A 144,179-nucleotide genomic window follows, 5' to 3' on the forward strand; every position below is an offset into this window, starting at 1 on the left:
GTGACCTGTAAGAGGATCGTGACCCTTGGCCTGGTGTCGTCCTCACTGCTCAGCCAGTGAGCGCACCGGCCATCCCTACATAGGATCCGAACCCGCGGCAGGAGCGCCGCCACGCTCCCAGCGCCACACTCTCCCGAGTGAGCCACGGGGTCGGCCCCCAAATACTCTCTTATACTCCTTCCGTAGGTACACGTCCCCATAGAAGGGTGTCTTAGGAATAATGGAAACACCATAGGTGATTGCTGCCTAGGCCTGGCCAAGGGTGACCAAGCTAGGTAAGAAGTCCCTGTGCAGAGCCCCGTTTTAATCCCACCTTCACTCTAAACTACTCAACTGCCCTTGCAGCCAGTAACCCCAGGAAATGAGGACACCCCACCCCAGATGACCCTTAAGTAGGGGAAGTCCTTTTGCGTGCACACTGTTGCTGTTGCGACATGAGACCCGGACAGAGGACTGTCTGTCCCTTTCTGGTTGCCGTGCTCAGCTGAGGAACTGTAGGAACAAAACAGTCTTACTTTCACAATGTGGTTTTGTCATTGAAACCCTGCCTGCAATCTGACTCCTGAGGCTGCCCTGAAGGGACCCATGCAGGTAGATCCCCTGTTGGTGCTCTTCTATCTGGGCCTCTGGTGGCTGCTGGGGACAGTAGCTATCAGCTAAGTAATAGAGAAACTCTATTACAGAGTTTCATTCAGAACAGAGGGGCACGCGCAGTCTTCAGTGTTAGGAAGGGCTTCCTGGAGGAGGTTACATCTGAGCAGACATCTCAAGGACAAGAATAGTCATCTGGAAGTTAGGAAGCAGAAGGACAAGGGAATTTCAGCTACAGGGAATAACGGAGGTAGATGCCCAGGGCAAGATGAACCGAAAACCTTCTGGGAATTGAAATAAAAGGAAAGAAAAGTTCAGTGATGTAATTTTAGAAATAATAAAATGAGTCATGCCTAGTATTTTGGGTATGGAGTTCTGTACTTTATCTTGAGAGAAACGGAGAGTTGTTGAAGGTTTTCAGAGGAAAAGTAAATTGATTAACAGGCTGACAACACAGTGAAAAGAATGAACTGGAATTGGGTAAGACCAGTTAGAAATCAGTTGTAACTAATCCAGATGAGAATTAATAGTAACCTAAGCTAGGATAACAGGAATTACCAAAATTGACTTAGAAGAGTCATAAAACCTTAATGGATATGTAACCAGAAATAACTGATAAAATTATCAAAGGAATATGTACCAGCAGAATCACAAAACTCAGATGGTTTTATAGGAATGTTATTTGAAAAATTCCTATGATAGTGAAAGTATTTCCAAACATTTTTTTTAAATGGAAATATTCTAATTGATTTTATAAGTTAACATAACTTTGGTAATGATATAATTGACAATTATACCAAATAAAAACAAACAAAAAGTCACCAAAATACCTCTTATAAACCGATTTATTAATGTATTTACAAAATTATAAGTTATAAGCTAATTAATTATAAGTTATAAGCCAATTAAATGAAAAGTTATATTAAAAATACATATTATGGCCAAGTGAGATTTTTTTCATGTAATGAAAGAGTGGTTTGAGTACTAGAAAATTTGTAAAAATGAAAGAGTACTAGAAAATTTGTTCACATGATTTTACTCATAGGTAAAGAAGAAAAACCATATGATCATCCCAAGATTTGACTATAGGCCCTATGAATTAATTAATAAAATTTGTTTCTAATTTTAAAAGCTCTTAGTAAACTAGGTATAAAAGTTTATTTTTCTTGATAAAAGAAAGATGATAATTATCATCTAAAATTATATTTAGAGTTAACATTTATTAAGCACTTAGTATATACTCTATAATGCTTTGAATTATACAAAGTAATCTCCATCTGTAACCTCATTTCATGTTCTTATGTTAACTAACATCGTCCACTTCCCTATTCACCCCTACCCTGACTTTTCTGTAAATCTGATTTTTTGAGCGGATTTTTCAGTAGGTTTGACTTAATCTTTATGTCTTAACATAAATGTCACTTTTTCAAAGAGGAATTATTTGACCATGTAGTCTAAATTAGGGCTTGTATTTTTTTCTATTATAGCAACATTTTTTCCATTTATAACCCTTATGACAGGTTATAATTACAAGGGTATATCTTTTTAAATTTTTAAAATCTTTGTCTCTCCACTGGACTTTTTATATGAGGCCAGAAATGATATCAAATTATTTCACCACAGTATAACCAGTACCTAATACAATAACTACACATGATAGGTGCTAATAAATATTTATGGAATAAATATATCCTAATAAATGCTGAAACACCAGAGGCATTCTCATGAAAGTCAGGAACACAAATGATTTTTGTAACTATCGTGATTCATCATTATTCAGAAGTTGTAATCTCTGAATAGAAGAGGAAAAAGAATGAGAAATATGCTTTGGAAAGGAAAGATGAAATGGTCATTATTTGCAGAGGTATTTTTCATCTGAGTAACCCAAGATAACAAGCTGGAAAATGACTAGAATCAATAATAGGTTTCAGCATGGAAGACAGAAATTAATACAGAAAATTGAAGTAGATTTATCTTATGTTGGCAATAACTAGTTAGAAAATATTATGAAAAAGAAAACTCCTAATAAAAATAAGAACATGAAATACCTAGGAATAAACTGACAAGAAATATGGAGGTGTGTATATGTCAAAAAACAGAAGGAGGAGGAGAGGACTGCATTAATTTACTGAGGCCTGCAACCTCAATCACGCCCCCAACTGTTGCCAGCATCCTTTATGCTTTCTTGGTCGGTATTCTCACACGTTCTCCAGAGTCACTTCCAAATGCCACTTCCCCATGTCACTGATATTATTTCTTATATAGATTTCTATAACTATCCTATAACTGGTAACCCAGACTCCCCTTTGCCATGCAATATACATTCTCCTTCTGCATTAGAAATGATGATTCTATTTAGGACTGCAAAGTATCCTGCTAACAGATAACATGTCCCAGCCTGCTTTGGTGTTGAGATTTGCCATAGTTCTGACCAAATATATACGAGTATAAATGGAAGTGTTGAGTGAAAATGCTTGATGGGTCTTCAGTGAAGGCCATTTGAAGATAGCTGACTGATGTGGGATGAAAATTTTTGGGTCCTTGCTCCTTTCTCTTTCCTTCTGTAGGGAAAGCAAAAGTATTTGACCATAGGCTGATCTCAGGAATGAAAACCATGATCTGAGATGATAGAATGGAAATATAGAAGAAACCTGGATAATTAAGGTGCTACTGCTTCTGAATGAAACACCTATCCACTGACTTCTTTTACATGGGAGAAATAAATTTCTATCTTGTGCAAGCCATTATTATTTTGGCTTTTCTCTATGTGCAGTGAAATAAAATTCTAATTGATACGCCATGTTAGATTACATTATATTGTATACATGATTGTGTGTGGATAATTATTTATTTGTCCACATATCAGCCATCAATTGCACACCTTCCAATAGTGGACAAGAGAAGACTGTCACCAGTATTTGGCATTAGCAAACAAAATTTTATTTGGTACCCTCTATCTCCAGTCAAAAAGGACTTGTAGGTCTAGGCTTAAATGTATCTTGGGCAATTCAATTTTCTCCTTAGAAGTATACAGTTTTAAAGTAGAAAGTGATCTTTGCTATTATCTAAACCTTCCCCTCACCCACATTTTACAAAAGAGGAAACTAAAGCCAAGAGAAGACTGACCACAGGGTTAATCATTGGCACTGTAGCATAATGACAAAACACACAGACTCCAGAGGCAACACGTTTGGACTGAAATCCTGGTTCTACCTCTTGCTAGCTGTGTGAATTTAGACAAGTGATTTAACCCCATGGTGCCTGCATTCATAGGACTATACTACCAGGATTAAGACTGAATGAGTTATCACACGCCAGGCACATAGAACAGTGCCTGGTGCAGGTGAGCACATCACAGGTATTGACCAGACCTTTGACTCAGGTCTCTTAGCTCCAGGCCCCTTCTCCCCCTGCTCCTACCCTACTACCTTCCTGAGCACTGGTTAGGAGCAGAACGACAAGAGAATGAGAACCAAGCTGGTGAAAGTTCCATGAGTACAAAGAAAGAGAGATAACTTTGGAGGTGAGGGCACTGCTTGCAATGGAAAGTACAGATTTAGTGCGTAAGATAATAAATAACTCAGGACAACCAGGGAGTAACACAGGAGACTTCAGCTCCTAGAAGATGGGTTTTACAAGAGATTTGGGAGGAGGTGGTTGAAAAATTTCTCCTAATTCAAAAATTCCTGAAGGATCACCATATATAAATCATACCAAAAGGTAACTGCTTTTTTTTTTAATTAAATTAAAATCAGAAAATAATGGATGATTATAAGATATCCTTAATTCTAAATTCAAATAAATATTGAATTTTCCTCTCAGCATTCTTAAAACAGTTTGCAAAGCGGCATTAAGAAACCAAAATATCAAATGTGGCGAAAAGACAGAAAAGGCTAATACTTTGAGAAGCCAAATATAAACAGGATTTAGGCATGGAAACTGCTCATGAGATCTGAATTCTTCGTTTCCATCCTGTCTGTGTTTCCACCCTTTAAGAAGTGCATAGATAGGACTTTTACATCATTAAGGTTTGTTTAAAGATTTATAGCTGTACCTAATCCATTTTCACATAATAGCTTTGAGGTGTATTTCTCTAGTTTTTGTTAGGAATTTGAAACACTGAGGGATTTGTATGAACCAGGATCAGACAAAGGATGACAATGTTGTGTTATTGTAGAATGTCAATGCTTAGGAGATTCTATTATGCTTCTGTCACTCGAAATAAGCTGAAGCACCAAGTGCTTTCACATGTGGATTATCTTTCCGTCATCACAGATAAAAGAATGTTGATGCTGTTACTTTCACTAAACCTTTCACATGGAGAATTTTCTATCATTTTCTGCAGATAAGCAAAGCATACGTGAGAAGTAGCAGAATGCTGACATAGGAAAATAAACATTCCTTTTATAAGTTTAAAATATGAATAGATGAATAAGTGGGATTAAGAAGATAACATTGAAGAACACATCATTTTTTCATTTTTTGTGTTTTTTAAAATTTTTTTTTAACTAACAGGAAATAACATTTTCTAGCATTTAGTTTAGGAAATACCATGAACTTGTTCAAAGAAAGCCTATGAAATCTTAAATAGAGAAGTGTTGATTGCTTTTCTACCTAGAGTTCAAACATTAAGTCTATGACTTTGCCTGCATATCCACATGAACAGTCGTTTCATTCAGGGATTGTCCTAATAGTTACTTTTCCTTTCTAAACGAAGGAAGAATTTTCTGGAAAATAATTTTTATTAGAGCCAAACTAGTCAAATTTGCCTGTAATTCTCTGACTCTTTTTGTCATTATACATTTAACTCAGGAAAAGCATGATTAAAGTGTCCTCATGGCAACATAAATGACTATTTCAGTGGAGTTTCCAAGGGATTCTTCTTAAGAACAAAAACGACAATAATTACTGCCATCTACCGGGCTAGATTACTTACCAGGGTCATCACATTTAACTCAGCCATCTTAGGAGGTCAATATTATTATCTGTGATAGTTAATTTTATGTGCCAACTTAACTGGGTTAAGAGATGCCCAGATAGCTGGGTTATAGCCCATTGTTGCTGCATGTTTCTAGAAGAGATTAGCATTTGAATTCATAGACTAAGTAAAGAAAATCACTCTCACAAAAGCGGGTGGGCATTATTCAATCCATGGAGGGCCCAAATAGAACAAAAAGACAGGAAGTTTAAATTTGATCACTCTACCTGAGCTGGGCCATCTTCTGACCTCGAATATTGGTAGTCCTGGTTCTCTGGGCCTTCAGACTCGAACCAGGACTTATACTATTGACTCTCCTAGTTCTCAGGCCTTTGGGCTTGTACTAGAACTATACCATGAGCTTCCCTGGAACCCCAGCTTGCAGACTTCAGACTGGGAGACTTGTTAACTTCCATAATCATGTGAGCCAATCTCTCATAATAAACCTCGTTCTACATGCCTGTCTATATCCTATTGGTTCTGTTTCTCTGGAAAACCCCAACTAATTAATTATTCCATTTGAAAGATGAGGTAACCGAGACTCAGAGAGGCCCAATAACTAATACATAGTCACTTCAGTTAATAATTAAGCAGGTTTAGAATTTGAATGCAGATATGTCCAAAGCTCATTGAGATAATAACACCCTTCCCTGTTTTCCTCATTCAACTCCCTTTTCTTTGCTGCAAAGATACAGATGACCATGACCCCAAGGTACGTTATCAACTACTTTTTCTTTATGTTCTGGCATAGAACATTTTCACAGACTACTCTCTACTTTAGAAAACCAGCCAGGTTCAATCAACTGAGAACCAATGGGCATATGTATGGGCACACTGTGCCAGGCTCTGTATTACACTGTCATGCTCAGTCTTTTCCCAACCCTATTAGGAAGGCGTTATTTTCCCTATTTTACAGACTCAAAAGCGGAAGCTATAAGTTAAATAACTTGCTCAAAGCTACACATATTAGCATATATTTATCATTTATAGGGTACCTAGCATATAATAAGCATTTAATGAATATTTGTGTATGGATGAATTAACAAAAGTAATGTCATATTTGGGATCTTTAACCCAGATCTTCTGACTTAAAATCTCTCCTTTTATTCTTATATCTCACTGACTTAAACTTGGAGTGAATCAAATAGAGTACTGGGTATTAGTAAAAATTTAACTGTTTACTTTCCTGATTACACTTTCCTAGAGTCCTCATTACTACCATTTTGCTAGATACACACACACATATACATATATACACATATAAATGTATACACACGTTCATTCAGATGAATAGATACAAAGATACACACACACCCCTAAGAAAAGGCTTGGGCTTAATTTATTTTTAGATTTTATTTCTATAAAAAACATTGAGCTATTCTCTCGAGATTTAGGAAACAGATGTGGGTTAATTCATGGAATCACCATGAACTAAATCATTAGGTTATTAAGGTCCTTGGACAAAATGTAAGAAATTACAAGCATAAAATTCAAATGCCTGTTTGGCATTTCTATTCTCCACAAAAATATACTTAAAGTTAATAACTAAATAATCATGCAAAGATTTTTGTTAGAGATTGAAAAGACCCATAATGAGGGATAAATGTGTAATAACCAAACAAAATGGAATGTGTCAAATTATTTAAAGCTTTAAAAAGTCTTTTCTTTTATTAGGAATGTCCAAATTGTCGTTAAAGTTTTATTTTTGTAATGAGGCTATTAAAAGAGAAATAACCAAACCTTATCTGTGGTAGAAAAAAATTCTTTTTTTCAGTTTTTGTGGTTTCATTGTATATTTCACTACAGGATAAATTCTAACATTGCTCTTGTGACCTTCATCTCTGACCCTAGCCTACCTCTCCAGCCCCATCACTTGTAACAACCCTCTACCCAGCCCTTCCATTCAGAACTCACCTGGCCTCTCAAGATTCCTTAACCTGCCACTTTTACTTGTATCTCAATGCCTTTGCATGTGTTCTTTCTTCTTTCCGAAATGCCCTTCTTCAGATTTTCCACCCAGAAAATTTCTATTTGTCCTGCATCACACCATTTTTTTTTTTAAATTTTATTTTGTCGATCTACATTGTGGCTGATTATTGCTCCCCATCACCAAAACCTCCCTCCCTCCTCCCTCCCCCCTCCCCCCCAACAATGTCCTTTCTGTTTGCTTGTCATATCAACTTCAAGTAATTGTGGTTGTTATATCTTCTTCCCCCCCCTGGTTTTTTTTTTTTTTCTGTGTGTGTGTGTGTGTGTGTGTGTGTGTGTGTGTGTGTGTGTGTGAATTTATATATTAATTTTTAGCTCCCACCAATAAGTGAGAACATGTGGTATTTCTCTTTCTGTGCCTGACTTGTTTCACTTAATATAATTCTCTCAAAGTCCATCCATGTTGTTGCAAATGGCAGTATTTCATTCGTTTTTATAGCTGAGTAGCATTCCATTGTGTAGATGTACCACATTTTCCGTATCCACTCATCTGGATGGCTAAAATCCAAAAGACCCTGAACGATAAATGCTGGCGAGGTTGCGGAGAAAAAGGAACTCTCATACATTGTTGGTGGGACTGCAAAATGGTGCAGCCTCTATGGAAAATGGTATGGAGGTTCCTCAAACAATTGCAGATAGATCTACCATACGACCCAGCTATCCCACTGTTGGGAATATGTCCTGCATCACACCATTTAAATTGTACTTTCTGCATGTTTTCTAGAGTCTCCACAAATAGGCTTTGCATTTTGTTCCTCTGTTCTCCCATGACATTTTGTTCATAACTTTATTATAGCACTTATGATATTGTATTGTAACGATACATTTCCCTGTATGTTTCATCTATTTATTCATTATTTTATTTATTAATTCATTCAATTTTAATAAAATGATCTGCTACATGAGACATCTTGGAATATAATAACAACCAGCTGCTCTGTTACACTATTGATACATATTTCTTATTTAAACTTTAGCACCTCCTATGAGATAGAAATTATTATACTCTTTTTAAAGATGGAGAAATTAAGGTTTGGAGAAGGTAAGTATGTGCTGGATGATATGCAGCTAGTAGATGGTGAGCCACAGTTTTAACAAAGATCAGATTGATTTCAAAGACCAAATTATTAGCACACCATCTCTCTGGGCTGTACGCTCCTCAAGGTAAGCCACCAAGGTATGTGAGATAAGGTGTTTGGTTTTCCTATCTCCAGGGTCTATCAGAGTATACTGGGCATTTGACCAATGTCCCTGAGTAAATCAAAGAATGAATCAATGAATAAATAGATGGATATTATATACTTCACCTCATATCATAGATGTCTTTTGATAAGTTGTACATACATAGATTTTGGAAAATAAATCATATTTTAATTATACTAGATTATTTTTCTAGAAGTTTGCTATGGTGAATCTTCTTGCAAAGTTCAAGTTATAAGTGGATTTTCACTGAGTGGGTTTGCATAAAATGAGGTGTAACCACATGGAAAGACTGACGCCACCTCATGCTAGTATCTCCAATGCAGTAACTTCCCATTCAGTCTGCGCTGCTTAGGAATCTATACCACAAGCCGTGACCACTCGAGGCCCACCCAAGGAAAGAGAATTTGGAACAAGTCCAAAGAAGAGTAATGAAAATGATTAAATGGTTGGAGAATTGCCTCTCTGAAGAAAGGTTACAGGAACTGGGCCTATTTAGTATAGAAATATGAAGGGGTAAACCTACCTGCATACTTCAAAGATGTGAAAAGAAATAGGCCGAGGTAAGCAGCTGTTTTTAATTTTTATTTGTGATGGTAACAGCACAGGACAATGGATTTCAAATGCAGCACAAAATGTTTAGTTTAGTCCTTCTAAAGTCCTTGTAAAGCAATAGACTTAATTAACCCAAACAGTTATGGTATTTCTTTCTTTAGAAACTTTCTGTGAAAAGAGTCAACTTCCATGAAGAGAAATATGCTATGCCCAGACCCCGCTAGAAACAGGGGATGGATATTTACGATTGTGGTTAGAAAGAAAGTGTCTAGCCAGGACTCATGCATCTGTGTTATTCAGTTTGGAAATAAAATTATATCCAGCAAACCTGGCTTTTAGAAAAAGCCTTAATTTTTTTTTCTCTTTATGTTTTTCCTATCATTTTTATAATGTGAAATCCAAGTACCTTATAAATAAATTATTTTTGAAAATCTATTAAATATTGTGAAACACTTTTTGGCAAGAAACATTGTAGAGTCATAAGCAATTTGAGCAATGATTTATGAACAATTACCAGAGGATAACAAACCAATAATGCAAAAGAGGAGGGTATTGGGGGTTATAAAAAAATGCAGGACCCACAGAGTAACTAGTCTGACTGTCCGCTTCCCTTATCTCTGGACAGCAGCATTGGTGTTGATAACAAGACAGTTTATGTTATTCAAAGGCACCCAGGACATTGTCTATTTTGCCTTTTCACAGACATAAGGTCTGAGAGCTGGAATTAACAGTAATGGTTTTCGTCTAACAAAGCCATGTGAAAGTTTTAGGGGGTTAGCAATGCTTCTATTGTATCATGTTACTGTTGCATTGCTCTAATGTAGTATTAATATGATACAGATGTATTAATTTATTATGGCATCATAGATATTGAAATATATTGGCACAAAGAAGTATATGGGGAAAGAGTTATCCAGATCTGCGGAGACTCCTCCATGATCCAAAAGAAATCAATTCCCAGAAAGAAGCCCACTTCCCAGAGAGCAACCACACTGTCTAGACAGCCTAGATTGGTGGTTTGGAAAAAATGCCGAAAGTAGATAATCAAATCAAAATGACACATACCTGCCATTTGGGTTGCCAGAAAAAAATAAAAATCATATTAATTATAAATGCCAGTGATTCAAAGTGTGGCTAATTTTTTAAGCTCTGTTTTCTCCCCAGAGACCATTTTCTTCAATGGAAAAAAAGGATTTGAAAGGGGTCTTCACCATACAAGGAATTCTTTGTTCAAAGTGGCTACTGACAGTGCAAATAAACTTATACTCAAGATAAAACCCTCTCAGAGAACTCAGACATTTTCTTCTCCCCCATGATCAACTTGCTAACATTAAAGGCAGTTCTCGCTCTGAGACAAAATATTTTGATGCAAATGCAACTTTAAAAAGATTACTATAAGGCCTAGTCTGGCTGGTCTTATATTACATCCTGATAATGCATGTGCTGTCAGATGTGGGTGGAAGTCACCAAGTAAGTAGTTATGGTTGGTGAAAAGTGAAATATGAGTCTTTCATTATTAAGCATCCAGTAAGAGGGGTGGTGAAAAGCAGGACTCCTAAATTGAACTGGTGAAAAGTGTGAACTATCTATACCTTCTAAAAAATAAGCAAAAGCCTTTCTTCTGGATATTTTAAGCAGTCACTTTTTGTAATGGATACTTAAACTGTGTAACAGAGAGTGACTTTACACCATCTTCAGTTCCTAAGTGGGCTCCATTCTCCACTCTTTCTGAGTTTCTCATTCTCATTAGTGGTATATGCTGCATTCAGGTCCATGCCTGGAGGGACCATTTGTAAAGCTATTGAATTATTAAATACATGTAGTTTTTCATTGAGCTTCAATTTAAGACTTGAATTTAGGGTTACTTTTACTGGATTGGCAGGAGGAAGAAGACAACTAATAAGAGATTTTCATGGAAACTACTTCCTAGAAAGTTGTTTTTTATAAGCATTTTTGGTCAAATCAAAGAGAAAGAGCACCAAATCTCCCGAAAAAGATTCTCTCGAATGAGTTTTCTCCCAAATTTTGTGGAGTTAGCTGTTGATATTTTTCATAAAAGCCTAAATAACTTCAAAACACTTTCAGCATGTTCATACCACTGTGTTGGCAAGAAGGTGAGCATAGATGATGGAGATTATTTAGATGAACTTTTTGTTGCACCCTTCATTTTATAATGAATTGTCCATGGTTCTTGATTAGAATAAAAAAACATCCTTTCATTCTTATGTTATACCAATTCCTCCTGCTACCAAAAAGCTGAGAAATAAATGTTACCCTATATCCATGAGCAATGGCTGACTGATTCTGACCACATTATCTATCGATTGATTAATATGAGTCGTTTCTGCTAATTATGTATTAATCAAGTACCTACTTGAGCCCTAGTGGTAACATATGTAATATATCTTTGATATGTCCTTTTCCTCCAGGAATGTTCGATATTTTTTGGACAACACCCAAATCCACAACACAGGATAGGGTCATCAAAGGCTGAGAAAGCTGAACTCTGTGGTACCAACATGCTTTTGTAGTTAAGAGAAGAAATATTAAAAGGGAAGTCAAGTGGAGGTCTCTGATTTGAGACATACATTTAGGGGTAGAAGTAATTAACTTTGGTGAGCAATTATTTGCGATTATTGATGAGGGAGATAGAGGTATACATGTTGACTTCTTTTCTAGTTCAAAAGATTTGATAAATGAAAATAGGAGGAGGTATATGTTTGGGAGATGAGTACATAAAAATTAATCATGAGTTCAGTTTTAGGCAAGTATTTAATGTAAGGTTGTGATATGAAATGATGCTAAAAGCCCAGTTAAGGACTAGATCATGGAGGGTCTTCACACTGTCCTAAGAAACTTGGGTTGATGAAATAAACAATGAGAAACCATGGCAAGGCTATAAGCAGGAAAATGACCTGGTCATATTTGTATTTCAGATACAGCATCCAGACTGCTAGAAGGGCAATCTATTGCAAAGAAGCCAGTCCATGCTCAGGAAAGCAGGGACTAGGTTAGTGAAGTATTCCAGGTCAGCAATTATGATGGACTGGACCTGAAGACAAAAAGAAGATATTGCAAAATAATCATGAGGTAAAATTGGTAGAATAATCTGGTTTATTGTATGTGGGGAATGAAGTAGAGGAAGTGGTTTAGGATGACTACAAATTTCTGGCTCAAGTGATGAGATGAATAATGTTGCAATTAATTAACATAGGAAACATTGGAAGGAAGAGTGGGTTTGGAAAGAGAGAGAAAATTCAGATCCACTTTGAACATGTTGTATTTGAACATGATGAGTAAGACATCCAAATGGATTTAACTAGAAGTTAGTTAAATATATGAGTCTCAAGCTCAAGGGAGATACCCAGAACTGTAGACCTGGAATACAAATCAATGGGATGTAGTTAGTGGTAGTTAAAAACCAAGTGAATGAATTTTCCCAAGTAAGGATGGCAGAGGGCCAAGGACAGAATCCAAGGACACAACCAGTATTTGAGAGTGAGAAAAGAGGCGTAGAATATGAAGAAGATTAAAAGGAAGTATTCAGGGAAGTAAATGAGGAGCCAGAAACGAATAGCCCCATAGATGTTAGCACAGTAGAGATTTTAAAGATTCAATGCCTGGTCAATAGTATCAGTGTTGAAGAGATGTCTAGAAAGATGGGAATCGCAATAGCACGAGTAGGTTGCCAGCAATGTGGCCCTTCCTCTCTAGGTACCATTTCTACCCTTTCCCTGAAATCCCATGGCACCACGCCCCTTATAATGTTTTGGACCTTCCAGTTTTGCCTTGCCTGAACTGTGCATGAAATGGACATACCCACTAGACTCTGCCTTGAAACATTTCCAGCTGATTTTGCTGGGGCTAGCTCTACAGAAAAGTTAATTAACCGTGCATTCTCACTCCAGCTAGAGTTCCTGCCCTTCTACAATCCGACATGTCTCAGGCCTACATCACAGCTATGATTGTGTTGAATTTAAGATGTGGCAGATATTCAAATCAAAATACTGGATAGGCCAACTGAAATATGGGCTGCATCAGAGGTACGAAGCCAGAGTTTAGATATAATTTTAGGAAAAAGACATGGGGATGATAGTGAAAAATCGTTTAAATACAATTACTCCTTAGTAAAGTGATATTATAATAAGAAAATATTATAGGGTTTACAATAACTCTTTAAGGGACAACCAGATTTAAGGTGTGAGAGGAGATAAAGAAGTCTGAGATGTGAGTGGAGAACCTGCAAATGGAAAACAAAATATAGCAGAAAGTGAAATGAACAAGAATAAGGGCAGAGAAAAGATCTAATAATACAAAAACAAAAACTCATTTTTTTTCTTAATCTTTGAGAGAATGTTATCAATGAAAGCAAAACCAGACTGTAAGAGACTTCTGGAGGAAATGGTTAGAACAAAAATAGAAGAAGTGAATTCAGGACCATATTTGGAAAATATTACATAAGAAGAAAGCAAAGAATTGGGTAAACAGAAAAGGTAGTAAGTACACAAAATCTCTTTTTCTTTTTTAATTTCTTTGTATCTCATGCACCTACCAGATGCATAACAGGTATTCAATAAATATTTAATGAATGAGCTTTGTTTTTTGGCTTTTGTTTTTGTTTAAAATGTGTGTGTATACAGACTGGTACAGAGTGAAGATGTTTGAGAAAGATTAGGTATCTGCAGTAATAATATTTTGGAAACACTGGTAATGTTTGGGCTTCAGAATACATTGAGAGAGGGATGAAGTCTACAGAGAAGAGTGGAATAGAGAGAGACATGGGGAGATAAAGAGAAGGGTATGTGAGAGTATGATACACCGATGTTCTTTTCTCCCTAAAACAGAGAAGTATCACCACGGTGTTGGGAGGTGAAAAGAAACAGTAATGCTGGGTTGGGTGCTAGGCTGAATCAAGACATGAGTTTTCAAAATGAAGAAACACACAGAGTGAAAGTGGTTTCTTAATCAGGCAAGTCTTCATGTTTTGTTTCCTCCTCCAAACAAATGCTGTGCTCTTTAATCACACAAAGAAACAAACCAAAGGCAGGAAAAGCAACTGGTGGAGTTCTCTGAGGTTGAGATTTGGTGAGTTAGGCAGGGAGAAGGATCGGAGTGGACAACTGTAAAAGTTGGCTGGGGCAGGCCAGGTCAGAAAGGAGAGAAAAGAGTCACCATTTGTACATGTAAAGGCACCACAGAGGACAGAAAATAAATGCTGGGTTAAATGGGAAGGATGGAAGTAAAAACTTGTGATTGAGGTAGGGAAGTACAGACATAAAGACCTCAGAAGCAAAAATATTGACTTACGATGATAAAGTCCAGGCTCAGGAAGCAATGAGCTGCAGGCTCATAAGGACAGGAATGAAAAGGAACCAGATCAAGGAATATTCAGGGTCAAAGTGTAAGGATTGAAGCTATGAGGCAGATTGCTGGAAACACAATGGAAAGAAAGGTTTTTTGCCAAGTCGTTTATGTAACCTGAAATAAATTCCAGGGTGTAGCAGACAATAGCAATGATGTTTTAAGGAAGGTCATGGAGAGGGAGGTCACGGCCTTAAAGTGATGAAAACGGAAGGTGCTTTAGAAGGCAAGTTCCTTTCGCCCCATCTGTTAACATGGGAAAATAAAATGAAGTGAAATAAAATAATGTCTCTCTCTTTGGTTTACACCAGACTTGTTCATGCAGCTAGTCTACACATTGATCAAGAAATGTGTACAAAGAAAAGCCAGTTCTCACTACAACCCCACTTAATCAGAGCCAGCGGGAGGTGAGATCTCCATGGGGAAGGATGATGGACATTCAGATTCTTTGTGGAAGAACAACATTTGCATTTGATAAACAGTTTTGAAAAAAGATGATTTTTTCTTAAATAGACAGGAGGTAGTTGTCTACTAGGTGCAATGGAGCAGAACAGTAAAAGGAAGAACAGTCCAAGTTCATAGATGCAAAGATGTAGGAACCGATGCGGACACAAAAGCATATTGCACAACACCAAGCCCAAACCCCACCATGCCAAACGAGTATCTCTGTGGTGGCTTTTCCATAAACTATCTCATGTAGCCAAGTACTTGGAGTAGTCTGGTTTTGGTGTTTGTTCAACTATGGCCTGCCTGAGAAACACTGAGGAACAGGAGCTGGTAAAAAAAAAAAAAAAGAAGTGTCTCTGTTACCAGTACTTTTTTCGGCTTTGTGCAGGTCTGTACTACTCATCTTGAACAAGAGTTATGGTTGTAACAGTGCTTGGAAGCATTCTGCTATCAAGCATTTAGAAAAAGTTTTCACTTTAGCCAAAGAGAAGTGAATAATTTAAAAAGAATCTGGCTGCACATGTTGCAATCTTAGCAGATACTGTGCAGAGTTTATGCCCTCAACCCAGAACATTTAAACATGCCCCCCCCACGAAAAAAATCAGTCGTTCTTTATTATATACTTAATTCCAAGCTGATTTGATAAATTAAGAGACCAGTCACAGAAAAACTTTTTAAAAAGAAGAGGAGAAAGAAATATATTTAGTTATATTTAACTAATTGTTTTCTTATCGGCTTGAATTAATTCAAAGAGTTAAACTGGTTGTTTCACTGCTCTAATACAGCAGAGCACGGTATTAACATGCATCTTCCATTTGAAGGCTTTGTGGTAGAGGTGGTTTTCTGTGCGGACTTTGAAGGAGGGGAGGGGAATAATTCAGCAGATGGAGCCTGGAAGATTTTTCTTTCATGTTTCAAATACAATATGAAGTGAACTATGAAGTTAACCAGCCACAATTCTTTGCAAAGGTCAGCTGGTCTCAACTGACTTCATGTTCTTGCCACAAAGTACTCTTGATCTAAAATGGATTATGTGGAAAAAATCAGATGCTGCTCTATCCATTATTAATTCATTTCAAATATTTGCTTCAATTCCAGGATAATAAACATAATCTTGACTGAGTGATTCTTTCCCAGCTGTAATCTATACTTTAGTTATCCGTGTGAACCTTATAAATGTAGTGTTTCTATTTTAATTCATTTTCACAAGCGTTTGCATTTTTCGCTCTTTTTGGGGGGAGGGTATTGTTTGCTTTTTTTTTGGTGCTGGTGTTTTTTCCTTTGGGAACTTTTCTTTGTTCAACTGTTTTGGCCAGAGCAGTGAGAAAAGGATAGATTTTAACATGGTAGGATAGAAAAATGAGTATGCCAAGTAAATTGGGAATATTAATAAATCCTTTTTCATCCTTTTCTTTATAGTACAGTAACATATATGTGGTTTTCTGATGGCACAGAGGGAAGACAGTCAAATGACCTATGATTTATCCAATAATCATTTATTTAGGACACACGATATGCTTAACCTTCTTCTAAGTATGATGGCAAATACAGAGAAACAAATAGGCCTGTAGGTCCAACCTCCAAATGTTCATCACTTTGTTCAGCTGGCAAGGTTAAATAATAATTGAAATAAGAAAGAACAATTTCAGATAGTGTTCATCCCAAACAGGAGGTCAATATGGGTTAGGATTAATCAAGACAGCTTAGTGAAGGAGGTAGAACTCCATACTAGCAAAATGACCTTGATGTTTGGGCAAAAGCTACATATTTGGGATGGGAAGTAATGGCAGAAAGAGGAGATGAGTAAAGTAGCAACAACAGCAGTAAAAACAATAAGGAGGAGGAGAGGAAGAGGGAGAAAAGGGGCAGGGGGCATTGGGGGGGGAGGAACAGGAGAACGCACGTCAAAGGTTTGTTATGTTCTAGGACGATGCTGGGTGCATTGTAGGTTCTAGAATATTTGCGATCTGTTCTGAACACTTTCATCTTGAGTTTCTTCACCTACACTAAGACGTCTTCCAGTACTTTTCCACAAGTGACCATTTATAATCTCTTTTCCTTTTACAACCAGCAACACCTTTTTAGAAGAATGACAGACAAGAGCAAGAGGGAGAAAGCTGGGAGGCAGTCATCTGTGTCCTCAGCTCTCTCCTGCGCTGCCTTTCCTTGGTGACTGGTCCCTTCCTGCCATTAGAAGCCAAGTCCGCACTTGCTTCCCTGGGCCCCATGAGGCAGCCACTGCTTGTCTCTTTGGGGACTATACTTACCATATTTCTTTGATCCTGACTTTCTTCCCATTTTCACAACTTGCCTCTCCATAGTTCCATTTCCTCACGTTTCTGGATGATGGGGAAAAAATTCTGTAGACAAATTTGAGGGTTGCTGGTGCACTAATAATATAGGATGGCTTCCAAATTCTGTTTATATTTTAAGGGGAACTCTATTACTCACACCCAAAGGAAAGCGTAAGGAGAGAATACCAAGAACAGGGATAAAGACCATGTTGCCTATACATATCTTGGGAAGAAACAAGAGAGAGGAAACGTTCCTATGCTTCTCAAACCATCTAGTTAGAGGCTTGCAGCTCGAGTTAGGCTTCACCAAGAGCCAGCTCAAATTAAGCCATGGAAAAGGTTATCTCCACATTGTTAAAGATAACTGGACGTCAGTGGGGCTGAACTTATGACCCCGGCTTCCTTAACACTCTATTTCAACTGCAGCAAAAAAAAAAAAAAAAGCCTGCAGCAAGGTGTCAGCTAGACCCTTTGTCTGTATACTGACTGTGCAACTCTCTCTAAAGAGAAGCAGATGTGATTTTCACTTGGATTACATCTCCTCCTCTTTATGAGCAGAACATGAAGATAGGAGCTAGGAGTAAAAGAGTGAGTTACATGCGACAATATTATGGCTCTGTTCCACTCACAGAGCCAAGACCATTTAATTCATGACTTAGCTATGTTGTTCTAGGTGATGATTGTTACTCAAGTATGGGGGTGCAGAAGATAAACCTAAAACCTACTCTACAGACAGGAAAGCTCATCCATGTTAAATTACACTTTAGAAAGTTTTCTAAACTTTTTATTTTTATTTTCTTTTGAAAGACATGCTTACCTCCTGGTGTCATCTATCAATAGCTATCGAAATACCTTCAAACCATTTTAGAGTTGAAGAAAATAATATTCTTTGTGCAAATGGAATCATCTATAATAAAAAGAATTTTTTGGAAGGAGAGATCTGCAAAGAGGGTTAAAGTCATTGTTTTTCTTTAGACTCCAGAAAACTAAAAAAAAAAATCTTTAGGGAATGGATGGTACATACCAAGGGTTACATCCTGGGCACCCCCCTCTGAGAGCCATACATACTTGAGAATCCTGGTATCAATTGCTACGGATGCTTAGTGATTGGTTAGAGATATTTAACTGGTTTTTGTAACATTTGTTTTGTGGTTTTTTTAATCCTTTGTTTTGATGCCTTGCTTTGCCAGATTCAGCTGTTCTGATTCCAGAACAGGTGTGGGATGGCTTTGTCTGTCACGCCAGCATCCCTTGAGGGTCCTCACTGCCTCTGCCTCACCAGAAATATCATTAAAAAGTCAGGCTGAGAGGAAATGGAGGGAAGGAGATTCAACTCCTCTGTAGCTATTGTTGCTCTTGGCAGGGTGCTACCATGAGGCCTAGATATGTACCACTTAAAGCTTAAATACTACAGTTCATTCCACCAGAGAACAGTTTAAACACAAAAGCTCAAGTAGATTATGCTCCTTTATGAGGTGACTCATCTCAAATGATAAATATAGTGTGCCTCCCACACACAAAAACAGATGCGGCAGATATGTCGCCTATAGACAGTGCTTTGCAAAAGCTTCAGGGCTACAGAGATTTTGTTCCTAAAATAATGCCTCACATTTCCACACCATTTTCTTCCAAAGTGTTTGCAGCATGGGGATGGGGATGAGGGGAGAGCATATCATTCCAAGTAAATGATGTGAGGCTCAGCTGAAAGAAAAGCATCCACTAAGTTTGCAGTCAAAAAAGACTGCAATGGGTTGTTGTCACAACATGGAAACTCCTCTCCTGGAGAGCATGAAGACTCCTCCACTCAAGGTGGCTTCTCTCATGCCTGCCAACAACCTGCAGGATGTATTAGGTGATTCCTGAGGCTATTCATCAGATGAAAAAGAAATATATGTGATGAATACCCACAAACAAAATTGTTTGCCCAGTTAGTTCCACCAAATCTTACAAAATCTCTAGAATTTGAGCAAAAGAAAAATTAAATACATTATCTTTTTTCCATACTTTATTTTTATATTTATATTTAGACTCTTCAGTAAAAAAGAAATGCTTATCTGACTGCCTGAGCTTAATTAAGCCTTTAAGGTGGCTTTCGAGATGCTGGCTTCTCTCCAGGATCCTCCAGCTGCCACTCCACAGCAACTGCCTCCACTAGTTGACTTGCAGCCATAGTTAAGACATGGCTAGATATTCCCAGGCATCCAAACTCCAGCTCTGAATCCCACATTTCAGAGTGAAATCAACCATCATAAGTAGGTAGATAAGTAGGTATATTCTAATCTCAGAAATCAGCCCTTACCTAAAAACATGAGGATATTCAAGACAGCTTTTATGGAACAATGGAGAGTTCAGAAGGATAGTTTCTATTACTTATAGACCTATCAGAATTCTGTTCAAGGCACTTCCACTCTCCCATATGCACTATGAAACTCCCTGTCATGCTTTTCAAATAGCCAGGTCTAAACCAAGATGGAAAAAGTGCTTTGTAAATTTCCACTTCAAAAGTCGTCTGGAGGTTTGCATAGTAATGCTTTTACTTAGCAGTATATCAATAGTTTTAAATTTTCTAGAGCAGCACTCCAATCTATTTTGATTATGATCTCAATAGGTATATATTATTTTATTTGTAAATTATATGTATAATATACAAAAAACTAGAAAATTTGAAAGAATGGGAAAAAGATGAAAAACATAATGTTTTAGTTGGCTTTGTACTTTGACTAATACAACAAGAAAAATTATATTAGGGCAAGGCTCATTGTTAACTGACATAAATTTTTATTTTACATAGCTTTTCTGGTAAATTTATGTATTTATTTACTTTACTAACTTCTCAGATTTTATTATGTTGTCATTTTCTTTACCTAACTGAGAAATAGCTCTTAATAGAAGAAGAGCTATCAGGTCAAACACTTTCTTGCAGTGTCCAAATGTCCGCTCTATTAATATTACATTCAAGTTAGCTTTGCAAGAATATTTTAAAGCCATTTGTCCATCTTGTGAAGATTGATAAAAACTAGATAATAAATTATTCAGTCATTGATCATGCAAATATTAATCTATAATGCATAGCAATATCTTGAAAGCAAAAGTTGAAGTGAGTGCACCACAGTTAAGCATTCACCTCCCCACCCCACCTCATACACAAACACACACTTTCTGGGTGTGGTGAGTGACCATCTGACGTGCAAATGCAGTAATAATGCTAGTGTAATTCCATATAACAAAATAGTAATGTTTCACAATTAACAGGGTGCAAAGACAAGACAGAGTGAGAAGATATTTGTAATACACATATCAGCATGTGATTGGTATAAAATATTGTTGCAAATCAATGAGGGAAGGGGTCAACAACCTAACAAAACTATGTGCAAAATATTTGAAAAGGAAAAGGATCTCTACATGGACATTAAACATTTGAAAAAATGTTAAAAGTCGTTAGTCATGAGGGAAGTAAAAATTTAGACTTCAGTGTAATATCACTATGCACACAAAAATGCTATAAAAATTGATTACATTATGTGCTGGTGAAGATGTGAAACAACTAGAACTCTCATACAATGGCTGTTGGGAATATAAATTGGTACAACCACTATGGAAAACTATTTAGCACTATCTACTAAAGCCTGATGTATACACACTCTAAAACCCAGGAATTTCACTCATAGATAGTCATCCAACAGAAATATTGATAGACAATACTATTCATAGTAGCACTTTTTGTGAGAGCTAAAAATTGGCAACAATAGAACAATCCAAATGCTCATCAATAGTAGAATGGATAAACTGTAGTACATTCATGTAATAGGGTAATATATAGCATTGAAAATGAATAAACTACATCTACATGTAACAATAGGGATAAATCTCATTAACATGCTGATGAGTAGAAAAATGCCCAATACAAAATAACACATCCCAAAGTTCCACTTATATAAAGTTCAAAAAAAAGCAAAATTAGTATATGTTATTAGAAGTCAAGATAGTGATTTTCCTTGAGGTATAGTCACAGGAAGAAGATACAAAGGGAGTTCTCTGTGGTGCTGGTGATGCCTGCTTCTTGATATAATTTGGTTACATGGGTGTGTTCACTCAATAAAAATTAATTTCATTGTATACCTTTCATTTGCATACATTCCTGTATGTATTTTATACTTCACAAATTTACAGGAAAAAATGAGTAAAGCTTCACTCATTTTCTTAATTTTTTAGATAAGAATAAAAATAAATGACAAAGTTGTTTCTTGATGATTTGGGGGGGTCCCTGTGGAACATGTACACCCCTTTGGGTACCACTGGTCCAGAGTGAGAACACGGAAAGCAAGACAGACTCCTCCCAGCCAATGGTTCTAGAGAGCTTAAAAATGCTAGACCAAAAGAAAAATAAATTCTGATTCAGGGAATATGAAAACTGTATTTCCATACAGTTTTGGCTGTTGCTCCTTTCCCGAAGAGCACAATTGGGTTGTTCGGTTTAGGAATATTGGGAAAAGAAGAAGAATAAACACTTTCCATTTTCCCACCCAACCTTTCTCTAATCCCAATATTGCTTAATCAGAAATTCTGTCATTTCAATTAAATCTGCCCTTTGTTCTATCCAAGTAAGACTGATCATCCTATTATCTCTCTAGGGTACAAAATACACACTGCATATAAATCAACGTTTTTCTCTCTGCAGACCTCTCATAATAATTGAAATTTCTTAGATGCCTCAAATACAGAAATGACCCTTCCATTCCCTTCTGTTGATTTAATCACTAAACAAAAAAATTTATATTTTCATACAACATTTGTTGATACATTCATCAATTAGCCCATAGTCAATATGTGTTGAGTTTCTGTTTTGTCCCAGGCATTCTGCCACAGCTTGATAATCTAACCACGAATAAGAAATTGTGATCCCTATTCTTAAATAAGTGTTAATGTTGCAATTTTATGTGTTGTTTAATTTCACATACATGTTCATTAAAAAAGGGATTAAACCTATCAGACATCATTTACTAAGGATAGTGAATAAATTTTTTTCCCTTTTCTTCAGCCAAAATTGGTATTGGAGGTGATTGTGCTACTTTCAGACTATCTAACTGTTGAATGTTAGAACAAAAAAATGTCTTAGGGGGTTTAAAATAATAAAGAGCAAAGTCAACAAAGACTTATCCATTACCAAATATCTTCTTAATGACTCAATGTAAATGAATGAAATGAAATAATTGATTTTTTCATACATACACATAAATTTACATAATAACTAGAAAACCTGGGTGGAATGCATTTTCATTTTTAATGACACCAAAACATTTGTTGAAAAGATGAACTTAATACCCAGCGAGCTTTTCAGCTACCACCCTACTTACACATCTACAGTAAGTGATAATCTCAATCTTTGAAAGAGTGTACCATTTAAGCTTACTTCATTACCTCAACTCAACTTAACATACCCTCTATTTCTTCATCTACTTTATTTGTAAATCCAAGCAAATTATGAAATTCTAACTATTAGTTATCAAGCTTTATATACCTAACCAGACATCATCCCTTTTTAAAAATAGAGTGAATTACAATTGAAACATAAAATCACACAGGTAGATTCCAAGATTGAAACTCAGTATGACTTACAATGATTTCACAGTGCTTATGCTTTAATTGCTGTGCTATTATCACTGTTGTGGAATTATGCAGTATGAGTTGAGAAGACTGTTAAGCACTCTGAAGTTTTCCAGAAAAGACTACATGATATTGAAAAAGTAATAAGATGAGTGTTTCTTTTTTGCACGCTATGATATCACTGTCAAATAAATAAGAGGTGACATTACTTTACACTCATTTATTAATCTCTACCCCTTTTTCCCTTTTAGCATTTGTTGTGTGCCTATCATGTGCCAGACACTGCCAGGTTGTGGGTATACTGAGTGAATTAAATGAAATGCTGTCTCAGTCCTTGAAGAGCTCGCAGTCTGGTGAGGGAGACAGACATGTAAACAAATAATTACAAAGCAATTTGAGAAGTGCTATAAGAGAGGAGGAATGCACCATTAGCAGAGATGTTATTAGTAGAGATGAAGGAGATGGTAATCTTGATAGAGTAGGAGACTGGGGTGGGGAGGAGGGAAAGTCAGAGAAAGCTACAAAGAGAATTGTCTGAGTCTGAATCTTAGGGCTTGAGAGATTGAATTTAACTATTAAAATATTTGAAACAGCAGACTAAAAGTAATATAATACACATAATACTTAAAAGAAACAATTTTTCTTCTTCTATACAGATCCGTGTTCCCTCACGGGGCTGTACAAAGCAATATCACATTTTTCTCTCTCATTGAATGTCATGCATCAGCTAAACCTCTTAAAATATGGTGCATAGTAAATATCTTAGATGATTCTGTCATCTACTATTATCAGTTTGGAAAACCTGTCTATTGCAATATTGTTGTTGGACTGAGCCAACTATACCCAACTCCTTTCCCAAGACCTATAAATATCTCTAATCCCAAGGTCTAAAGGTAAATAGAAAGGTAATTTTCTACTGATGACAAGAAAACTATAAACATGAGCCCAAAAGGGTCGATCTGCTTATTTCGTGCCATCATCTAATTTATTCATACAGCCTTGTGCCTTTCTGGGCTGCCCAGAATTGTAAAATCTTTCAGCACAAAAAACAACAAGGGAATATTACTTTTACCTATGTTTTCACATTGTGTTGTTACTATTGTCACCCACCAGAGATTCTCATCACTTTTTTCTCTTCACGTTTGAAGGTAATTTTAAATCTCTCTCTAAACTCTCTTCTAAATCATCATTTTGAAGAGCAAACATTTATTCATGCACTAAAAACACAGCATGAAGAGAATAGCAGCAATTAATCATCATTTAGCAGTTCATGCTAAAAGAAATACAAGGATTTATAACACAGTGCTTAAATGTGTGATCAGTCATCTTTGTTGCAAATTCATATAGAATTCCAACAAATCAAGCTGTCAATGATAGGTCCTAAGTGTCAGTTTTATGCCAGGAACTATACCAGCTATGTTAGGAAGTACTTAGAAGTGCTTTCAAAAAATATGATATGCTTAAGAGAATCATGAAGTGCAATAAAAGTCAACTCCTCAGGATATAAGGACTAATGATATGAACTCATCAACTAATCCAAACAAAAAAATCTAGCCAGATCTATCACTAAAATCAAGTTTATAGATAACCTTCTGTGAAAAATATAATTCACTATTATCTTCAAGTTTCCCAATCTCTATTCCTGTTCTTACCTACACAAAAGAAGCTAGATTTAATTTACACTTTTATGCCATTGTAATTAAATCAAGAGTATCACTTATAAAGCTTTCAGATCATATATGATCTGGGTGGAAATATTGCAAACAGGCCTCCAAACAACCAGCAAAGTGTTGAAACCAAAGGAGGCGGATGGAGGACGGGGGCTGTAACCGGTTTTGTGATGCAGGTGAAGTCTTGCTATAATTAAGCTTGTTAAAGTCCCAATTCCACTTCAATCAAACAGCATGTGGCTCCAGCTGGCGGCCAGCTGCTCCCCAGACCTTTTCCACACCAAAAAATAAATAAATAAATAAAGCCCCATGGCATAAAGCCTTATAGGTTTGTTTTAACCACACTTCACTTGTGTGTGTAAATTAAACAATGCCAGATATTGAGTTATCTGAATATTCAGAAAGCTAATGACTTATCAATTATTGAATATACCTAGATCATTCTGTAAATATCTTACTCTATTGAGGTACACCAATATGAAGAGAAACATATGGCAAGGTTTTATATAGCTCATTTATGGAAATCCTGGACATAGTTCGAGGTAGATAACCTTTAAGAAGCCTTTATGCCTTTGTATTAAATTATTCCTACCAGAGTGTGCCCAAGCTCTCAAAGTTGCATGTCAGGACTGAGAAACTGAACAAAGAATTGGGAGAAGACATTACTAAATTTATGGATGGAAAAGTTTCAGGGGAATCGATTTTAGCAAGGTCTAAGATTCCAATATGTTAGAACCAAGAATTCGAATAACCTTTTCTGCATAATGGGAAACTCCTATAAATTTGCATTTTTATTGTTATTTTGACCTATGAGTTAGCTCTCTATGGGTAACAAATGATTCACAGAAAATGTTTGCAAATCTTGATGGATGGGCTAAAAATAGAACTGACTAGTATCCAAGGCAGAAGAGTTGGTGGTGGAAAAGATCGGAACTGGAAAAGTAGCAAAGTGGGATCTTTGATTTATTCTGTCTCCTCACCAAAAGTGACGACAGTCATTCCCTTACTCTCAGAAGCCACAGAGGGACTAAGGAGGCTTTTTATTTATAAATGTAGGATGTACTCTTAAGTCAAATTAACTGTTATTCTTATTTTGCTAAAGCATTTAAGAAAATAATAAGGGAGAACTTCCAATCAAGATGGCAGAACAGACAGTCCCCAGCATCACCCTCTCCCACAATCAACCAATTTACAACTATTAAAAAGCAGCGACAGACAAGCTGCGGCCTCTAGAGCTCAGGGGAAGAGGAGGAGAGACCTATGGAGTGCTTGAAGGCAGGAGAAGCCACAATGAGAGAAAGATAAAAGCACTCTGACCCTGATTAAACGTCGCTTCCAGGCTGGAGCTGCTGAGTGCAGAGAGCAGGAGCTGGCAAAAGCTGCAGCTGTGCCCTTCAGATGAAGTTGCTAGGAGGCAGCAGGGCAGAAGAGCACCTTGGTGGCCCCCAGGCCAACAAGACCACTAAAAGGATTCCAAGGACTCTCATAGGAGTGAGGGGCCATAGACAATGGAGAAAATGAGCCATTCAGAGGTCAGTGAGTCATTGCAAGGGACCAGCACATGGCCCATCCCATGGGAAGTGTTTGGAGTATGGGGGATGGGTTCTACCAGTGGAACATTGGGGCACAGCATGAACAGCTGACCTGCCCTCCAATCAGCACAGGACCACTCAGTGTAGAGTGGTCAGGAATACAGAACTGCAAGGGATGCAGTTTGCTGAAAAGACTCAGGCCCAGACCAGAGTTTCCACACAATCCAGGTGTATCAGACCTCACAAGACCCAGAAGTGATTACAAGGTCAACAGTTAAAACCTGAGCTGCACAAAAAGCCTTCGCCAGAGAATTGGCAGCAAAACAGCAATTTTGTTCAATCACAGGTTCAAGCGCTAGTTCCCATAGGAAGTTCCCCGATTTTAAAGTAAGCAAAGGACAACAAATTAGTTCCAATGCAGAGTTTAAGTGGTGGGAACAGTGAATAATCCAACACAGAACTGAAAGAAAAAACAAAAACCCACAGATCAAAGTTCTAATATTAACCAGTAAAGGTCTAATACCACCAAAGAACACCTATAAAACCTGGAAAAACCAGAAGCCCACTGGGCACCCAAGCCAGGGTGGAGGAAGGGCCAAGGGCCTTAGCCATGCAGCCCTGATGCCCATATCCAGCCCAGTGATGACCACCAGGCTGCTGCTGGAAGCACCCTAGGCTCCTGAGTGAGGGTGGTAGGGGGCCAAGGGCCTCAGCCATGCCCCCTGACATCTGCATCCAGCCCAGCAACGACCACCAACCACCAACCACCGAGCTGCCACCTGAAGTGCCCCAGGCTTCCAGGGTGGGGAGGGGCCAAAGGACTCAGTCACACCCCCCTCAAGTCTGCATCCAGCCCAGCCATGACTGAGCCACCACCCTAGGAAACCCCCTGGGCTTCCCTGACAGAATGATGAGGGTGCCACAGACCTTGACCATGCCCCTCTCCTTCCTTTTTCCTTCTCCCACTCTACCCCCTTCCCCCTAATCCTCTCCCCCTCCCCCCAACTGCTCCACAACATCTTAGAATGTAAAAAATAATTAATTAATTTTAAAAAAAGAAAATAATAAGGGAGACTTGGAAACTGGCTCGAAGAAAGGGTAAGTTTCAGTAAGAAATATTCATTCATTCATTCACTCACCTTTTTAGTCAGTCAGTAAGAGAATAAATACTGAGCACCTATTCAGAGCCAGATGCTATGAACAAAACAGAGGCATCTGCTGGTCTCACACTGCTTACAAACCAGTGGGGGATACAAGCACAGCGCATCAAGCATCACTGGGACAAAGATGGAGGGTGAGCAAGGCAGCATGGGGGTACTGCAGAGGGAAGGTACCTGGAAAGTGAGCAAGGGGATCAGTAAAGGTCCCTGGACATGATGACACACATGATGAAATGAGAGGGTGGGCTAAGAGCTAATCCAACAACATGGTGGACAGAGGGTTAAAGGCAGAGCAGAGGGCAGGAGAAATACTCAGAAGTGAGAGAGACTGTGGCAAAACTCAGAAACTGAAGGATGTTTAGTATGACTGAATAAGGTTGCAAAATGAGAAAGTGATAAGATTCAAGACGTGGGAAGGAAAGAAGAGCCAGATCAGAAGAGACTTGTAGGCTAGTGAACAACATATCTGATGAATCAATCACAAGGTTTAGAAATAAATGACCCAAACTCGAGACTTGCTAGTTGTAAGACATTCAAAATATAGCTGGAAGCCTTAGCTTCCTGATTTATAAACTGATGAGATTGATCCTGTCCCACCTACTTCACATGGCTGTTGTAAGGATAAAAGGAGATAATGCATGAGAAATTACACATACAAAAGTATATTATGAATATAGAGGCACGACTGGAACAGGTCAAAGAGAGTCCAGTTTATAGAGGGAAGCCTGATTTAATATCTTTAGGGTCTAAAAAAGGAAATTTATTTTGAATGAGCTAATTCTTTACCCTTGCTTGCAATAGCCAGAGTTTATCACCCTCCGTAAATCTCGCCTTCTCAGAAACAACCAAACTTTGTACATTTGTTTCAATACTCTTTTTCCAGAATTACTGGCCTACTGCCCACCTTCCTTTGTTCCCCGTCTAGGACTCCCTTTACCTATGCGCAGCCACCACATGGTGGCAGGTAAGTGGGAGGACAGAAAGAGAAGAGTGGCTTCCTGACAACCTCCCCCAGGATCTGTCTCCAGAGGGAGACCGCTGTGAGAAAACGTCTCCTGGTCTATTTTCACATACTCTGTAAGATTTAATCAGATCTCAGTTTTCATTCACCTAATTAGGAATTTATTCCTGAGGGTTAAAATTTTCTAAAGCATTTGAAAGGAAGTCAATTTGTTACTTTAAGTCTTATTCTAACATAACCAACACATGTTCTCACAAGAGACTGTAACAGCAACATCCGTATGAGGAAAATGTGTTAAGGGATTTAAAATGAATCTTGTATATACGGATGCCCTGCAAAATAGCTACAGAACCTAAAATATGTCATAAGAAACCCCACTGTTTAATACAAAGACAGCAGATAAGTTATTCGAGGCAACCCATCTGGCCTTGACGGGATCTGCTGACATCAAAACCTTTGCACAAAGTGGGTGGTTTTGACCTTGGGAAGTATAAATACATTTTAATAATGTGCTCATAATAGGATAAAAATGTATTAGCCTTTCTTCAGTGATTTAATTTATGTATTTTTAAAATCAGTATCTTGGAGGCAGATCTAGTGCTTGCCTTAATTTCATTAAGCCTGTCAAGATATATCTTCTATTTTTTTAACTTTTATTTAAGTTTTAAAAAGTAAAGCTACAATGATATATAATCCCTGTCCTCAATTAGCTTAAAATCAAATCTTCCAAATCTTCTTCAAGCCATCTAAGGAAGGCAATACAATTTTGCACATAGTTAAAAGGTAATGGCTATAGCAGTGGTAGTAGCTATATTGGACCCAAATGTATTAAGTGAGAGAGAAAGAGGCTCTTACCCCCAAATGTCACCTGAGCCAAATGGAACTCACACATTAAGCAGGAAAGATATTAAATAGAGAGGACGATTGAGGTAACAGGTTGAAAGTGGGAGAGGTAGGTGGAAGAAGTCAGGGTTGGCCATTACATCAAATCAGAATAGGGATAGCTACTGCAAAAACAAAAACAAGGTAACAGTGGCTTAATATAAAAGCTTATCAAGAAGTCTAAGGCTTTCCTGGGCAGGCTCTGCTCAACCTTCTTGTCTAGCTATGAAGTTGGAAGAAAAGAGAGGAAATCACTTATGGCTGAGACTTGAAGTAGTTTACAACATTCTGCCACCGTCCCATCAGCTCAAATTCCAAGATGTGACTGACATGCAAGACCACAGGGAAATGTGTTGTAGCTGTCTGCCCAGGAAGAAGAAAAGGACAAGACCCCGGTAAACAAGAGCCATCTCTACCAGGCCTGGGGTAAGGGAAGGCTGAGCCAAAGCCAAAGAGAAAGGCAATGTAGCACAGGAAAAAAGAAGGGCAGAGAGTCACTCAGGGCATCTTGGGGAAATGGACACATGAAAATACTATGACTCTTCCTCTCTCCTCCTCTTCCTTCTAGTGACCCTTGCTCTAGACTTTCCCCTCACCTCTCATTTTTCTCTCCATCCCTTGAGGTGCACCCTAAATTATCCCCCACTGAATAGTTGCACTTTAAATTTCAAACAAGGAATTTTATCCTTCAACATTTTGTTTTGAGTTAAAATACACGTGCTTTATGTAATTCAGATATCAGATAGAATCGCTCAGTTCTTTAAGATCTAAATAAGATTAGCTCAAGCTCCAAACTTTCCCATCTTTCTCACAAGTCCCTGCCTAGTTTTCTGTGAATTGTGATCGGGGACTGGGGAGTTCCACAGTAACTTCCAGCTTCCACTGAATTCTTATTTTCTACTCTATGACTTACAGCATTTCTTTATTTCTGCCCTGGAATAGGTTTAAACTCAGCCCTCTTGGTTTATTTTTATAAAAAATAGACACACATACACACAACAAGTAAATCAACAGGAAGCATCCAGAGGCCACCTTGTGAGCGTACTGGGAGTTACTGCTGTGCTGGGTGTCAGGGGGCTTTGCATTGCAGAAGTGTGGTCAAGTCAGCTTCTAGTAGTAGACGCTCTTGGGCCATTCCAGCCACTGCTTAGCCAACCACAATATCTTCTCTCACTCTATCTCTCCCCTGTCTACTCTGTTACCTCCCTCTCTAGAGAAATAACCACACGACCATTGACTTTAACACTAGTAAAGTCACAGTGAAGTGCCGTCTTCCTTCTTAAATCCTCTGTGTGTCAAGGGTGGGAGGGTGGAGGTTGAAGGGGGTGATAACGTAATATTTTAGAAAGGAGGAGAAAGTTCTTTGTTCTTCCAGTTTTACTTAAGAACAGTAATATTTTGAACTGAATCTTTGTCATTTACAATTCAATATTAGACATTTCAAATCCCTCGAATGGAAAAAAGTTTCAGTCTCTTCTCTCAAACCATCTTGTAACAATCTTCTTACTCGGTACATTCTAGTGTTCTCTGCCTGGAACACTTCTACCCACTTCTTCATGTGCCTGGTTTCTCCTCATACATTTTACTCTTAGTTCAAACGTCACCCCTCAGAAAAGACTTCCTTGCCCATTCTATCTAAAGTATCCCCCGCCCCGTCCATTAATCACATTACATTGTTGTATTTTGTTCATAGCCTTTGTCAATATCTAAAACTATATTCATTGTTTGTTTCTTATTCATTATTTTTTTCATCTCACTTCTATAGAGTAAGCTCCTTGAGGGCAGCAATCATGTTTGTCAGTATCTCTAGCTCTTAAACCAGTTTTCTGTCCTATAAATATTTGAATGTAAACATAGTCCCTGTCTTCTAGAAACTCAAATTAGCAAGGACAGACAGACACATCAACAGATAATCCCTAATACAAGTTAAATGCACAGACAGAGATAGATTGTAGATGGGATAGATTGTAGATGGGATAGATTGTAGATGGGATAGATTGTAGATGGGATAGATTGTAGATGGGATAGATTGTAGAGGTAGATCATAGTTGGAATCATACAGTGGGCAGCCTTTATAGATTGGCTTCTTTCACTTACTGATATTCATTTTAAGGTTTCTCCATGTATTTTCCTGGCTTGGTAAATCATTTCTTTTTAGCATCTAATAATATTCTATTGTTTATTTATCCATTCTCCTGCTGAAGGACATCTTGGTTGTTTCCAAGTTTTGGCAATTATGAGGAAATCTGTTATAAACATCCATGTGCAAGTGTTTTTGTAAACACGCATTTTCAATTCATTTAAAGGAGCGTGATTGCTGGATCATATTGTAACGGTATGTTTAGTTTTATAAGAAGCTGCCAAACTGTCTTCTAAGGTGGTTGTATGATTTTTTGTCTCTGCCAGCAATGAATGTGAGTTCCTGTCGCTCCTCATCCTAACCAGCATTTAATATTCTCAGTGTTTTAGATTTTTTTCTATTCTAATAGTTGTGTAATGGTATCTAATTGCTTTAATTTGCCATTCCTTGCTATCATATGACATAGAGCATCTTTTCATATGCTTATTTGCCATCCATTTGTCTTCTTTGGTGAGGTGTCTGTTCTTCTGTCCATTTTTTAATGGGATTGTTCATTTTGGTATTGTTGAGTTTCAAAGGTTCTTTGCATATTTTAGATTACAGCCTTTTTTTTTTACATGTCTTTTACAAATTTTTCCCTTAGTCTGTGCTTTGTCCTCTCATTCTCTTGACAGTGCCTTTCACAGAACAGGACTTTCAAATTATGATGTAGTCCAACCTGTCAATTATTTCTTTCATGGATTGTGCCCTTTATGCTGTATCTTCTCAAAGTCTTTTTAAGTCTTATTTCTTATTGACTTTGATAAAGAAGTAGTAAAATTTTCTCCCCTTGGGAGGCTCTGTTTTTTAGAACTCTTTCTGCTTCCTGCATTTATTGCTTATAAAACAGTCCTTTCTAATCTGACTTCATCTCTTCTCATACCTTGTTAAGCTCGGTTAGTTAGTACCAGCTTTCTGTTTTCCAATCATTGCCCCTACAACTACAGACCAGAGTCATGAATGTGTTCCAAGTTATTACGGGTAACAGTTTTACCAAATATTTTGCCACTATGTGACTTTGTCACCATCTTTCCTTACTCTTTTTGCCTGCTACCTAACTTATAATTCAATTCCACATATTTAATGTTTTCCTTATTTATAGCATCCCACTTCAAGGTACCAATTTCTACATTAGAGTAATGTTAGTCATTGTGATTAATAAATCCCCAAATCTCAGTGGCATAATACAGTAGAAATTTATTTTTGATTCACATAGTCAATTTTGCATGTTCCTGGCTAGTGAATAGTCGTCACATGATTATGGATCCCAGGCTACTAGCATTGTGTGGTTCCACATTCTCCCAGGGCAAACAGATGAGAAAGTCAGAAGAGCTGTTTTTTGTTATTGGTGTTGCTGTTGTGTTTTTTAAGTTCCTTGGCCCAGAAGTTACTTGTCATTTCTCCTCATATTCCATTATCATGAATTGGTCTCTTGTCCTCTCCTGGATTCAAGAGTGCTTAGTCTTGGAGGTATGGCCCTTGGTTGGGAAGTTTATCTACATCGTGAAAGGGAAAATATGAATGTTTCGTATGAGATATAAGTCATTTGTAGAAAAAAAAAAAGCCCATCACAATGGAGGATTTCAGCCAGGAGTAATATGATGAGAGAAAGAATTGAAATGGCCAAGGATAAATCACTAGAGCACACCAATATTTAAGGGACTGGACGAGGAAGAGATCTTTGTGAAGAAGACTTAGAAGAAATGATTAGCCAGAATGCAAACGCTAGGATGTCAGGTCTGAAAGCAACCTCAAGGAAAAGAAATCAAGAATTAAATGAAGACGATGTATGAGGAAACAAAGGGACTCAAAATAGTTTACTGTGTGTGGTATCGATTACCAATGAAGTGAAGTGGTGGGTGTGACAGCCAGTTTGCAGAGGCTTGTGAAGCGAATGCAATTGAGGTAAGAATGTGGACAAAGGAACTAAAGACTCTTCACTTTAAGAAGTTTGCATTAGCAGAGGAGAAGCAATATGCAAAAGTATCTAGAGGGGGACACAGGTGGAAGGAAGGAGTTTATATTGATTTTATTGCAAAACAAAAGTAAAAAAAACCCAAACCTAAGTTTTTGTTGCAAATATTGTATTTCCAAATGGGAGAGAATTAACCATGTGTGTATGCTGAAAAGGGCACTTATTTTCTGCCAGTATAAAACTAACTACGAGGAAGATAACTTTCCTCCTCTGGACTCCGATAGTGTAGCTGAACCACAGTTGTGGCGGAAATACCCATATTCTTGACAGATTTTCCCTACTAGACTGTAAGATCTGTGAGGCAGAGCCTACGTCTGATTTATGTTTGTGTCTGCAGAATGTCTTAGGAACACTGAAGTGCTTACCTTCCATATATGCAGTAGGTGCTGGAAAATGTTTTTGCATAAATGTTGTAACATCTTCCAATCCCAATATTGTATATTTGTTGATTGAATATTGTTTCCTGGAAAGATGGTTGATGGTTTTTAAGCTCACCAAACTTCTTCCTGCTCTATAATTTTCTCCTCCTCTTTTCATATTCTCATTCATTTCTCTCCTTTGTTCTGCTAGACAATAGACATGACCATCATATGTATAATAAAATGCAACATGAGATACTTCATAAACAAACATTATGTGCAATTAATGTAATAAGATTAAACACTCAGAAACAACTCTGTGGAGCCATCCAACCTCTTTTGCTATGACAGCTACATAACATCTCACTCATATCTGTAATACTTTATTCTCTCTGTGGGTGAAATCCCTGTTCCCTTTTGTTAAATTGTTAACGGATTTCCCAATGGTTTTCTTCTTGCTTTTGCCTTGATGATTTTTTTTTTCACAGCTTGTTTAGGGCTATTTATTTCCTTTCCTAAATTGGTCATTTTATATAAATTTTACTTATAAATAAGAGTCCCCCTTAAAAATCATTCACATCTAATTTCCTAAGTTTAATGTACTCTCTAGGTCTTATCTTGCCTACTCACTCAATAGTCACAAATAAAAATATAATACGCTTTGACTTTTTCGAGACCTGAGATTTAATTTGCCATTGTGACCCTTTAGTTGTAAAACAGAAACTAAATCTATTGTTCTCCTGATTAAAACACGCACCTCCCATCAGAGCCTAACTCAATCCCTACTTTTTCCGGGAAATTTACAAAGACTCATTATTCCTATGAATTCATAGTTCTTATTAGCAATATCCCTTTTATTATGACTTATGACTATTTAACAGAATTTGCATATGAATCTTTCTCGGAGAGCTATGATTCTGTATCATGTTTCTTTGAATGTTTGAACATAATATATTTTCAGTGAAAGAATGAAGTATATTAACGATGAATCAACTCAACCTGAGGGCAAAAAGTCCTCATAATAAGTAATTGAGATAACAAAGAAATCAGAGGGTTTATTGTGCCATATCATGGATGAGGGGGGAATTATATGGGATGCTGTTAACAGCAGATTCTCAAAAGAGGAAAAACTAAGTTAGAAGACTGAGCTGCTGCTGTGAGGCAGAAGAGAGTGCCTTTCACAAATGCCTAGAGAAGAAAGTGTTGTCAAGAGGAGAAATCAGCCAACTGTGAGCAGTCAAATGATAACTATGTTTGACACGACAAGAATCATTGCAGAACTGGATGAGAGCCATCTCTGTGGAGTGCTCAGTCCAGGATCTACATTTTTAACAAGAACCGTGGTGATTTGTATGCAGAATGACTTCAGAACACACTAAACAATATTGTCTTACACTGTTTTTACAAGCCTGAGTGGGGAGAAAACTTGAAACTAGTAACAGGATCAACTGATTTGATTTTCACCCTAAATAGATTATTTATTTAGATTGTTCTGCCTAAATAGGTAGTCTCATTGTCATTGGGTGTAATCAAGGATCTAGGTGTTTTCTGTTTAAGTGACAGGAACTTCAATTAAAACATTAGTAGTAAATATTCTAAGTTCCAGAATGTTGCTCTCCATACTCATTTCTAGAACATCAGATATAAGGGAATTTTATTCTGGTTGAACAAAAGAATTATACTGAGGTGAAATCTTCTCATAATGTTTTCTAAATAAGACAAGAGAATAAAATACTTGAAACATGAAACTAGAAAGAAGTCTCGTGTGAATTGGTAAAGGGCTACAAAAAATGTTCACATTGTGTAATGATAAAATTTTAAAAAATTTTTTTAAAAGAAGGAAGTCTTGTGTGTATGCAGAAGAATGGGTTTCCAAAGGATAAAAATTACTTGGGTGAAATATTATGGAAAGAAAATTTTATATGAATCTCACTGCATTGACATTATATATATTTCCCACAAGAAATTATGATGAAAATGTTAAATTTTACAAAGACTTAACTCAAATATAAAAGGATTAAAAATAGTTTAATCTAAAGAAATGTTTGTGATATTTATTTGATATTTTTCACAGGAAATAAAAACTTAGTAAATTAAATACAGACAACAAATACTGAAAGAGGCTTATAAATGGTTTCATGGAAAAACAGATTCAAAATTGGAAGCTTCCTGTTCTCAGCTCTATTTTTGAGAATAATAATAGAATAAAAATGTAACACAAAACCATTACTCAGAAAAGACAATTGTGTTTGTAAGTGTGTGCATTCACGCAGATCACAGAGAGACACATTGTGTAGGAATAATTTTCATTATGTAAGGTAATGGGTTCGAGAGAGTCGGTTGGTAATTAATAACCCCCAGGGGGTTTTAATTGCTATTTCCCATTTTTATGAACCGCTTTCTGAAGCCCAATAAATAGTTGATGAATCATTCAGTAGCTAAAGAAAAAAACTATATTAAACAGTGCCTTTTGTGCAGAGTTGGGTTTTTATTAGGACACTGATGTTTCCTGGTGTTCGGAAAGCAGTTCCCAAAGCAGTTTTAATATATCCTTCAAGTAAAAATATATATATTCAACAGACTGAAGTGTGATTTCTAAATTCTCAAAGGGAAAATGGACATTTATTTAAAAACACAATTGGGGAAAGGCATTCTAATATACTTGAAAACTATTCATTGATAAATGTTTAAAGAGTTCTTAAAAACATGAGGAATGAAGTTATTTAACATTATATACAGTAACTGGATTTTTAAATTAATTTGAGGAGCGGCACATCACAATTCTCAAAGCAACAGCTGTGTGGTCTCCGCAGGGTAGCACACATTCATACATCTTCTTCCTTTCTCTTCTTAATATTCCAAATCTCACATTTTGGTTGTAAGTTTTTCTAGCAATTAGCTATATTCTTTCCCAGAATCCCAGGCTAATTTTAAAAGGTAAAAAATTCCCCTTCTTGATTTGCCAGTTGAATATTTCGTGAGCCTCATTCTAAAGTCTGCCCAATGGACACAAGGATTTCTCCATGGTAACAATCACCCAGAATGAAGACTTTATAGACAGCGGAAAGCACCATGTGTAGTCATATAATCAGAGATGAGAATCAATATCAGTTTTAAAAAGGACAGTGAATTTCCTCACCTCACCAAATTCACTCCTGTTCAGAGAAACCTCAGCCGAAGCAAGAACCTCAGAAATTAATGCAGCAGATAGAGTCCTAATATCAGAGTCCCATGGAACAAAAGCAGCAAGGCCTCAAAAGTCTCCTAAGATGTGGAAACAGAATCACCATATGGGATGGAGAGTATCGCACCAAGGAACCCAGGTGCTGAACTTCTCAAGGCTTACATCAGTGTTTCCAGTCTACAAAGGCTCAGCTTGCTAAGTTTGGGGATTCAAACCTTTGCATCTTTGGAATGAAATTTTCCTACCTGGGTAGGAAATTTTCAAAACCCTTTCAGAACCCTCAACCACATTCCAGTCAGACTTCTCTCAAAAGTATTTTTTATATATGAAAGCAAAATAATGTTTTGATATGGAAGTATAGCTTCTAGAAGAAGTGATAAGATGAGGGAGAAATTCACGGAAAGAAAGCAGGTGGAATCGGAATGTTCAGATTTCCCCAGCCTGTGTGAGGTCATTAATGTGGATATGGAAATAAATATGAATACCTACGTCCTACAGACTGCAAAATCCCAGTTGCATGCACATATTTTTTTAACCTTGCTCGTTTTTTAAAAATAGGTTTTATTTTTTAGAGCAGTTTTAGGTTCACAGCCACATTGAGCAGAAAGTACAGACATTCCCATATACCCCCTACCTGCTCACATGCACAACGCCGCCCGCTATCAACACCCCCAACCAGAGTGTACATTTGTTACAATCGATGAAAACTGCACTGACATATCATTATCACCCAAAGTCCATAGTTCACATTAGGGCCCATTCTTGGTGTTGTACATTCTTCAGGTTTTGACAAAGGTGTAATGGCGTGTATCTATCATTCATACAGAACAGTTTCACAGCCCTAAAAATCTTTTGGACTCTACCTATTCATCCCACCTGCCTCTCTAACACCCTGCAACTATGATCTTCTTACTGTTTCCATAGTTTTGCCTTTTCCAGAATGTCATGTAGTTGGATTCATACAGTATGTAGACTTTTCAGATTGGCTTCTTTCACTTAGTAATGTGCATTTAAGGTGCATTCCTCCATGTACTTTCATGGCTTGATAACTCATTTCTTTCTAGCACTGAATATTATTGTATTCTCTGAGAAATTGACACCAATTCTTTACAAACTATTCCAAAAGATTGAAACTGACACAAATCTCCCAAACTCATTCTATGAAGCAAACATCATCCTGATACCAAAACCAGGTAAAGATACAACTAAAAAAGAAAACTACAGGCCGATATCCTTGATGAATATAGATGCAAAGATCCTCACTAAAATACTAGCAAACAGAATACAGCAACACATACACAAAATCATACACCACGATCAAGTGGGATTCATCCCAGGGATGCAAGGTTGGTTCAACATATGCAAATCAATAAATGTGATACACCATATTAATAAAATCAAACACAAGGACCATATGGTCATCTCTATAGATGCTGAAAAAGCATCTGATAAAATTCAACATTCATTCATGACAAAGACCCTCTATAAGTTAGGTATAGATGGAAACTATCTCAACATAATCAAAGCCATATATGATAAACCCACTGCCAATATCATCCTGAATGGGGAAAAGGTGAAAGCTTTTCCCTTAAGAACAGGAACTAGACGAGGAAGCCCACTCTCACCACTTCTATTCAACATAGTGTTGGAAGTTCTGGCCAGAGCAATCAGAGAAGAGAAGGAAATAAAGGGCATCCAGATTGGAAAAGATGAAGTCAAACTGTCCCTGTTTGCAGATGACATGATCCTATATATCAAACAGCCCAAAGCCTCTACAAAAAAACTCTTGGAGTTAATAAATGATTTCAGCAAAGTAGCAGGATACAAAATCAACACACAAAAATCAGTAGCATTTCAATTCTCCAATAGTGAACATGCAGAAAGAGAAATCAAGAAAGCTTGCCCATTTACAATAGCCACCAAAAAATATAAAATAAAATACTTAGGAATTGAGTTAACCAAGGATGTGAAAAATCTCTATAATGAGAACTACAAACCACTCCTGAGAGAAATTAGAGAGGATACAAGAAGATGGAAAGATATCCCATGCTCTTGGATTGGAAGAATCAACATTGTGAAAATGTCCATTCTACCCAAAGTGATATACAAATTCAATGCAATCCCCATCAAAATTCCAAAGACATTTTTCTCAGAAATGGAAAGAACTATCCAGACATTTATATGGAATAACAAAAGACCACGCATAGCCAAAGCAATGCTGAGCAAAAAAAATAAAGCTGGAGGCATAACACTATCTGACTTTAAACTATACTACAAAGCTATAATAACCAAAACAGTATGGTACTGGCATAAAAACAGACACACTGATCAATGGAATAGAATAGAGAATCCAGAAATCAACCCACACACCTACAGCCATCTGATCTTTGACAAAGGCACCAAGGCTATACACTGGGGAAGAGACTGCCTCTTCAGCAAATGGTGCTGGGATAACTGGATATCCATATGCAGGAGACTGAAACTAGACCCATACCTTTCACCATACACTAAAGTTAACTCAAAAATGGATTAAAGAATTAAATATACACACTGAAACAATAAAACTTCTTAAAGAAAACATAGGAGAAACACTTCAGGAAGTAGGACTGGACACAGACTTCATGAATATGACCCCAAAAGCATGGGCAACTAAAGGAAAAATAAGCAAATGGGATTATATCAAACTAAAAAGCTTCTGCACAGCAAAAGAAACAATTAACAGAGTTCAAAGACAACCAACAGAGTGGGAGAAAATATTTGCAAAATATACATCTGACAAAGGATTAATATCCAGAATATACAAGGAACTCAAACAACTTTACAAGAAAAAAACAAGCAACCCAATTTAAAAAATGGGCAAAAGAGCTAAACAGGCATTTCTTGAATGGCCAACAGACATATGAAAAAATGCGCAACATCACTCAGCATTCGGGAAATGCAAATCAAAACCACACTGAGATACCATCTCACCCCAGTTAGGATGGCTAATATCCAAAAGGCAGTGAGTGATACATGCTTGCGAGGTTGCGGAGAAAAAGGACCTCTCATACATTGTTGGTGGGGCTGCAAAATGGTGCCGCCTCTATGGGAAATGGTATGGAGGTGCTCAAAAATTGCAGATAGATCTACCATACGACCCAGCTATCCCACTGTTGGGAATATACCCAGAGGAATGGAAATCATCAAGTTGAAGGTATACCTGTTCCCCAATGTTCATCGCAGCACTCTTTACAATAGCTAAGAGTTGGAACCAGCCCAAATGTCCATTATCAGATGAGTGGATATGGAAAATGTGGTATATCTACACAATGGAATACTACTCAGCTATAAAAAAGAATGAAATACTGTCATTTGCAATGACATGGATGGACCTAGAGAGAATTATATTAAGTGAAACAAGTCAGGCACAGAAAGAGAAATATCACATGTTCTCACTTATTTGTGGGAGCTAAAAATAAATAAATAAATACACCAAAAAAAAACCAAAGCCGGGGAGGGAAGAAGACATAACAATTACAATTCCTTGAAATTGATACGACAAGCAAACAGAAAGGACATTGTTGGGAGGGAGGGGGGAGAGGAAAGAGGGAGGGAGGTTTCGGTAATGGGCCACAATAATCAACCACATTGTATTTTGAAAAAATAAAATAAAATAAAATATTTTTTTAAAAAATCTATTCTCTGATGCATCACAGTTTATTTAGCCATTCACCTATTGAGAGACGCTGCTTCCAAGTTTTGGCGATTGTGAATAAATCTGCTATAAACATTCATGTTCACCTGTTTTTGTGGACATAGGTTTTCAATTCATTTCAGGAAGAGTTATGGCTGGTAAGAGTATATTTAGCTTTGTAAGAGACTGTCAAACTGTCTTCGAAAGTGGCTGTACCGTTTTTTATTCCCACCAGCAGTAAAAGAGTGTTCCTGTTGCTCCATATCCTCACCAGCATTTGGTGCTGTCAATGTTTTGGATTTTCTCCATTCTAATAGGTGTCTAATAGTATCTAATTGATTTTATTTGCAACTCCTTAGTATTGTACAATGTTGAGCATCTTTCTTATGCTTACGTGCCATCCGTATATCTACCTTTGTGAGGCATCTGTTCAGACCTTTGGCCCATTTCTTAATCAGGTAGCTCATTTTCTTACATGGGTTGTGCATAGATTTTTCAGTCTCTCATAGCATGTGCATCCCCATGTTTTGGAAGAATTCTCAAAGTATCTAATGAAATTTTCTTGGTTACAGCTTGCTGTCATTGCTAAGTCAAGATTCTCTAGCAACAGATTCCAGCAGCTCCAAGGGGGGTATCCCTAAGTGTCAAATTACCATCTACTATAAAGACAGAAGTGGGGATTCATCAGTTTTATTCATACCTGAGCTGGGGATCCTAAAATCTGACCTCAATGTCTTGCAGACAAACTACTCCAAGTTAAACCAAGTTTTTCCAATCAGCCTAAGTCACCATTACTGAAACCTTCATTGTCTCAGTGCTATAGCGTTGCCTATGTTATCAACTAAAAGTGAGTGAAATCAAGAGTGCTTCCTCCATTTGACATGCGGTTAAAAGGAGTCCCACTGTTGGAATGCTTAAGTCCTAAAGTCTTAAGAGTTTAATAAAACAGCATTATTGATTCACACATCGGTTCTATTTTCTCCCACGCTGCAACAAGGTGGTTGTGCTGTCAGTTTCCAGGCTCAAACTGCTGTCTTGCCCCATTATGCCTCTGAGGTCAAATCTGCCTTTTCTACTGATGGCAATTTACTCTCAATGGTTTCACCATCATTCTCCACAATCCAGCTTCCACCCTAACAGATAGGTTTCAAATGTGTCAGAAATGGAATTATAGACAGGGTTCAAGTTACGTTCCCCTTAAGAGACGTCTGCATGTGTCCATGTTAAATGGTCTGGAAACCCTGATACATTGTTTTTCTCAGTTCAGGAAGCATCCTCATAAGGAATTCTGTTTTAAATAGCCAGATTTCTGAGAGATGGGAGAAATCCTCCAGATGCAAAATGACACTAAATTGATTTTTCACACCCGGACCAGGAAATGTCAAAGTGCTGATGTTTCTAGAGGTCACTGATGGATCTAAATATACACAGATGAAAAGATCACCAGCAAACAGGAAGATCTTGTTTTTCTAGAGTGATAAAAATGACTGGAATAAAGCCATTGATTTCAAAGGCTTGAGTGCTCCTCTCTTGATTGCCAGGCCAGAGAGCAGGAGTGGTGGGAACCTGGCTCCATGGCTTGTACTATCCCACATCCACCTGTGTGGGGCTTCACCTGATGGAGAAGGGGTGCCCTTCTCTGCCCCTCACAAAGGTGCTGTCTGGGCTAGTGGCAACCCTGCTTAGAATCATTAGGTAAAAATCCAAGGGAACTCTCACTCCATTAGGGATTGCAAAACTTGTGCTGGAAATAAAAACAAGAACCAAAATCAAAGAGATTTTTGTTTGTTTTTCTGTTGAAGACAAATCAATTCCTTTTATAGATTTTTCATCTAATTTTTCATTCAAAACAAATAATTCATATGAAAAGAATAGAAATAGAAGAATCAAGAATCCTCCCCAATTACATATAATTGTGCTGCTTGATTCCTTTTCTAAAATTAGTCAAATAAAATGCATTATAACAAGTTATATAAAAAGCTTTGTTACTGCTTCAAATATAACCATCAACCTGAAATTGATTTTGATTTTGTGTTCCTGTGATTTTCTTCAGAAAGTTCAAATAGACATGGACTGTTCTAAGGTTACCATGCTAATTTTCAGTAAAATTATTAACACTGTTAATATTAATACAAAAGTCTTTAAAAATTAAGAATATACCTAGTACAACACTTTGTTCTTCAAAGCTTTTGAAATCTAAAGTGTTGGCAAGGATCTTCCAACTCCAAGGACAGAACCAGTCTTAGAATAATAGTTTCCTATGCACAATGAAAAGCCACTGAAATTTTAAGTAAAATCAGGTTTGAGTTAGAAAAGCTCTTTCTGGATGTAGTGTGGGTACCACTGTGGATTAAGGCTCTATCTGATGCCAGCTGCTGTGTTAGGAGGCTATTGCAGTAGTCCAGAATAGCGTGAGGTCTTGGACATAGAAACCTGTGGACAGCTTTGAGAATACAGAGGAGGTAAAGTTGAGGGGATTTTTTGAATAGATTGACAAAGTGGTGAGGCAGAGGGAAATATCAAGGATGACTCGTAGGTTTCTAGCTTTCCCAACTTGGTATTTCTGGTGCCATTTAGTAAAAGAGGGAGAAACACTAGGATAAGACCATATCGGGAGTTGGGGAGAGCATGGGTTTACGCCTGGGTGTATTAAACCCGAAGTGCCTTTGAGACTTCCAAGATGTGATGTCGAGCAGACATTGAATAAATGGGTCTGGAACTCAGAGCTGCAGGTATAAACGTGTGAAGAGGTGTTAGATAAGACAATTGACACCATGGTAATGGGTGAACTGGCCTAAGGAGGGAGCCTACGGTAGAGGAGGAGAGGCCTTACAGCAAACATTGTGTGGCTCAGCCAGCAAAAGAGACAGAAAAAGAGCTATAGATAGGACGTGGAGAAACAGTAGAGGATAAGGTTATAAAAAACAAGGGAAACAAGTGATTTGAGATGGGTAGAGTGGACAACCATGTGCGGAGTTGTGAGAAGTCAATGACAGTAGATTACTTCCAAGTGTTCAAAATTACTCATGAAGCCTGGCTATACAACTGTGTACACACATTTTTTTTTTTTTTTTTTTTTTTTGTCCACAAGTCAACTGCCTTAAGTTAAATTCCCAGGAATGGATTTGCTGGGTTACAAAGACAAATGTTTGCTAATAAATATGTTAAAGGACAAAAGATAACAAGTGATCACTCTCTGAATCCCAGAGCTTAAGTGAGCATCATGGCATGACATCAAACATGTCATCAAAAACAAACTCTAAACAAGTCAGGTCTTCTTTATCATATTTGTGCTTTCATTTCCCTCTTTTTCTATCTCTCCTCATCATTTTTTTATCCTTTCTATTCACTTGAGGACTACTTTTTTATTTAATGTTTGGAAGTTCCAAATTATTTAAATAATAGGTTTTGACAGCCAGATGAAATGTTACCTGTCCCTTACTTGATCTCATTAACCACCTTTCTTCAAACTAACAAGTGCAGAGAATAACAAATGCTCCTCAACTTATGATACAGTTACATACCAATAAACCCATCATAAACTGAAAATGTCACAAGTCAAAAATGTTTTTAACACGCCTAACCTACCAAACACCATAGCTTAGCCTAGCCTATCTTAAGTGTTCTCAGAACACTTATATTAGCCTACAGTTGGGCAAAATCATCCAACACAAAGCCTGTTTTATGATAGAGTGTTGAAGCCTCCTATAACTTGTTGACTACAGTACTGAAAGCGAAAAACAAGATGGTCGTATGGGTACTCAAAAGACAATTTCTACTGAATGTGTATCATTTTTGCACCATCATAAAGTCAAAAGACCGTAAGTTGAAACATCTAAGTTGGGGACCATCCATGTTAGGTAAATTACTTCAGGATATAGAAAATGCCTGTTAATCTGCTGCTTCCAAACAAAAGGGACTAGCCAAGAAAGAATACAACCAATATATGTATCTGGCCTTTATATTGCTTGATGGGAAAAAAAAATGTGTTAATGTATTTCAAGTGTCAGAATTGCTCTTGAGGTCTAGCTGATTCTTATGGTTCCTTCTACAACTGAAAGGATAGAATCTGCCTGTTTGACATTTCAAAACCATCTATGCACAGTCACTTCTCATCAGAAGAATTTGTCTCTGAATTTTCTCCTGTCCTCATACATTGTGGTGTCTGAGAGAAAGCCGGGAGGGAGATGGTGAAGCTTTTTCTAAGATGACTGTTTGCAACGGCTTTTGGCTGGGCAGCCCCTGTATCCCCCACACCCCCTCGGATGGCCTCTCTGAACTCCAATTTTTATCACACTGACTAATGCTACCCAGAGATCAGGGCTGCCTGTGATTGGCATGAGTCTCAGTTTGTGTGGCTCACTTGGCAGACTTGCAGAGACGACACTGAACCCCCCTTCCCTCTGCCAATTAAACTGCGAGTTGGAGTGTTATCACCCAACACCACTGACATGGGCAAAGGGACTAAGTTAGCTCTGTGCAAAATATTCACCACAAGACAATGAGTTTCTGCCTTTTATTGTCTGAGGGGCCAAATTCAAAATAGTAAAAAGATGAAGACTATTTCTCATTAGTCTGAGAAACATAAACAATGAAAATCTAAATCTGCCAAACACTAATAACATAACTTATGCCTGAATTACCTGCATAACAGCTCACAGCTGTGCTTTTCTCTATTTCCCTCTCTGCTTTCTCTCCTATTCAGTCATCATCTCCTTTGTGTGTCCTGTCCTGATCTTTCAAGTGTTGTAGAGAGGACTAAATAAAATAAAGAAATGATGAAACGTAGCACAGGGTCTGGCAGGCAAAACAACTTCAATAAGAGGAAGTGGCTATAGCAGCAGTAGCAGATCTGCCTGTTCAACTTTTGTTGTTGCTGTTTATTATTTATTACTGAGCTTGCAGCCACCTGTGGGCACAGAATTCCACATCCCATAGGCTGTGATCCCAACAGAAATGGCCCAGGTGAAATTTACTATTGGTCACATCATTCTGTCAATTCTTCATCAGTCGTTAATTCATTTAGACAATCACTCATCCATGCACCCATTCCATCTCCAGATACTTCCTAAGCACCCACGACGTGCTTGGCATTGAAGCACAACCACTGAGGAAATGCTGGTAAGCAAGACAGATGGAACCCTGTCCTTGCAGAGCTTTCATTCCTGTGGGGCAAATCACAAGCCAAAATAAATAAATAAAATATTTGCCGGAGCAGGAAGAGGAGAAGCTAATTCTCATAAATTGGTCAAAAAAAGACTCTTTCAGAAGGAGAGTCTTAACCCACATACCTTCAGAAGAGCTGAAACTAGAAAGGACCTTTCCACTTAAGTCCACCGCAGGAGGGGAAACTCCATGTGTTCATATAGAAGAAAAGCCGTTTAGGAGCATGGGAATCACAGTTGACTGTAATCAATCATTTCTGAACTTATTAGAATGTGCACTAATAACAAAAATTATTATGAAAATGATATGGTTTAGCAAACTTGATTTCCCCAAAAGTATAAATTTTAAATGGTAAAAAGGAACAAAGTCTTAGATACTGGCTTGTTTAAAAAATTAGAAAATTCCTTTTACCTTTCTGGGCCTCAAGCCCTTCTAAAAATAGTAGAGGTCACAAAAATATCTATTACATCAAGTCCTGGAATTATTACTATAAGTGTGACTATGGCACGCTAGTAAAAAACGACTAATAATACACTGCTAAAATATTTTTGTGAGAAATGTCTAGCCTGACGATAGCAACAGGCTTTAAAATACAAAAGTGTTAAAGACTAAAAGAGTCTCAGAGAGGTTCAGTTTATTATTACAGATGATTCAGCTAAAATGAAAATATGAGTTATGTTCTAATTGTATACCACCGCGACCTCATGCGCCCTCCCAATGAAGACAAGGTAGAAGGAAGGAAATGTGTTGGTATCCACTACTTGGCCGTCAAAGCTTTTTTTCGGGAGTATATTTTGAGGAGTTTTAGATTTACAGCAAAATTCAGACATGCGTGTAGGAAAAAGATGTTGTCATTGTCAACAATATGTGTTGTTTCAGTGCTACTGATATTATTCATAATCATTGATGCTAGGAAGAAATTAAAACAAACAAAAAGCAAATATTTTCGGTATCAGTTGCTGAGTGCTCGCTGGCTGTTGTCAAGACCCCTAATGAATTTTTGGGTTTGCCTTTTTCTTCCCTAAGTAATAGACTGGTTTTATAGCAGTTTTAGGTTTATTGAAAAATTAAGCAGCAAGTACAGATAGTTCTCATAACCCCCCCACCACCACACATACACAGTTTCTCCTATTATTAACGTGTTACATTAGTGTGGTACATTTGTTATAATTAATAACCAATAATGACATATTATTATCAACTCAATTTTACAACAGGGTTTCCTCTTTGTGCTGTACCAGTTCTATGGGTTTTGCCAAATGTGTAATGTCATACATTCATCATTACAGTATCATACAGAATAGTTCCCTAAAAAATCCTGTTTTCCACCTATTTATTCATCCTCCCCCCCCCCACCTTCCTCCCTCCTCCCCTGAGACCCTGTAGCTTGCCTTTCTTTTATCACAGTCATATGTCACTGGTCAAGGGGTTAGCCTCTAGCACAAGGTTTAATTAAGATCTAGTAATTAGGTTTTTCATTCCTGCGATAAGGAATATTTTTAATGTAATTACCTAATGAGAACAGGCAAATGCTGCTGAATCCTAATTGATAAATACCCAGGAGTACATGAAAACACTAAAGACCATCTGCCCTGAATTTTAAATGACTACCAATTTCAAACCTATACTACAACCAGATTAACTCAGAGTATTCCAATTTCTTACATAAAGAAGTTTTCATTTCCATTATCAGCATATCCTATTTATTTCAGCTTTGTGAGCTGATACTCTGACAAGAATTCAAATGCTTTGATCACCTGCTTTTGAAAGCTGGTGAAATATTAAATGTCTTCTAGCACTGATTGGTATAAATTGCCTTTTTTTAATGGAACAAGTTATTAACAAGTAACTCAAAATGTACAAGACTGGGTTCAGTAATGAAAATAACAATGAAAGTAACAACAAAAACAAAGCGGGACTTGGAAACAAAACCAAATTCCAATCCCAGGTCTAGAGTTATGAGGTCTTGGGCAAGTAACTCAAACTAGTTGTCTTCTTTATAAAGTAGAAATAACAAGCTTAACTTCTAGATTTTGGGGGGAGGCTTTCTGGATGTGTGTGCATCCTACGGTCTGGCATGTGATAGAAATGTTCATTCAGCAGCAGGGTCTCGCCAAGTTGACCAGCCATATCCCTCTGTGCAACTGCCCTGGCCTCTGAATTCTATGTTAACTGAGCTGGCTGATTCACTGTGCTTTGGTAATGGTTCTGAGGAGAGCAGTCACGGGAGGGCAGTAGATTGGTACATTTTGTTCTCTGGAGGTCTACATTAAAAATTGTTCAAAGAAAGAAAGGTCATGTCTTTACAATGACAGCTAAGTGGAGAAATGAAGACTAAATGAGCCAAATACTAACAGCACATTTAACGCCTGACTTACAGAAGTAATTGCTCACATCTACCCTTACTTTGGCCGTGACTCTGAAATTTACCTCTAACATCTGAGAATCACACCACTTAAGTTTGTTCAGTAGACATGGCCCCAGGCTCAGGGAACTTCACAAATCAGCACTGAGGTTCTGAGTGAGAGTTCTCCCTAGAAATCATTTCCTGATTCATCAATGTCCACCACTAGAACTCTCTGCAATTTTATACACATGAAATTTTGTGTTCAAAACATAATAATACTAAGCATCTGTAGGAGAGTAAATTGATACCAACATCAAAACGTAAACATGCAAAGTAACAGGACTTTATAAGACCTGCTTTTTACATTTTCTTTTCCATATTCCATAAAAGAATATAACATAAGCAAAATGATGGTCTAAAATCTAACTGCAGACATAGCTTTAAGTCTTTCAACTGCATTAATACTTCAAGATTCTCTCTCATAGTTTATAATATCATTCAAATTCTACTTTAGACATTTACCCTTTCCATATGTTCCTAGCAGGAAACGTGCCTGAAAACAGAAACTCAGAGAGACATGTGATATTCAATAATAAAAAACATTTTCTAGGGAGACAAAAGGAACACTCTAATGAAAATTCTTGTTTTATTTTGTTCTTACTCAAATATTATGCAAGTATCATTCCTTTGGTAACCATTGTTTTACTTTTAAGGGTTTGTTTTTTCTGAGACTTTTTGAATGCTCTTGCACTAAGATGTTTTTATAGCAAAGGTTATTATTTTAAGTCTTATTTCAAATCTTCTCTTACTTACATGTATAGCTGAAGTCACTCCTCAAATGAGATTTTCCCCCAGTTTTTTAAAACTGTAGGCATTCTTTGATAACAATAGTTCAGTCGTTTGAGCTGTAGCAGTCAAATTGGAGAAGACAAGACATTGAGGATGTCAGCAAACGTTTACAATGTATCACATCACTTAAAACATTAAAACTAACATAAAAGACGGAAGGGGATCCAGCAAATGATTATTAAATACTTTTGACAGCTTGAATTTTAATTTTGGTCATATAAATCACAATTAGTTTGTGAAGAATCCAGACAGTAATTTCTCTAAGTAAGAGTGTAATAATAGATTGCCGCTGGAGACCTCTCTAGACCATAGATGGGTGAGTGAGGGATTCATAGTGAATGTTGACTGAAACTGTAGATTATATAATGGGATGAGAAGGATTTAAAACACCTTCTTTTAAAATAATGCAACAACAAAGTAAAATGTCGTTTGTTGAAAACTCTCTTTATGAGATATAAGGATTTTATCTTCCTGCCATTCAAATTTTTTTAAAAACTCTTTTGGACATAAGTTATTCCAATATGCAATAATATTCCTGAAGTTTTGCCAGTAAAAGAGATTTTCTTACACTAAAGGAGCATTTAAATACAAGCAAGAGAAGGATGGCAAACACATGGCAGGAATAATGGCATTCGTCCCTCCTCAGCACACTGCTGGCATTCATTGCATAGATGATGGTTAATTTTATGTGTCAACTTGGTTAGGCCGTGGTGCCCAGTTGTATAGTCAAACAACACTCAAGATGTTGCTGTGAAGATATTATTTAGATGTGATTCATATTTAAAATCTGTAGATTTTGAGTAAAGTAGATTACCCTCCATAATATGGGTGGGCATCCTTCAATCAGCTGAAGGCCTTAAGAGCAAAGATGGAGGTTTCTGAAAGAAGAAGCCATTCTATCTCAAGACTGAAATAGAGAAACCCTGCCTGAGTCTCCCACCTGCTAACCTGCCCTGCAGGTTTTTGAACTCAAGACTGCAACATCAACTCTTACCTGAACTTCCAGCCTGGCAGCCTTCATTGCAACTTCTGACCTGCTAGCCCCACAGTTATCTGAGCCAATTCCTTAAAACCAATCTCTTTATATTTACAGATATTTAAATATAAATATATGTAAATGCAAATATTTGCAATTATATATATAAGTGGTATCCTACTGGTTCTGAAGAACTCTGACCTCTGACTAATATACCCAGTAAGCTCAGGGCACGGTCTTTTCTTGACACTTACTCCAGGAAGCCACTGCTGGTCAATTAGAGATGACACACCCAGTTAAATCTATTTACCATTTCTATAGTAGGATATCTTGATATTTAAGGAAACAGCATAAGAAATACTTGTATAAAGTAAAAAAAAATTCCTTTTGTAATGTGTTTAGTCACCTTTGTCTTTTACATACGTTTTAATTGTTATGTAATCAGCTTCCTTAAACCAAAATACACCTCATAATTCTTTATTACTTGTATTGTAGAAAAGTTTTCCACAGTCTGTCAAAAATAACAAAAAGCACAATACTGTATTAACTTCAAAGCTTATATTATAAAACTGATCTATTTGAGCTTTTCTAAACATCCCATAAGCTAAATCTGTAGTCTAAAATATGTATTTCTAAGATAGCATAAACTCATCCCTGGCTGAGACTATGAACAAGCCCCTCAGCATCTCTAGAGTCAGTTGCTTCATCAGACAATGATGTAATGGATCAGATGGCTTTACAGTCCCTTATGGCCCTGGGATCTATAGTTCACAGGAAACAGAAAATGTGAATTGAAGACAGTTTCTTTTCAGAGACTTGCCATTTAAGTTCACTTTAAAACGTCTCTAGTAGGTGACACTACATATTGTGCTTTATCATCTACATCATTCAGCATTGATAGAACTTCAGTGTTCTCATCAATGCCAATATGTCTAGTGGTCATTTATTAGAGTCACTGACTGATAAAGAAATAAGTGACTGGGTTTGTGAGGTTTATCTATCTAATGTTATCATGTTGTGACTGGCTTTTAGAAAGCCGTCCATAACTTAATTTAAAATGTCTTAAGGCATTTTAATCATTTATTTTAAAAATACAAAGTTTAATAGAACGGACATCTATGTACCTGTCTTCCAGATCTAACAACGCATTTTGTAATTTTTGCTCAAGACTTTTTAGAGATTAAACATTGCAGATACAGCTAAAGTTTCACCAGACATCAAGTCTCCTTTAACAGCTTCTTTAATTCTCTCCAACGTTTAAATGTTGTTGTTCCCAAGCTTGGTCTTAAGATACTTTCTTCTTTCTCTGATCTTTCTCCCGGAATGAGTTCATCCATTTTCTTAAATTTAAAGGCAGATTTAAGATGAAAACACAAAAATTGTCAGAGGGCCTTAGTCAATGGGCCTCCCCAGCAGCCTCTGCAGCCCATTATGTTCTCTGAGCCCCCAGATTCACTGGATCCAACTAACTACTTCTCATCACTGCGGCTACCCACCCTACCCACCTGTCTCCCACATCTCCGGAAATATCACCACCAGCTACTTCATTGCTTAAGTCAAATATTTAAGTCATCCTGATTGCTCTCTTCTTTTACTCCCGTATCTGAACCATATCTCATTGTTCCCACCTCGGTGACACATCTTGTTTGTCCAGTAATCTCCATCCTCTGCTCTTTCTAGTCCGCAATGCCAGTATTTCTGACTTGGAATATTGCAACTGCCTCCTTTGTGGTCTCCTTTTCCATTCTTTCTTCCACAATTCTTTCCCCACATTGCATAAAAAGAAAACTTATTATTATGGAAATTGGACTATGTTACAAAGTTGATTAACCATTATAATGTTTCCCATTACACTCAGAACAGAGCCCATGTGACCAATCCCAGCTAACAAGTCCATCACTGTGTGGTCCTTCACTATCTATGGCTTCAATCTCACACCATTTACCTCTCCTCAGTATGTTCCCCTGTTCCCACATCCAGGTTTTTTTTTTTTTTTTTTTTTTTTTTTTTTTTTTTTTTTTTTTTTTTTTTTTAAATTTTATTTTGTCGATATACATTGTAGCTGATTAATGCTCCCCATCACCAAAACCTCCCTCCCTTCTCCCTCCCCCCCTCCCCCCAACCATGTCCTTTCTGTTTGTTTGTTGTATCAACTTCAAATAATTGTGGTTGTTATATCTTCTTCCCCCCCCCCCCCGGTTTGTGTGTGTATGTGTGTATGTGTGTGTGTGAATTTATATATTAATTTTTAGCTCCCACCAATAAGTGAGAACACCACATCCAGGTTTTTAAATGAGCTCTTTGTCACCTCTCAGCCTTAGCCCATGTTGTTCCCACTGCCTGCAAGCTTTCCTCAGACACCCTGAATTCTTTACTGTCACTTGACCTGAGGGTCAACATGTTATCACCAACCTTGCATCCCAATCAGACGTTTTCTATCTGATTTGCTTTTTGTAAAACACTTTCTTCCTCCATGTATTATAATTTGTAAGTATTTTATCTGTTTGTCTGCTTATCTGTTGGGTTTCTTACCTCTGCTGTCATATAAGTGCTGGTAGTTGATAGTCATGTCTTTCATGTGCATTTTTGTGACTCCTGTAAAATCCCAATTCCTGAAACCTAGTCAGCATTCAATAAACATGTTTTAAATAAAATAGAATATTCATCTATTCTGAAAAAAAGAGGAAAATGTCCTTAGCTGCAAGCTCTTGTCCCACTATTCCTATGTCACAGAAGTCTGAGAAAACTAAATAAAATTCTTAGAAAAATTGTTAGAGAATTTTATATTGTATTTAGGAGGCTGAAAAATGGATTTTGGATTTTGGATAGATAGGTAGACAGGTTTCAATTTATCTAATATAAAAAAACTTTAATTTATCTTTATTTTTATATACAAAATGACACAATGACAAAATAGAAAAATATACAGTTCTTACAATTGTAATAATAAAGATCATGCTGAAACATGAGGAAATATTATTCTATGATGTTCAGTTAAAAAGCATAATGCAAAATGGTAGTTTCCATACAATCACATGTTTATAAAATGTATATAAACATATGAAAAAGGACAGTCATGGGTAAAAATGAATATAGTTGTGCTAGAGCTTATTATTATAAATGGCTTTTTATCTTTTCAAAATTTTCTTCATGTTTTTACATCATTGTCTGTTGCATCCAAAGTAAAAATAAGGAGAAATTGCACAATAAAAACCTTTCTTGTAAAGTTGGTCTTAAAAGCTGACTTACATCATGCTACAGGTAACAGATATTTCAGTGTTGATGGTTGTTTTTGCTTTGAGTGGTCGAGTGTCTGGAGCCCTGTAACAGAGATCATTCTTAAGCAAAATCGGCGATAATCGAGCCTTTTTAGGCAAAATAAATGGGCGTTCTAAAAATAAACGTTTCTGATACTTAGGATTTTGGTCTTTTATGTATTTATAAATACAATACAGCAAGAGAAACAAAATAAAGTATAAGCCTTTAAACCTGAGTCCCATCACTCAAGACATCACAATAATAAATGTTTTATTTGTTTGAAATAAAATTTTTATTTCCTTGAGTTAGGAGGAAAATAATGGTATTTTCACTTGAAATGTATCCAAAGATCATCAACTATTTTATGTTTTATTATTTAAGTCAATAAACATTACTCTGTGACAGGTACTGTACCACCCAGTGGGCCACAAATACGGTGAAGTGCCATACCCACCTTCCTCAAAACCCACAGCAGTCTATCTTGTCACAGGTGCTACCCAGGTGCTATGGCCCAGGGCAAAAGGAGCACACAGGAAGGCAAGTTGCTTTTTTCCATGAAGAGGCTCTCTGGGGAAGATGACATTTGTCCCAGCCTTTGAAGGATGGTTAGAGTTTCACCCAGCATAGAATAGAATGGAAGAGCAATTGACATCGAAAACAGGATAAGCAGGGGCATGTGAAGTACAGTTTTTAAAATATCCTCATCTTTCTTGACTGGAGGAGGAGGCAAAAGATGAAAGAACTAGAACAGCGTTTCCTTTTATAGACAGAGCTGACTGGTCCTTTAATAAGAACATAGTAGTTCATTTGTTCAGTTATATATGCTTCATAATAGGCAATGACTCTAACTTATTAACTTTATTATAAAAATCATATTCTTTGATTAAAAACCTCAAGGCAAAAATATTAGTGGAAGAAGTCATAATATACTTATGCTCAAAGAAAAAAGCTTACTGGTTATACAATGAAATTTTTAAAAAAATACTTGGTGCATGACAATTCATATTCCACCTGCAGAGTGGCATAAAATTGTGTTTGGATTTATTCTTTTAGTCTAATTTCAGCAGATTAATTCTCATATGGGTAATTGACTTGTTTTCCTTTGTAAATGCTAATGCTATCATTACATGAGACAATAAATGTTAGTTAACAATATAAGTAATTGTAATACAGAATAGCATAGGCTACAAGGCAGTCAAAGCCACCTGGAACAAATCTTCTATATTGAAATTGTAAATACATGCCTTTTATTATGCAAGCGTTCCTTATACAGTATGGAAGGATTATAGAAACCAACGACCTTTTAATTTGATGTCTTGAGATGGACAAAATGAAAGACACGTGAACGTCATAGCCATTCACAAATTCACAGAACACTTTAGACACATACATGTGACCAAAAATGCTTATATTTTGGAATAATAAAGAAGAAATTTTACTGCCCAAGTCAAAACCTCTTTTCCATATGCCTGTTGCACGTGGACAGTCTGACATCAGACGTTCTCTGAGTGATCAGGCCAAACCGTGCGAGGGCAAACACTACCACATTCCTAGTCAGTGTTCCATGCTTTAATTCCACAGAGAGCTCCTATTTCATGTGTTTTTCATTTTAAGTTCTGCCTCCTTGAATGCTATTTCCTCTCTTTTGGCTTTCAACAAGGTCAAAAAAATCTCTAGCAAATAAAAAATGCAAACGTCCAGCCGTGTACTGAAAACCTGCTCATCCAGTGTCTAAACAACCCTAAGTTAATGAATTCATTTAGTACGCTCCATCAAAATTCTAATGGTCAAGAGCAATAACATAGTTTATAAAAGGTATTAACTATGATGACTTTAGCTAACATCCTTTTTTCCATCTCCTGAGGGGATACCCACAGGGGTAATCACCACAGGCACGATCAATCTCTAAACAACATCCTGGCTGAAGGGTCCCTAATTCACTTCCCTACACAGCCCACCATCCCTGACTATAGATGATCTCAACATAATGATACTCATACCGAGTGGCAAAATAGAACCTCCCAGATTCTCATGCCAACCAGGTAAAGGCTATACAAACCTGTAGTGTGAGCACAACCTCATGAAGCAATTCTACTCTTCTACATACGGCCCCTCATAAGTAATCTTTTCCTCTTCTCGTTCTTTATAAAGCCTTTTACTGTCTGATGGCCAAAAAGACTGAATCAGATGTGAATACCGCTTTGCAGAAACCCTTAGCAGAATTTATAAAAGTAGTGTCTTGAGGGGAAACAAAGCATCCAGTTACTAATTAACAGATAAAGAAATTATCAGGATTCCATTTTCGAAAGAGCTACCCAATTACCCACACTCTTTGCTGCTTCGTTATGAACACATGTATGTTGAACATTAAAATCTTATCACTAAACTAAAGCTGAACTTACTTTTGTAATTACAGTACATTAAAGAGTCTCTCTCACCATGAATTTTATAAATAGGTTTCAAAGATATTCAGAAACGTGGTTTTTGCATCCCTAAAAGCAAATAATTCCTGAAATTTCATTGTAGCAGCCACCAATTTACATATTGCTTCTTCATTTTGGTGTTTTCTTATGTTAAATATTTATGTGTTAAATATGTTAAATAACAAAGGCTCATATAACTAAATTACTCACTGTACAACATTTTCTCACATAAAATGTGGAGAAACAGCCTCCTGAAAGTCATTAAAAATACATTTCTAAGTATATGCTTTTGATATAGATGTTCCAGAAAACAATTCAATGTGAAAAATACTGGGCTCATTTGGCTTGTTAAAACAAATTTTGTGCTAATGACATGAGGGTTTTTTTTTTTATCTATATTCCCTTCTGTTATCTCTTGTTTCTCAATTTTCTAAAATTAATTTATTCATTCAAGAAATGTTTTTGAGGAATTATGTCCCTGGCACTGTGCAAAGCACAGAAGACATCAAAGTGAGGAAGAGCTTATAGTGGTGGGGTGAGGCTGCAATGGTGGTGACATAGAAGATGTTTGGGCAATATGTCACCAGGACTGGGTGATTGCATGGGGGCTGGGAAAGAGAGAAGTCTCTCCTGGTTTTGGGAGTTGACAAGAAGGCATCTCAAAGCTGGGGGGGAAGAAACAAGGAACAGGTCCAAGGGAGAGGGACCAGGATGAAAAGTCTGCTGAGTTTGAGGTGCCTGCAAGATGTCTAGATATACACATCTAATAGGCAATTGAGATCAGAAAAGTGATCAGGCTAGAGATATATGTTAGGAGGGGAAGGAGACTGACCAGAAAGAATAAGAATAAAATTCCAGCAGCCAATAGTGTCAGGGTCTCTATGAATATAGTGTATGCAGTATGAGAAAGAAGAACTGAGAGCCAAGCAAATCGGGGACTGAGAAGTAGCCACTGGATTTAATGTTAAGAAAATCAGGCTGACTTTTAAAAGGACAGGGGCAGTGGGTTGGAAAGTGAAAGCGAAGTAGGGTAGACAGTGACTGCAGATGCTTCTTCCAACATGGACAGGAAGAGATGGCAAGGAATGGAGGAAATCTGGGGTTTTCGTGTTAAAACCCAAGAGGATGGATTTTAGCTCCGTAAGAAGAGTGAGACTTGGGACTGTTTAACCACTCTTGCAAAGAAGCTTGAAGAAGAGAAGAGGGTAGGAAAAAAAGCCTAAAAGAGCACATTATCACTGACCTCACACAGAAAATACTTTCAGCAACAACCTACATGGAGCATGGTTACAAATAAATTAAAAGTTTTCTCCAAATATACTGTACAATATCTCCATATAACTATCATTTTCTAATCAATTATTTACTTACTTATGTACATAAATAATACTTCCTTCCACAAAGGATTTGAGGTAGCTAACAACAAATCGATAACAGAAACTAAAACTATACTATAAAATTGCAAGCTAGATGTGGAGATTTGGGCTAAGAGGAGTAAGGGTAGAAAAATAATAAATCCAGGCATAATAAATATATCTGAAGCCTTGTACACTTGCTAGAAACGAGTTAAAGTTTGTCTCTGAGCTGCCTAGCAACCAAAACAAAGAGAGTAACACAGAACGTTGCAAGGCTCGGTGTGTATAAAATAAAGACAAACCAATGGCCTACAAGATATAGCTTCTTCTCCTTAAATCAAGACCGGAGAACAATTTCTTCCATTGTCCTCACAAAGATGACACATTGAGGAAAAAAAGTCTTCCTTACAACATGTCAACAACAGATAAAACAGCAAATTTCAAGCACCTGTTTCTAAAAATGTGTCCCAATATATCCTAAAAGGAAATTATACCAGATGACAGTTAAACTGAGTTCCAAGAATGTAAAACTCTAACATCTGGTTTGATAGAGGGCCTAATTTAGAATATCAGAGAGGTATGGAAAGTCTGAATGCGCTGGGAGTATTCCTTCATAAATATTATTAAACAGCATTTCTCTTGATCAGCATTATAATAAGGTTTTTATAGCAGAGATTGTATTTTATGGCCAAGAACCTTGAGTGCATCCACAAACGCTGGTAGCCAATCAGTCATGGAGATGTAACAAAAAATGTCCCACTGGTGGGCATAACATGGAGATAAGCAATCCAGGAACTAGTGGTGGCTACGGTGACCAGAATCCTGGGTTGCCTGGGATAGTCCCAGGTTATGCCTGTTGTCCTGGCATAATATTAATAGCTCCCCTTTCACTTGCAAATTTTTTATTTGGGCAATAAGTTATCTGATCATCCTAGTGGTCACTGTTAAGGCTGTCTACCTCTGGGAAACTATCAGTAACAGACCCTTAGCCATTAGTTTGGAATCCAAAAGCTGGACTCTACTCTCTTGGCAAGTGGGTATATAGGGTTATAAAGTCCATCAGACATAAGCAAAACAATAATCTGAAAAAAGAATATGATGTGAAACAGATTTCCAAAACATGGACTCCAAACTGAGGAAGAAGCAAAGACAGATAGTCAGGGTCAGAAGAGCCTCCAGGATAACTAGAAGCTAATCCACAATGTCAATGAAAAGTGACTTTAGAACTTTTCCGAACAAATTCAGGGCTGAGCTTGTAGAAATGATTGAGAGACTGAGAACCAGCCACACACAATACAACCCTCTCATACTGGAGATTGAAGAAGCTAATCTCTGGGAATTTGAGTAAAGACAACTAAGAAATATACACCCAAAGTCTTAAAAACGTTCATACAATTTGACTTAGCAATGCCTCATCTGAGAAATTAATCTAAGAAAATAATGTTATACTCTCAAAAATTATGTACACAGAGAATTATTTGCAGTAACAAAATTAGATAAACAATCTAATTTTTCCAACTATATGAAATTGGTTGAATTAATCATGGTACTGCCAAATGATTGAATTAAATTATTGGATAATTAAAAATCATGGGAGATTTTTGTTTGTTTACTTTTATAAAATACACATTCCAGTATTATTTTATTATAAGCTTCAACAGACATAAAATTACTCTCATTGCTATAAAAATATCTAAATGCTTACTCTCAATTTCTATACTGGTCTCAGGCAGAACTAGCAACTAACAGTTTGTGGTCAACACTGGTACCAGCTCCACATTTCTGAGTAGCGCTGGACTAACGAAGGTGATCATACAACCTCCTAACTGGTTTGTCTGAGATTCTTCCTCCCTACCCATCCCCTGTGCATTTTGACCTCCACTCTTTTTTTTTCCCCCCTATTATGGTAAGAACACAACATGAGGTCTACTCTCTTAACAAATGTTTAAGTGCACAACACAGTCTGGTTAACTACAGGCACAATGTTGGACAGTAGATTTCTGGAAATTATTCATCTTATATAGCAAACTGTTCAGTGGATACATTGAGCAGCAACTCCCCATTTTCCGCTTCCCTCAGCCCCTGACAACCACCATTGCACCCCCTGCTTCTATGAATTAGGCAATCTAGATATCTCATATAAGTGGAATCATGCAGTACCTGTCCTTCTGTGACTGGCTTATTTCACTTAGCACAGTGTCCTCCAGGTTCATCCATGTTGTCATATGTGGCAGGATTTCCTTCTTTTTTTTAAAATAAAGTTTTCCTTTATTTATTTATTTATTTATTTATTTATTTATTTATTTTTGTCTTTTTCGTGACCGGCACTCAGCCAGTGAGTGCACCGGCCATTCCTATATAGGATCCGAACCCGCGGCGGGAGCGTAGCTGCGCTCCCCACTCTCCCGAGTGCGCCACGGGCTCGGCCCCAAGTTTTCCTTTATTTAAAATTCTCCTCAGAATGAAACAAACAAACAAAACCAACTGGGAAGAGTGTGTGTGTAACTCTTTTTTTTTTTTTCTCTTAAAAATGTATTTATTGGGCCGGCCCCGTGTCTCACTCAGGAGAGTGCGGCGCTGGTAGCGCTGAGGCCGCGGGTTCGGATCCTATATAGGGATGGCCGGTGCGCTCACTGGCTGAGCGTGGTGCAGACCACACCAAGCCAAGGGTTGACCCCTTACTGGTCAAAAAAAAAATGTATTTATTAATATTATTTTTTTACATTTTAAGATTTTTTTTTTTACAGCTAAGATGTTGTTGCAGAGAAGTTGAGGGAGAGGGGAATGGAGAGGAAAATAGGGTGGGAGGAGGAGGAAGGAGAGGGGTATGTTTGAGGCCTGTGGCACCTCCCTCATTCCAGCAGGGGAGACCAAGGGGCTTCCAGCGATGGCTTGGTTGTCACTGGGCTGGATACAGATGCCAGGGGTGGGTGGCTGAGGCTCTTGGCTTCCCACCACCCCAGCTTGGGAGCCCAGAGCATTTCTGGTGAGGGCTTGGTGGTCATCACTGGGCTTGGTGTGGACATCGGGTGGGCATGGCTGAAGACATTGTCCCTCCCCCGACCTCCTCAGCTTAATTAAGCCCAGGGTGCTTCTGGCAGCAGCTTGGTGGTTGTCTCTGAGCTGGTTGCAGATGTTGGGGGGAAAAGGCTGAGGCCCTTGGCCCCCTCTACCCTGGCTCAGGAGCCTGGGGCATTTCCTGTGGTGGCTCCGTAGTTGTCACTGGGTTGATTGTGTTGGGGAGGGCACAGCTGAGGCCCACAGCCCTTCCCCCTCCCTGGCTTGGGAGCCAAGGGGATTTCTGATTCTTTTAGGTTTTATGGGTGTTCTTTGGTGGTCTTAGATCTTTACTAGTTAATATCAAACTTTGTCTCTGATCTGTGGGTATTTTGTTTTATCTTTCAGTTCTGTGTTGGATTATTCACTATTCCTACCACTTAAACTCTGCACTGGAACTAATTTGTTGTCCTTTGCTTACTTCTAAAATGGGTGAACTCCCTGTGTGGACCAGCACTTGAGCTCTGTGGTTGAGCTAAATTGTTGCTTTATTGCTGTTTCCCTGGGGAAGGTTTTTTGTGTAGCTCGGGGTTTAACTGTTGACCTTGTATGCACTTCCCAGTCTTGTGAGGTCTGGTGCGCCTGGGTTGTGTGGAAACTCTGGTCTGGGCCTTAGTCTTTTCAGCAAACTGCACCCCCAGCAGCTCTGTATTCCTGATCAGCATCCACTGAGTGGTCCTGCACTGATTGAAGGGCAGATCAGCTGTCCATGCTGTGCTCCAATGTTCCCCCAACAGCCACCTACATTCCAAACACTTCCCAGGTTTGCAATGATTCGCCAGCCTCTGAGTGGCTCCTTTTCTCAGTTGTCTGTGTCTCCTTACTCCTATGTGGGTCCATGGGACCCCCGTTAGTGGTCTTGCTGGCCTGGGGGTCACCAAAGCCCTCTTCTCCCTTCCACCCCCAAGCAACTTCATATGAAGGGCACGGCTGCAGCTTTTGCCAGCTCTCATGCTGTGTGCTCACCACGGCCAACCTTGAAGCAGCTGGGGCTCAGAATGTTGGGAGTGATCCTTTCTTTCTCTCATCATGGGTTCTACTGCCTTCGTGAAGTCCAGAGGTCTCTTCTCCTCTTCCCTTGAGCTCTAGTGGCCCCAGCTTGGCTGTTGGCACTTTTTAATAGTCATAAATCAGTTGATTTGTGAGAGACAGTGACACTAGGGACCATCTACTCCTCCATCTTGACCTGAAGACTCCTTCTTTTTCAAGTTTGAATAATATCTTATTGTATATATATATACCGCATTTTCTTTATCCATTCATCCATTGATGGACATGTTTTTCATCAGTGTACGTTTCACCTCCTTAGTTAAGTTTATTCCTAAGTGTTTTATTCTTTTTGTTGCTAGTATAAATGCGGATATTTTCTTAATTTCCTTTTTGGATAGTTCATTGTTACAACATAGAAATGCAACTAATTTTTGTACATTAATTTTGCATCCTGCAACTTCACTGAATTCATTTATTAGTTCTAACAATTTTTTTGGTGGAGTCTTTAGGGTTTTCCACATGTGAGATCATGTCATCCGCAAACGGAGATAATATTACTTCTTCCTTTTCAATTTGGATGCCTTATATTTCTTTTTCTTGCCTGCTTTCTCTGGCCAGAACCCCCAGTACTATGTTGGATAGAGGTGGTGAGAGTGAGCATCCTTGCTTTGTCCCTGATCTTAAAGAAAAAGCTTTCAGTTTTTCACCATTGAGTATAATGTTAGCTTTGGCCTTTTAATATATGGCCTCTATTATGTTGAGGTAAATTCTTTCTACACCTAATTTGTTGAGTTTTTTATCATAAAAGAGTGTTGAATTCTGTCCGATGCTTTTCTGCATCTATTGAGATGATCAGGTGATTTTTATTCTTTATTCTGTTAATGTGATATATCATATTAACTGATTTGCACTTGTTGAACCCTTCTTGCATCCCAGGGATATATCCCACTGGGATTTATGTATGTATTTATGTATGATCCTTTTAACATGCTGTTGTATTTGGTTTGCTAGCATTTTGTTGAGGATTTTTGTCATCAGGGACATTGGCCTGTAGTTTTCTTTTCATGTAGTGTCTTTGTCCAGCTTTGGTATCAGGGTAATGCTGGTCTCACAAAGCAAGTTTAGATGTGTTTCCTCTTCTTAAATTTTTTTGGAAGAATTTTAAAAGGAATCATGTTAATTCTTCTTTAAATGTTTGATGTAATTCACTAGTGCAGCCATCTAATCCTGGGCTTTTCTTTGTTGGGAAGTTTTGACTACTGATTCAATCTCCTTCTTTGTTATTAGTCTGTTCACATTTTCTATTTATTCCTGATTCAGTCCTTGTAGCTTGTATATTTCTAGGAAATATTATTTATTCATTTATTTATTTATTTCCTCCAGGTTATTCAATTTTTTCCTGTATAATTATTCATCGTAGTCTCTTATAGTCCTTTTTATTTCTGTAGCATCAGTTGTAATGTCTCTTATTTCATTTCTGATTTTATTTATTTGAATCTTCTGTCATTTTTTCTTAGTCTAGCTAAGGGCCTGTCGATTTTTTCTATCTTTCAAAATTCCAATGCTTAGTTTTATTGATTTTTACAAATTTTTTCTAGTCTCTATTTTACTTATTTCTGCTCTAATAGTTATTATTTCCTTTTTTTCTGCTAACTTTGGGCTTAGTTTGTTCTTCTTTTTTCTAGGTCCTAGAACTGTAAAGTTAGATTGTTTACTTGATATCTTTCTTTTTTCTTAATGTAGGCATTTACTGCTATTTATCCCTCTCAGAACTTGTCTTGGTGTTTACTAGCTATTCAATGATTTTTTAACACTATACATAATAGTTCATCATTAGGACCAGATTTACAAGTCAGCAAATTTCTTTGGCAATTTAGCATTTGGCAGATTACTACTGCCAACAAGTTCTAGGGTTATGACTTTTCTGGAACGCTTTAGATATAATATTTTAGATTTGTGTATGGAGTTGGTTTGTATGGAATTCTACTACTTACACACTGTATTAACTCATCATTTTACATTTTACACTTATGATAATAATTGGTAATTATAAAAACTTGCAGAAATATCTTTAAATACTCCATTGCCAACAATAAAAATTAAATAATGCCTGATATCATTTATGTTAAATATGGTTTATTATATTTTGATTCTCTGAATACATGTATAATTTATGCAATAGATAAATGTTAAGATTCACTTCAATCTTGAGATTCTATGATGGTAATTTTGACATATGATACATCTCTTTTGACCAGAATATTCAGAGAGAATGCAAGAGAGATTTTCCTATAAAAATCAATTTTTATTGAATGTATATTTTATTAAATATATGTGAGCACAGTTTCAGAAATCACAGTGATTTACAGAATGTTATGAAGATTTGTTTTATAAAAATTCAAAGATACTTCAAACAGATCAATTCACTGTCAAATTATTCCTCCAAGGTAGTTTAAAGGTTTTGTCATTAAGGCTTTGCCCACACATTTTCAAAACAAGTCTAAAGAACTATCATAATTTGGTTTGGGGGGATTTCAGAATCCATATTCTGTAAAATACTAAATTAATCTCATTGTTTAAGCCAGTTTTAATTACATGTGTAGTCCCTTGAAGCTGATATTATTCTAACTGGTACAGTGATGTATTTAGCAAAGCCAGTATTTTCTTTGTTGATTTGGGGTAGGTTTGTGTTTGAGAACATATTTGTTTATGTTTTATTATGAACTTGCACCTAAATACGCTTTAGCTTACAAAACTGCAAGGGAAAATAATTAATGTTTAATTACATTTTAACTAGTCATTCTCTTGCCATGAAAATCCATGAAATTGGCATTGATCCAAAGTGGTTTGATGTGAGTCCAGAAACACAGCAAGAAAATTTGATGAAATTGTCTGAATTATAGAACTAGAGTTTAATTCAACATTTAGACTATGGAATTAGATTTCTTGTACATTAGTGTGGAAATTAAAACAAATGGCAGTTCAGGCTTTTCTTATTCTGCTCTAAGGCTACCATGACAAACGTCTAGATAAAAGGTAGAAAGTTTAATGAATTATTTTTGTGTTTTATCTACAAAGATTCAAAACTAAAATGCTGCAAGCACCAATATGTTCAACACTCTGTAATCAAACATTCAGATGATGGCTTATTTCTTCAGTATTCATCTAGATGTTTTGAGTCACCATTAGCAGGACTTTTACCTACAGAACATCACCTTATCTGGAAGCAAACTCTATGAGCATAAAACATTAGTATGTGTCCCATTATCACTTTTTTAACCCAAGGAAAATGTAACTCATTCAGAGCCATAAGGAGTTAAAAGTTAACATCATATGAACAAGTCTGTTTCAAAATATTTCTATATCAATGTTCTAGCAACCAAAAATTGTATGTGTCTCCTTATTTAGAAACATGACATCAATAAGTCATAAGCATAATGATTATAATAAAACATTAGGCCCAAGATTTATGTCAATTAAAATAGAAGGAATCAAAATGAAAAAATAATAATTACTTGATCACATACTATCTTTGTCTGGCCTCAGGGAAACAAAACCATTACATATGTTGAGAATAATGTAATTTAAACAGTATAAGAAATAGAGATTTTGTGAACGTGAGAAGGGCTGGGCAGCAAGCCCCTGAACACCTGCAGCCAGAACATCAGAGAAGTAATTACTTGTGACTTCATCCTGCAGCACTCCAAGGAGGTAGCCAACCCAGAGTCACTGAGAAGGTCAAGAAGCCACCACATCTGGCTGCCACGACTGCGGAGGAGGAGCTCATGCAGATATCTGTGATGTTACCATGTCTGTCAGTCACAGCTGGGAAGTGGGGCTCGTGGAGAGGTCTGTAGAAGCACTACATCTGGCCACCATGTCCTCCCAAGAATAGTGGCTTCTGCTTTGTTTCAAATTTCCAAGTCTCCCAGTTTTGACAAACTATATGCCAGAACCGCGCAAGGAAGAGAATTCTGAGAAATGCAGTTACCAAGCTTAGAAGTGTTGGTGGTTGGATAAACTCAACCTCCATAAATACCCGTTTACCCATATTTAATTTTCAAATAAAAAAAAGAACATTATTTTTCCACCTAATATATTATAACAACCCTTCATTCAATGGAAGATGTGCTGACCTCCCTCCACAAAAGATGAAACACCAAGTTTCACATCAGGTTATGCATCTTTGTGGGATAAATTACTTCTTTTCTAGGTGATTCACTCTCCCCCTTTGATATTATGTAGTTTAATAATGAGATACAGAGTTAATCATTATTAAAATACCTTAAATTATGTGAGAATTGAGCAGAGAAAAAGATTTATTAATATACATGAACATATCCACATCAAAGCAGGGGAAAAGCACATACACATAATTTCTACAGTCCTTGTTTGTGAAACAACTCACATAGCTGTAGTTGGTATGTATAATATCTGTATTAGTCTGTTTCTGTTGCTAATAACAAAATACTTGAAACTGGGTGATTTGTAAAGAAAATGAAATTTATTGCTTACAGTCTCTGAGGCTGGGAATTTCAAAGTCCAAGGAACACATCTGGTGGTGGCAACAATGAACCAGGGATCTCACATTGCAAGATGGTGGAAGAAGAGAGAGCAGAAAGACAGACTCTCCTCTTCTTTTAAAGCCCTCAGAACCACATCCCTGACCACCATTTCTAATCCATTCTCTATAGCATGATCCTACAATCTAATCAACTCTTCAAGGCTCCACCTTTCAATTACCATAATAGGATTTCCCACCCTCTTAACAGTCACAGTGGGGACCAAGTTTCTAATACAGAAAACTTGGGGGACACAATTCTAACTTCAGTGAGTTTTGAGAAGACAAAATTCAATCCACTACAATATCCTCTTCCATTACTATTCTAAATTTTCTTTAACCTCATCGAGTACCTCAGTTGGTCCCAGTTCTTTGCCTGATGTGGTAACCCATATCTTCATTCCTCAAAGGTCTGTGTCAGCAGTTGTGCCTGTATCTTTGTACCACAGAACAAGAGGAAACAGAGACACGTTGAGAGAATTTGTCAAATTCCAAGCACGTTTATCTCTGGTGCCATTGTGTCGTACCAACTCAATTTACCCTTGGAAATCAGGATCAATTTCCTCTGCCAAAACACAACTATTTCTTCAGCATGCTATTTCAGCAGCATGAGGAGCCCTAAGTGACCACAACTTCCAGCTCAGTGGGACCATTGCTGTGTCCCCTGGTGGGAACATTCCTCCCTAATGATCTAAAATCTCTAAATGAGTGGAAATGAAAGAACAGGAAACATGTTTTGCTAGTGGGTCAGTGAGATAAATAGTGAGAGGAGTTCCTCTCGCTTCTCCCTCTATTTTGTCATTTTGGTTACTAACACTTCACTGTGGCAATGTCCCCAACCCCTGTAGTGAGAGTCAATTTGCATGCGTGGGCCCCTCATAGCCTAAGGGACCAAATGAGACAATTTGATTGCTTCATTCTAGTTCCCCCACTACCTGTGCACTGCACTGGCATCATGTCATGTCCCTACTAACAATCAGCATATTTTCTGTTGGTCTTCTTGCTTCACCATCCTTTATCATAATTTTAGTACTAAATGTTAAAATGGGAAACTAACCAAGTCAAGAGCAGCAAAGAAAAAAACCATTGATTATGAACCCTAAATTTCTTAAATCATTCTCCTAGAATCTAGCCCAAGCAAGAAAATAAATACTGAATTTAGAGAAAATCTTCCTAAAATAACAGTAGCAATGCATCATTTTGTTGTAATCATCATCTGCACATACTTAACAAATAAGAACCACTTGAGTGAAAATTCATATAACTGGATTTCAGGGGAGAGCAGTGAATATGAAGAAAAGAAGAGAGTAAAGCCCATAGGATTATTTAGGGTAGAGAAAAGAAAGTTCAGTGTGACAGTAATCTTCCACTGTCTTTTGTATTCTCATCCAGAGTTATGATTGAGGAAAAAACTTTCTAATTAAGAAGATCAAAGGGGCTGGAATGGATTTTTAAAGAGAAACGTTATGAAACCAGTCTGTAGTTTCCAAAGAATGGTCCTGTGTTCAGAGAGGGATGAATAGGTGACCCAAAAGTCCTTATAATTCCTATAATCTTTTTCATATTGTATCATATTTACAGAAAGGAAATGTGGTCCCAAATGCCTGGAAACACAATATAAATGTGTAGCAGAACAAGGTGAAGTCATTGTCTTATGCCCACTCTACAGGTGGGAGGAGGGGATGAACACTGCAAAGTGCTTTCTCCCACGTAGCCTTCTCTGAGCCCCTCAACAGCCCCCTGAGTAAGTACCATTAACTCCATGTGGCATGAGTGTCTAGTTAAGGTCATACAACTGGAAGAGAAAGAAGAAAGCACATGGAATGCATATTGAGCTCACAAGGATAAAATTTATCATGATCTCTATGAATAAAAGCTCCTGTGAATACAGTCCATTCTACATACTGCAGTCAATATTAACATAATCTGAACAAATAAGCTCCAGGACAAGCATAAACATTAAATAAGGACATTTGTGATTAATAAAAGAAGTATCTACAGCTTCTTAGGGGTTGTGATGAGAAGCAACAGCCTCTGACAGCAGGTCTTTCGGGTGGTTGAGACACCTTCCATTAATAAGGCTCCCTGACAGAAAAGACAAATCTTATATCCAATGAATCAGAACTACGACCTCACTCCTCTGCAATTTCACAGATTCTGAGGGAAGTAAATCACCAGATCTGCCGATGCATCAGGGTCCACCAGAAGCTGCAGAAAAATGAAAACATTACCTCAAAAATAACAGAAGGAAACTTGTAGCTCCAGAAGAAATTGAATTTACCCACTGTGGAAGTCCAAAATAATCACTGGCCATGTGGGCTGTTCATCATCAGACAAAATTATCTTCACAATAAAGGTCTTCCAGAATGACAAATAAGAAATTAAATGACCTCAATAAATATTCTGCAAAAAAAGAAATATAGATTTTTTTAGATTAGACCACTGTATTTCCTAATTTATATATCTTTGTCAGCTTCTATATACAAGGTTACCTAATTGTTTATGTAATTTATACTTATTAAAGTATACATTTTTTTAAAAAAGAAAAGAAATATAACCCAAGTTGTTACAGTTTAGTTTTTTCAAATTTGTCAGTGGCAGAGAGGCATTGAGATGTTGAGAAAGAGTTAATGCTTTGGAGTTTGTTTTAGAACTTTGGAATCCTCTGACAGGTATGAGTTGTACCAGTTTTTGAAAGTTACTTAACCTCTCTGAGCTGCCATTTCTTCCTCTGTAAAAATAAAGAAAATAACATACACGATGAAGAGGTGTTTTGAGTAGAAATTTCCCAATATTGCATTTTTCTTTCCTTTGTTTTTTCCATGTGCCTTTATCTGCCCATTCTCTTCCTAAATTGGCCCCTTCAGTTTTCATTAAGACAAAATGGAAGTCATCTTGCACTATTATCAGATTTACAGGATAGTTGCCAATTGTAGGACAAATGTAAAAAGAAACAATACAATCAGGCCCTATTAAAAGGGAGGCTATATCCAATCAAAGGGTAATCCAAAATGTTCATGAATCACCAAATGCTTTGAATTTATCAGGAGAATCTGGTATACTAAGGACATCTTTCCACTGAGCGGCACTTTCCCATAGAAATTCAGGGTGAGCCACACATGTGATTTTAAGTTGTTTAGTAGCCGCATTTGAAAATGTAAAAATAAATCAGAAAAATTAGCTTTAATAATAATATTTTAACCCAGTATATCCAAAATATTATCATTTCACAATGTAATCAATATAAAAATATTAATTAGATATTTTATTCCTTTTTTTTATACTAAGTCTTTGAAATCTGGTGTGTATTTTACAACCACTGAACATCTCAATGTTAGCCACACTCCAAGGACTCAGCAGCCACTGTGGCCCGTGGCCCCACAATGAACAGCACAACACTAGACAACAGAGTTCTGGGCAGAGATGAAAATACAAAACAGTGGCCCCCTCATTGCTCTGTAGGTAATGACAGGTGGCTAAGAGTTACCTCCCACCCAGATCTCACTTAAACCTTTCACCTCTACTGAGCTCCTGGGCCAGAGACCAAATGTCTTTTGGGCAGCCTCTGACCTGCTCATGAACTTCTTTGTGAATTTTTAGAGGTTTTAGTCATTGACCTGTGAAACAAACAAACAAACAAAAGTTAATCTTGGAGCCAACAGGAGATATTCTCAAACTTCCAAAGCTCTGGTGGGAACAAATGAACTTAAGGAATATCCTCAGACCTGCAAAAGCATTTTATGGTCCAGCTGTGGGGACTTATTGCCTTGAGTTTGCTGGAAACACCCGGGGCCAGTAATGTAGCCTGGCTTTGAGAAAAGGGGCATTTGGGGCAATTTATTGTCTTTCATTTGTTTGCAAAAATCAATGGAGCCTCATTAAAGAAAGGAAGGGGTTGGTCTTTCCTCTAGTTCATTTTCTCTTTGTTGCTGTTTGAACAGGTGTGAAGTCCAGAATTACCTGGTGTGTTTATAGGATTTTTGGACCGGAACAAACCATTACAAATTTGGTCATCAAACTCTTTAAAGCTAGCCAGTAAAGAGGCAGAACCTTTAATTTTCGGACAATTAAAAAACACACATTTCACACTTTTTCTTACCTGTAGGAAGTTTTAAAATATTTGACACCCAACATTCCCATTTCTGTACCCCAAGTTAGTCCCTTATTGCACCTCACTTGGACAACTGATGTAGGTTCCAAACTTGCTGTTTGAACTCTATGTTGACTCTCGCCCTCTAGGCTCCCCCGTCAACCCCTAGTGTCAGTCTATGCCGTAAGAGCCTTCCTAAAGTACACCTCTGATCCAGTCACTCCTATTACTGAGAAGAATTTGTTGCAGGTGCTATGTTCCAGGCATGTGCACTTCACACATTTAAATCTTTACACTCTTAGAAGTAGTGAGTCTTATCATACTAGTTTTACTGTTGAGAAAACTGAGGTTTAGGTAAAGACCAAGAGCAAACAATTTGTAAGTGGTAGGACAGATTTGAACCCTGGCAGACTGAGTCTCATTTCATGAACAAGAAAATATCTCAGAAACACTTGTGGCTATTTCACTATGTATAAATATAGTCATGCGTCACTCAGCAACAGAGATGTGTGGTGTCATTAGGCGATTTTGTCATGCAAACATCATAGAGTGTAGTTACACACACCTATAAAGTAGAGCCTACTACACACCTAAGCTATATGGTATATCCACTGTCAAACATGCGGCCCATCAATGACCAAAACATTGTAGTACAGCAAATGACCACATATCAAAACATCATATTGTACACCTTAAATATACATGATAAAAATATTGAGTGTTTAGAAACTTGTATAGCAATTTAACTGAGTACATTTATGTCTGCTGAATCTAATAATAAAAATGTTGGGCTTGTTAGAAAAAAAAGAAAGAAAGAAAAAGACTCAGCAGCACCCCATCCTCTCACAAATCTACTATAAACATTTTTATCAAGGCCTTCCATCTACCAGACTGTTTTCCTTATTTCGCACTATTTTCACTGTCTGAAATGCCAAATCTTTGCAATTGTAACCATTTTTAAGGCCCATCTTGAGTACTTCCGTTTCCCCCAGCTGGAGTTGACCTTTCTTTTGTAGAGTCCTCATAGAAACCCTTTACAGGATTATTAATTCACTTAAGACTGCCCTGTGGCACAGGTTTTACAAACATGCTTATCTTCTTGATTCGATCTTCTTGATACAGCCCCCATAGGGCCGTAGATGCCAGCACCACGGGGTGGTGAGTCATAAACTGGACTGGAAACCAGAGGCCACTCCTCACTAGCTATTTGACCTTGGTCAAGGCAACTATCCTCTCTGGTCTTGTTTCCTCTCCTGTGTTCAAAAAGGATAATAATGATAATACCAGTCAGGCGCACCTCCCAGGGTGGTGGAAAAGATCATAATGAATAATAAATACAAAGTGCATGGCCAGCTGCAGATGCAATGTAAGAAATTCTTCATGGACACCTTCGTATCCCAATGGTACTTAGCACCATGCCTCACACTGAAGTGGGGTTTTTTTTGGATTGGCACATTTATCCTTAAATTATAAAAATAAAAATAATTTTAAAAAATTTCTTAATCATCTTTAATTTGATAGATTAAATTTTTATTTTAAAATTATCTAATCATTCCTTGGAAAATGCCTTTCCCTTTCAAACAGCTTTTTGCTTTGTATATGTTTTCAAAAAATAATTATAATATTTCAGGCCAGGATGAAACACAGAGAAAATCAGTTTTATCAATGAAAATGTTAAATACCAATTAATTATTGATCAGAACATTCCTTCTTTAATACAAACATCGGCATTGTTGCCATCTGCTTCTCCACATGTAAACTGCCCAATGCCCAGTCGATGCCATTGGGGTTTCTTATTTTAAGCAAAATGCATCTCAAGCTGTGATCGTTGTTTGTTTGTTTTCCTTCTGTGTGTGCATTAGCAGTTATCTCATACAAGATAAAATTTATAACTAAAATTTTGACTCCAGCTATAGTAAAGACTAACCCAGTGTAAGAGATTGTCTTCTTTCACCTCACTTATCAAATTGCAAAAGTTAATTTACTGTTATGGCAAGGTCCTACCAAACACTCTGGCCTGAACTAGGTAACCAGGAACTTATTCGTATCAGAGAATTTGGCCTCACCCATGAGAGACTTGTGGTACAGAGTGTGCCAGCATGTGTTCTGTTAGCCTGAGAACATATATCTCCCTGGTCATTTTTTCATTCCCTTCAGAGAAGGACACAAAGTTTTAAACATAGAGTATAATTACATAATTACGCATCGATTGTATATTCTTCTTTTGCTCATAGGACTTTATAAGGTTGGGAAAAGGACAGGATACAATTGAAAAGCTGACCTTTCAAAGAACCTCAAGTGATCCCCTGACCCAGACTTTCCAGAAAGGGACTTTAGACCTGATCTGTAGCATAAACTTCTCACTTATTCTCTCCTAGGAAATGGCATGATTGGGAAATAACTGTGCCTTGGATTTATAGGATCCTTTTTTTTTCCTGAAGTACTTAGTTTTTTGTACAGATTTCAAATGTAAATCTATGAGTGAAATTTTAAAATAATGACAGTAACAAAGTTTGCATTTGACCGACTTTAATATTTTCTAGAAGTTCCCACACTTGATCTGGCACCAACCTGTGAGGTGGATACCAGTCTACATTCAGGTAGTTGGCAACAGAGCGTTCCTTTTAAGGGACAGTTAATGCAAATTTGCAACTGAAGCCTAGATTTCACATACGCTTGTTCTTTGGGTTCTGTTGACTTAAGCTTTTTGCTTTCCCTAACTTACTCTATCCTGTTCATTGGGATTTTGAGACAAGTTCAATGTCACCAAAAGAAAAGATATTGTAGTCATTAAAATTGCCTCTATAAAAAAAAAAATCAAAGGTAAAGGAGCTTGAGTCACAGCCCACATTATTTCTGTTCATTACACACTCCTGAAAAAAGAATGAAAGAGAGGTGGGGGAAAGAGAGAGAAAGAGACTAGCTGATTCTACATTATCTTGATTTAATCGGTTCATTTTATGGGATTATTTTCTTGGTTATCTTTCCAATAAATGGATGTATGCCATCAGAAGAGACAATTTTAAAAGAAAAGTAGAAATGATTTAAAAACTAGAATACAATTTTTATGATTATTTATTGCACGTTGTTTTCTAAGTCTTGATATTCTAAAGAATGGAGCTGTTGGTAAGAATTCCACAGCCTAAAATTTCATTTTTGGCCTGATATTTTCTTTTAAATAAATTATAATGTTGTGCAGAATCAACTAATAAGAAAACTACACTGTTGGTGTCAGTATTCAGCTCTAATGATTACATTTGCATATACCCTGGCTTTTTTAGGGGGAAAAAAAAAGAAAGAAAAACTCAGTGTTAATATTACCAGAAGAAAATGGAAATCTCATTGTCCTAAATGAGCTATCTGTCCTTGGAACAGTTTTCTTGTTTATAGTAGATATCTAAATGCAAAATAGCAAATATAGCAGGGACTCTAAATACTAGAAATAATTCAGTCATATTTGATGAAAATATTTTTAAATGTTAATTTTTTCCTGTTAACATATAAAGAGCTCTGGATAATCAATAAAGACTAATAAGCAATGAAATTTTTTTTTAAAAACTAAGTTAAAAACTAAACAGATTTAGAAAAATCAACACCAAAAAATTTTAATGACTATTTTTTATTTTTTTTATTTTAAATTTTTATGTTGAAAGACTTAAATCTCACTAGTAATTTCGTGGATGGTAAGGGAACACAAGACATCTGGACAGCCTAACTCTTCTGTTTATTTAATGATGAATACACAGAAAATGATAGACTTGAAGCTGATAAATAAATTCTGCAGCACAAGTCAGGGGGAGCAATATCATACAAATTAGGTGGAAAATTTTTCCTTTAAATTAGATTTACATAGAGAAAAATAAATAAATAAACTACAGTAGAGTGCCCACTCTATTTCTATTGGGAAACTGGAGGACGTACTAAGACACAAGGAACACTCTGCTCACAACCTGTTAGTGGGTCGACACATTTGCCAAGCCCTTTAGCATGGAGTACAACCCCTCCACTTCACCAGCTTGATTTCCCACCTCTCTCTCCCACTCCAGCAGTGCACTCCACGTCTCAGCAATTTTTAACCATTTGGAGTCCATCAAATACATCACACTGCTTTATTCTTCATGTCTGGAAAATTCTTTACTCTTTGTGTTACCTCAGTCATCCGTGTTCTTTTATCCATCTATTCAATCAGTCAACATTTTACTTTTACTGAGTAACAACTTGGCAATTGGTAGTGTGCTAGGCACAGGTTTATAAAGATAAATAGAATATAGTTCCTGTTCTCTAGAAGCTTGCATTCTAATCATAAAGAAATGTAAGAAAACAGGTTCATTAATTAGGTTCTATAACTGAGGTTAGCATGTAGGCTACAGCAGGGGTGCCTGCAGGAGGTGATTCTTACACTGAGGATGGTACAATCTGTAGAAGTCAGCCTGGCAAGGGTTGTGTGAGAGACCATTCTAGAAAAATCAATCAGTTTATAATCAATCAGAGGGCTAAAAGTGAAAGATAATAGACATTCTAGGAACATGTCTACAACATAAACTCTTGATCTACCCGCTTCCTACCCCCTCAAAAAAAAATCCTACCATCTCTCCCATCTCTGTAAAAAGCAATTGATTCATGTAGTTGCCCAACCAAAACCTTGGCAACATCTTCAAGTCCCTCGTTCTCTCACAGCTCACACACAATCCATAAGCAAATTTTATCACCTCTACCTTTGGTAAATATCTAGAATTCAATACATTCTTGCTGGGTTTAAACATGGCTGTTTCAGGAGTTTTATAGTAAATGCTTTTTCCCCTGTCTGGACCGTGTCTCTCCTGAGAGTTGCATGACTCTCTGTCTCTCTCATTTGGAGTCTCTGTTCAAATGTCATCTTCTTAGAGAAGACTCCCCTGACCACACCCAAAATAAAATAGTGATCCATAACTCCACCCTGACACTCTCTACTCCAATTGACCTACTTTATTTTTTTCCATAACACATATCATAATTTGATACATACATTTGCAATGTCTGTCTCCATTTCTCAACAACATAAACTCCACCTAGACAGGGGCTTTGTACGTGTTGTACATTGTTATATTCCTACTCCTAACACAGTAACTGACATGCAACATGCACTCCATAAATATTTATTGAATCAATTAAGTAAGTAACAAACTACCAGTAACTGGCTGGAGAATAGTTTCTGTGTGAAGGAGAAATAACAAAAAACGAGAATGGGAAAAGTAAGTAACTAAGCCTTAGGGTGACAAAGACTAGCTAGTTTTTACCAAATCTGTTTATTTTTCATTGGCACAGATCTCAAGGCTTAACAAGTTGGGGGAGAGATGGGTAGCTCCTGTGGCTGTTGGCAGGATTCAGTTCCTCATGAAGCGTTGGTCCAAGGGCCTCGGTCGCTTATTGGCTGCTGACTGGGGCCTCCCTCAGTATCTTTCTCTCCTAAAGGAAGCTTACCACACGGCAACTAGCTTTCCTCAGAGTAAATCAGCCAAAGAGAGGACAAAAGTCAAGTCTTTTTGTAACCTAATGTCAAAAGTGAAACCTCCAATGTTTTTGCCATATTGTATTTTTTTTGAAGCAAGTCACGAATCCAGGCCAAGAAGAGGGGATTACGCATCATGAAACGAGGTGGAAAAATCATTGATGGCCATCTTAAAGGCTGCCTACTGTTAAACATATAAACACAGGATTAAATATATATTTACAAGTTGTTGTTAAAGAGAGAGAATAAAGATGGGGAGTATGAAAAATATTCTACATTATGTGGCCAGAAAAGTCCTCTCTAAGGAAGTGGTGGACAAGCTGATATACAAAGAGAGAAAAAGAATCAGCTTTATGAAATACGTAGGGAGAATGCTCCAGGCAGAGGGCACAGTGTATAAGAATTCTGTGGGAGAACTCAGAGCATTAAAGAAACAAAAAGGACACCAGTGTAAACAAAATGGAATATGGTACAAGAGGCGTTGGTTGAGGTAAGCAGAGGCTGGACCATGATAAGTCTATGTTAAAATATTTGAATTTTATTTTGAGTGTAGCAAAAAGCTACTGACAAATTTCAAGCCAGATAGTGACACAATTTGATGTCTGATTTGGAAATATGACTCTGCATTGGGAAAAGATGAAGCAAGACTGAAGACAAATACACCCGTGAGGAGGCCATTATAGAAGTGCAGGCAAGCAAGGAGCTGAAGTGGATCAGAGCACTCAGTGGAGACAGGCTCTTGACTCTGCTGCACGATGGCAGAAGAATCCACAACGTTTACTAGTGGATTGAATTTGTAGAGCAAAGGGCAATGAGTATGAAGAAATCCTCTTAGACTTCTTGCAATGATTTAAAAATGACCACATATGGGTGGTATTTGATGCAACAGGACTGGATGAAATTATTGCTGCACTCTTCTTGAGACTGACCCTGCTTACCCTTCAGGTTTCAGCTCATCTGTCACTTCTTGCAGAGAAAGGGCCCAGGACCACATCCTTAGGAACTCCACAAATTCAAAGTTCTGTAGAGGGGAAGGAGCTGGCAAAGGAAACGGAAATGTAATGACCAGAGGGACAGAAGGAACCGAGGAGAGATTAGTGCTGTGGAATTTGAGAATGGTGAATTTGGGGTTTAAAAAATTGCCTAATGTTGAACATTCAACTAGTTCTAAGAGGAGTTGTATCTACCTTGTAAATCATGAAATTGAATGTTCAAGTTTTTCTGAATTGAATATTAAAGCTTTTCTATTCTCATAACTCAATTGCCATAGCTTTAAGAATGGCAATTACACTAAAATAATTTAAAATTAATGCTATCTGCTTTGTTAATTATCAAAAGTAAAAGTCAACAACACAAACCATATATTAAAGGATTAAAAAAAATCAAGGAATTATAAAAGCAGAAAGGTAAAATGTTAAAGGATCAGCAAGCACCAAGAAGATGTGTAAACTATACAAGGATACTTTAAATCAAAGTTCATGGAAAAATGGAATTAAAAGATAATAAAAATCTCTCCACGACCTTTTTGAAGACCCCGCATATATACAAAAGCAAGAGTAACAAACTACCAGTAACAAGAAATACTAGCCAGGGTAGAATTTATGGAGGACAACATTAAATGAGAAAAATAAAATAAATATTTTCTCCCATTCTGTGGGTAGTCATTTCATTCTGTCAATTGTTTCTTTTGCTTTACAGAAGCTTTTTACTTTGATACATTCCCATTTATTTATTTTTTCTTTGGTTGCTCATGCTTTTGAGCTCTTATTCATGAAGTCTTTGCCCTGTCATACTTCTTGAAGTGTTTCCTCTGTGTTTTTCATTAATAGCTTTATAGTTTCAGGTCTTATACGTAAGTCTTTAAGCCATTTTGAGTTGATTGTGGTATATGGCAAGAGGTGCAGGTCTAGTTTCATTCTTCTGCATATGGATATCCAGTTTTTCCCAGCACCTTTTATTGAAGAGGCAGTCTTTTTTTCCCCAATGCATGTTCTTGCTGCCTTTGTCAAAGATCAGTTGGCTGTAAGTAAGTGGATTGATTTCGGTGTTCTTTATTCTGTTCCATTGGTCCAAGTGTCTATTTTTATGCCAATACCATGCTGTTTTGGTTACTATAGCTTTGTAGTATAATTTGAAGTCAGGTAGTGTTATGCCTCCACCTCCAGCTCTATTTTTTTATTTTTTTATTATTATTATTATTTTGGCTTGGGATTGCCTTGGCTATTCAGGGTCTTTTGTTATTTCATATGAAGATTTCTATTTCTGTGAAGAATGTCATTGGTATTTTGATGTGGATTTCATTCCATCTGTAGATCACTTTAGGTAGTATGGACATTTTCACAATGTTGATTCTTCCAACCCAAGAGTATGGCAGGTCTTTCCATCTTTTTATGTCTTCTTTAATTTCTTTCAGTACTGATTCATAATTCTCATTGTAGAGATCTTTCACCTCCTTGGTTAAATAGATTCCTAGGTATTTTATTTTTTTGGTAACTATTGTAAATGGGCTTACTTTCTTGATTTCTCTTTCTGTTAGTTCATTACTGGAGAATAGAAACAACTGATTTGGGGGCATTGATTTTTATATCCTGCAACATTACTGAAATTATTAATCAGGTCTAAGAATTTTTTGGTAGAATCATTAGGTTTTTCTGTATATAGGAGCACGTCATCTGCAAACTGGGACAGTTTGACTTTATCTTTTCCTGTCTGGATTCCCTTTATTTCTTTTTCTTACCTGATGGCTGTGGCTAGTACTTCCAGTACTAGGTTGAATAGGAGTGGTGAGAGTGGGCATCCTTGTGTTGTTCCTGTTCTTAAGGGAAAAGTTTCTGGTGTTTGCCCATTCAGGATGATATTGGCAATGTGCTTGTCATAAATGGCTTTTACTGTGTTGAGATACTTTCCTTCTATACCTAATTTGCTGAAAGTCTTTATCATGAAGTGATGTTGAATTTTGTTGGATGCTTTTTCTGCATCTATTGAGATAATCATATGGTTTTTGTCCTTGATGTGGTGTGTCACATTTATTGGCTTGCATATGTTGTCCAAAAAGGGATTAATATCCAAAATATACAAAGAACTCAAACAACTATATGGTAAAATAAATAAATAAATAAATAAAAAATAACCCAATTAAAAAATGAGCGAAGGAGCTGAATAGACATGTGTTGAAGGAAGACATACAAATGGCCAACAGGTACTTTAAAAAATGCTCTACATCACTAATCATCAGGGAAATGCAAATTAAAGCCACATTGAGATATCATCTCATCCCAGTGGGACTGGCTATAACAAAAAAGACTGAGAATAAAAAACGCTGGCAAGAATGTGAAGAGAGGGGAACTCTCCTACACTGTTAATGGGCTGTAAATTAGTACAGCCACTATGGAAAACAGTATGGAGGTTTCTCAAATAACTACAGATAGATCTACCTTATGATCCAACAACCCCACTTCTAGGTATATACCCAAAGGAATGGAAATCTTCGTGTTGAAGGGATACAAGCACTCCCACATTTATTGCAGCTCTCTTTACAATAGCCAAGATATGGAGCCTACCTAAATTTCCATTGTGTGTATATATATATATATATAAACACACACACATATATATACACATACATACATACACACACACACAATGAAATGCTATATAGCCATAAATAAGAATGAAATTCTGCCATTTGTAGCAACATGGATGAGTTTGGAGAAAATTATGTTAAGTGAAATAAGCCAGGCACAGAGCGGAAAAAACCCGCATGTCCTCATTCATAAGTGGGAGCTAGGAGAGAAAGAGGAAGGAAAGAAAGACCACAGTGGTACGTTGGACTTACAGAGGGAGAGAGCATACCTAGTGTTGCCAAAGTGGGGAGAGGGGGAGGTAGGTTGAGGAGAGGTTAGGTGGAGAACAGGGGGAATAATCGCAATTTGTGGTAATGCGCATGCCGATAGCATTGATCTGATCATCACATCTTCAGCAGAGGTGGTAACACTCAGTTTTGTACCCCATGAATATGCTTAATCAATAAAAAGAAAAAAAATCCACAAAACATTATTGTAGGAAGTTCAGCTCAATCTTATTACTCAGTTTATGGTAGAAAAAGAGACACAATAAATGATTTAATAAAGATATAAACATGTTTAAATTTCATTTAATCCAAAATTAATATAAAGTAGCATCAAACATTATAAATTGAAAAAAGAAAATACACTCTCTTCTTCTCCAGTATTGCTTTAAGATTTACAATTGTGCTTATACTATTTATGAACAACTGTAAAATAATTCCAAAAAGGAGAAAAATTTGCACTTTATGTTTTCCGCCCACGACACAAGAAAAAGCAGAAATTATACACAAAAATTCAAACTAATGGTAACAAAAACGCTAATCACAACTATGAGAAAGACTTAATTATTGATTCAAGTAAGAAATAAAAAATAGAATAGCATACTTCTTAGACACAATTGAAATACAAATGCAGTCTTTTATCTCAAAAGAGATAAAGGAAAAATAAATAAAATAAGCATTTAATTCCATCTGTTAGAATGCACAACCCCAAGGAAAGCAGATAGAAATAAATGACAGTGTGTAGAATAGAAACGACTATATTGAAATGAGTGAACATGGCATAAGTAAACAAAACAAATGAATTTTTTTTCAAATAGACTATTAGCAAGTCTAATTGGGAAAATAAGGGAAAAAGAAGATAAATAAAATTTAAATACATACACATGTAAATTAAAGTACTAAATGTTCATTTGTTTAATGTTTTAGCAACTAAAACATTAAATAAATGAACAATTTCTATAAATAATTGCACCTAATGAATTTTAAAACGTCAACTGTGATTTTTGAGAAAATAAAAATCACAAAGTAAAGGAGGGAACAGCATGCATAAAACAGTAGCCAAGGTAGAAACTGAGAACACCATCAAAAAATACTTGCCACTGCCACCAGCAGCGGTCCTCCCAGACATATGAAAAAATGCTCAACAGCACTCAGCATCCAGGAAATGCAAATCAAAACCACACTGAGATACCATCTCACCCCAGTTAGGATGGCTAAAATCCAAAAGACTCTGAACGATAAATGCTGGCGAGGTTGCGGAGAAAAGGGAACTCTCATACATTGTTGGTGGGACTGCAAAATGGTGCAGCCTCTATGGAAAATGGTATGGAGGTTCCTCAAACAATTGCAGATAGATCTACCATATGACCCAGCCATCCCACTGTTGGGAATATACCCAGAGGAATGGAAATCATCAAGTCGAAGGTATACCTGTTCCCCAATGTTCATCGCAGCACTCTTTACAATAGCCAAGAGCTGGAACCAGCCCAAATGTCCATCATCAGATGAGTGGATACGGAAAATGTGGTACATCTACACAATGGAATACTACTCAGCTATAAAAACGAATGAAATACTGCCATTTGCAACAACATGGATGGACCTTGAGAGAATTATATTAAGTGAAACAAGTCAGGCACAGAAAGAGAAATACCACATGTTCTCACTTATATTATTTACTGGAAACATCAAAAAGTTAAATGGTTTGCACTTAATTTTACCAAGCAAATATTTTTTTGATATTAAACATAATAAAAATAAATACCAAATAATACTATAAACCAATTGCACTTTGTTAATAGAGATGTGAAAATCCTCAACAAAAATTGTCTGTATAACAGTAAAATATATCCTGCCATGACCAAGAAATATTTATTTTAGAGATTTAAGAGGTTGGGAATCAGGATAAATAATATGTTACTTCATATCAGTAGGAAGAAATTTTTTAGTAACGTGATCCCAAAAGATTTATTAAAAATATCCAACAAAACTCCAATCCTATCCCTAACTCAAAAATCTTTTTAATTTTTCTATTCATATTTTAAAATCGATGAATTTTTCTATTCATCTTTTTGAGTAGATGAATATCATTTCAAAATGATGAGCAGTGTTTTATTCAAACCAGCAATCAATAAAATACTGGTAACAAAAACTTAGTCATTTTACTAGAATCAGAAACAAAGTAATGCTAAATACTATTGTTTTTAACATAAAAGGTCTGAAAAATGCTATTTGATGCAAAAGAAAATAAAAGAAAAAATATTGGTAGAAAGAGACAAAGTTTTTCACACTTTGATGTGACATAATTACATATATGGAAAATAAATCAATAGAAACAACTTTTAAAATTAATTTTGTGAAGTGGGGTCAATTCAAAATAGATACATAAAATTTTATAGTCATTTTACAGAACTGAAATAACAATTTAAAATCTAATAGAAAAAGAGACTACATTAATAATATCCACAAAAAATAAATAGTAAAAATTCAGGAATAACATTAGTAGAAATATAACCCATAATATTTTTTGTTCTCTGGAAGGAAAAACAAAATATTATAAATATGACAACTCCCCCACCCCCAATAAATACAGAGATTTAATTCAATTCTGAACTAAAGAGAGCTTTTACAAACTTTAACAGAAATCTTAAACATATTATGAAATTTAAATGTATTAAATACTGACTACTGGCACAAAAATGGCCAAAGACCAATGGAACATAATAGATTACCCAACAAAAAAATCCCAGTATATTTGAGAATTGGAAATGTGATTAACAGGGAATAACAAATAAAGAAAACAATGTTCTAGAAATGGTTTGGGTTCCTTTAGTTAAAATTTAGTGAAATGGGCCGACCCCGTGGCTCACTTGGGAGAGTGCAGCACTGGGAGCGCAGCGGCGCTCAGGCCACGGGTTTGGATCCTATATAGGGATGGCCGGTGCGCTCACTGGCTGAATGCGGTGAGGGCGACGCCAAGCCACGGGTTGTAATACCCTTACCGGTCACAAAAAAAAAAAAAAAAAGTTTAGTGAAAAAAAATACAGATTCACACCTTACTCCATATATCAGAATAAACCGTATTAAGGAGTTAAGGTAAAAAAAATTAAAATGTAATATCTTAGAAGGTAATATAGAAGTGAATATCATTAAATGTTTGGGCGGAGTGGTGAGGGGAGAGCAGACAGGGAGTAAGAAGTAGTTTTTAAGTTAAAATGTAATAAAATTACAAATTAAAGAATGAATTTACATAAAAATGTTAAAACTCTATAGGTGAAACATTCAAAACATGACTAACCAAAGTGAAACATATTTGCAGTAAATACAACAGTTAATTTTTTCATTAAATAAAGAGCTTTAAAAAGATAAGAAAAGTAAAAAGTCCCAAATACATTAATGATCAAATGATATGAAAATAATTTCCCAGAAGAAATACAATTAATACACTAACATTCTCTCTAGAAATCAAAGAAATGGTTCCATAATTAATCTATGAAATAAGGGAGAAAAATAAATGTACAAGGATTCTTCAAAAAGTTCATGGAAGGAGCTGTATTATCTTTCAATTCTATTTTCTATGAACTTTTGAAGTACTCTTGTATAACCACAGCCTGGCAAGGATGGACAAACTGGAAACTCATAACAGTCCATTGTAGGATATAAATTGGTACACGTTTGGAAAGCGGTTTAAGAAAATAATCATTCCCTTCTACTAGGTTATTTCACTTCTGAATATAAATCTTCAGGAAAGAATTCTAGATAGAGACAAGGTGTTAGGCACAAAGAGTTTCTTAGGTATTTTTTTTTCTTCTATATTCTTTAATCAGATGCATTGTTATTTTTCACAGTGACAATGGAAACGACTTAAAAGTGTCACCCGAGGAGAATAATAATTTTCTGGCATATCCACTCAACAAAATATTATGCAAAATAGACTGTAATGTTGTTAAGTGAAAATAAAAGACATAAATTATATGCACAATAGAATAACTGTCAAAATTAAAGATTACACATGAATACAAAGACTAAAAGGAAACACACTGTATATCTTAATGGCAGTGGTGAATGGCTAATGAAAGAAAGATATGTGCTATAGAATTTTTCCTAATTTTCTCTATTATAAAATTTTTCTTTAATGAACATGAATAACTTTTATTTTTGGTGAAAAATAAATAAAAGCCAAACAAAGACAACGAACCTGCATCAACTACTAAGTCACCAGTTTTGCAGGGCCTGGAAAAGGCTCCTGAGTAGAGTGGAGCTCAGGCTCCCCCCTTCTCCCCAACACAGCCTCTCCTTTGAGAAGCAAGCACAGCTCTGTGGCAGGAGCGGGATAGGAATGAAAGAATTAGGAACAGCTGGCGCAGATTCAGAGCCATGACGGGCATCGCCCTTCAAAGCCAGCTCAGAGGCGAACAAGGTGAGCGAGAGTTCAGAGCAGAGTTAGAGCTTACCAATGGGGGGATTAAGCTAAAAACGAGCAGGAGGCATCTTGAGAGCACTGCTCACTATTAGAGTAAGTAAGAAGAAGAAAGTGGCATTTGACACCTATGGACTCACCAGCAGCTAAGTCCCAGCTGAAGGAGAAAAGGTCAAAGCTGTAACAGTGGCTGCGCTAGCCTGTGGGAAGGCAGTGATTCGAAGAAAGAACTCATTTTAAATTGGTAATGAGGTGTATCATTTATATAAAAGCCTTTCTTGGTTTTTATCATTTGTTCTAAATTTGGTGTGCTGTAATTTGGAAGTGATGTTTTCTAACAACTTTGCTTTAATTTTACATAATGCAAGTTTTTTAAAAAAGAAAATATGTAAGAATAAAAAAGGCACTGGAGAAAGGCACTGGAGAAAGCTGACCCTGGCTTGCATTTGCTTGGCCAAATGGCTTACTTACCATGAGCCTTGGTTTCCTCCTTTATGAGGATTCTGTAATTCGCGCAGCCAGTGTTTACTGAGCCTCTCCACTCCAGACGCTGTAGTCAACACTGGAGATACACAGTAAATAGGACGGATGTGCCCCTCACCCTTCAGAGGAACACTGGGGAAAGCAAAGATCTACCAGGCAGAGGGATGGGTGCCATGGGGGATGAAAGAGGGTTGAGGCTGGAGAGGCTTCCCAGGAGTGAAACCCATGCAAGCCGAGAGAGCACCTGGCATAGTTGAAAGATGAGAGGAGGGTTTTCCATTTAGCTTGACAAAGAGGGATTTGTCATGCTGGGCTTTGTCAGACATTCTGGATTTTATTCAATAAGGTTTGGGAAGATGTTGCAGGCTTTTAAGCAAGAGGATCACACAAGCAAATTTATGTTTCATGAAGATCACTCCAGGGCATGTGAGGAAGAAATGTGAGGGAGAAGACTAGCTATCATGTTGCACCAGAAAGTCAGGGGAGAGAGGATGGCAGGCAGAGAGGATGTCTGCGAGGATGAAAAGAGAGGAAGAGAGAATCAGGGATGCCTCCCAGGTTTCTGACTCTAATAACTGAAAGAAAGGTGCTATGACACAGGCAAAAAAGGAGGAGCATGTTTAAGAGAGAAAATGGTGATTTCAGTTTTGAACACACTGATTTTGAGGGACCCATGAGACATTTAACTTTCAATGTCCCACTTAACTTGGGGAGTTGATAACAAGTCTGAAGCTCGGGAGGGAGACCTGTCCTAGGACAGATTTAGAAAACATTAGCAAATAGATGCATGTGGACGAAACCATCCAGAGTACAGACAGGGACAATCTTGACGAGTGCCAACATTAAAGGGACAACTACAATAAGAGCTTGAACAATCACTGGGATGGAGTGCCCGGCAAGGTAGGAAGACAATTTTGCTGCAGAGTCACAGATCTGGGGAGGAAGTGGTGAAGAATACCCAACGCTGTGGAAGATGAAACAATGCAAAGGCTGGGAAGGAGCCACTGGGTCGGCCAGGAGGAGGTGCTACTGGTAAACTTGGCCAACACAGTAAACTTGGAATGATGAGGGTCGAGGAATGAGTGTCACGTGATCAAGAGGAAACGGCAAACAAAGGCAATTCTTTCAACAAATTCAAGTGCAAAGTAGAGAAGATGGGAAAGGAGCTTGGGAAATTGTGTTAGTTTTCTAGAACGATGATAAATTACCACAAACTAGGTGGCTTCAAACAACAGGCATTTATTCTCCCACAGTTTTGGAGGCTAGAAGTCAGAAATCAAGATGTCCACCAGGCCAATGTCCCTCTGCAGATTCTGAGGAAGACTCCTTCCTTGCCTCTTCCTAGTTTGTGGGGTTCCAGGCAATCCCTGCTGTTCCTTGGTTCACAGTTAAATCACTCCTGTGTCTGCCACCTTCTTCACATGGCCTTCTTCCCTGAGTGTCTGTGTTTTGGTGTCTGAATCTTTCTCTCCTTTCTCTTATAAACACACCAGTCATTAGATTTAGGGCCCACCCTAATCTGGTATGTCTTCGTCTTAACCTAACTAATTACATCTGCAAAGACCTTTTTTCCAAATAAGGTCAAATTCCGAGGTTCTGGTTGACATGAATTTTGGGAGGACACAACCTAGTACGTAAATACATGGGGGAAGTGATTTTTGTTTGTTTTCTTGCTTGCTTGTTTGATTTATTAATTTTGCACAGGGAAGAGTAAATGATTATGAGTTCTTTGTGATACAAACATGATGCTATTTTGAAAACCCACATTCCCTAGAGATAACAATTATTTCATAAGAGGTTCTCTTAAAATCTTATGAGATTTTACACCAAATCCGAGGCTCATGACAAAAAAAATTGTCCCTGAGGGGTAAAAATAGTACTGACATAATAACTAAACATAGTTTCTTGTGGGTCTCAACAACTGTTTTAAGTCTTTTTTATTTATAGTAATGTAGACAAGCCTTCTGAGATTGAATAGAATGAGATTTTGTATGTTATTCAATTTCAGATTTTCTCCAGGATAGCGTGATTTTAGAATAATTCATTTCTAAGAGGAACAATCTAGGTCTTTTGTTTACAACTTGCCAAAAAAAAAAAAAATCTAGCTTATACACTGTTTAAATAAATTGAGCAGTTGGGGAGGGTATCACGTAGTTACAGTTCATCATCATTCTATTAGGATTAAAATAATTATATATCTCATTTCTTCATGGCATGACTAAAACAAAATAAACAGAATGAAACAGATCCCTTACCTTGAAAAAGAAAACAGACAAAATTTCAAGATGAGCTATACCAAAGCTACTTGAAATACTGAAGTCCAATCTCTCTTCATTGTGGTTCTGTTACAAGAATTAAAATTCTAAATATTAAATCCACATTGAAGACAGCTATTAAAGTAAGTAGGAAATACAGAAGGAATTGTTTTCTTACATAACATTTCTGTCCCTACTCTCATGCTATGTAAGTTTAACTAAAATGCAACAACCTGAAAATACATACATGTTATTCTGGTACCAACAGAACAATCATAATTTTTATTTACTTTTAGTTTCTTCCTGAAGGCCAAAACCGAAAGGAAACACCTGCAGATTCTGACCCTTAGTCTTTGACTTTCTAGCAATGTGATCCACAGACTGGTGTTTGGGCACTCTGTTTCATTTCAGGCTGGATGAAGGAATAATCATAAAATGCTTTTTAAATAGCCACCTGCTCTTTTCCCCCAGTGGCAACAGCTCAGCTTCTCACTGGCTGCACACTCTGCTCACTTTGCCCAAGCTCCTCGTCATCCACATTACAGTCACTTCTCTTGCCCATCATACATTGATCTGTGGACCACAGCAAAGGAACAGTAATAAAAATAACAGTCAATTCCCCCAAAGACTCCAGGAAAATGTATTTCTGTCTCAGAGGAAATTCTAGGCTAAATGCTATCTAGGTTTAATGTCTTTTTGCTTCATTGCATAAAGTTATTTTAGTACATTCCCTAACAAGCTCATGTTTTACAAATATGTACATATAAAGACTTGTATAATACAGTTAGATTTTTATTATTATTTTTTTTTTGCATGAATCAGAACCCAAAATAGAAAATAGCCTCTCCATTGATTCAACAAATAAGTGTTGGGTACCAATAATGTACCAGGCATTGAGATTAGCACAAGATATACAATTATCAATAATTATCAGAAATGGTCTCTGCCCTCATAGAGCTTATAGTCTAGTGAGGAAAATAGACGATAAGCAAATAATTCCATAAACAGAGAGTTATAAACTCTGAAAGTTCTACAAAGATCAAGAACAGGGATTTGTAAGAACATAACAGTGTAGGCAACATGGAGTTTTTTTATGAGACCATGACAGTAGAGATGAAATCGGTTGGATGAGCAGAAATCAATTCAGTGGAATGCAGAGGAGAAAGCACTCCAGGCAGAGATAGGAATGTGCAAAGATGTTGGTGAGAAGAGAACATGATGCATTCAAGGGTTTTGAGCAGGAGATTGGTGTGATCGAGGTTACATTTTTAAAAGTTTACTTGGCTGGCAGTGAAAATACCAGAGTACAAAGAGCTAAGAATAAAAAGCTGAAAGATAATTTCTGAAGCAACTGCATTAGTCCAAGCTAGGGTGATGACAGTAAGGAGATGGACAGGATTGGATTGGGCCAAGAATGATGTCTAGGTTTCTGGCTTATGAAAATCTATGAATGGTGCCACTTACTTATTACTAGTAGGAAGCACTGAAGGAGGTTACAAATGAAATCTTAAATTAGGTTTTGGACATGTATTTGGGGTTACGTATAAGACCTCCAACAGAAGATATCAAGTAGGCCAGATACACAGGTCTGAGAGTCCCTGACATGCAGATGATACTTGCAGCAATAGGACAGAGAAGAGGAAGAGGGAAGAATCTAGAAACAAGCCTTAAGGAACTTCAATACTTAAAGATTAGGTACAGTAAAATGAGCCAGCAAAAGGAGTCTCAAAAGGGAAGGAAGGAAGGAGACCCAGAGGAATGGCTTTGTCCCAGAAGACAAGGGAAAAGATTGTTTTAGGGACAGAATAATTGGCCATTGTGAAATCTGCTGAGAAGTCGAGTGAAATGAAGGCTGAACAGTATCCTTCAAATCTGGGCACTTAAGGATGATTGGTGACCTTAGCACAAGCCATTTCAGGAATGATGGGGGTGGAAGTTGGATTGAAGGGGGTTGAGGAGTGTGTAGGAAGTATGTTGTTCAACAAAAATTTGCTATTTCATGAACCTTTCATGTGTATGTTCATTACATAACAGATGTAGCAATTATTAATAGCATTCAGTTGCCTGATGATACTGTAGGTTTGATGTTTATAAGGAAAGAGAGAGGGGGAGAGGGAGAAAAAGAAGGAAGGAAGGAAAGAAGGAAGGCAGGCAGGAAGGAAAAGACATTAATTATTCAACCCAAGGGCAAAAAGTGATAAACCACAAACAGAGATGCCGACAAGTGATCTAAAGTTACTAGCATTACCTTCTGTTTAAGACTTGGGGACAAGTTTTCACCTGGAGCACTAGTAACCTAAGATACTTCCCTGCATTTGAAAAGCAGACATTTATCTGACACAAATTCTGTCTAGTGAAACAATTTATGGCTTGTTAAATATTCTGTTTTAAGGTGTCTCGCCGTAGCATGACCAACAAAGAAAGGAAGAAAAGGCCTTTTATAGTTTAGAAGTAGGCTTGTCATCCTGAATTATTTTGCTTTTGTCATAGTAACTTAATAAACATTATACTAAACTTTCAGCCACCTAGTAAAATGTCTTTGGGATATAATTTTACTTATTTATATACATTGCACATTACTAAACAACTGATTATTACTGTGATAAGTGTTTGGAAAAATATTTACATTTTTAAAAACCTACATTTTGTTATCCTAATTTCTCCCTTCATTCTTTAAATTGCATTAATTCTTCCAGCCCCACCTGAGCTCCTCTCATCTGACCCCTCCATTGACTTAATTTCGCTTTCAACCACTAAATCTATTAATCTTAAAGTTCCTCCAACATCATTTTCCTCTGGGATGCTCTCCAACTCTCAATATTCTCCTGTTCCCTGTCTCTCTCTGTCTAACATGAATGGAATAATCATTCACACTTTCCACACACCCTCAAAGCCATGGAGTAGAAAGGGAGTTTTTTAGTCATGTGTTTTATGCAAAAAAAGTAGAACATTGGTGTCAGGGACTCTCAGGAACAAGGATCTCTCCTGAGTCTCTCTCTCTCTCTCTCTCTCTCTCTCTCTCTCTCTCTCTCACACACACACACACACACACACACACACACACACACACACACACACACACACTCTTCCTGATAAACCAAGCTGCCTTCAAATAATAGGCAAAATTTGCTAATTTTCTCCCACACTCTGTTAGAAGTTTCCTTTCACATATTTTAATACTCTTACAAAGGCCCACTGGAGCAGATGCCTATCAAACCAAAATATAAATGTTCAATACCAACAGAAAAATTGGGTTCTAATAATCCACCTTATAAATTCTAAACTTTTTGAACCTCTCGCCATGAAGAAACAGAACCTCCAGAAGACTATTTTCTTCCACCAGGATTGTTAAGAAATAGTAATGCCAGGAGACTGAGTAGCAGAGGGGAGGAACAGAACAGAGACTGAGAAGAGACCATGCTATCTGCGCCCATCTCCTGTGCCCACCGCCAAATGCGCCTCACAGAAGCCGAAGAATCAAAAGAGGATGAGAAAACTAGTTTGTTTCTAAAGTCAAAAAAAAAGTAGTAATCTTCTCAATTTCATTTGGCCATTTACTGTTTTGTCAATCACAAAACATGGCTATATAAGATTTGTTGCATTTGGTCACTTACAAATATTCCAACATCAGTTTATGTACAGGTCACTTTTTGGAGCCAACAATTATAAGGAAAGAATAAAACCCGTGACTCACCACCAAGACTTCCATTAGTCTTCCTTCACCCACAGGATCCAGTTCCATAAATAATCTCTTCCCTGATCCTCAAGACCCCCTGCTGCTTAACATTATAAATACGCAGCACTCTCTATTTGTGTACTCATTATTCTTAACTATTACTCCATGTTCCAGAACTTATCAACCATCCTTTTTTGCAGCACCGTTTCTTAACCCCAGATGAACTCATTGTGCTGATGCCCATATTTTTCATAAATGAGCCCTCATTCTCCCCTTTCATTCAGGACAAAATCTTGGCATATTCTGTGATTCTTCCCCCTGCCTCAGTCTCCCACATCCAATCAGTTATCAAGTCCTAATAATAGCGACCATTTCAGAATGTCTATTTTGTGACAAGCTGTAGCTATAGAAAATGGGTCACATTTATTCCTACTGCATTCTGGTTTTGCAAAGAAGAGGTAGCTCTTTTTGTTTTCTAATACTGCTCTGACTTTTTACTCATGAGTCCTACTTAGGAGGGTAGCAGGAAAAAAACCCTACATATTAGTCCAAACTAGTCAATGGAACTATGTAAGTGGTTCCTTTAGGTAATACTGTAGCCTCTTGGGATAAAAATGTTCAGTCTCTCATATATCTATCTTTCTCTCTCTTCTCATCTCCCAGATGGCATTTTGGTGGTACCTTCACATGGTGGCAGAGCTAGATGACCTCGCCACTCACTGGCTGCCTCCTGAGCTGAAGACAACAGGCCGTCACTGGCCTCATCACTGGGAATTCCGGTCGCATTTGCTGCTGGAGTCTGCATTTTAACTCTGGCCTAGTCATCCGCTCTGCTGCTTTGTTTTCCCTCTAATGCTTCTAATTCCTCTCACTGGCCACTGGCTGAAGCTGTCCCCACCTACATATAGGCCCTGCTGAGGGGTCACCATGCCCCTCACGGTGAGTGTAGTACTGGCAGGGCCACACTGGCTTTCTGCTCAGCTGTTTCCTGTGGCCCCTCTGTGTGTCACAGCATACAGGGATCAAAACCAGCTCCAAAATTGGACATTCTGGCTCTCTTTCTGCCTCAACAGGCTGCAGAAATGGAGCTGCTTTGGTTGAGCACAGCCTACCCACGTAACGCCTGCAGGGACAGCCCCACGTCCCTCATACATCCAGGGAGAGGCAGGCTCTCGGGAATCTCTACCTCTAACTCCTTTGCCTGCTTCCATCCTCCTCCTCTCTCCACTGTGCTGGAACTGAAGCGGTCAAGTAGGACCTACTTTATATAAAACTCCCATTCAGCCACCCTGCCTCTCGATGTGTTAAAGTGGGAGATAAAATAATTTTTAGGCTTCCTGCCTGCTCCCTACCCCAAGCCCGTCTTCTAAAAATACAGTCTTACTGCAAAATTTTATTTTGGATGTGAGAGCTGAAGACCAATGCTTTCTTTTCCTTTCTATCCATGCTATAAGTACACCCCTCCCTACACACACACACACACACACACACACACACACACACACACACACACACGTTGTGTGGCAAGAGTTGACTAGAAAGTCATTCATGTGCTAAAAAACACAAGAGGCACATTTGTATCTGCCTTCTCAAATATTCCACACATTATACTCATCATCCTTAATCCTCACAATTTCAAAAAACTTGTTTTAACATACACAGAGTAAGTCATTTACCTGTGTTCACACAGTAAGTGACACAATAAGTATCTAAAGCCACATCTGACCAATTTCAAGGTTCAAAATCTTTTTATGATGCCATGAATCATCTCCAGGGACTCCCATTTATCCTCTCCTTTCCCCATCCTCTGCTGTTACTCTAATTTAGGCCTTGGAAACATCTTGCTTGAATGGCAGTAGCTCCCAGTTGGTCTTTTCCCCTCTTGTCTCCTCCATTGCCATCCATGCCATCCTTCCTACACAGCTACTCTTTAATTTCCTGAAACTCAGTTCCAGACATGGTGGTCTTCTGCTCAAATACCTTCACTCCTTTCTTGCCTGAAAAATAAATTCAAAAATTGTAGCAATGTGTGGTAGATGGTTTGCAAAATGGTCACAACTCCTCCCATTTCTGTGTGCACATCCTGTTGCCATATGACTTTGTCACATCTCCCATCGAGAGGTGAGGTCTATTTCTCTAACCATGGAACCCAGACTTGGCCATATGATTTGCTTTAGCCAATGGGACATAAGAAAATAAGACACATCCAAGACTTGCAAAATGCTTGCATGTTGGAGGTTGCCATTCCTGCTGCCTTTGGAATCCTGAGTCAACCCATGTGAAGAAGCTCATGCTAGCCTATTGGAGAATGAAACAAAGCCAAGACCTCTAGAACAGAGATCAGCAAACTACAGCTTACAGCCCAAATCCAGTTCACCATCTGTTTTGGTATAGGCTAAGCTAAGAATTGTTTTTAAGAATAACCATTAACAATTGATTTGATGATAGGTGCTATAAACTGAAAGCTTATGCCCCCTCAAAATTCATATGTTGAAATCCTATCCCCCAATGTGATGGGATTAGGAGGTGGAACCTTTGGGAGGTAATTAGGTCATGAGGGTAGAGCCCTCTAGAATGGGATTAGCACCCTGTAAAGGAGACCCCAAAGAACTCCCTCTCTGTCTTCTGCTGTGTGAGAACACACAAAAAAAGACAGCCTTCTGTGAACCAGGAAGCAAGCCTTCATCAGACATCAAATCTGCCAGGGCCTTGATCTGGCACTTCCCAGTCTCCAGAGCTATAAGAAATAAATTTCTGTTGTTTGTAAGCCTCCCACTTTATGATATTCTGTTACAGCAGCCTGGGCAGAGTAAGATAATAACAAACCCAAACTTTCTTCTCATTGGAAGATCTGTATCACAAAAAATACTCATTATCACTTATTTGAATTTTGTCTAAAGAATTGTGGAAATTATTTTCTTTCTTATTACATATGTAATTACATAATATCCTAAATTTTGCCTCTTGGTTTGCAGAGTCTAAAATATTTACTACAGGATCCATTAGAGAAGAATTTGGCTGACCTTTGTTCTATAACTATCAGCCTACCAACCACCAGACCTTTGAATAAGGCCATTCTAGACCCCCATCCCCAGCCACACTGCTGGTGTACTGCAGACATCAGCTGATCCTACCCAAAACAGATGAACTGCCCAGTCAACCCACAGAATCATGGGGGAGAACAGCATTTGCTCTTTGGAGATACTAAGTTTGGAGGTAGTTTGTTGTATAGCAAAACCGAATGAGTTCACAGCACATGTAAGCAGTACCGTGATCTGGCTTAAAGCCCTGTGTCCATGTCACCTACATCCAAACCATGTTCCGACCCCTCAGATTCCATTCTCCTTTTCAAACCCACCCTGTCCTCTTAGTCCCCCCACCTTTGCTTCCGCCTTCCTTCATTCAAGAACATGCTTTTCCCCCACCCGCTTCATTCCTACTCTTATTCATGGTGACCTCCTCTGTGAAGCCTTCTCAAGTCTCCCAGTCACGCTTTATGTTATGCTGCTCTGAAGTATAGAACAATTTTTCCTAGGTGATAATTTTCATTGCCCTCTGACTGTTAGTTCTTCAAAAAGCAGGTTCCATATCCTTTTCAGCTTTGTGTCCCATATTCTTGACCACAATATTTGTTAAATCACATGTCCCCCTTCTGCTTTCACAGCTTTGTCTCCCACTAGCCCTTTCACATACAGGTTTACACCACACTGAGTTTCTTCAGATAAAGATTTTATAGTATAAAGGCTCTTAAAGATATCCATAATCTTTGTTTCTCAGTTTAATGATATTTGAATCCCCCAAAATAGGCATTCTGGAAAGGACAAGCTGACATTGCTCTTCTCTTCAGGGAACGGTGCTGTCACCTATTTACTTGATGCAACTACTTCTGGTTTGAAACTATCAGAGGGCACTCATCTGAACAGACACCACATGTGGATGAACTCAAAGCACCTTGCTTAGTGAGTGTGATGAAAGGCAACGACTTATCCTCCTATTCACTCTCTTATCCTCGTGGTGCTGTTTTGGTATGTCCCAAAACACTCTCATTCTTAATCTTTATTTTGCCCTCTGAAGATGTTTTTCTGTGCTATTACTTTATCTTTAAAGATCACAAAGAGTTGCCTGCTAAAAGTGGATCACCTGACTCTCCACCACCTTCCAACAAATGATTCCCTCATACCCCACCACGACCAACACACCTACTATCACATGCTCTCTTCCCCCTTTAAGTACCATAAACTTTCCTTATGCTGAATTTTATGTCCCAAAGCAAAACAATAGAGTCAAATTAATATGTTTTTCTATCTGTGAAAATTGTTTGGATATATATATATATCTCAGCTTGAGATGAAATACATCAGTTTTCCCATTAAAATTATTAAAATAAAAGTTTAAGTTTATTTGAATGGCTTTTAACTTAGCAATGAGATGTTCAGAAAAAAATTAATGTATCCTACCTTTCACTTTTTTTCTCTCTCTTTCTTCCTGCCATCCTTTCCTTCCTTCTTAATTTTTAACAAGCATTTATGTAGTGACTAATATACACACAGAGAGAGACCAAGACCCTTTCTTTAAAGCTTTCTGATGCTCTAATGCAGTGGTTCTCAAGGGTTTAGAGAGTAATTTTGCTCTCCCTCAGGGGACATTTGCCATGTCTGGAGATAGTTTTGGTTGTCACAACCCAGGAAGGTGTGGGGGAAAGTGGACTAGTGGCTTTTAGTGGGTATTGCTCAGGAATGCTGCTAAACATTCTATAATGCACAGAACAGAACCCACAATAAGGAATTACCTGCCCCCGAATGTCAACAGTGGTTGAGAAAACTTGCTCTAATGTATCCTCTCTTTTCTGTCACAAGGTCATTGTTCACAGTAGGATACCTCCCCCTTTGTCTTCCCTGTTGAACTCCACCTCTACCACTGAAGATTCTAAATCTTTATTTTTAAAGGCCATATGGAATGTCACTCTCTTCATGACGTCTTTTTTATTCCTGTGACTGAATGTGATCTCTCCTTTCTCTTGAACCCCACAGTATTTTGTTTGTATCTCTTTCATAGGTTATGCCAAGCTACTGATGGCTGATTGAGTTATTTTCCTGGTAAATTTAGTACTCTAAATTGAAATTTGGGGACAGTCATTGTCTTAGTCTATGTGCACTGCTCTAACAAAACACCTGAGACTGGGTAAATTACAAACAACAGAAATCTACATCTCACAGTTCAGGAGTCAAGATCAAGGTGCTGGCTGGTTCAGTGTCTGGAAAAGGCTGCTCTTGGCTTCAAGATGGCACCGTGAAGTGGTGTCCTCATGTGGCAGAAGTGAGCAAACTCACTCCCTCAAGCCCTTTTACATGGGCCCTAAACCCACCTGTGATGATTTAATCTCCTCTTAAAGGCCCCACCTCTTAATACTACCACAACTGACATTAGGTATTAGCACACGAATTTTGGGGGACACATTCATACCATAGCAATCACTTACTCTCATTGGGCCTCAGTTTTATTATTTGCATAATAAAGGGACAATGTGATGCCTTTAATACTCTTTCCAGTTCCATGCTTTTGGCCCCGCCTTATCAACATGTGTGATCCCTGTCTCCACATACCAGTATTCAAAAGAAGTCCTACATCTGAAGGATTCTTGCTCTAACTTATCACACCAGCACCCACCATCATCCGTTAAAATTCTTTTTGTAATAATTACAGAGTTTCAGTCAGTTTTTTTGGAGAACTGAAAAAATCAAAGAGGTGACTAAGAAGTTATTGATAGACAGTTTAAATATGGCTATCCAAAGTGGTAGCGATTCTCAAGGGGAGAGGGCTACATCTCTATTTCATTCCACATTTTAAAGTCCTTTAATCCAAGTGGAATTTAAGGCACTGTCCTACCACTCATCCCTGTAATCTTTCTACTCAGTGTGGTTTTGTGAACCTTGGAAACAACCTACATATTATGTAAATAATGAGGTGCAATATCATAAAAAGTGAGATAATTATATAGCATTTTGAAGACATAACTAAACTGTTTATCCTTTTTTAATCAAAGTAGTAACATATTTCAGCTTTATGTTTAGTCAAAATAGAGATTTGAGAAATAGGGCTTTTTTATAGCTTGTCAGTCTACCTTTAATTTTTTAAATAAATCATTTATGATTAAGCATATACTTTCTTTCAATTAACAGCACCTCATAGTGTTGTTCAGAAACTCTAATTATACCCTAGGTTATCATTCAGAACACCTGCTCTTGTGGGTTTCAGTAATTTCAGCCCTGAATATTTTGACATAAAGAGTTATAATCATTGAGAATTTTATGGTTTTTAAAAAGTATTTTGTGCCCCACCTTTCTAGCTAACTATAGCCTGCTGATATGCCATAACTTTTTGCTTACTGAAGCCATGTCTCATCGTCTTTCATCTTGGGTACTAACTTAGGGAAATATGGATATTTAGCCTGAAAGCCAAGAGCGCAAAGAAGTCCAATGTCCCCACTCTCAGTTTATATGACTTATACCAGATCATCCCTAAATTGGAATACAAAAAGGATGGCTCTGAGCATCGGGTTCCTAGAAAATCCATTCACCTACATGATGACATCATTAGGAAAAATGTGTCAAACTCTGGATGTGACAGAGAATACAATATGCATAATGAGATTTTTATTTCGACATAACTAACTTATATATAAATGTCCGTATGTACTTTGTGTTCATACCCTTTGTGTTTACGCAGCCCAAAGGCCAGTAGCAACAGTTGAAACTCAGTTGAACGTACTATTCCCTATTGGTCTTTCCAACTTCTGTTGTCAATCTCATTCTTAACTGACATATAATAATTTTTGGATTTTTAACTGTGGACATGCTGAAGATAGGTGGAAAATGTGATGTCTGGTCTTGTTAAATTCCTTTGGTAGCTTTGAATGAGTGTGACAGGCATATTCTCTAAGCCACCTCATTTCACCTAAGAAGCTATACTCACAATTTCGTGTTCTAAACAAATAGACTTCATTCCAAATGACTATCCACTCAGTGCTATGGACGATGATTTGTTCCTTCTTTTTAATTAATCAGATGTGGCTATATTTTATCATATCACTTTCACAGATCCCACCACTACAATGTTTTTGTCCCCAATTTTTTATCATAAAGTTCAATATATATCTAACCATTAAAAATTCTGTTGATAAACTAGTATATTTTACTGTGCTAGTCTTAAAACTGAAGTTATGCAATTAGTATAATTAAAGAAAAAGTTTTCAAATTACATGTGCAGGTGCAATATGAAAAAGAGCCAACACTAGAAGTGATGTCAGGTGAGAAATTATGCCATGAATCCAAAATTGGGAATTTCTATTACAGTGACTCCTACATAAGTAGACCACATCTTGTAAAACTACTTGGTATGGTCTAATAGCACATTAGATGTACAGAGCTGTTTTTACCACTTGACCTAGTTTTTACTGCTCAGAGAGGCAAATGTTAAATAGAACTCTTCTCCTGTCATAGATATCATCAAAACAGATTCAGCTTTTATTTTAGTTTTCTATGACCAGTTCCATGTCTCTTTGGCCCAATTAGTAAAAATTTACTCAATTTTTTCCGAGGTAACAAGCTGCATCTCATCCCCAGGACGTAAAACCCAGAGGCCATCCATATCCATTCTTTATGACTAAGGTTTTGCCAAAAGCAGCATTCATGGCATTTGCCACAATTAAATCCTAATAGTGCTCAAGCTTAGCATTAAGCTGCTGCCCTTGACCTTTGGGAGAAGTGAGTTGCCATTGGGTTTATTAGAATATTTCTGGAGCATATTAGAAAAGCATTTCTTTCTAAATTCAGGATGGATGGGAGTGCACACATAATCAAGGATGGGTTCATTTAGCCCAGCTAAACAACTGAGATTTTGACAGAAGACTGATATTAGGGTCATAGAATCAACAAATTTAAGAACAGAAGGAACACTGAAAGGATCTGCTCCTCTTCAAACGAATGAATAAAGAAATAAATACATCTCCATAAAGGAGCAGAGGTAAGAGTTTGTCATTGCTAGAAATCATAGCAAGGACTAGTCCTCTATTGCCACCTCCCAGTACACCCCTTTCCAGGGCCTCCCCAAGGAAGAGACTGAGAAATTTAATAGCTGTACATAACAGTTTGTGACAGATCACAAGGAAAATATTAACATTATCCACATTTTGAACACAGAAGAAGCAAAGGAGCCTGCCTGGTTGACAGTTGTCGCCTCTGGTCACTGATCTATACCAAAAAGTCAACAATATCAGATTTGGCAGCCACAAAAATGGCTTGTGAGAAACACATTAATGGCTTCTAGGTATCAGAGAAAAAAATCTTACACACCACTGTTTTCTAGGTTACATCTGTTTCTAACAAAGGCAACCTAACAGAGGGAATAATTTATGCCCAGGAGATATTTTCTAGAAAAAACACATTACTCTAGTGTTTCAGCTTCAAGATTTCTCCCATACTCCCTCACATCCCCCCACACACACACACACACGCAAACACACACAATTGTCATTTCTCAGGAGGGGACTGAGTAGCCAAAGGGAAGCAGCCATTGGATAATGGCTACTGTCAAACTGAGAATGGGGTTTGTACCACCTGGCAGAAACCAATGGAATAATAACTAGGTTTTGAATCATTTGGGGAGCTGTCCTGGGAGTTAGGCAAGAATAAAAAAGTAACTATCCATGGCTATCACTAATGAGCACGTCTTTCAATCCAGCATTGGTGAAAATGACCTGTGTCCTCAAAGACAGATAACCTCCATCTTATCCTTTCTTTTCCTTCATTTCCTTCCCCTTCATGTATACCTCAAATATGCAGACAATTTTACCTCTTGTACTGATGACTAGACTAGGGTTAGGCTCTGAATTGGTAGGAAACGGAAAGAGAAACAGGTAGAACTGACGTATCTCCCAAGTCAGCCACAGGCAGCCTGGACATCTGAAAGGACAGGATGGAATTTTTTTTAAGAAACTATGGAACGTTGGATTCCTCTGGTCTTAGTTTTATTCTATCACAGGTCACAAACTACCCATGTTCTGGCAACTAAGTTCACTTTTTGTGCAGATGCCTATTTTAAATTTCAAAAGGAAAAAAATGCCGAAGAAAATAAATCTTTGTGTAACTTTGGGATTGCTTCAAAATTTAAAACCCACCTCAGTATATTTCAATTCACATCTATCCAGTGGGCAAGGAGGCAGGAATTTGTGGTTGAAAGGGCATGAAACTTGTAATCAACAAGACCTGAACTTGAATCTCAGTTTAGCCAATTACAAGCTATTCCTTCTTGAGTTGTCACATAAACCTTTGACCTCTCTTTCATCATCTGTAAAATAAAAACAATAACCTGAATTACACAACTGTTTTGCGCATTAAATGAGGTGATATATATGCGGAAGGTCATAGGAATGTCAGTTATTGTCATTTTAGTTACAACACCTTTTCACCCCTCCAAGAGCAATATTCAGTATAATTAGGAAGGCACAGCTTGATAGAAGCAGCAGCTTAAATGAGCCTGTTTATTTCCTAATGATTTCAGAGAAGGGGCTCTGTGAAGCCTTTTTAAAGTTAGCCAGCCTGTTCTCCAGTATCCTTCATTTTATATGGAGTATGTTTCTTATATTTAATCCTCTTTTATAAGCAGCTGGTATTCCAATCATGAAAAGTGCCTCCTGAATGCTTTTTGACCTGGAATGAAAATGTGTGTTAAAGAGGAAAAAAAGTTCAAGCAGTATATCATATTTATGATTTACTCTGCAGGGGAAAACATGGAATAGTTCTTATTTTCTCAATGAGCTCAACATCTCCTTGTTATTCTTTATTAATTTTTTGTGAGTAGAAAGCTGACATTCAGACATGTTCGGCCTCACATTGGCTGAGGGGTTTTCAAGGGTTTTCAGCAGACTGAAATCTAGACGTCCTCCTCTGTTTAATTACATGCTTACGTTATCACCTCAAAACGTGTTGCTGGATCATAAATTGTCCTGAGACCACTGATGGGGGGGGGGTTGAGATAATAAAGCTACATTGTAGCTACTGCTCCAGGGTGCTTGGATCAGCATGCCTGTTCTTGAAAAAAGAAAAAAAGATCTTCTGAACTCAAAAACCAAACTGGAAATCTCCTTTCTCTTTAAGAACAGAGGTGGCAGGAATGTTCTGTGCCTTTTTGTTTCCCATTGGGTCATTGGCTCAGTTTCTATTTTTTTTTATTTTCACTATAGAGAAATACTATAGAGAAATAGAAGTTTAAATGTTTCGGAACTTAATCATTAATTCCTGAATTAAACTTTTCTTTTAAAAGAAAAGTAGTTCTAGAGGTGTAATAAAAAAAAAAAGCTCGAAGATAGCTAGCTAGAGGCACCCAGCATTCTCCTCTTCCACGAAGAAAAACCAAAACAACAAATAGATAACCACATATCAAATAGACTGTCTAGAAAGGAACACTGAAATCCCACAAAGAAGTCACAAAGACCACCTTAGGCACGGAGACTTTGGATGGTGGCATAGAAAGGGCAGTGAAGTGCCCAGCTGGATGGGCTCAGAGCGATGGGGGATCTCCCCACTGCAAGGAAAAGGTAAGTGGGAGATGCCCAGCAGTCCACACTCCCACCACGAATGCCTGAAATCCTAGCTACAAGAATGCTCCACAGCCCTCACAGGCCCTGAGCCCAGCATAGAGAGAGGCCTGGAGTCCAGGCCACTGTGTTATTCTAGAGAGGAAATTCATGCTGGGTCCCCCACACCCAGTACTCAGGCTGCTGTAGCATGTCACATTTTGAGAGTGGAGCCACCACCAGAATGCATCTTGCCCTGGGGCCTAATAGCCCTAGCATCTCCACATTGCTGGGGCCCCATCAGCATCCCACAACATCCATCCAGAGGACTGCAATGTTGCAACATCAGCTGGACCCAGTGATGCAGCCAAAATTCTGTCACCTGAGCCCATGCAGCGTCCTGTACCCCAGAAAGAGCAGGGAGGCCACCCTGAAGACAAAGGGAGCTGACATGTGCGTTCTTCTCAGCATGAGCGCCGACCACAGGGGGTCCTCTTCCACCACCAGCTCTGCTAAGCACCCATACACCCCTCCTGAGGACTGGCCCACCTGAGCTGCACCCCACCAGTGACTCCACCCCCACTGGCCAGCCAAGCTGCCACACAACCAAGCACACAACTCCAGGGCCCAAGAACCAGCCCATATGGCAGCCCTTGCCCCCAGTAAAGCTGTGCCACAGCCTCTGCAAACACCCACAGCTTAAGCTACTGAGACACTCACAGACACCTTTGACATTGAATACAGCCGAAGAATCACACAGAGACTACACTATCTATCCCAGAATCAAAGCCAAAGCACACTACCCAACTGACACTATAGAACAAAAGCCTATACAGGGAAAAGCCTTTCCCTACAAAAGCTAAACTGAATATTTACTAAATAAGGGACAACAGCGTGGAAGAATTAAGAACCTTCATAAAATAGCAAACTGTGGGGAAAATAGGATAATTTAGTCAGGCTCCCTCGACATTTCTTGTAAACAAGTTGTGCGTGGGTGGAGTTAGTGTGCATGTGCACCCATGTATCTTTCTAGTTAATTGCTTTTGTGTGTTCTTCAGTTTGTAAAGCAGGCTGGCCGGCAGAGCTGGCATCTAAGCATCTAAAACTAGAGCATGTTTACTCTGCTGGCAGCTACTCAGTTTCAGTTTTTCTTTGGACTTTGCCAGTAGCCCTGGGGTTTCTGAGTTTCTCCTTTGTACTGCCTAGCTCCTAGTGTTGTGAGTGCTGAATAAAGACTATTCCTACTTCAGCCAAGGCTCCAAGGACCATTTTGTCCAGTTACCTAGCTCGTAGACCTGTGTGTGAAGGGTTTGTGAACGGTCTTGAAGGGGTCTGTGAGCTCCAGACCCAGCCCTAGCTCTACACAAACGTAAAAACTAATTATAACTTGGAAATGTATTCTTCCTATCCACCTGAAACTTTGTATTCTTTGACAAACATTTCCCCATCCCCATCTCCCCACCTCCTCACCCCAGCCTCTGGTAATCACTACTCTACTCTCTATTTCTGTAAATTCAACCATTTTTAGATTCCACATGTAAGTGAGATCGTGTGGTATTTCTCTTTCTGAGCCTGGCTTATTTCACTTAGTATAATGTCCTCCACACTCATCCATGTTGTCATAAATGACAGAATTTCTTTCTTTTTTCAAGGCTGAATAGTATTCCATTGTGTATATATGCCATATTTCCTTTAACCATTCATTCACTAATGGATGCTTAGAATGGCTCCAAATCTTGGCTATTGTGAATAATGCTGCAACAACATGGGAGTGCAGATATATCTTCAACATACTGATTTCAGTTCCTTTGAACATATATTCAGAAGTGGGATTGCTGGATCATATGGCAATTCTAGTTTTAGTTCTGTGAGAAACTTCTATACTGTTTTCCGTAATGGCTACGCTAATTTACATTTCTACCAAGAGTGTACAAGGGTTCCCTTTTCTTAATAACTTTGCCAACACTTATCTTTCATCTGTTTGATAATACTCATTCTAACAGGTGTGAGGTGATATCTTATAATGGTTTTAATTTACATTTCCCTGATGATTAGTGAAGTTGAACATTTTTTTCATATATCTGTTGGGTCTTCTGTATGTGTTCTTTTAAGAAATGTCTATTCAAGTCCTTTTCCCATTTTTTAATCAGGTTATTTAATTTCTTGCTATTTTGTTGTTTGAGTTCCTTATGTATTTTAGATATTAATCTCTTATCAGATGTATAGTTTGCAAAAATTGTCTCCAAGGCTGTGGGTTGTCTCCTCACCCTGTTGATTGTTTCCTTTGCTGAGCAGAAGCTTTTGCTTTTGTTGCCTGTGCTTTCAAGATCATCTCCAAAAAGTCATTACCTAGAACAATGTCATGGACATTTTCCCTATGTTTTTTCTCAGTAGTTTTAGAATTTCAAGTCCTTAATCCATTTTGAGTTGATTTTTCATATGGTGTGAAACAAAGGTCCAATTTTATTCTTTTGTACGTACATATACTGTTTTCTCAACACCCTTTATTGCAGAGATTGTCATCTCCCCACCACGTTCTCAGTACCTAAATTAAAAATCAATTGACAAAATTGGTTTATTTCTGGGATTTCTCTTCTGTTCCAATGGTCAACATGTCTGTTTTTATGCCAGTCCCTGATGTTTTGATTACTATAGCTTTGTAATATATTTTGATATCAGGTAATGTGATGTCTCCACCATATTTCTAATAATTTTTTTGTACAATCATTGGGAATTTATTTAACATCTACAATGCATAGAGAAGTAAACTAGGCACCAAGATACAAAACTAAGGTGCAATGCATGATCTCAAAGATGACTTTAGCGAGGGACACAAATGTCAAAAAAAAAAAAAACTATTATTATGGGAAAGAAGTAATATTGTGTAAATATATTTAATGTGCAGTGGAAGCTCACAGGAGGGAACTCTGCCATGGTCTTACTATCGATACAACTGCAACTGCTTTTTTATTGCCAAACTTAAAGAGTATTTCAGTACAAATTATGAATCTTTTGCCTTCAAGCAGCTCATCTTTTCTAGTAGTTTTCCATTCGTAATAGTAGTTCTTCGTGCCTGATACTGACCTGGTCCAAATCTCTGAGCACAGCCTGTTGGACTAGAAGATGCCTGAGTTCAAATTATAAATTTTTCTGTACCCTTAGTTACATTGTCCCCAGTGGGCAATTACTTAATACTTGATACCCATGACCCAATTTCCCAGCCTATAAAACTGGGACAATAATATTTATCTTCTTTTTATGATTTGGTATTCAGCATTCAAATAGCATTTTTATGTTAAAGGGGACTTATAATCACTACTTAGTTTTTCTTAGCTATCCGTGCCTGCCTCACAGTGACGGCATGAAGGCTAGCGGGCTAATGTTGGCAAATTGTTCTGAAGATGAAAAGAACTTGATACCATGCTACAGTCATCTACGTTGGCATTATGAGACTTCCCAAGTTGCTTGTGCCCCAGGAGGGCAGCACTGGAGGAGTAGTGCACTCTTATTGTACTAACTGTTTTAAATGGGTTACCAGCAGACACAGCATTGGATAATACACTATCTCATGTATGAGAAATCCCCCTAGTGATAAGTATAAACCAGGTGAACAAAGCAGAACTATACTCTCAATTACCCAGTATGTCACCTCCAAGTTCTTCCTGAAATTGTTGCTTGGAACCAAGGATGCTGAACACTAATCAAGTCAACAGGAAGTAGAAAATTGAAGAACCTGCATTATAAAGTGGGAAAAGTACATTTTTCTAATTACATAGCTGATAAAAGTGTCCATATTTATTTCTTTATTCATGGACTTATTAAGTTAATTGGTACAACCATTTTAGAAGAGGTGTACTACGTAGCAGTTGCATCTTTGGCTTTAAACATAATCATACCTTTGACTAATATTACAATTTTGTGGAATCCATCATAAGGAAATAATAGGAAAGTGCACAGTATTATTTATGATTTTAAAAAAGAAAACAGTATACATATCCAATAATTGTAGAATAATTAAATAAATTGTATAACATACACAAAGTGAAACATTTTTCGGGCATTTGAAATTATATTTAAAAGATGTGTATTGATAGAGAGAAACGTTCTGGATAAAATAAGTAAAACAATAATAAAGTATAAGGCAGAATATTCCATATGATCCCATCTATATGCTTCAAAATTGGTTACCTGGATAGTAGAATTATCAGTGAGTTTTAATTTCTTTGTTTGATATTTTTAACATTTCTAGACTTCCCAATTTTAAATAATAAGCAGTATTGCTTAACTAATCAGAAAAATTATGATAATTTAATGCCAATTCTGAGATAGGCATTCTTTCATTGAGCTCTTCTCCTATCTCTAATGGCATTATTACAAAGACACGCTATTACTTGTAATGGTTACCACTTACTAAATTGGGTTCTGTGTTTACAGGTATCAATTATTTAACAAGGCTTTAAAAGTGACCCCTCCATTATAGTATGCCCATGTGAACTTGGAAACTAACTACTTTCTTACAGTCCTTTCTTGGAAAGCCTCACCCACAAATACTCATCTTATATTACAGCTATTTGTGGAGATGTTTTTCTTCCTAACTTGTTTTATAGATGTTTTTAGAAGCAGCATCTCTGTTCTATATATCTTGTATCTCACATTTCCTACTATTGAATAGTTGTTATTATAAAGAAATGCTCCTATACAGTGTCATACCAACATACCTGAATATACCTATTTTATGACTCTATCTGTCTGAATGGCTGGTGGGCCTAAAACAAACCTATCTTTTCTTCTCTTGGTTCATTCATTCAACAAATACTCTATGGGCACCTACTATGTGCCAGACATGTTTCTAGGCACTATAGATAAAGCAATAAATGAAATAAACAAAATCTCCCCCTCCTGGAGCTTGCACTTTAGTGAGAAAAACATGAAATATACAGGACAAATGAAATATGTAGTATGATAGATGGTAATAAGTACAAGGAAAAGGAATGGGAAAGGTCAGGAGAAGGTATTGAATTTTAGATAGGATGGGCAGAAAAGACCTCACTGAGAAAATGTGACACATGAGTAAAACCTAAGGGTAATGTGGTTGCAAATTATGTAAATCTCTAGGGGGAAAACATTCCAGACAGTGAAAATAGCCAACACAAAGGCCCTGAGGTAAATCCCTGACTAGTATGAGAAAGAGCAAGGCCAGTCTGGCTGTAGCTAAATAAGTAGAGAGTCAAAGTAGTAGGACATGAAGTCAAACATCAACAAAGAGCTAAAGTCCTGCAAAATCCTGCAAATTCCTGCAGACTGCACTGCCTTGCAGGACTTTAGCCTTTACTCCAAAAAAAAAAGAAGAGTCACTGATATATTTTGAGCAGAGGAGTGACATAAACAATGTGTTTAATCAGCAAAACTTCAGCTGTTGTGTTGCAGAAAGACAAAAAGGGCAAGGATAGAAGCTTTGGGAGGTTTGCGATCCATGTGACAGATGATGGTGGTTTAGACCAGAGAGAAAGCAGTAAAGGTGTTGACAAGTGGATTTTGAAGAGAGTTTGCTAATGAATTGGATGTGAGTTGCAAAAGGACTCCAAATGCCTCCAAGGTTTGGACATGAGCGGCTCAAATGATGGGATTGCCATTAACTGAGATGAGAAAGATTATAGGTGAAACAGGTTTGGGAAAAAATATAAAATCAGGTTGGGTTATGTTAAATCTAAAATAGAAATGAGACTTACAAGTAGAGATGTTGACCTGACAGTTGGATACACAAATCTAGGGTTCAGGGGTGTTCTGAACTGGACATAGAAATGTGGGAATCAATGTTAATAAGACATGAGATCACCTAGCATTGATCAATTAGCATTGCCAATCATAATTAGAAAGTTATAAAATAACAAGTAATGTTTTATGAGAAATCTCTCTTCCCTCAAGGTAGAGAGGAAATAATAGTCACACCTGTCCCTAGTTCATCCCACTAAAACCCCAGGAATACTAGGTTCCCCCAGATCTCCAGCTAGAACTCCCACCAATGGTATAGGACTTTACCAATTGGGGTTCTTATTTATCACCAACTACTCTGGCCTCAGCACTGATGGCATGAAAGTAGCAAAGTTGAAAACAGGTGTAGGCCTGGATCAATTGGACCAGAAGTTTTCCCATTACCTAGGAACTTGTTAGAAATACAGAATCCCAGACATCATTCTAAACCTACTTCAGATGTACACTGAAAGTTGAGAAATACTATACCAAAGAACATTAGTTAGCTCGTAAAACTTTCGGAAGGTCCAGGAAATCATCTTGGAGACTCTGAAACCAGGAATTATGTATAATTTTCAATATCAGATTGTTTGTAGGTGAGCTTCCAACATCTCTGGGCCTATAGGAGTAAGCACCACATCTTTCCCTGGGGATGCCCAGTACAGAACATACATTCTGGGACTTATGCTATTGCTGCCTTCAAAATCTTAATACCATTCTTGTAATGGTGAGTTTGATTTGCAGAACCTAGATAACTGGATGCTGGGAAGGTGAGATGTAGCTTATATTTGGGGATGAAAGGATTCATAATGTGTGAAATGTGTTCAAAATATGCTGGCAGCCACAAATGTAACAAATATCCCCTAGGGGCTGAAGTTAGATAGTGGGAAGAATATAGACAGAATAGGAAAGTTTGGTATTTTGGATGAAGTCAAAAATAAAAGTAAACCTACCTCGGATGTACAGACAAACAGTAGACCTAATACAGATATATGGCAACAACAGACAAAGCAAAAAAACAATAGACAAGTCCAAGCAAAGATGAATGAGAAAATCTGAGTCTACAGGATAGATTGAGTCAGCAATTAGAGCCAGGGACTGAAGATAAGAAAGTGTGGTGGTTTTGTTTTGTATCAACCTGGCTAAGCTGAAACTCTTATTTCCCAGAATACCCCTTCCTATGTGGCTCTAAGTTGAAATTGGCCAAAAGAAATATTGGCACAAGATTCAGATGGCAGACATGACACAGCAGCATTTACTCCTTGGGAGTCGTCATAGTTAGATGCAGTAGGAGACAGATGCAGAGGTTCTGGCAGGTTCCAGCTGGTTCTCCCTTTGCCCCATTCCATTCCAGCTCTTCTTCCTGTTGACTGGCCTGGTGACCAGTGATGACTGCAGGCTCACCCACAGATGCAGAGACACTGGCCTCCACCAGTTTCTCCTTTGTGCTCACATCTGGCAGCTGGATGTGCCTGGCTTTGGGAAAGTTGCTTAGTGAATATGCTTTGATCCTCCATCTCTCCCTTTTGGATCTTTATGTCTCCAGAGTCTTCTACAATTGTGTATGACAAATTTCTGTATAAATTCCTTTGTCCTTAATACTCATAGTACTTCTGCTCCCTCAATTGAATCCTGACTAATAGCTACAGCTACCAGAATTGGCACCAGGGAACAGAATTATAAGGATGGGAATCTGGAAATGTTGCTCTGATAAAATTAGATTTAAAGGCATTAGTGACTCTGTGAGCAGTGGTAGAGAAGACGCTGGTTGTCCATCGCCTGCTGTGGTAAGGCAGTCATTTAAATCATCATTGGTCATCACTTACAATCAAATACTTATAGAATTTAAGGCTTTGAATGAGCAAGTAGTGCTACCGTATAATATTTTAGTGGAAATAAAGAATGCATTGCGTTGATCTGTTGCTTCTCAGTGCACGGTCAAACATAGAGAAAAAAAAAATCATGAATATAAACCTTTAAATTCCCAGCTCCAGGTCCGGGTGAGGGAATAGAAAGCTTTTAGGTCTGTGTCAACTTGGCTATGTTATAACTATGTTTTCCGAAATGTGGGCATTGGTGCATCAGAGGAAATTTACTAACTAGCCTCCTGTGCAGGTGGACAAGTTAGAACCCTCAAGTGAATCTGGGGCTCTAGGCAAGTCAATCCAGCCACCAAAGTGAGACCATAAAGGGGAGCTGGTGGAAAAGTCCAAGAATAGTGGATGCCTCTGCACAGCCACCGCTTCTGAAGCCTCAGATCTAAAAACCAAACTCAAAATCTAATCCTGCAGGTGGCTGAATTACAACGCAAATCGAATTCACAAATTCACAGGGTCTCTAATGTTTGATGTGCTTTTGCTATTTGCTTTTAGTATGACAGCTGTGTCTTACAAGTATGCATCAATAGAAAAATAAATGAGAAGAAATAAAGAAGTTAAATCCCTAGGAATATGACCTTTTTTAAAAAACTTCCAAGAGTAATTTACTCAATCAATATAAGAATATGAAGGGTATGAATAAACGTGAATCAATTAAAATGAAGGAATGGGAAGATTGGGTTAGATTTCAAACTTGTCATTGGATTTTATGAAAACAAATTAGCTGATTCACTGCGTTTTCCACATTTTCTTGAGTCATGGAATTTTAGAGTTGTAAGAGGCTCTGAAGCTCTCTGTTTTGCAGCCATATGCACATAGTCTCTGTATATTCTTGTTCTATTGTTTCATGTGCTTTGACTTTGGTCACTAAATTTGTTTTGAAGATTTAGCATAGGAAAAGTATAAAGTCAGAGTCAGAATGATCAGCTCCGGATTTTGAACAATAGTTATCTCAGTTCATTGTAAAATGAGAGAAATGTTGCTGGGGAGGTTACACAGGAGGCTGTCACTACATTTACAATGTTTTTTTGTGTGTTTTTTTTAACAGACTGTTAGAAACAGTAGTTTGTTGTATCACTTTATACCATTTTGTATGACTGAACCATTTTATCAAAAAAGATGGTAAAAACAGATTTAGCATGGGATTTATAAATAGGTTTTTCTCTATCTTATCTTTGGTACAAAGATTTTAATAAAAGACATTTTATGTTGGCTGAAAGGTTTCTACACAGCCAATCAATGAATTATAGAAAGCAACTGTCAAGAAACCTGTTTACTGCAGAAATGATTTTTCAAGATTTACATACACTTTTATAGATAGAGAATTTTGGAAAAGATCTTATTTGAACAGACACAAAATAAGGACTTATTCTGGCTGCAAGCAATGCATGAAATTTTCTTCCCTTTCCTATCCCCTACAGAGAAGAAACAACAGTGACTTTCAATGATAAGAACTGGATTCTTGCCAGAACTCTGGTCTCTGCTAGCTGTAAGACCCCAGCTCTGGGAGGGCTTTGAAAGGCTTTTGCTGACTCAAGAAGTGCCAAAGGGAAGAGGAGGAGATTGGCACTAGCCAAAAAAAAAAAAAAAAATCAAAAGTCACCGTTGTTCCTTCTTACCATGGAGTAGAAAGAGGAAAAAGTGGGCTCTCAGGAACACATAGAGCACCAATTTTTTAATGCTAAATCAAAACAGTTCTAATTTTTAGAAATGATGGTATTTGCATCATGTTTTAGCTTTACCTTTAGAAGGAGGTCTAAGGACAACATCTCCTGATCATGCCTCAGACAGCTCACTTGGATCCACATGGCTTTTGTTTATTCATGTTTGACTTGGTTTTTACATTTTAATACATAGCCTCAAGGAATGACTTTGATGCTGAATTTTTCTGTGGAAAAAAAAATGAATAAATACAAAAGTCACAAATACATAAAATGCAAAAGTATAAATCAATGGGACCCTCCAGCGTTTTTTAAAAACCTTATGTCCCCAGTAGCTTTTTCCAAGAGAGATTTTATTTCAACAGCAATGTTGTGTCTCCTGAATACTGAAGTATGCTAATTTCTGGACTCATGAATTAGTCAGGTGCTTGGTTACATGGTGAAATGTTGTAACTACAGAAACAAAATGTTTAATAGGTGTAAAACCATTTTAATTTGATCTTCTCCCATGAGAACATGAAATAAAGTCTGGATCAATTCTATGGCACATCTTTCTCAAGGGTGGATAATTCATTACCTGCTACCCTGGAAAATTCAATTGTCCAAGGGTTTTTTGGTTTCATTTTGTTCTTTGGCTAGGGAGTTTTCTTTGACTTTCTGATTTATTCTACTTGTTCATGGAATTTCACTTTTTTTTCCCTTCTGTTTGAGTCCCTTGTACATCAAGGTAGGTGGCACTCAGTTTTAAAATATTGTTTCAAGAAACACCAAAAAAAATGGAATGAAAGCAGGATTTTATTTTAGCTACCAACCTTAAAGAAAGCTGTAAGCAAAGTGAATAAATATTCTTTATATGACTTATGGTCATCCAGAAGCTATTCAAATGAATACACCCAGTCTATTTTTAAAATTTAGAGAAGTTTCTAACAGTAAGGACTGTAATAAATGCAGAACAAGCTCTGCCCTGACACTTCTGCCCGCTTGTCCCTTGTGTTCAACTTCTTTTCCATGAAACTCCCTGAAAAGCTTACAGTAACAAAATGCCGGTTAAGGTTCACCAAAAATTTCAGAGGTTGAGGATAAACTACATATCTCACAAAATAGCACTTGAAAAATAAAAATTGAATTCTAGGTTTTGAATTCCTTTTAATCTTGATCTTCATGGATAAGGATATTAATGAGTATGATGTATGGAGAGAGATGAGAGGGACAGCAACCAGGATCAAGTCTGACTAATGCTGAGAAACACCTGCTTTTCCTCCCGCTTTTCCCCCTTTACACTGATTTTTTTTTTTATTATTATTTACAATTTGATTGAAATTCCTTAGCCACTAACACATATTCAGTGGGAAAACTAGTAAACGTTAATGCTAATCTCCTTGAAGGAATTTTTCAGTTAAAATTAAAAGGAGATGAAGCGATATGTGGAGGTGAAAGTAGATTCAGGAAGGCCTTTTGTTTTGTTTTGCTTTAGCTGGAGACATTATAGCATGTTTATATCTCTATGGGGTTCTGTTCCCATAGAAGGAAACGTTTGCAGATTCCCAGGGAAAGAGAGGGAAAATTTGCTGAAGTGAAGAGACAGCGTCTGGTGCACAATCAGAAGGATTAGGCAGAAAGAAGCATGTACATTTCTGCCATAGTAACAGGTGGACACGCAAGCATATGGATACGGGTGCTAATGGGTTGGTAGACGTGGCGGTGGGAATATATGATATGACTTTTCAGTGATACAGAAAGCAAGGTCAACAACTGAGAGAGAAGATGAGGGAGGAAGTTTTAGAAATTTAAAGAAGAGGAGAAGGAATTAAAAAGTCATGTAGAAGAATTGAGCATGGCAGTCATGAATTTAAAGTGAGACCAGGTGGCATGGCGAGGTTGTTTTTTTCTCCAGCCACACTCAGCTGCACGGATGCAGGGTTGAATTCACACACAGTTAGGATTTTCTAAGAGCATACAATAAAAAGAAGAAGGAGTGAGGCGGTAGAGATAATGATTGTAATAATAATGATGATGGTGATGAAAGGCCGTGGAAGATGAGTAAAAATGAAACAAATAGAGATGAGAAGGGGATGAGAAACAATGAAAGGGTAGTAGAAGCAAGGGATCATTTAGCCCAGTGGGGTCAGAAAATTGAGCAAGGTCCAGAGGGAGTAATTCAGAAAGAGAGGAAGTGGTCAAAGAGTATGATGCTTGAAATTATCATTATTAAAGAGGTGCTGTTACTGGTAATGAAAAGGCTTATGGTATATATGGCCATAGGAGTCAATGACTAAAATGGGTTGGAAGACAAAAAAATTGGGAGAGAGAAACTTTAAGGACAAGTTATCAGAAGAGTTGTACACGTGTATATTGAAATATCCATTAATTTTGAATGAATAGCCAGTGAACTGAAGCTAAAATGTTCAAGTAATGAGAGAAAGTGCCCAGGGCTCTGTGGCCAACTGCAACAAGGAGGAGGTGTCGGTGGTGTAGTCTGAGGTTATGAGCAGCAAGTCTGGGGGGGTGTAGGAAAGGAGGAGAAACATGAGCTGGAAGTGGTGATGAGGAGCAAGGAAGACACCTACTGCACCCCAAAGTACAGTTGCACAGGGAGTGGAAGGCAACAGTCCCCACGTTTAGAATCTTCCTCGAATTTCTGGAGGAATTTCTATATTCACATGGCTAATATGATTTTATACACGCATCTTTATGAATTTTTTCTCTTCCCAAGTGTATTAGCCAGGTTCTCCAGAGAGAGAGAACCAATAGGATATGAATATAAATATATGAAAGGGGACTTATTAGGGGAATTGGAGCACATGATTGCGAAGGCCGAGGAGTCCCACAACAGGCCTTCTGCAAACCAGATGTCAGCAGCGTGGCTCAGTCTAAGTCCAGAGCCTCAGAACCAGGGAGGGCGATGGTACCGCTGGTATAAGTCCTGGAACCCAGAAGCTGAAGACTCATGAGTTATGTCCACAGACAAGAGAACAGAGTGTATCCCAGATCCTGTGGATAGACAGAGAAATTTACTTTTTCTCTGTTTTTGTTCTTTTGGGGCCCCCAGCAGATTGGATGCTTCCCACCCATATTGAGGGCAGGTCTTTAGCACCCAGTACACTCAGGCTCTCATGATAATCTCTTCTGGAAACACCCTCATGGACACTCCTAAAAAGATAGCTTAACCACCTTTCTCTGCATTCCTAATCTAATCAAGTTGACACTAGAATTAAGTAACCATAATACCAAGGTTTAACCCTTTCTGCCTCTTTCCATAATTTAGTTATGCTTACCAATTGCATTATCTCCCAGTTATTTGTCAAGATATGGGAGGTGGGGATGGGAAATCAGAGACCTGAATGAACCAACCAGTTCACTCAGTCAAAAATTTGGTTTTGTGTTTGGTAACTTGTTCTCTTAAATTGCTTTAAGTTTCACCAGTGTTGGCCCTAAGGGGTGGCTTGAATGTGAGGAGGGTACTTGAATCCCACACACAAATATTATCTATCAATCCCTCAACCACCCCAAGTAAAAAGGAACAACATTTTTCAATACAGAGCCTTGACATTTCTCAGTGTTAATAAGGTGTGAACAACGAAAGCATCTGGAAATAGAAGGCTGCTATTTTAATTGATTTGCAACATACATTCTAAATAAAAAGTGTGCTTGCCATGTAAATGCACTCCCCACCACCACACATTCCTGTTTTCCACCCCAAACCAGTCTACTGTAAAAAAATTCTGTAGTCACTGTTGACTGCCTGCATGCTTTCACTAGTATGTGGCATGTGTGTAGACACAGCTTACATTTGTGGATATAACCATTACATTTGTGACTACGAACTTGATCTATCTTGAATTTCATCCAAGCAAATTTAGTTACAAAAAGCACTGGAAGACTTTGTATTTGTGCAGTTGTGTGATGTGAACCCTAAAACGATGTTATAATGAGGTTTCAGAACACTATGTGTTTTAACAAATACTGCAAATTCAGTACTTTTAATCTTTTTTTTCCTTTCCTAAAACCATGTGTGAGAAGTTTATACTAAATAGAATTTAACATAAATAGGATTCTCTCTGAATCAATGGGGCCAACAGAATCAGAATCAACTGAAAAGAAGTCTCTTTCTGACACTCACTCTGACATTCATGTGTACTTAAGGAAGACTTGGCATAGCCCAAAGAAACGGAAAATATGCTCTCCTAGCCCATTTGAGTTGGCTTTGGAAATGGGAAATTGGGAAAACTGGTGGTCACCTTTCTTCTAACTGTTCAATTGTGGAGGGTGTGTGTGTGTGTGTGTGTGTGTGTGTGTGTGTGTGTGTTTATCAGGCATGAGAGAAATATGGAGATGAGGGAGATGAGCTACAGAAAGAAAATAGAGGAAGAAAGGTGAGAAAGAAAGCTAACCCTGAAGGATCCCCTCCTGAAGGCGCACTGCAGTGGCTACCCTCCCGTGCTCAAGGTGAGAGATTTGCTCAAGCGTGTGTTTGAAAAATGGCAGCTCAAATAGACAACATGTGGGCTTCCCTGATGAATGAATATAATAGACTGGCAGTTTCATTTAGGGATTTAGAGAAGGAAGTCATCCGATTTCTTTGTAGATCATTAGGTGGGTCATTAAGTCATTTATGGTTTAATTTCCATGCCAAACCCTCAATTTTACACACATACACACCTCCACAAGCACACAGACTATAGAACAGATTTAATTTTTCACAGGTGCTTTAGCCAAAAACCTCCCAAGTGGTTAAAACACTGAGAATATACATAAACTCAGCTTTAGAAAACATTGTGAGGAATTGATTTTTAATTCATTTTGTAGGTCTCAGAAGTCGAGTGTGTAATGCAAAGGGAATATAAGTAACATACCACCAAGAAGTTAATGACTAAATCCTGAACTAATTTAACAAAATATAATATTGAAATATATATATATTACATGTAAATTCCATATTTATGATCGCAATAAACTTATAATAAAATCCCAGTGCATGCTTGCAATATTATTATTAAGTTTTATTTCCATCTTCGACTGCCTACTTTTAGAAATATGTAACATTACCTTGAACCATTTGGGTTTTATGTGGCAACTGCATTTACCTTAACTCTTCCCTGGAGGAAGATTGAATCATTTATTTCATTCTGAAGGAAATGGATTTCTGCATCAGAATGAAATAAAAATGATTAAATGTGAATTGAATCACTTAATCCATTTTCTTGGGTCAAAGGGCATAATTATCTCCCCTGCTAAGTGCTATACGTGTGATCATGTACCAGAACCTAGACTTATAAGTGGCTTTAAAATGAAGAGTTGTGAGAAGAAGGTGGTGAGGTCCCAGGTACATACCCAGGCAAAGGTTCTAGTGGCATGTGAGAGGTGCACGCTTATCAAACCTGTGCTAGTTTACTAGACATGTGTGCACAATTCAACCAGTTTTTTTAAAAACTCTCTATGACATTATGTAAATCAACTTGATAAAATGTATTGAGACAGCATTTTTCCCCAATGAGGATGCTTTGGGCATCCAAAGCAACGCAAAACCAACAGCCCTCCACAATACGTGTTTATTAGGCCCATCCTTTGTCTGTAGCAGATGTGAATTCAGACTCAAAACAGCCCCTCCACATCAGCATGGTGCATCCCAGAGTGGTCTGTGTGCCATGACTGTGAGAGGACAACACGATGGTTCTGCAGAGTGAGAGAGAGTGAGAGAGAAACAGGCTGGCGAATTGGATAACCTGTTCAGGAATCCAGACTTCGTTTTTTTAGTAACTGTGTGACCTCCACTGAATCACTAACTCTCTCTGGGTCTCATTTTTCTCACCTGTGAAATGGAAATAAGAGTTACCTTGCAGAATATTACAAGGATTAAATGAGACAACATACAGGAAGAGATTAGCACACACCTGCTGCTCAGAAAAACAACAGCTGCTATCGTTATACCACACACTGAGCAATGACCGTCAGGCATCTGGGGGTGACAGCCCCATTTGAGGGAATGCACTCCTTCTAAATTGGGGATTCTCAAAATGGAATACATCTGTGCAGAATAGGGTGACAGTCCCAGGATGTACTGAGGCCCAGCATGTTATCTGGTGAGTGCCCTCTTTTGCTCTCAAGTGTCCCTGTTTGGATAACAAAGCATAGTCACCCTCACACTAGGAATTTTAGCACTCTTCTTTCATTGGCTGATTTTTGAGTGGCCCGATTCTCAAACATCTGGAGGGTGTCATGTCCCTTTCCAGATCCACATCTGTGGTTCTTCTAAGGAGATAATGCCTTGGTGTCAAAGCTCAGGATGGAATCTGTTACCAGTAAAATTGTGTCCCCCCCCAAAAATTCATATGTTGAAATCCTAATCCCTGGTTCCTCAGAATGTGCCCTTATTTGGAGATTGGGTTTTGACAGAGGTTATCAAATTAAAATGAGATCATTAGGGTGGGTTCTCATCCAGTATGACTGATGTCTTTATAAAAAGGGGAAATTTGGAGATAGGCATGGAGAGAAGACGTTGTGCAGAGACACAGAGAGAAGACGGCCATCCGCAGCCAAGGAGAGAGGCCCAGGACAGCGTCTTCCCTCACAGCCCTCAGAAGGATCTGACTGCTGACACCTTGATTTCTGACTGCTAGCCTGCAGAACTGTGAGATGATAAATTTTTTGTTAAACCACCCAGTTTATGGCACTTTGTTATGACAGCCCTAGGAAAATAACACAGTCCAAAGGAGAAAGTACAGCTCTTGTCCTTTAGTGGTTTCTGAGCTTTTCTCCTTAGAAAAACACCACTTCTTCCCAGATTCTGAAACTCTAATGCTTTCTACTGACCATCCTACACGAGTTGCTTGTAGCTGTATTCCATGGGAACTTTAGAGAGGAAACATTAAAACCCAACTGTGAATAATGACACAAATGCTCAATTAGCAATAATGACACACACCAGAGTCAAGGTTCCACTCCCTGAAAACACCTCAGGATTACCACTCCAACTGCCTGGGAATTATAAATTATTAACACATTTATCTAGAAAGCATAACAGCACACTATTATGAGGAATCTGTATCCATGGAATTTACTGGTCATTCAGAGGCCTGATAATTTACTCTTTGTTCTATAAAGTAAATATATGCAAGTTACATAAATCAAACCTACTTTTAAAGCAATATTTTTCTTTATAGGAAAAGCAATGTGTTTCTTCTAAAACTCTACCCTTTCACCATCTCATACCCCCTCCCACATATATATGCACTCAGACACAAAGAATCCAGAACCAGAAATTTAACATTTGTATACATTTTGTAAAATTTTATCTTCTATCCTTTCAGCTACTTCCAGGTCACAACAATATACAAATACTTATGGATGCAAATACAAGCTTTTGTCTATGTACTCTTTTCCATTGGAAAAAAAAATCTTTAAAATTCTATTTAATACGTCACAAATGCTTCAACAAGTTGTTTTTAATTAATGTCAGGGAGTCTGTAGAGAGATGCATTGGAAAATTCTGGAAAGAGAAATGTAGCTAAAAGCAATCTCGATTTTTCCTTCTCACAACATGTCTGCCATGCATTGTTAACATTTTCAGATAATCTATTGTTCAATGACTATATAAAAGTTGGAGGTATTGCTCTTTTCCTCCCAAAGCATTTGACTACCTCAATACTGCCTAAATAGTACATAAAATAAATTTAGAAAATCTATATTCGTGTTTGCATTGTAAACTAGTTCCATTGTGGACTAAAAGAAAAAAGAAGAGCAAAAAATCAGTAAGAAGGAGAGCTGAGTTTATTATGTGGGGACTTTCTTATTTCTCAAATGTGAACATATATGTATTTCAGTTTAAATAATCCCTTATAATTCACTAATTACCATAGCAAGTTAAAGCTAGTTCTATTAAATACAATTTTCCCTTTCCCCATATAATTTAATATAAAATATCATATGATGGAAGGAGTGTGGATTTTAGAGTAAAACAGACCCGGAGTACAACCCAGCTCCCTCACTTGGTAGCTGTGCAGCCTGAGACAAGTTTCTAAGCTTTTTGGGGCCTCAGTTTCTTTGGCTGAGAAATAAGGATAGTATTTACCTCGCAGGATGGCTGAAAGGATTGGAGAGGACGGTGTAAAGCGTGGGCTTCACTGATGAGAAACGACACTGTGAAGTAGCTGTGGCAGACTGTGTTTTCTGAACGTGACCAGGCCATCCCCTCCCATCCCACGTGCACTTCCACAGAAGAGCCTCTCCTCTTCTGGACGTGGAGTCTGCTTCCTTTCCTCTTGAATCTGGGCTGGCCCCATGAGTTGTCTTGTTTCCAAGAGGATTGGGCAGAAGTGATGCTATGTGACCTCCCAGGCTAGGCGAGAGAAGTTATGCAGCTTCCCCTGGTTCTCTCGGAACATTCTCTCTTCTGACATTCCCTTGGGGAGCCCAGCTACCATGTTAGGAGAAGCCCAAGCAATGTGGAGGGGAGACATGGAGGTGATCTGGGAAACAGTCCCAGCCAACCCTGCCTTAGACTAATTCCAGACAGATGTGGGCACATGAGTGAGGAAGCTGCCTGGTGCTTCCAGCCCCGGTACCCTGAGTACCCCTAGCCATTTGTGTCCTTTCAGCTGAGACCCCAGACATGGCAGTGCTATGCTCTGCGTGACTCCTCACCCACAGAATCATGGTGAGGAGGTAGGGTGAGTGCTGTTTCACGCCTCTAAGTCTGGGTGGTTTTTATGTAGCAATCAGTAACTGAACAATGCTGATAACTGCTTAGAACTGTGCCACATGGGAATTAAGAGACCCCCACATCTGGGAGCCTAGATTTCAAATACATGTGGTGTGGTCTGTCAACATACACTTTCTCACTAGGCAATGACTCTTTCTTCTTCTGACCCCCTGGGATACAGTGTCTCTGCAAAGGTGGGAGAATGCAGCAGTTCTAGATCTGTTGCTGCAGTACTGATACCATACGTTTTAGTCCTTGTAAAAGGTAAGGCAGAGCAGATGGGGCAGAAAAGATGAGGCAAGGAGCCCTGGCTCAGACTTGTCTTCTCTTCTACTGTCACCCAACACCTTACTTTCCTCAGGAAATCACTTGATCAATATGCTAGTCTTCAAAATCCAAACACCTCCTAGGAACCTGGGACTCACTGACTCCAGGGCAGGACTAATCAAAATAACCTCCTTAGAGTAGGACCGCAGGAGAAGACAGGGCATTTTAGAGACCTGGCTTGGGTCTGGGAGGACTTGGGTTAGGAGAAGCCATCAGAGGACACGGGCTGCCTGAGAGGGATGATAATAGCGGATGTGCCAAAGAAGGGAGGGGAGGAAAAATTTCAGAAAAGTAGGTGGGAGAGTGCCAGTGAAATTTGTCCTGCCTAGTCAATGGTGAAATCAACATGGATGGGTGCCTTCTGTGTTCTGGACACTGGCTATAGATAGGCGAACTGAACCCATGCTCTGGCCTAAAGAAATTTTGCAGGTTTCCCTAGGACCTGATTCACCTCTGAGCCTCTGAAGCCTACATTATCAGAATGTATTTGCAAAGCTAAACCGCTCCCAAACTACCTTTGGCTCTGAAGTCTGGATTTCCTCATTCAGTTCACCAGTGAGAAAAAAGAAGAAATGGAACATGAGGGGGAAAGTAGAAGAAAAGTATCTAAGTCATCTAGCTCTCCTTACCTACTTCTTATTCCTCTAATTATAACCCTTAATTACAAAGCCCTTAATTATAGTGCTGAGTCTTATGCTAAATAATTACTATACATAACTCATATCTAATAAATTGTTTATTAAGTGAAATTGAATTCAATCTGTGCAATATCTGCAGAATCTGCTATTCACAATAATTAATAGAACATGGCACAAGAATGCCAAGGGCTAGATGAAGAGGTCATGCTCAGCACTCAGGAGTTTACATTCTAATCAACCTTTTTCATACTTGGGAAAAAATGAAATAGTTTTATTTTATTTGAAAGTATATTTATTTGAAGTATTTTATTTGAAGGTAATCATGTATATTGTACAGTGTTACAAGTAAAAGCCTTTGAAAAGAGACAAAATCTCCCGGAGCAAAAGAAAATAAAATCTTGGAGCAAAAGAAAAAGTTCTAACTTGTCACCAAAGTCATTTTCAAGGCTATATAAACCAACTTCTCCTTCCTCAGACCTATGCACCCATGTCACACCTTGGTATTCAAAAGTCTGCATTGTTTCAGCTGGATACATTGTGGAGTGATCCTCACGTCTGCATTCTCATAAACTAGTAGATTCCTAGCATCCTACACAGCAAGGCACCGGCAATTTCCCTCAGTATCTCACCTAAGGGGGAAGCATCCTCCTCCAGGGGAATATTAACCCAGCTTTCAAGGCCACCATTCCCATCTCCAAAGAGCCCTTGATAGTGAAAACATTCTTTGTACTGAGCTGGAATCTATCTTCCTTCCAGTCCAAATACTTTATAAAGCTGTCATTAATGAAATCATTCAAAATTTGATTTATTTCAATAGGAATTTATATTAGAAGTAGGGACATATGGGGTAAAACTAATTCTTGATTTATACAGTTTATGTAGTTTTATAGGTACTAGACACTCTACAGCTTTTTAAAGAAAGAGGAAAGGGGTAGGGAGGATTTAACCTTTAATAAACGTTCTTATTAGGGAGCTGGCCGGTTAGCACACTTGCCTAAAAGTGTGTTGCTGATACACCAGTGTGAAGGGTTTGGATCCCCGCACCAGCCAGCTGCCAAAAAAATAATAATAATAGTAAATTTTTTAAAAAATGAAATAAACATTTTTATTAGCTTGCTTATTATAAGCTCTGTAAATTATAGTAATGAAAGAGAATAATTACAAACAAAAACCTCAAAAGGCACAATCATGTTAATACAATAAAATAGAGCACAAATAAATACATATTCAATATTTAGTGTGGATTTTAAAAGATACATAACTTGAAGCACAAAACATTGAGTTATATTCAAGTACAAGGATAATTCAAAAAGTTCATGGAAAGATTCATATTATCTTTTAATTCTATTTTTCCATGAACTTCTAAAGTACCCTCATACAAAATAAAAAATCTCCAAGAAAGTTGTATGTAAATGTTTCCAATGCAAGATGTGTTAAAACTAAATTGTGAAGAAAAATATCAGAACAAAGCAATATTCTCTGTATTCTGTTAGTAATACAGAATAAAGAGGCCATTTTAATGCTCTGAGCATGTTTAGAGTTTGTGTAAGTTTAATTTATAAATAATTTTGAAACATTAAAAGGGACATGGGGACATTCGTTCTGTAAGTTAAACAGCAATTTGATCTCAACACCATTAAAAATAAACTTTCACCTGTTACTAATTTTCTTCTTAGTTACAAAGTCTTTGTTTGTTTGAATGAAAAGAAAAAAGCATCTTGATGCTGTTCATACAGTCCAAATAAGAGAACAGATTGCAAAGGTTCATGTGTGCTAAAAACCAAATAAAAAACTTTTACAAGAATATGTTGAAAACCTGACCAGGGCTATATACAATTGGAAGTCCTATATTGTGAGTCTCAAACAGAGCCCCAGATAGTGTGTATCTGAGCTACGAACAGTACTGCAATAGTACATCTGAGAATAATTCTTTTGTGTGTACTATCTTTAATTGTGGACTTATAATAAACTCTGAAAATTGAGCCCTGTATTACAAAAACTCTTCCACAACCTCTGCCAACAAAGCAAAAAAGTATTTTGTGTGGTGCCTTTGGTTTCAGTTTTATTATTATAGGGGGTATGTCGGATTGTGTATGTATAATTGTGTGTTTGTTTATACGATATGAATATGCATGTAATTTTGGCACTGGTTTCCATTTTCAACAGCAGCTGAAACCCATTCCCCAAAACAGGCAGAAATAGCCCTTAAAAGTTACGAAATGACTAGATGGGGCCAGTCTAATTTAGGCCATTTACATGAACGGATAGATCGTGGCCATAGCGTCAACATTAAGTTTTTATACTTTGGAACCAAAAGTCTGGGTCTGTTTCAAAACTGGCAGACTAGGAATGCTTAGGGGACACTCCAGACAGTAAATGATAAGAAAATAGTAAGAAAAAAGATCTTCTGCAAAAACGTGATTTAGGACTTGGCAAAAAGCAGAGTTCAGGTAAACATTCCGTTCTCAACAGACAATCAGACGTCTCTTTATTTACTGAACCCTTTTTCCAGGCCCCACCAGAAAGAATCAAACAAAGAGAAAAGCGTCTAATGATTCCAGGATATTCCTAAATGCTCCATCCGTTCTTTCTCTCTTTCTCTCACTCATTCACACGAATACACACACACACACACACACACACACACACACACACACTTACATAAGTAAACTGAAGTAAAGTCCCTTTAATCTCCAACTTTCATCTGATATTGTTAACATACTATGTTAGGAGATTTCAGAATATTTTAAATTTGTAAACTGGACTCTCAATCGAAGGAACTTTTTCTTTCCTGGTACCTTATACCATACAATATTCTTTCTTTCTCTTGCTCTGTCTGTCTCTCTCTTTCTCTCTGCCTTTCTCTCTCTCTATTTCCCTCTCTCTCTCTGCCCCCTGCCCCCAACTCTTTCCCTCTCTCCCTCTCTCTCCTCCTCCTCTTTCTTCCATTCGTCTAACAAGAAACACAAACCTCCTCTACCCTTAAGTTTTTTCCCAATTCTTTTAACACTCCATCAAGACACTACCACACCTCTCTGCCCTTCATCTCCAAACCTCCTGCATCAGTGACTGTGCTGCCGTCTAATTTTCCGACTACTTATCGGGGATGAAATGCCACCTTCCCTCCGTCTGTCTCGTGCACCCTCTCTTAAGTGTCTTCAGTGAACTTTCTGTTGACAGAGCCTTTTCCTCAGTTTACATCCTTCACCTCCTCAGCACAGTAGAAGCGACTGGGCTTCTTCAAACCCTCTCGCTGTGGTTTCCATAACACACTCTCCTCATCCCTCGGGTCTCTGACTGTCCTTACTCTGCGCTCTTCTCCAGTTCTTCTTTAGTCAACTCCATAAATTCAGCTGTTCCCAAAGGACTTTTCCTTGGTGACATTCTTCATTCATCCTACCCTCATTCACTTGGCACCTGGTTCAGTTTGACAGCTTCAACTCACAGCTCTATCCAAATGGCTTCCAAACCGTTTTTTCACCCTGACCTCTCTCCCGAGCTTCAGCTCCACATCTCCAGCGCTACATGGGCTAGCTGGGCCTGCCCTCAGCTCCCAGCCCCTGCTTCTGGAATCCCTCACATTCGCCCCACGTCCCACCCTCATCGTCCCCACCCTGGTTTCAATGCTTGTGGACTTTTGCCTGAGCCCCACGCAGGGCTCCCTGGCCTCTTTGATCTTCACGCTCCTCTAGTCCATCCCCTATACTGCTGCCAAACGCATCGGCCAAAATACAACCCTGACCATTTCCCAAAACCTTCACTAGCTCTCCACGACTCCTACAGAATAAAGTCCAAATCCCTTCCTGTGGCGTTCAGGAGCCCCGATCGATTGATCCTGACTCACATTCCCACCTTACTTCCCATGGTCCCCCATCTCGTAGCTTTCACTTTAGCAGAAATGAACTACTCAACATCCCCTACACTTTCTCAAATCCCTTTATTTAAGTTTGTTGGGCTTCTTTCAGTTTTTATTTTGTTTCTTTGTTTTGTTTTGTTTTTGCCTGGAACACCTTTTCCTCCATTTCTGCCATTTCTAAGTCCTGCCCTAGCCTACAAAGTTGAAATTGAACATAATCAACCATACAGAGTCTTCCCTTACCCACCCTCACCACCACCAGGAAGACCCCGTCCTCACTGTAAACTCACTGAGTGCGGTCTCCTCTGAACCCCTCTCTGCCTTGTGTGTGGTTATTTATGAGTACGTGCCAAATACCCGTCGAAGGCCAGAGCTATGCGTATCTCCATACCATCTAGCATCGTGCCTGAAAACAGGAGAGTTTTGTTTCTGTTTTATTCACATGGCAAATGTTTACTGTGTACTGTCCTGCACATTGGGAATTCAACGATGAATGAAACACCGTCCTTGCTTCTACGGCATTTACACTGTAGATTCGAAAGAAATGTTCATTGAGTAAAAAACTCTTAAGAATAAACTATTTTAAGAAAATATTTAGTTCTCCTAATTGTCAATACTGGAGTTCCCCAGTGTAAAGTTTCTATGTAAGTCCAAAGCATTATTATTATTTCATTGAAGGCACAAGTTGGCTTCTCCACAAAAAATAGAGAAGAAAAGCTTCAAAGTGGCTTCTCTGGCATCCAGGCCTGTGATCCTCTCTCCTTCCTCCACTGTCAGCTCTGACCCTGATTTTTCCATTTTTTATCTTATTTCCATTCTGCCTCTTGCCTCATCTACTCCGGTATTATCCCGAGGCCCGGCCTTGTCCTCATAGCCTTGACCTTGTTCTCTCATAACTTAGGCTGCTTGTCTGGACTTGATACGAGTCCTAACCATTTTACAAGTTTGACTATGTTTTGTTTTTAAACAACAGATAAATGGATGACCCCAGTAAACCAAAGCCACATGGAAGACAATCCTGAGACCATTTGGTTGGAGACCTTGGACACACATACTGACTTAAGCAACAATGCTGAAACAAAAAACAAACAAACAAACAAAAACCCCAAAAACCTTCATTTCTGAGTGCAACATGATGACGTTCTCTGAAAATCCAGCTGCGTAGGACATCACCACGTGCTGGGTTCTGGCTACTGCCGTAGGCCTTGGAAGCCAAGGAAACCATGTCTCCAGTTTGAGGTTTGCTCTCTTTGCTTCTTTCCTCTGAATAAATGTCACTTTCTTGGAAACAAGAACCTAATTCATCAACTGAGAAGTGGGGTCATTCCGCAGTCTAACTGAGTTCCATTTTCTCAGGCCTTCCGTTCCTCTTCTCTCAAAGCATTTCTTTGCTTCTCACGTTCACTTAGGAACTCACTACCAAATGTATGGATTTATATACTATCAGCAATATTTGAAGGTGGTAATTAAGAACATCTGCCTTTCGCCATCAATTTTTACATCACATCTCAATAAGAAAAGCAGAAGTATCTTCTAGGAATTCTGAAATGCACAAGATGTATGGTGTGCCCTTGATTTCATCTGTTCTCTAGGATCAACAGAAAGCTCTTATACCTATTTTAAGTAAACTGTCTTTGGAGCCTCAGATGCAATTTAGTCAGTGATGCTGTGCACAGCAGGAATCTGCCTCAAATAACTAACCCTGTTACCTTCTTGTTTCCTGCACAAATTCCTCTGTGAGGGACAAAAACAGGCCTTCTTGTTCCTTTTAAGGAAATGAGGTTTTTAAAAAGGCTTGCAAGCCGAAGTGGAATTTCAAGTCAGCGGTATTAGAAGTATTATACCGAGCTATAGATAGTCAATTAAACTGGAGCTAAAATCAAAGCCGAATTAAATAATTTTATAATATCTTCAAACCCTTTACTATGTGTATTATGTTGTGTTTGTAAACTAAATTTAGAAATAGTTTCTCCTGGAACTATCTCAGCCTCTAGGACTATGCAAAGGATTTTTGGAAGTTACATTAACTCTTTAGGGCTATATTGGGGCCTATTTAAGATTTGCAAAAAATAATAATAATTTACTGAGTGGTCTATGGCTTTAACCTAAAAATAACAATGCAATTTTCAAAGTTCTCATCTTGTTATCCTAGGAGCCATCTTCCATGGCATAAATCTCAGCACAAATATATAAACATATTACATTTTCTCATGTCATAACTACCTGGAGAAGTAATGGAATCAGAAGAAAAGAAACATTTATTTGCAGCTTAGTTCCTACAATGGAAAATCTCTGTCCATCGGCCCCTAAATCCCTCCAATCTAATTCAGGATAATCCTGAGAATGTCTCACAAGTGTTCACAAATAAGGGGTCTTTTGGTCTCATATAATATAATGTTAATTAACATATTATTTAACATAATTTGTATTTTGGCAAAAGTACATTTCCGTGGCAGCTTCTAACAGCCCTTCATTCAACAACTATTTTTTGAGTGCTATGCACCAAGCAAATTGCTGGTTCTAGAGATCGAAAGTGAATAAGAGAGACTTCTTTACCTTTGGGGCATTGGCAGTCTTGACCTTGTTTGTTGCTCTCCTCCCTTCCCATTGCCAAAGCCACATGGCTCCTCTACTTTGCCCCAGCACCTCCTTGGCTAGTGAGGGAACCGCCCATCCCTACCACCTGCCTCCCCTGTACTTTCCTTAGTCACTTGGCCAACGGACAGAGCACCTTGAGGCACCTTCTGTGTTATGGCTTTTTATTTTAACCTGGCTAAGGTTCCCCTGAAATGGAACACTAGACAATTCCAGGGACATTACATTAAACTGCACTCAAAACTATCCTTTCCCCAGAAACAGGACTCCAGACCAAGTGCATGCATTTTGCTGTCAGGATACCCTGGAGTTCAACAGGCATTTAATCTGTTGTTAGGAGATCAAGAAAATCAGAACACCATGTCTCTTTCTTGCTATTGGTATTTTAAATAAACTAATTGCCCCCTAAAATGTCTTTAATTCATTCATATTAAAAATGCGATAAAATGACAGAGCTAAATTTAAGAACCTTTGGTCAAATAGGACATTTTTCTCTATCATTTTACCCTATCACTGAACCCTATGATGTTAAAATGACATGGAATTAATGAACCACAATGTCTAATACAAAATTCACTCCTCTTTAATGCCACCTTCAACCATTTCAGAATACAATATGTACAAAGCCAAATGCCCCATGATTTCTTGAAATCACTAATTAAGTCAACAAATATTTAACAGTCCCTGATGAGGATAAAAATCAGTTCCAATGTCTGCCCTGCAAGTATCAGCATAAAGTGGTTGGGAAAAGCATGGGTTTTGCAGTCGTGCACATCTGAGTTCAAATCTCTGCTCTACCGCATACTGACTATGGGGCCTGGGTAAGTACCTTGAACTCTTGAGCTTCAGTTTTTTCCTTTTAAAAATGAAGACAATAATACCTAGACTAGAGAAATTTCACCAGAACTTAAAGAGATTAAATACAAACAATATGCAACATGTTGCCTGATACATGTGAATTTTCTCTCTGTAAAGTGATTACAAATCTAATAGGACAACTAGGATAAAGGCACAAAGGATGGCAATAGAAGGCCATAGGAGGGAAATGCTATAATACGGACTTCAAAAGGACAGATCAGTCTCTGCCAAGGTGATCAGAGAAAACTTCAGGAAATGACATCTGAGCTAAGCCATGTAGAATGGTTAAGGTTTGGGAAGGTGGAGCTGAGACAGGACATTCAAGATGGAGAAAACGCAAGATCCAAGTCTCGGAGGTGAGAAGCAGCACCACCTGCCAGAGGGTACTCCTCCCCCCAGGTGTGCATGGGACAGGGGAGCAGTGCCATGGCAACCACTTTAGATCTTTTTGCAACCTGTAGTTGAAAAGAATCATAAGACTCAAGCCCAAACTGCCGTTTTCTTGATAAACCAATGATCGCAGCATGTTCTTCCCAGCCTGGCTTAGCAATCTATTTGATGGACTAGTGGGGGTGCAAAGCGCTCTACCCTAAATGAATCATTGTGGAGTATATGCTGTATTGAAACAACACACTGTACCCCACAAATATGTACAGGTAAGTGTAAAATATTTAGAATTAAAAATAAATAAATAAATAAATATGTAACTGAAAAAAAAGAAAGGAAAAAAACCCCAAACTGTTAAGTTTTGTCTGCCTCAGGCCCCCCTTTGTATTCCTGTTTCTTGTGCCCATTTTCTTGTGACCCCGCTAAATGGCTGTGTAACATATAAAGCCTCTACTAATTGCCAGAGGGTGGGGTCTCACTCGCAGACTGACCCTCCTTCTATGAGCAATAAAGCTTTTGCTTTTCGCACCTGTGTTCTGGTGGTTTTATCTTAGAATTTTTGACACCTTGTAGGGAAAAAATAATGACCCTATTGTTAGAAAATGTTTCCTTTGCTGAACACTTTTCTAGGGCCCTAGATGAAAAGGAGACTGTTTATCCTGGGCTAGCTCCCTCCAGAGCCACTTATTGCTCCTTAACTTTTGCTTCATAACTTTTTTAGGTGAGGTTCTCAGAGGAAAGCCCTAAGCTGGGTTTGCACTGCAAATTCAAGCATCTCAAGGCAGCCAGAGGTGCCGGCTCCATTTTCAGGGAGGTTCCAGGAGCCGTGTGGGAAGCACGAGGGGTTGTTACTCAGAAGATTTTCCTCTCAATCACTAAGAGAAATGGGGAGAGGTGAGCAAGAAACAGTAAGTCCAAGAGAAACAGAACCATTCATTTAACTGGCAACAGGAAGAGAAACCTTCACAGCAAGAATGGGTCAGTAAATGAGGGCAAAATTCACAAAAGCAAGCCAAAAGAACAGTGCCCTGGAAAGAGCAGAATCAGGCAAGATATCCATTAAATACCTACTTGTGGACTATTCTGTATTCTAGATTCACCATTTCAGTCATGGAGAATGTAAAATAAATTTAAACAAATCATTAAAATCGGTACCATCATAAATGTCATGTGAAATGGTTGACTCTAGGTGCCTATTTAAATTGCTTTGTAAAAGATAAAAGCCTTTTGCTTGGCACACTGGAACAGTGAAAGGTGATTGTTATTATCTTTTTAATAAGACGGAGGACCATTTTATACATATATATGTTTGTATTCTTGTAGAAGAAATGAACCTAAACTGTAGAAAGATGAGTTTATTAAAATTCATTGCAATTCTCATGCCATCGTATTTTCTAACAGCCATTGTGCTTTCTGCTGCGTCTCCGCCGTCAGTGAACAGACGCGTCTCGGCCTCACTCAGGTCAACAGTGATGCTTCAGTGCATCTTTGGGGATTAGGTCTGTATTCCAACACAATTCACTGTGAGTATAAAATTTAATTGAGCTATGGGAGTAAAAATATACTTGAATTTTTACATATAAGATTCAAATTTTGAGCCCATTCCTGTACTGCAAATATATTAAATAAGGTTGAAAAGAAAAGAGGAACCCGAATACACGTGAAAAAAATAGATGACTGATGGTCCAACCTGAGGTGCTTGGAAATCTACTGTCTTCCTGTGCCCCAAGGGCAGGACACTCATATTGTAGATGCCAAGCAGCATATAGGATGAAAGGACTTTTCTGAAGACTATGATGGCCAAGTTGTCTAAAATAATAGAGTAATAAAAATTTTAACGAAGATAAAATTATTGCCGTAGTTTGGTAACATCTTTTCTTGTGAGAGTTTAAAATAACAGGGTAGTATAAAATATCATATATATATACTTATGTATTTATATCTACATGTGGTTTTTTTTGAGGATGTTTTAAGTCAAATACTACCTAAAGGTAAAAAAGGTTAAATGAGTTATTGTACTTGTTTATCCTGCATATTATAATATTTTAATCAAATTCTGTCATTTATTTCCAACTTTAAAAATATTTCTTTCCTCTCAGTTGATTCTAGAGATCCTTGGGGGGAAAGGACTGTGGGTAGGTACAAAATGTACATAGTGTTCATTTTTATTCACAAGGTTTTGGTCTGTCTATAGCAATTTTTAAAACCAGATTTTGAATTACTGACAACTCCTAAATCTGCCTATATCAAGGAATTTAAAGAATGTAAGAATTTGTATTGATTATTCTTGGGACAATCTTTTTAGAAATGGAACATGACATATTATTTTTAAGCTTTTGTGATTATTTTCTCTGGCCTCGAAAGCAGGTGGTTAATAAAACCTCTTCAACTTTCTTATTTCTAGGTGTCGACATCCAGGCAAGAACACACTCTATTTTCACTCTGTTTGCATCAAAATTAAATCATTAAACACTAAATTGTGAATACCAAAAGTCTTTGAAAATGGCATAAGAAATCTAATCAGTTAAATAAAAAGAAAGCTATGTACTTCAGCTAAAATTGTCATGCAGAGGAGAAAAAACTGCCTTTGAAAAAATTAGCAATAGCTCTAGCAGTTGACAACTCAACTCAGATGGAGAAAACAAACTTCCAGCGCTCAGCTGACTTTTCACAGGGTTTCCCTAAACTCCATTTTGTCCATGCACCGTATTAAATCTCCCTTATGTGGCAGTTGTCTGGAGACTGGGCCACAACTAAGTCAACCTAGAGCCATGTAGGTAACAGTAACTGCTGGCACCAGCCTGCTGAGGAGTTATCGTGTTTGAGAAAGAAAACATTGTCAGGGTGGTAGCATAACCCCAAGAGTCATAAAGTGGCCAGACACCTGGAAGCAATTACGTGCATGGTCGAGATTATCCATCATGCTTTGCTCACTGTCTCTCTCGCAAAGACCTTTGTTTTTACACTCCCAGTAGCTAAATTCTGAGCTGAAAAGCTTGTTTCACAAACCATGTTTTCCACCAAGGCCCTTCCACTTACTGCCATCACCACGTGATGTCGATCATTTGTTTGCACAGCCCTGCGACAAACCTCAGAGCTGCTGTAATAATAAGGTCCTCGTGAGCAGCTGCATCAATCACGCTCCTGCCACAGCAGAAACCAACGCCCTTTAGCCACCACTGCCACTTAGCAGAGTACAACCTGGCTCCCTCAAAGGGAGCTGTTTAAAAACCACTTTCCGCTGAGGTCCTAATTTAATATTTTTCTTAAATCAGATTATTGCTTGTAAGCCGTGATTGTGAAGTTCCCCCTGACATTTATTTATCACTCAGATCCCGTTATTCATTAGGCTATTATTGTGCTGCAGGCTATCAATTTAACTCAAGTCCTGGAATCGAATGCCTTTTTCTTCTGGTCAAGTGATAACAGAAATGGAGAAAACTATCGGATCTTCCAATAATCGTCTAGTGTCTTGAAAACTTAGCTTTTCAAATATTTCCTCGAATACTTATTAACTGATTTAAGTAGCATTCTTGTAATGAATAAAAATCCATGTGCTTTATATTCATGCCCTTTGCCATAAGCCTGTACACATCCCGTGAGAGAACTTAAACTCTGTGAAACTGGCTTTATTAATGTGATATTGATCATTGATCATTTTCCATATGAACTACACATAAATACCCACTACAAGGAAGCCTGCGTTGTTTAGCAAAAGTTTTTTTTTTGCAGTTTGGTATTAAAGTGTCTAGGAAGTTTCTCTGAAACTTGCTAGATTCTCTTCTAAGAAAATCTTATGCAGTAAATGTTTTTTCAGCACCACACTCTTCCAAACAATGAATGTTTTTTAAAGCACAAGTTTAGAGAGGTGAACATAAACTTTGAGTTACTTAGTATTTACTGGGAAACATACATTAAAATTTTTAAATGAAAAAGTTCTTATTCCTTTAGAATCTTACCGTTGAAAGTTGGCAGTCTTAAAAATTAAATAAACAGCCAGCCATAATTTGGAGAATAGAGGAAGGGGTGGGAGTGGGGGAGCCCAAAGTAGGGCTGTTTTTTCTGGAAAAAGAGCCCAGACTCTGCTGCTGTCTGTCTCTTATCACTACTTATCTCCTAGGTCAGTGGCGTAACTTTAAAGGAACTTGGCATAAGGCTCACAGAGCAGGGCTCTAGGTCCTTCCGTTACTGCAATCCACAGCTTCCAAATGGTTTGATCCTTACTGTAAACAGAAAACCAGTTTCAGTTACTTCCCATCCAATTTCTGCAAAAGATGTAACTGCTCTTGTAATTCCAGTTTTGAGATTAGTGGGCCACTTCTGATAAAGATGACATGATTTAATAAAAGCCAGGCTCCCTTTCTGCATGAGACTTTTGTAACCAAAGAATCCATATTTGCATGCCTACACTTGCTAAAATGAAAATGTTACATTCTAATGTTAATTTGGTTAATAGATTGTTCTTTTTAGAAATCTGGAAATGAGACAGAGCCTTCATTATCATTCCAACAGGCTGACCAAACCTGGGTGCAATAGAATACCTTGTCCATACAAAAATCTATGCTCTTCAACCCTTTATCAGATCACGTAGTGATGTCTAGCCCTCTGTTTCCTCTCAAGTCTTTCAGCTTCTTCCTACATCTCCCCCACGCCCAGCACCACCACCCACCTCTGAAATAGCACTCTGCCAATACACAGAGGTGACTGCCTATACATTAAATAGTCAGTACTCTGTTGCAATCTTTCTCAAGGCAAAGTCATCACAAAGAGCACGATGCACTGATATTGAAGAGAATTTTAGCAGCTGGATTAGTATTTCCCCCTCGTTCATTCACACAACAGCTCTCAAATTGGATAAGCTGGTTTTCATCAATTTCGTTTCTCTTGTTCTAGGAGCATTATACTGTAGACTCATTTCTGAATTAAAGGCCATTTCTGAACTTTCCTACCCTAGGATTCAAAAACATTGATGTGCTTCTACCCCACTATTAATACTATAAATATTTCCAAATGACCAAAAAGAGAAAAAACAAAGAAAAAAATCCAACTTAGACAAACTGATTTTATAAGAAATACTGATATAATAAAAATAGCCTTCACCAGATCTCAGCTTTGAACCCTTCATGAATCTCTTCCTTGGTGCCAGATGGCCTTTTCATCATTAAAAATGCTGTTCTCATTCCACTAATTTCTTATATCGTCTAGGGGATTGGTCCCCAAGTCTGTGGGGGCATCATAATCACCTGGGGAGATTTTTCAAACTATCTAAGTCCTGCTCCACCACCACCCCCTCAAGATTCTTATTGTTTAGGGCTGGAGTGTGGCCTGGAAGTTTATATTTCGATAAAGCTCCCCAGGTGATCCTGGTGGACTGAGATTTTAAAAAACACTGACCTCCCCACAACAGTAACTCTTGACCAGCAGGACAGTGGCTAATCACATCCCAGACCTCGCTAGCCTGGCACACACCCACCCCAGTCCCAAGATTCTGGTTTAGTAGCACTGAAGTTTTGAGGGCCAGGGTTGTACAGTTTGCAAAAATTATCCAGATAATTCTGATATGCATCATCAGTTGGGAATCAGGGATACAGAGATTTAATCAGAAATAAATATTTCCTTAGCATAGAGTTATATATTTAAACTCTGCAATCTAGCCTGCCTATCCACACATTTCAGTCATTTGGAAGTGAGGGCCACAAAGAATCAAAATCTTGAAACAACCACTGAGAGACCATTGCGTTTCTCCACCCGTCTGCAAACATGAATGTTTAGTTAACTAGTCCCCAGACAGTAGAGTTTCCAGTTTATATTTAAAATCCTTTAGCAAAGGAGGGTCTGTAAACTCTCTCAGGTGTCTAGTTCAGGATTTAACGGCCCTTATTATCCAGATATCCTTTCCTCTACATTGTAACCCACATCCTCCCATCCTTCCTTTTGCAGGTTAGGCCTTTTTTTCTTACCTTCAGTGGAGATGGAGAACAACAGATGGTAGCCAGCACAGAAATCTGGTAATGGATGTAGGATCAGTTTGTGCCTTGTATCGCTGTGATCAACGCCACTGCTAAATCCCCTTTTTGCCCTGTATGGTAGGATCAGAGTGACAGCCCAATTTATCAACTGTGAATATTGGTGTAAACAACTTCAAGGCTGGGATATTTTTCATACCCCCTTGAAAACTGTCGTCAGTTCTGTGGAATAGTAAGGAAACCGTTGATCCATTTAAAAAACTGTCAGCAGGTGTACAGAGTAGTGAAAGATGGATACTTTCAAAATGTCTTAGGAAAAGGAGGCTCCAGCTGTCTGAATACATGACTTCTCATACACAGTCCGACTAGCCATGGAGCAAGGGAAATTACAGGGCAGAGTGTACTCTCCGTGCTGCATTTATCAGCATAAGGAACAATCCACTTCAGAAGGAACTTTCCAGACACGCATTCCTTAGTTGTGAAGTATTTGAATTATATCAATGTCGTCTGTGCCACAATTATCCAAAATGCCAGCTTTTGGATTATAAACTTGTGTCTCAGAGACTCAAAACTGAGTCCTCCAACTCCCACTTTCTGAAAATGATTAAAACCCACTGCTTGGCATCATATATTGAGTCTAAATCTTGAAAATTTTTATTTACATCATCATGTAGTTCATCTTAAAAATCAACAGATCATCTGAAGTTTCAGCTTTACATATGTCATTTATATGCCATTTGTTTAGGGAAAAACGCATAGACTTTCCTTTTGTGTACATTTTGGTAACCTAGCAGCTTTGCTGTAATACAGCAATCACCAAAAATCTAATTCTGGCCATGTTACTGCAATATTTAAGTGCTTTAATTAAAATGTAGTCTTAGCCATTAGCCATCAGGGACACTGATAGAACCAAGTGTATATTAACCCCCAAAACATTAATAAATAATTTGATCTTTTTTATACTGGTTTTGGAAGATATTTTTAAGTAATAGAGATAAAGCAATATCAAAAAGTTTGAAGTACTATACAGCTGTAATATTCAATAAGTATTATGCATTGTAGATTTATTTTTTAAGGTGGTATGTTACCAAAAAAAGCAGGTAAATTTGGGACTTATTTTAATAGCATTTTACTAATTTAACATGTTATTAAAATTAAAATTGATTTTTTTTTACTATAGTGCTAGTTAGTGTTACATGTATTTTCAATGGTGGCTGTAACTGAATTTGTTATGAAATGATGTGATGTAAGCAGAAGAATATAAATCTAACCATGGGAAAAATAGGGAATGACTGAAAACCAAGATGTTAAGTCTTGAAAGATGTTAAACTCCATTCATCAAACCAGGTACCACTCAAGATTACTCTCAAAATTTGCATTTGATGCAATCGACTATGTAAAAACTATTCTTCCTTTTATATCACTCGATTAAATAACATGGCACAAACTTCTGCTAACAGCAAACAAATTCAGACTTTCCTTATATATATGGCGGTTTCAAATGATAACAAAACAAAAGGAATAAGCAAAAAGACAATATATTGAATTACTATAAGACTTCACACCTAAGTTTCTCTAGTCCTAATTTTTCTGGGTGTGAGGAACACTGCTTATTTTTAGAACTGCACTAAATGATGCCCCAAAGCCTTAGAAAAGAATTAATTTGGATGCTGGAAGTAAACAGTTAGTTCAATATTATTTTGCCATCCTGGTTTACCATAGACCGGAGCTTATTGTGTTGAAATGGATGCATTGTTTTGGCTCAGAGTTAGTGTCAGGAGGGTTCATTTATTTACATACAAATAGTAGGCTTCACATGACATCTCCTGCATGTTCTGGTTTTGTTATTTTGTTTATGATTTGGGGGTTTAGTTATTTAGTTTGTGCTAGTCACAGCCACTGCACAAGCAATGAAACGCATGACAAACAGTCCAATTCAAATCACGGTGTTATCACCAGGAATATCTATCTCTTCAACATTTGAGGTCAGAGGACAAACTGGAGTTAAATCCAGCATGTCCTCTTTGTCATCCCTTCTCTTAAGCTTGCGAAAAACACCACCTGGAAAGGTCTTGGAATGGAGAAGTGTTGCTACAGGCTATTTGATAAAACTAAAGAACATTCAGTCTGTTCTTGTAATCTGTGGGCTTATTTTTAAATGACAGATTACAGTTTCATAATTTTTAAAATACTCACTTTGAAAAGTTCCTGAATAAGTACTCATGCTGAAGACTTTATGTCAGGAAAAGGAAGTATCATTTTGGGTCAGAGAAGGTCAAGACTCCCATATGCATTAGCTAGAGACAAGGGAGAAAATCTCCCCTCCACCAAAGCCCCTGTGTGATAATCATGATAATGTGGCACTCCTGCCAAAGCTCTTAAAATTGCCTGTGATGGTTTCTTTAAACAGACCTAGGACAACATAGAAGGAAGATTAACTTCCTTTCCTTAATTAGTAATGAATCTTAAACCTATTATATTTATAGAGCACTTTCGTAAAGCAGTTGTCAACATCATTTTGTTGGTCTCTAAAACACACCTAGCTAGGAAATCAGAAAACCAGATCAAATTTGCCCAAATCTCAAATTTCCACATGTATTCGTGATATAATCTAGGAGAGCCTTCTGAATGCCATTGTTTTCCTACTGCTAGTTCACGAGCCAAACAGCATAAAAAGTATGTTCTCCTCTAAACTGAGGCCAGCCAACATTTCAGAGAAAAAGGTAATGATAGAGATCTGAGCTGACTCCTGGCTTCCATATTATAAAACACAGCCTCTCTTGAGTAGAAACTCAAGTTCTCTAAGTACAAACATACCTTTACATAATAGAGTCAGAGTAGAAGAATCTGTTTAGATTTGTACATCTGGCTCCCTTCCCAGCCACAGCGTCTAACAGATCTTCAAGCCCGGAAATTAAGAGTTCTTCTGCCCATAGATGGGGCTTCAGCTGCCCTCTCCAGAGGAAGTCAATTCTGAAGCAGCTAATATGTTAAGTTGAAGATGTAAAATAAAAGGGGAAATCTAAGAACGTGTTATTTTAAAAGGAGAGCATAAGAATGATAGGAATAACAGGAATTAGACATCTTTTTCTTTCAATTTTCTTGACCGCCAAGCCAATCACTGTGGGGCACGTGTTGAGAAGACAACCCACCCTGCATTCTCCCAGCCCCAGAGGCTTCCTATGCAGAACTTGGGTCAGCCCTGACAGTGTCACCAGTGTGCCTCTTCGTGGTTGAAGAGATGCTCCAGAGTCTCTCGGGCTCTGTTCCATGTGCTGTTTCATGAGATGGTTAGGTTCACCTACAGTGGTGGGAGGAAGAGGGCAGTTAGAGCAAAGCCAGCCATCACTGCTGCGATATTGAGTTCTGAAGCTTTTTTTCCTAGAGCCTTAAGATTTTCACGTTGAGCATGGGGGTGGAGATGGGAGTTGGAAAGGGGCTTAAAGTTGACGGTCTTCCAGTTTAATTATGTGAAATTGCAAATGCCTTTTTTAAAAGTCTCATTTTTTTCAGGTGTCTCACTGCCTTCTGGTTTGGGGCAGCTGTGCTCTGGAAAGGATTGTTAGTGCTTCTGGCTTAAACAAACCTGAGCTATCCTGATACAGAAGACCAAACTACCCCCATCTTGTGTGGTTTATGCTACATTTTACATCATAGATGACTGCTGAAATTGTTGCTGAATAACTTTAATCTTTAATGTTTTATTCTGTCTTCTAGGGAGAATCAAAATCACATAGTAACACTTCTAAAACCTTCTCAGCTCTAGTGGCCTGATCTAGGATACTCTCCTGTGTTTCTTCTGCTATAAACTTAGGAAGTTTGTTTTCAGGCAAAGTTACTTTGTATTCACATTCTACAGGGATTGTTTTTTCCCACTTTCTCTTTTTCTTTTTTATGTTTTCCTTTAGAGTAAAATACCAGATGGCAGACACGCATGTACACTGTTCGGTAGATTAATGAATTTCCACTGAGATCACATGCTCTTCTCCTCTGGGAGTTTTTCTGCCTGTACTCATTTCAGATTTTATACAGCTCTTTCCTGGTAATATGACTTACAAATTGCATATTTACATCTCTTTTTAGGATGTGTACAACAGGAATCTTGAATTCCATGCTGACAGCACCTACTATGGAAATCATTCAGTACCATCATGGGCACCAACCCTCTAGATTCTCGATGCAGCAAACAAGCAAGACCTGTGTACAGCCTGTTGTGAAAGTTGGGATAACACCAATTCTGGTTGAGCCATTGCCCCACATTTTATTTCTCAACACAAATATTTTTTGTATGAATGAACCAACACTTTTTCCCAAGGTACAAAAGGCTATTTTTTAATCTCCCTTATAAAAGGGTAGGGGGAGGATTTAATGCCTATAGACAGCATTACCATGAATGCAGGCTTTGCACACTGCAGACTCACTGACCTTTTAGCCTTCTGGAGTTTAACCATTTCCTGATGTCTTTTAACAGTAATTTTCTTGTTGGAAAAGCCCTCTCTCAACTGATAGCATCTAAACAAGCCTCTACCTTAATTGGAAAAATTCTCCCATAAATATTTATGCTGCAGTGATTAGGCCATTAACTGAACTCAACTGCCCATTATGGGTTAAAACAGGGAGCATTGTTTGGGGTTGCCTAAAGCCTGACATGGTTTATTGGAGGGGACCCAAAGCTGTAATTTATTTAATCAAGCCTCTGACCCCAGCCCTCTGGAGTAGCCAGTAATTGTGAGGGAGAACTAACCCAAGACCACATTGACTAGAGTCAGTATTCTGGGTTGTAAATTCTGAAAGGGTAATTTGGAAGAAAAAAAAAAAGAGAAAGACCAAAGTATGCAGAAATGAAAGTCCCAAGTCTTTGTATATGGTTCTGTGATAAAGATAGATTGGATGGATGGATGGATGGATGGATAGATAGATAGATAGATAGATAGATAGATAGATGGATAGATAGATAGATAGATAGATAGATAGATAGATAGATAGATAGATAGATAGATAGATAGATGATAGATAGATAAGCAGATAGTTAGATAAATAGATGACAGATGGATGATAGAAAATAAAATTTTTTAAAAAACAAAACTTCAAAGCATGGAGAAAGAATCTAGTTTAACACAGGGTTTACCTCCTACTGGTTCAGTGTCCCTCTGTGACTGTTTACCCTCTTTATAGTTCTGTAGCTCTGTCACACAAGAACTCTCATGGCATTTAATTTAATTTTTGCTTTTTGAAATATATCAGACTTTGGGTGCAAATAGGGGTAAGGAAAGCCTTTTGTATTAAAATCCATTAAAAAGATTCCTGCTTAAGCACCAATTCTAGATAAATTGGCACAAGGTGAAAAGAACAAACGCTGCTTTTCTTCTCAAGTGTTACTTCTACACTTGAGGTCATGATTTTCAGGGCCTAGATGGTGGATGTGAGCACATATTTACAGCATGTGTGTATATACACATGTGTATGTGTTTATACAAATAAATAAATGAAAACATTTTTTCTTCTTTTATTTCCCTTTCCAGCTGCAGATATTCTCCTGATTCCATTTCTGAGTCATGATTAATTCATATGTTTACAATAAAAAGAACCTCTTCTTCCCTGGCCTTTTGACCTCCCAGCTGCAGACTCAAACATCCATTCCTTATTTCAAGGCATGATTTAGAAGAGATACTGAAACTAAAAACATATTTTTTTCTTTAAACTCTTTACTGCCACTACCTGGCTACTGCTCTCCAGATTTTCTAGTTCCAGAATAAATTCAAAAGTCAAAAATTATAATGGTTTATTAAACTATAAATTATCTCTCCTCTTTGTTTAAACTGGAATTTCATTGATGCCTCCACATTTTCCTTAACCTCTATGGAGCCTGGCAATACCAATATCATGTTATGGCTTCTCCTGTCCTATTTTCCATCAGCAAGCACTTGCAAATACAGTCAGTATGTAAGAAAAATGCAAAACAAACCTGGCTTCTGCCCTGTTCTAAGCAAAAACTGCTGAGGCCTCATCAGAATCTGTTTCTAAACCTTGTGGAAGGAATCGAAGCAGTTTGGTTTTTCAATCAGTAAGAATCATTAGGCAGTGAGGCTTCAGAGCCCTGTAGCTTCAGATCCTATATTATGCAATACATTTTTAAAGGTTACAAGGCACCTGGGTTAGACATCTAGGCTAGGCAGGTTTTTGCAATAACCATTCAAATGACTTTTTACCTAATCAGAGAGGAGAATCTTGCATAGATGTTTTTGAATATCCTGATGATACCTAATTGTTTCAACTTCATTCACATAAAATATGAATAATCCTCCAAAGAGCTATGAACACAAAAGAAAGGGTTAATTTCTTTTACACAAAACACATTACCTCACCTTTAATTCAGAAAATCTCTTTGAAGAAGCTTATAGTGGGAATCTAATTTTTCCTTTTAAATTATTCATTCCTTGTTCTCCTTGGGTGTCATTATCTCTGTCAGAGTGATGGATGTTACAGAAACAGTCATTAGGGTACAAACTACACAGATTTTTTTTTAAGTTAAAATTATGGCAAAAAAAACCCCCAATAGATGTGATTATACAGGTCTCTCTGTAAGGGTAACCCAGGAGCTGGGTAGATAGCTTTCCTGTTAAAGGATGAATATGTCTCTAGCAGGAAAAAAAAAGTGGGGAAAGAGATCTGTCCCTGTGGTGACTAAGGAAGGGTGCCTGTGGATAGTAACATTTCTCAGTTGCTCTGGGCACAGTCCTCCTGAAGTTACCCTTCATCCCACTCAGGGCCATTTCCTTAATAGAAAGCACCGTGTGCTCCATGCCATAGATGGCCCTTTTAATTCTAGCCAGCAAACTCAAAAGTATGCACTATTGATTAAAAGCAAACTGGACAATGAAATTAGAAACATCCCAGAAAAATCTGTGTCTCTCAGTAAATGAGCTTTTTCCCATTTTCATAAAAATAACAGCTCGCTTATCATGCACTTCCTAAGGGCTCATCATAGTTTCAAGTGTATTACTCATTCAAGCCTTTCAACAACCACTTCTACTCTTTTTATACATGGAGAAAACTGAGAAACAGAGAACTCAATCCCCTTACCCAAGGTCACACATCTGGTCAATGGAAGACCCAGCCTTTGAACTTAGCATGGTTCCAGACCCCGTGCTGTTGGTTCCAGATCCAGCATAGAGTGCTGTCATTCTTAAAAATAACGAGGCTCTAATAATTGCTCAAAGAAATGTGCTGTGATGCACTATTCAAATCTGAGTTTAGAAAGAAAGTGTTCTGCTGGCTACAACTACCCCTGAGTCCAAGAAAGGCATCACAGTGGGAGGAAGAGTTCCATATCAGTGAGGACAATCTCCAGACGCTGTCTCTGAACTCCACTGAAGTAGATCAGAACATACCACCCCCAAATAGGCCACTTTGGCAAATTGATTATTTTGATCTGCAGGCAACTGAGAGACAGAAGATGCAAGAAGGGCTCTCTGTCCCCCTCCTTTCTACCTAATATCAGGGCATAAATTTCTCATGAGACAGGTACCCACCTTGTACCAGGGAGAGGAAAACATTCTTATCAGCAGAGATGGGGAGTTGAATTCAAGATAAGTCTGTATAAACAAACCTTACTAAAACAATTCTATCTTCAATGAGTCTCCCCAAACTTAATTTCTACTTACTTTCCCACAATTTACTGCCCAAACCCATTTTTTCTTGGTCTTATTGTTTCTCCACAATTTATCACTCTTTGTTAAAATGGTATATAGGCCCTTGGGTCTAACTGCTGGGGTTTTGACTTCTTCCTATGATGCTTTCCCCTTCCTCCATGCCACATAAAAATATAAATATCAAATAAAATTTGTATGCTTTTTTCTCCTGTTAATCTGTCTTTTGCTAGCTTAATTTGTAGACCCCAGCCATAAAATCTAAGAGGGTAGAGGAAGAGTCTTTTGTCCCTGCATGATCACCTTGCACATTTTCTTCCTTTGTTCCCTCATTCCAATTGCTCTTGCTCTTGAAATTCAGTGTGACCTTTAGTTCCTTGATTCTTCTTTATTCTCTTCATGTTTTATCCTCTCTCACTCCTCTGTGACATGCAATGTAATCTCCTAAGGCAAATATTTTTAACACTTTCTCCTCCCAGGTCCCTATGTGACATTACTCTTAACCTTTACAGTATACCCTATACAGCATTAACACCAATCCTCAATTCTGGGGAAATTCAACCACGTGCTTTCTTGCTTTCTTACTTTGTTACTTTCTATATTGTAAGCCCCTCAAGTGAATAATACATGACAGCTTCGGGCTTCCCAGTCTTGGCCTGGTCCTTGGTTCATCCTCCTTTAACTTGTCCACGCCAGATGATTCTACTATTTGTTTTTATGTTTTCTTATTTCTTACTAGCAATTGAGCATCTAATCCATGCCAGGCCCTGTACTGATCACTTTTACAGAAAGAGAAATCAAGAAAGATTTGGTAAAGTCTCCCACCATCACAGCTAACATGTCAGGCCAGGATTCACACCCCAGTCTCTTCACACAGACCATACTCATAACACTGCCTGCACAATAGAGTCTCATTGTACATGGCGTTTTTCATACAAAGGGCCCCAACACCAGCCAACCCACTTATCTTGTGCTCAGCCAAAGAAATGGCCCTCTGTTTCACTGCTACAAGAAAAGCCAGCTCTGTCAGACTAACTGAGAGACAGGACAGTACACACAAACCATATAATGTACTTCATGGGAGAGTGAGGGGATTTTTCAAAGGCAACTTTGATTACATGTGATTTTACTTTATGTGCTGACATTAGAATCTAACCCTGAGTGGTGTGCTGCTCCATGGCATCGCTGCTATTTTAGCTTCTATGGTCCCAGCTGTTTCAAACCATTGCTACCACTTGGTGCCATAAACCCACTCTGGTCTATCTCTCCTCAGTAGATGAGCTTACCGTGACCAATTGAGGGACCAAAATACCCAAAATGAACCCACTACTTCCTGCCACCCATGCCTCGAATGACCTCCATCATCCCTTCCTTTTTTCTAGTCCCCAAAGAAACCATCTTTTCCTGGTTACTCCCAGCACCTCCTATTCTCTTTTGTACTTTGTCCTCTTTTTTTTAAATCCCTCTCCTAATTTCACTCCCTTTATGCTACAAGCATGCTGGAATCTCACCTCCTGCTGAGAACTCTGCTGTGTTTTAATGCACATACATATGCATTTTCAATACACGTAACATTTTAAAAGTATATTTCTTTCAGACTGCCTATGTATAAATCCTGACTTTACCACATAGCTATGTGATCTTAATCTCTCTGTGCCTCCGTTTTCCCAGGTGTGAAATGTAAATAACAAAAGTACCCATGTCAGAGGGTTGTGAGGACTAATTTACACAATCTATGTAAAGCTCTTAATACACATTCAATAAATGTCAGCAATTATTACCAGTTTGACCTCATTTTCCTCCAACCTACCACTTTCTCCTTCACCTTCTCTTCACTAGTCAACTTCTTAAAAGATCAGCGGGCACTGAGTGTCTGCAGCACTCCTTCATGCTTCTCTCCTCTCACTTTTGCCACGTGAAGAAATTTCTCCCAGAAGCCCCTGCTGATCACCAAAGCAGGTGATGCCCAAGCCCTGATCTTGCTTCCGAGTCCAGCCCACATTTCCAGCATCTGCAATACACCCGTGAGCATTTCTGTCTCACAGGTAGCTTAATTCAACCTGTTCAGCTCAGGGCTCAACCTTCCCCATACACTTATTCCCTCATTCTCATTCCTTATCTCGGTTATTCCAGCACAGTATTCCATTGTATGAACACACCACATTTATCCATTGTTTTGATGATGGCCTTCTGAATTGTTTCTAATCGGGCTATTACAGTACTGCTATGAACATTCTTGTGTGTGTGTGTGTGTGTGTGTGTGTGTGTGTGTGTGTGTGTGTGTGTGTGTGTGTACATATATATGCATGTGTGTGCATGTGTATCCTGCTACACCTGTGTGAGTTTCTCTACTAGATAATGTCAAAGCATTTTCCAAAGTTATGGTACCAGGGCTAGCTGGTTACCTCATTTGGTCATTTGGTTAGGGCACAATGCTGGTAACACCAAGGTCCAGGGTTTGATCCCTGTTTTAGCAAGCCACCAAAAAACAAAACAAAACAAAAAGTGAAGGTAAAAATTTACACTCCCACCCACCAGCAGTATATCAAGATTTTTACTTCTCCATATTTTTGCCAAACGTGGACCTTAAAATTTTTGATATTTGCAGGGTGTGTTAGTAGTATCATTATTTGCATTTCCCTGATGATTAGAGTTTAAGCACCTGTTTATATGTGTCTGGTCCTATGCTTTCACTTGCAGCCTTTGTGAATCCTTTTGTTTTAGGTATGCCACTTGAATTCAATGTGGCTGAATTTAGTTTCTTAACCAGTCTGACAATTTTGTCTATAACTAGAAAATTTAGCCCATATGAATTTGTTCTGATTACTGAAGTATTTTGATTCATTTCTACTTTCTTATTTTGTACTTTCTAAATTTTCTTTCTTTTTTCTGTTTCTTTTTATCTTCTGTCATGCATATTTTTGTGCTATTTTTTTCTCATTCTTGATTCTGCCCACAACTAGCTTGAAATTGTAGATTCTTCCTTAATTATTTTAATCATTAACCTAGAAATTTTAACATGTGTACTTAATTTAACAAAGCTTAAAACTACTAACATATATTTACCACAATATTCTGCTTATATCACTTTAATATCCACACAATTAGACACTGTTGTTAGTGTTTACACAAATAGTTCTTGTTCGTCTGTCCTTACTGCATATTTAGGGTGTATTGTTCATCAAAATCCATCAGTGTTGTCTGAAAAAAAACATATATGTTATTCTCAAGCTTGAAAGATAATTTTGCTAGGTACACATCACTAGATTGACGAAGTATCTTCTCTGTAACATGAAGATAGTTTTCTATGTTTGTTTAGTTTGCTATGTTGTTTCTGAGAAGTTAAATGTTAATTAACTATTATTCTTCACAGATAACAGACAACTTGTTTTTTCTCTCTGGCTATTTTTTGAGGAGTAAGGGAATAGGAGGAAGGCAGTCTTTGGCACTAAGAAATCTCATTAGAAAATTTCTTGATGTGAATTTATTTTTATTTAACTTGCTTGGAACTTTGTGAACCTCTTCCTTCTAAGGATTCTAAAAGATTCATGTTCTTATATTATTTTTA

Source organism: Cynocephalus volans, chromosome 12, assembly GCF_027409185.1.
Source record: "Cynocephalus volans isolate mCynVol1 chromosome 12, mCynVol1.pri, whole genome shotgun sequence".
NCBI lineage: Eukaryota > Metazoa > Chordata > Mammalia > Dermoptera > Cynocephalidae > Cynocephalus > Cynocephalus volans.